Here is a 143,260-nt window from a genome sequence, read left to right as displayed (position 1 = left end):
GGCTTTAGGTTAGTCATTGAAACAACCTGGGCCTCAGTTTCTTCAACTGTGAAATGGGGATGACAATAGCACCTGCATGAGAGGGTTCTTGAGAGATTTAGATGAATTAATTCAGGAAAAGTGCTTCAGTAGTAACAATCTCTTCCATAATAAGAACACAATACATATTAGCACTTGTTAGTATTATTATTTTGTTCTCATTATTGTCATTGTTATCCATGATGAGGATATTCAGTCCCAGGAAAATTCAAAGTCATAATTCCACAGAAAAAGTATGATGTCAGGTGACGAACCTGTTGCATTTAAGTCACTTTCTGGACCACGAGGTCTGCTTCATCCTGGCAGACTCTGGCATGGGGCCACCCAGAGTGGCACTGATGGTGCCCTCAGTGGAGAAAGCATGGCTGATGGAAACGGTGGTCAGCTGAACTCAAATAAGACTCAGCCACAATGAGCCCCCATGAGGGTTGCCAACCTCCTAGCCAGGACTGGGCATTGAGTAGCAGCAGCCCAGCTCAGAATGAGCAGAAAAAACCCTTCAGGAGGTCTGGTGGGAAAGAGCAAAGCAAGGTCACCTGACATTCTCAGAAGAAAGGAAAACAAGAGAAGCCCAACTGCCCTATCTCTGACCCTGGCCTGGGAAGACAACCATAAAAAATGTCATTGTGATTGATGAAGAGCTGATAAGGTGTGAAGAGCCAACGCCAGTTCAAGGTTGGTCTGTGTTCTCGGGGCTTCCCTCCTAAGGGGCAGGCTTATAAATCTCAGTCGGTGCCGGCTGTTGTAAATATAGGGTTTTTCTGGAGCAAGACAGCTGCTTTCTCGTCTAACATGAGTACTCCATGAGAAGGGACCCTCTGCACATGCCGAGGAACTTGCCTGAGAGCATAAGAGTGTCCAAGCTACCTCCCAGCCCACCCACGTGGCCATGGTCTTTGCCCTCTGCCCATTTCCACACTCCATCTACCGTGCTCCCCAGCTCCTTACAATCCCACTTCCACTCCCTCTCCCTTCATAACAACTGGGTGCCTAGCATTTTTGCCTGCTGAGAGAAAATAATCAGGTATCACTCAGAGATGCCAAGCATATGTGGAGGGGGTCTAAAACACCAGCTATTTTTTGCCTGTGGGCTGATGGCTTTCACACAGTTCTTGGTTTATGGGACCACTTCCCAGTGGCCAGGACAAAGCCCTGTAATATTTAGGAGGCAGGTGATGTGAGGACTCAAGAGTATGGTGTGGGAGTTTCTCCCTTTTCCTTGTCACCTTCTCCTCTGTCTCTCATCCCGCATCCTTTCCTTCTTCCTCTCGCTTTTTTTCTGACCCTTTCTCCGACTTTTCCTCTTTTCCTTTCATGTATAATTTTCTCCAAAATTTGGGTATTTCAGGAGTTTCACAGAAGGTCAAATTATTTCTCTTCCAGTGTTACCTGAACAACACCAAGCTAAGTCGATATTTTAAAAAAACTTTAACTTGATATTCAGCTCGTTTGTCAGGATGTAGTGTCAGCTGGAGCCCCTTCTCATCTACACAAAGGGGTACTAACTAAATGCAGGATCTCAGTTTTGCTTTCCCAGGTAGTTTTCGGAGGTCACTCACGCCTTTTTCCCACCTGGGCCGCTCAAGACTTTCAGTTGCTTTCCAAAAGGAAATGTACCCCAATTGATGTGAAGTCAAGGAAAGGCACACAATGGCATGTCAAGTCCTTTTGGGAAAAAACCCTTTAATGTTTACCCAGGCCTGCTTCTTAGGAAGATGCATATCAGAATAATATCGCACAGTTTTCTAATGGAAGTCACACAGTGCGGCAGCGAGACACCACCTCCCTTCCCCTTAAGCTCACATACTCTGGCCTCGAGGCCTCTTCGACAAGGTGTTTCAACATCAAGGCTGTGTTTCCACAGTTCATTTGGGTTATGTTTGAAGCCAGGGCAATAGCTCAGAGATCCTACAACTGGAATTGATTGGATGTGTCTAGAAAGTCGCCTGCCTCTGAATTAATATCCCATGAGAAATGAGATATTCTTTGGCTGAGGTCCCCTGTGTTAAATGTAGACCAAACCCATGGCAGCTATTCTTTGGCCACCTGAGAAGTAGGTAGAAATGCCAGTCCTCTTATTATAAGGCAGCAAACATAACCAATAAGTGTATTCCTTCTTGGAATGAAAGCATACATACCAGGTACTATTACTGCTATTAATAATACATTAAGTGGATGTGAAAGTGCCTGCATACAGAAACAGCAACCCAAACCCCAAACCAATGAGAATTAACTTTGAACCTTCGCAGTACACAGTATATCACACTCACACAACCAATTAAAAAGGCATGTCATCTTGTTTGGAAAGTATCTATTGATTTTCCAGTTCATCAGATCAGGTTGATGTGTCTTTCAATGGCCTCGATGACATCATCAATATTTTTCTATTTAGAATAATGACTTATTTTATATGCCAACAGCTATAAAAAAACAGCCCACCTATATATATTTCTACCGACACCAGCTTAAGAGCCATCTGGTTTTCTCTCCTTAACATATGATATTGGTAATCTGGGGCAAAAGAAATGTTTTGGTCTTGTCATGAGACTCATTTAGAGACCACAGTAAATTTGTTTAGTTTAAAAACCAACCACTAAATCATATTTTCTCTATTAGAGGCTGATGCTCTCCACTGCATTTGGTGTCCAAATTGCATTCATTTTAGAGTAAATTACTTTCATTTCAGAAGCAGCCCCCAACTTCCTTCTCCCTCCTGTCCAAGAAGGCAATACACTCACCAGCTGTGTGATCTTTGGCAAGTGACTTAATCTCTCTGAAACTCATTTTTCTCAGGTATTAAAAGGTGGGATAAATATGAGGTAACTGATGCATATAACCACTTTTTACTCTCACAGTAGCCCCACAAGGTTGATACTATTAGCCCCATTTACAAAGGGGGAACTGAGGTACAGAGAGGCTAAGTAATGTGCCCCAAAACAACACAGTTTGTACAGGATGAAGCTGGATAATCTGACTTCACATGTTCATAACCAGTTGTACTTGCCTCACAGGGATGTGTGGGGATTCAATGACACAGTTAAAACACCAAAATGCCAGTGCTGGCACTTGACAGGTGCTAAGCAGACATTATGGCAGAGGGTTGGGAATCATACCACTCAAGTTCAAATTCCAGCTTTTACCATTTAGTACCTGTATAACCTTGGGCAGATGGTAACCTTTATGTGCTTCAGTTAATTAATTGTAAATGGCAGTAGGAATGGCACCTGCCTTGTTGGGTGGCAGTGAGGATAAAATAGCTCACAGCACGCGCAGGACTTATATTAGTGCCTGACACAGTCAGTGCTCAATAATGGCAACGGGAGTTATTAATAGTCACTCCATAAATGCTATGCTCCCTTTTCCCCAAATCCTTTGTGTTCCCATAAATGTTTTCAACATACATTTAACCTCAATCTATGACCTATGGATCAGAAATTCAGCATCATTGTGGCCTTGCAGGAAGCACCCTGCTGGAAGAATTTATCTTTCCCCACCAAGGGATAGCACTGAGGAGTGGGAAGGAGGATCTTAGCTGAGCCTCCTTACATTTTTCTTCTCAAGTCAAAACATCCATCATTAGTGCATGTAAAATTGGGTGATAAAAGCACATCCTTCAAGGCCCTGTATGTGCAGGGTGGTGCCATAGTCTGAACTGGAAATGAAAAGTAGTGAGACAGGTGTGGTTTAAGATCTGGCTCTAAGTGAATTCGCTGTGTAATTTCCAGTATTTGTGGCACTACACTGAGTTTTAACTTCCTCCTCTGTAATCTAGAATAAAATCTAGAATAAATACTCTTTCAACTCATAGTATGATGTGAGAATTAAACAAGAGATCACATTGAAGCTAAGTTCTCAATAAATGTCTGCTTCCTTCTTCTGGTCACCCTCCATGAAATTAATCTGGGGGATGGGTGATAAGGGGTCTGTACCTTTTCCAAGTCAGGAATGAGTTTCCATTCTAACTGGAGTGTGGAAGAGGAGAGGGCTTGCTTTCAGTGGTTCTGATTATAGAGAGTGGGAACATCTCAGCAAGTCATTGGGGGTGATATTTTGGGGAGTCTTGAGATTTTTTTCAGCAAAATGGCTACTAAAACCAGACCAAGTTTTCGGATACAACAGACCATTTACCAGCCCAAGAAATATGGCAGATGAGCTCTCACATGCAGTTCTCTGGGGAACTGCCCCAGAGGGATTACAGTCAGAACCTGGCAGGTAAGCAGCTCTGATGACAGTCTTGGGGGCATTTTTCCTTAGCTTCCCTGTCTGTTTTCTAGGCTCACCATTCTGTATTTTTTTTCTCCCCCTCTTTTCCAAGTCCAAGCCTCAACAATTCAGTATTTGTCTCTATAAATATGAGCCCAGTTGGCCTCTCTGTTTCCCTCCCAGTTGGTGGGAAAATGAGGCTGAGGACCTGAGGCCTTAGGAAAGGCATCTTGGGGAAGAAACTGAAAGGCACCTGGAATCTCCGTCTAAGCTCTGTCCCTAATGGGCCAGCTCACCCTGGGCAAGTTGTTTCACCTTTCTGGGCCTCAGTTTCCTTCTCTCTAAGGAGGGGAGATTGGAGTAGCTCCATGGTCTTCACACCGTGTTCCACGGAGCCTGGGGCCCCATAGCAGCACCTCCGAGGCTGCCACAGGGGCCTGGGGCAGAGGTCAAACTCCAGCACCTCATGGCCAACCTCCAGATGAGTTTTTATTGATCTGTGCAATGATTTTCTTTTCTTTAAATATTGAAGTAGTAGCTAAAATTTCAAAACCAGGAGGTTTTTAATATACATTTTATTTATTTATTTTGAGACAGAGTCTTGCTCTGTTGCCCAGGCTGGAGTCCAGTGGCGTGATCTCAGCTTGCCACAGCCTCTGCCTCCCGGGTTCAAGCGATTCTCCTGCCTCAGCTTCCCAAGTAGCTGGGGTTCAGGCACGCGCCACCATGCCTGGCTAATTTTTGTATTTTTAGTAGAGATGGGGTTTCACTGTGTTGGCAAAGCTGGTCTCGGACTCCTGACCTCGTGATCCGCCCGCCTCAGCCTCCCAAAGTGCTGGGATTACAGGCATGAGCCACCATGCCTGGCCCACTTTATTTTTTAATAGCTGTTTTAGGTTTACAGAAAAATTGAGAAAAAGTATAGAGAGTTCCCACATATGTCCTCCCCCCTTCCAAGTGGACCCTCATCCCAGGTTTTCTCTATTATTCCCATCTTGCATCTTGCAACAGGTATGCCTATTACAATTGATAAGCCAATATTGGTACGTTATTATTAACTAAAGTTCACAGTTGACATTAGGTTTTACGCTTTGTGTTGTACATTCTACGGGTTTTGCAAATGCACAATATCGTGTATCCACCTTTACAGTATCATACACAAGAGCTTCACAGCCCTAAACAAACCCTGCATGTTCTGCTTACTCATCCTTCCCTTCCCTCTACCCCCTGGAAACCACTGATCTTTTTACTATATCTATAGTTTTGCCTTTTTCAGAATGTCATAGAATTATAAAGTATGTAATATTTTCAGACTAGCTTCTTTCACTTAGCAAAATGTGTTTAAAGCTCCTCCGTGTCTCTTCATGACTTGATAACTCATTTCATTTTAGTACTGAATAAGTAGTATATTGTGTGGATGCATCACAGTTTATTTACTCATTTCACCTACTGAAGGACATATTGGTTGCTCACAAATTTTGGCAATTATGAATAAAGCTGCTATGAAAATCTATGTGCAGGTTTTTGTGTGGACATACGTTTCCAATTCGTTTGGGTAAATACCAACGAACACAATTGCTAAATCATGTGGTAAGACTGTGTTTAGCTTTGTAAGAAATTGTCACACTGTCTTCCAAAGACAGCGTATCACTTTTCATTTTTACCACCAATGAATAAGAGTTCTCATTGCTCCACATTTTTACCAACATATAGTGTTTTCAGTTTTTCACTTTAGCCATTCTAATAGCATGTAGTAGTATCTTGTTTTAATTGGCAATTTCCATGGGTTACAATATATGATGTGGAGCATCTTTTCATATGCTAATTTGCCATCTGTATATCTTCTTTGGTAAGGTGTCTGTTTAGATATTTGCCCATTTTAAAATAGGGTTGTTTTCCCATTGTGGAGTTTTTTGGTATGTTTTGGATATAAGTACTTGATGATGTATGTGTTTTGCAAATATTCTCTCTCAGTCCATGTTTGTTTTGGTTTTTTTTTTCACTCTTTTAACAGTGTCTTTCACAGACCAGAAGTTTTTAAAAATCAGGACATTTTACGTAACAATCTGGCTTTCTGGCTTCTCTTGGAAATGCATCTGGTAACACTGGGACCCATGCCTGCAGGGCTAAAGTCACTGGCGGCTGCCTCTGTAGACAGCCAGCACTCCCCCCAGTTCTCCAGAACCGCATCCCTCCCACTTCATTCAGCTGCATTACCTGCCTGGCCCCCTGAGATATATGCCTGGGATGACTCTGCTCTAGAGAAAGCTCCACCTTCATCTCCTTTCTACAGTGGGTTTCACGTAGGTGTGCCTTGAGTAAAACCATCTGAGGCTTTAAAAGAAAAGTTTAAACGTGACTGGCTTAGATGACCTTCCTGCTCTTTCACATCAGTCTTACCCTTCCATTGTCACATTCAACTTGAACGAGAGGAGAGGCAATTTCATAAACTCTGTGTGGCCTGTTGTGCTCACTCCAATCCATGCCATAGAGTGTGATGCCTACATGAAGGTCACCACCACCAATGCCACTGTGCTTACCAGAACTGCCTCACACCAGCTGCATCAATAAGAAGAAAATCTTTACATGCAGCTGCCTTCTCTGTGGGGTTGGGGGTAAAGTCATCTTATACAGCACAAGTATCTTAAACCTCAAATTACCTCAAGGTATGGAAAATAGACATTTGCCATCAGTTGGTTCATTTGACCCTTCCAAGTCTCATGTTGAAATTTGATCCCCCATGTTGACAGTGGGACTTAATGGAAGGTGTTTGGGTCATGGAAGTAGATCCCTCATGAATGGCTTGGTGCCACCCTTGTGGTAATGAGTGAGTTCTCACTCTATTAGTTCCCATGAGAACAAATTGTTAAAAAGAGCCTGGTACCTCCCTCCCCTTTCTTGCTTCCTCTGTTACCATGTAATCTCTGCACATGCCAGCTCCCCTTTGCCTCCTACCATGAGTGGAAATTTCCTGAGGCCCTCACCAGAAGCAGATGCTGGTGCCATGCTTCTCATACAACCTGCAAAACCATAAGCCAAATAAATATCTTCTTTATAAATTACTCAGCCTCAGGTATTCCTTTACAGTAACACAAATGGACTAAGATGGCATCTTTATAGATAGGAACTATTCTTGCCACAGAAAGATGCTCTTGCATGAAGGCACATGAGAACTGAGACCAGGAGAAAACAGCAGATTGCAGCCACAGATTTCTGCCTCTCAGCTCATACTCATTCTGAGGCATAAACCTATTGAGTAGGATGATGGGCAAACTCCCAGCATTATCTAAATTTCTGTCTCTCCCTTTGTCCCCTGAATTGGTGTAGTCAACTTTCTTTAAGGAGTATGTATATGGCATGACTCAATTTCCACCAGGGTCACTAGTGCATCTGGAAAACTGCTCCTTGAGTTCTAAAATGCATCAGTAAAGACAAATCAAAAGGGCCTAGCCCAAACTTTACAACAAATTAGAGGTGAGGTAATGATTTTTGTTTAAGTTCCTTGTCCCCAGGCCAAGCCTGGTATCTTATCGTGTATACTTGTTGAAGTTACACATGTAGAGGACAATGTTAGTTTGCTAGGGCTTATATGACAAAGTGCCACAAACTGGGTGGCTTATATGACAGAAGTTTATTGACTCACAATGATGGAAGCTAGAAAACCAAAATCAAGGTGTTGGCAGGGTTGTTCCTTCTGAGGGCTCATGAGGGAAGGAGGCGTTCCAGGCCTTTCTCCTTGGCTTGTAGAAGACTATCTTCTCCATGTCTCTTCACATCACCTTCACTCTATGGGTGTTTCTGGGTCCAAATTTTCCTTTTTTATAAGGATACCAGAATACTGAATTGGGGTTCACTCTGATTCCTCATTTTAACTAATTACATCCACGATAATCTGATTTCCAAATAAGGTCACATTTTGAGGTACAGGGAGTTAGGACTTCAACCTATGAATTTGCAAAGGGGGCATAATTGAACCTATAATAAGGCCTCTAGTGTAGGAGGACAAAAATCCCTTGTCTCCATCAGTCAGTCAACTCATGGGGAAATGGGGAAATATAGGTCCTGGGAAAGTGAATTAATAAAGAAAGTCCATAAAAGCAAACCTTAATGATGGCATTCCCAATGTTCTTCATTCTTCTAGAATCTTTCTCTTCTTTTTGAGATAATATAGCCATGGTAGAAACAAAGAGTTGCTAAAAATCAATGGGAGATTATTCAAAGTCTCAAAACTCTTCTCCAGTCTTCCCCCAATCCTCATGACATCTTCATAAAAGCTGTTCTTAATGACTGCACCACAAACAGCCCTTCAAACAGCTATCTTGGCCAAGTAAATAGAACTCTGAAATAAAGACCAGTCCCACATCTTGTGCAGGTTTCAAAGATGCCAATGGCTTCCCAGAAGTTCCTCACCTAACTTCATGAGCTCTTGAAGCATTCCTCTTTCCATTCTCCCAACAACCTCTACCACCTGCCCAGCCATCACCACACCTCACTGTTTCATCTGTGACTTGTGTCTTCAGAGAATCCCAATTCCCTTTTCTTGGTGAGCCCATTCAACCAGTTTTTGGGCTCAGCTTTGTTTTAATCTTAAGTCCTTTGATGTACCCTTCAGAGTTTCTACCCCTAAGGCACTCCTTTCTTACATGATCTCTCTCGGATGGAAGCATATTTTGCTTCTCTTCTCTAGTGAAACGGTGAAGGCATAAAGTTGAAACAGGGTGTGGAGAGAGAGGAAGGAGAGGGAGCAATGAGCAATGGGTCTGGAAAGGCAGACTAGCAGGTCCTAGGTCCTAGATGGCTCGTGTGGCCCAGTGTAAAGAGCCTAGGCTTTGTAATAACACAAACATGGACTGAGGGATCATAGTTAGATCAGCATGTGGAACAAGTTCATTATATCTCTGTGTGTGGCACTGAATCTCATCGCAGCATCAACAACTCTCCAATTTGTACTCCAGCCCTGATTTTCCTACTAAATTAGAGGGTTAAATTCTAACTTCCTTCTAGACATTTGTATTTGAATGTTTGATAGGCAGTTCTGACTCAGTATATCAAAAAGCAAACTCTCAATTTCATCCCCAAATATGCTCTTTACCCAATCTTCCTCATCTTGGTAGATGGTAAGTCCATTTTTTTTGTATTTGAGCCCAGAGTTTTAGGAGTCATTCTTAACTTCCTTTTCTCCTTCTCCTACCTCACATTTTTACCCATCAGCAAATCTGTATAACCTTACCTTTAAATATATCCAGAATGTGTGCACTTCTCACTATCTCCTGCCCTGTCACTCTAGTCTGTGCCATCATAATTCATTATCAGAATTATTAAAATCACTTCCTAACTACTCTCATTACTTCCACCCCTGGCCTTCCAGGGTATTTTTTCATCTGATGTTTAGAGCAGTCTTATTAAAAACGTAAGTCAAATCATGTCACTCCTTCCCTCAAAACCTAAGACTCCTTGCTATTCCCCAACATCTATTCTCCTTTCTTTCTTAAGTGACAGATCTTCCCAATTTTACTCAGACAATGACTAACAACTCTATTTTCCAGCCTCTGTTGTCGCTGATGTGCCCATGTGACTGGGCTGGAACTAATAAGATGTAAAGCAGAAGGAACGTGAACAAGGCGCAGGTCATGCTCTAAAGGAAGAGGTTCAACCTCTTCCTTTTCCCTCTTGCTGGTTGTTCACCATCACACTCTGGAGAAGGGTGGACCAGAGCAACACTAACTACTCTGGACTGTACCTGTGGATGTGACATGAGTGAGAATTCTATTTCATGAAATTATTATAGCAGCTGAACATGTACCCCAGCTATACACCACCCCCGCCAATGCCTTGCTTTTGCAATTAGACTAAAGTCTGAAACCTTTCCAAGGCCCACAAAGTCCTATAGGATCTTGCCCTTGACTAGCCCTTTGACTTCATTTCTTTTCCCCCTCTCCCTTGTTCTCTCTGCTGCAGTCACATTGGCTGGCTTGTGCATCCTCCAATACATCAAGGACACTCCTCCTCAGGGCTCTGCTTAGATGTCACCTCAACAGGGAGCTCTTGACCACCCAATGTTACCTCACATCCTGCTTTATTTTTCTTCACCATCTTATCCCTCCTTGACATATAACTACTTGTTTGTTGTCTATCTTTGCCCTGCCCCCACTAGAATGTGACTTTCCTAAGAAAGGGACATTATGGTTTTGTTCATGGCTTTAAACACATTGTAAACTTTCCAAAAATATTTATTGGCTGAATGAATGCCTGTTTCATCATCTGTGAGATGGGGATAGTAACTTCTGCCATGGAGGCTTGTGATGAGAATGGGGGAACACAATGCCAATGGCTTCATGTGCTGTCTGGCACCTGGTAGATGCTCAGGACACATTAGCTGCCCAATTTGAGAGATTTCTTACCTGCACACACATGGGCGCATTCAAGAAGGATATTTTCCCATTCAAATCTGGTAGTTTGTTTTTTTGTTTTCTGAATCAAAGAAGTCCTTTTCAATTAATATTTTCTGTGTTACAATCTGTCTCTGTTTGTTAATTACTCCCTCCCAATCTCTCTTACATCTGTCTCCATTCACTGGCAATATCCATTTATTGGTTCTGTCATTGATCCAGACATCTCTGAAACTGGCGATCCTGTTTCTCATCATCGCTATGCTCATATCTAAGCCTGAAACTTTCAGAAACAGGAGACATCCTTGAGACACAACCTCAGGGGACGCTCCCTGCTGACCGTCTCTTTCAAGTTGGCAGAGGGAAAGTGCATTGTGTCTTGTATTTCTCCATCTTGAGCACAGCTTTGCTGATTTAGCACAAATTTCCCATAAAAAGCTGGCCTCTAGGGAGCAGAGACTGAACTTGGAAACTTTTATCCCAAAAGGAGAATTTGTTGTAAAGTTATGAGTGGCTGAAACGTGAGGGGCTGGAACTGTTGGGAGCAGCGTTGAATGGCAGTGGTTTTACAGCTCCTGAGATTCTATTTCCTCCCGTGAATGCTCAACTAGTCCCCCATGCGCCACCCTTCCCCATGACCCTTGGCAAAAAGCATCATTACTCTGTTCACCCGCTGAAAAAGAAGATTAGGACTGTTACCAACAAAGCTACTTCCCATGGTAAAAAGAGACTCTTGGATCAAGTTTTCTCTCTACGGTCACTGAAAATGACAATTCATTTCTTCTCCACCAGCCAAATGCTATCTCCAGATGCACACATGTGTATCCCATTGAAGTCAGAGAGGCCTGAAACACATTTGAGGTCTCTTCTTGGTGGCAAGAAAGTAGAGCTATAAAGACAAGCTCCAGAGCAGAGGGGTGTGTGTGTGTGCGCGCGCGTGCATCTGTGCACACATGGGTGGAAGGTTCTTACCCAAATCTAAAACCCATTTGCCTTCATAGCTTGAAAGCAGCCAACTCGATTATTCTGAGACTCCTCTAATGTCTATGTGCCAGTGTAAGAGTAAAGATGATGGAAATGTTCTGTTGATAGCAATTGTAAAATCTGTAAAACCATATGATGTGCAGGTCAAGAGGTAGAAGGCACAATGGGTACAGCAACATACACAGATATTGAGGCCACAGACCTGTGTTCAAATCCAGACCCTATCACCTTTTAGCTCCATGTTCTTGGACAACTTCCTCAATTTCTCGAAGCACCAGCTATCAGGGCTTCCTACCTTTTTGTCATTTGTAAAATGGGCATAATATATATAAATGCCTGGCATGTCATAAGTACTCAAATGATGACCATCTCATTTAAATTAACAAGAACTAGAGGATACCATGTACACTGTCCCTACCAATACCACGCCTCCCCCAACATTTGTATGGCTACACACACATGTACTCATTCAAACACATACACCCAAGAGAACTATCAAGCCTCTCAGGTTTGATACACTCTTGTGAAAGTCTGCTTTTAGGCCTCCAAGTCCTTCCCATCACAAAGCTGGGACCTCTTACCACCACCTCAGTCTGAAAGTCTCTGCAAAGCCCAGAGCAATAGCTCAAGAAATTTAGCATGGAGCCTTTTTCAATACCTAGTCCAACGTGGAAATACAAGAACTGAATTCTAATCTTGCTTCCACTCCTGCTACCCATTGTAAACTTTGTCTATTCTTAAACACCTTAAACATGTGATGATGAATACCTGTCTGTAACCTTGACAAAGGTGGAAATATCAAGTAAAATGTCATAGAGACTCTTCCTTTCATGTACAGCACTTATGCCTGCAGTTTTAATGATCCATGCAATGATTTGTTTAAAATCTGCCTCCTCCACTAGACTGTAAGTTCCATGAGGCCTATTTTGCTCACCATTGTAGCTCAATATGGCACACTATAGCAGAGTAATTACAACACAGCAAGCCTTCGATGAGTATTAGCTGAACAAATATGAGAATGTAAAAGTACTTTGAAAACTGCAAAGCACACACTAATGTCAAATACTATCATTATTATGAGACATCATGTAAATACCAAGTGATTGGTTACTAGGTTGCCCTGTTCAACCAATTTATATATGTATTTAAAATAATTTCCACTGTACAGTTCTTAGGCATATCATTTCCTTGAATGAGTATGACGCTTTTAATCATTTCTATAGAAATTCAGCACAGAGCCCTGATTCAAGAGTATAAAATCCTGCATTTAACATTGCTTCCTTGGAAAAATAGATTTATTTATTTATTTATTTATTTTGCTGAGCATGTATATGTGAGGGTTACCTGTTTTTTATCTTCATATATCCATTCGTCAATTCAGTCACACACTTAAGAACTATTAATTAAATGCCTACCCTGTGGCAGGCATTCTATTAAGTGCTGAGGATACAATGAAAGATATGACTGGTGGTTCTTGAATTCATCTAACTGTCTACTGGGGAAGCCTAACCTATAAACACAGTTACAACTATGTGATGTGGACTGTAATGGAGAGGTACACACGTGCAAGCAGTGATGGGAGCACAGAGGAGGAAGCTCTTATTCCTCCTCTGCAGTGGTGTGGAGTGTTGTAAGAGGCCTTTCAGAGGAGATAATATTTGAACCCAGTCTTGAAGAATGAGTATGGGTTTTCTAGGTGAACTAGATGCAAAAGATGTATTCAGCTATTGGGAAGAGCATGTGATTTGGTGAATAAAGGATGATAGATGAGTGAAAGAATAGCTTAAGTAATAAAGGAGATAAACCTAAATGATCTGCCACCTTGAATTTCAACTGTGTGGCTATTTGTGGATGGAGATACGTGCAATGAACTCCTTTTAACTAATATGCTGCCCAAGTAGCTAGAAAGGACACTGGAACCATGGGAATAAGATGAAGGCTCCTAGCAAAGGAAAAACAAAAAAGGAATCTTAGGCAGATACTAGCCACTTGCCCACTTCCAGGAGGAGGATAAGAAATAATCTTCAACGCTGTTTCCGATTTGGAAATGTCAAAACGTGACAGAGGACTTAATCTTCGTTTGTCACAAAGATGTTCCAAAGAATGGATGGAGTGATGGACATTTTCCTGCTCTCCAGGATGCACAAATGCACTTTGGTTCAAAGCAGGGGACATTGTTAAAGACAACGTTATTCTTCCAGAAAGCCAAACCAAGCGCTGTTGAAAGCCTCTGACTCCATTCTGAATGTGTTGCAATCTATGCATTTAAAATCATTTTCTAAGCTGGGACAATGACACAAACATCCACACAACACAAGCTGCCGTGTGTAAAGTTGGACTGCCTGGTCGAGTTGAGCTGAAAAGTGCTGGTGCAGGATGTTTTCATTTAAAAATTCTTATTATTTTTTTAAAGAATTCTTGTTATAAATAAAAAAAATTATTATTATTCAAGTGCATGCTGAAGCTGAATCATGCCATTCTTACATAATTTTTCATTGGATTGTTGCAACCCATAAAGAAATCCAATTAAATTTCCCTTGCAGGCACAGGCCTTCATTCAGGGGCCTTGAAAAAGGCGGTTTGTTGTATTGTATGGCAGGTCGATGAATCGAGAAGCAGAGAGGGCCTGTCCCGTTTCTTGTCCTGTGTGACATGATGTGAAGAGAGTCCGCCAGCAATGTTTCAAAGAGCTGCATTATCAGACAACATAAAGGCTCTCCATCCTTTCTGCTGCTGTGCCGCGGAATATGCACATACCAGTGTCTCCGCCTGACGAACAGTTCTGAACACCGTATGGTTAACATATTGCTTTCTGGATCTCATGAGCATTCAGCATCATTATCCCAGAGACATCGGACTCCGGGTTAAGGCCGGAGTGTGCCAGAGATAAGATAACATTTTTGAGGACGTTTTAAAGGGAATGTCCTGGAAACCAGACAACACAAACATGTGTTTTCACTACCTCAAAAGAAGGCAGAAGCCAATGTGTTGCAGAATTATGTTATTTTACATTAATCTGTTTCTTGGTTGCTATCTGAATTGTTTATGCATTTCTCGTTATTGACTTATATATTATGTGGGGTCTCAATTATTTCCAGACATCCAGGATATTTGTTTTTAAATAAAAATCCTGCATTAGTAGACATACAAAACACACATAGGACTCTTTTTTCCTTTTCTTCCCTCGAGTATAGCAAAAAGCTCCTCTAAACTTCTACCATGTAAGTGAAACTTCCTTTAAGATGTCAACCATGTGGTAGAGTTCAGTCTTCTTGCTATCTGTCATACTAGATGTGGAGAATTAAGGTTACAGTCAAAACAAAGAGAAAAACACTGAGAAGCATGTGCAAGAAAGATACTGCTCTTTGGATTTTTTTTTTTCTTCCCCGAAATGCTACCTGAAAACTATTTTACATTCTCTTCTCCTGCTGTTTTTGTTTTGTTTCGTTTTTTGTGTTACTTTTCACAGTGTTTCAAAAGAAGTAGCAATTGCCTAATGTTTTCTACCATTATCTAGCAGCAAACATGCGAAGCTGATTTCACTACAGCTGGAGTTTTATAGGACAAGGATCGTCATTCAACTCTGCCCTTTCTGTTTGTTAAAGGGAACAGGCATATCTCACAATCAGATTTTCAAAATAATTCACTTAGGCTATTTTCCTGCACAAGGAATGCAGGCGTGTATTTATCTTGCTTTAGCACAAAGCAGTGATTTGATTGGTGACAAGATACATAGGCAGATCTAATTGTTTTATGTAAAAAGATTCTCCAGGACCAAAGCACGCCTGAGTGTCGATCTGCACTTAATAACTGGAAGCTGCACCGGGACTTTTCCAGCCCTAGTGTTTGCAAATTATTTATGTGTCAGAAATGTATCTTTAAAGTTAGAGTTCCAAAGTGATGGCTCGTGATCATCACTGTTCATCCCAGAGGAGCCTAGTTAAAGGTATAAAAATGGGGCTGACGTTTCCCATGGAGGAGGCAGCGCACTCCCTCCTTTGTTTCTGGTTTCTGAATGTCTTACAACAGAAAATTTCCTTTAAAAAAAAATAATAAAGTACATTTCTCTGAGCCTGAAAACATCAAGGTGGAATGCAGTTGGAAGAGTCCCTCACATGCAAATCTTGTAAAACCCAGATAAGGTGTTTGTCTGTGTCTATGTGTGTGCATACGTGTGTTGCTTCTCTTTAGAGAAACCCAAAATTGTTCTTTAGATCGTTAGTAAACCTTCCTTGCACATCAAGTCCTAATTGGACACAGACTATCTCCCACAAACTGACCTGGGGTCCCCAAGAAACCACTCCTGATGAACTATCAGATTTGCCCAGCCCTCAAGAGTCGCAGCCACAAATCAGCCGTTTGCTGAATCTGGCCCAGGTTTTGGGTTTTCAGTGAAACTTGAGCCCAGGGAAGAGCTCTCAACTTCAAATTTAGCTATGGACATTTCCTCCAAGATGCTTACAGTTTTGTTCTTTTTACCAGGACTCCAAGACAGCACACACACACACACACAGCCCCAGAGTCACACTTTCACTAAAAAGGAAAACTTCAAAAGGAATTGGATTTCAGTGACTCTATCTTATCCTTGAGAAGAACTGTAACTGACTGTTAACTGAATTATTTCCCAAAGAAAAACAAGTCACATTCTGAGAGCTTGTTAGAAACTTAAAAGTAAGATAAATGCTCTAATGTTGTTGCTCTTTGCAATGTGAGTTTTTCATTTTCATGGAATAGCGTGTATAAAATGTCCCCCAGGTAGTAGGGGAAATGGAGCGGAATTTAGATGGAAAGAATGGCTCCCCTCTTTCGTGGGATCTAAGAAAAAGGAAAAACTGTAGAGAATGCGACCAAATAACTCATGCTCTAAAAGATTAACTCCATGTCTAATCAAGCCACTAATTTGTTCTGAGGAATCTATCAGTACTTCATTTTGCCATTTGTAAGCCAGAGCTCCTCATTATCGTGAAAGAAAATTAAATTACCTGGAGCCATGCAGTGAGTGGACAAGGCTAGGTAAAGACAACATCTGACATCGAGTAGTTTGCACACTGCAAACCCAAGGGGATGAGAAGTCACACACACCAAGTTGCAAGCATTGAGCAAATAAGAAGATTAAAGAATCTTCATTATGTGAAAGCTGAGACAGCTGGAAGGAAGAAAAGACATCTGTGCATTGGATGTCAAGATAACTCACCAGTCCCCTCCAATGGGCAGAATGGTCATTGGGAAGAAAATGGGATTTCAGAAAATCTTTGACAAATGAAAGAGGGAGCTGGGCAAACGGTAAGGAATAAAAAGGCATTTTCAGTATAGGCCCAGAAAGAGATAGAGGACACGGTAATGGCATTTTCTTGCGAGGAAAGAAGGGGAGTATAAGGTTATGAAGTTCTTAAAGATTTTGAAGTTGATAGTAGGAGACATGGTCCCTCTGTAGGTCTAAAAGGAAGAATTTTGGGGTGGGGTATTGGATGAAGCTGTATTGAAAAAAAAAAAAAAGCATGTTTCCAAGGCCTGTGAGAAGTTTGCAAAGCAATCCTAGAGAAATAGAAAAACATCCAGGGGTAACTGACAGCAGTAAACTAAAACATCAAATAGAGGGGAGCCATGGGCTCATCTTTGTTCAGCAATTTCTAGCAAATTTCCACAAAGAACCAAAAATACCTTAGGAACACACACACACACACACACACACCCCCTCAGGAGAAAAGTACTGAAATCCAGATTGCAGTAAACACCCGAGAAGCTTATGTCCTCTGGTGCTAGGGACCTCGGATGAGTTTAGAACCTGAGATGTCCCTCGCATAGTGACATATTTGATTAAAGAGGATTCCCAAGGCAGACTGTGGGTAGCTGAGAGTTCCCAGCCGGCTTCCCCCACCTGAAAGGAGAGAGTCTGAAGTTAGGAAAGAGCAGGAACTTGGAGAGACCCACTGAGGTTAACCTCTGAACTGGCCTGCCAGAGGCAGCTGGGCCAGAAGAGTTGATCTAGAGTGTGGGGCAAGGGGAAAGACAAAGATGGGAGTCGGTCTGAGATTGGAGCCATTTAAAGATGTCATCAAGTCATTCAAAAAATAATTCCAAGCCAGGCCAGTTCTCCAAACGAGCCCAAGCAAACCCCGCCCAAGAGACAGCTGGGCCTGCCAAGCAGTGACCAGACATTATAAGCAAAATTAGCCAATTAATGGGCTCTCCTGTCTTGTGGCTGGCTCGCGGCGCTTGCTGCCGCAGCACCAGCGTGGCATCGGAGCCGCACAGCCGCCCCCTGCCGTCCCCGGGCCGTGCTCCACCAGGTGAGCGACAGAAGGGTGGAGGGAGAGGGAGCGGGATCGCGCCAGATGGCCGAGCGGCGAGTAGCTGCGCTCAGCTTTTTCTTTGCTGCAAGTTGCTCTCAACGCACTCACTCCATAACCTTCCGGAAGTGATTCTCTATCTGCTTGTGAGTTCCAAGTGTTAACTTAAATGGGTGATTGACACATGATGTCTTTTTTCCCCCACGCAAAAACTTTTTTTTTTTTTTTTGCAAGATTTTCCAACAACGAACTGAGACCTCGACTCTGGTGCTTTGGGTTACTATAGCAACTTTTTCTTTGGAGGATTAGAAAATGTTTGAACGATCTTCTTTTATTCATCTTTACAACACAGCTGACAAATGACCATCAGGAAGATGGACATTGTCCCCAGTTTTACCGGTGGGGCGGTCAGGATAAAGAACGTCAAATCACTTGGCCGGGTGTGTGCAGAGAGGTAGGAATGGACGCCTGCTCCCAATTACAAACTGGACAACATCTTCCAACTGTGCATTTTGAACTCTGGTAAAGAATGGTTTTAAGAGAAAAGCGGCAAAAACACTTTGCTCCTAAATTAAGACAAGTATAGCTGTTTGTTTTGTATGCTACAGAGATTAGAAAAAACATGCCACTTTTTGTGACATCTGTAATGTGACTGATGTAGGAGGCTAACTCAATGCTGCTTTAAAATAGGAAGGAAATATCATACGAGTATTAGTTTTAAAATTAATGAAAATAGTCCAAATAAATTCAAGAAATATGTATTGCAGGCTTTTTTTTTTTTTTTTTTTTTTTTTTTTTTGGCCAGGCATTGAACCAGGCTTTTTAGAAATTCTTCTTAAAGGAAGGCATTATTTCCACATTTTCTCCATGAGGAAGTTGAACAAGTAAAGGCTTATGAAGGGATAATTGGAAGAATAACCAGTTTCCTGCCCCATTTCCCACCACCTACCCAGAGCTAGGGAGGAGGAGGGGACCTGGCCCAAGAACTTCATTTGGCCATTACAAGCTTTGGTTGGGGGCCTCTGTGAAGAGAAGGGACAACCTCAGCTGAGTGGATCAGGAGACCAAGAGTTTGGAGCTGACGCCAGAAATAAAGATTGTGGAAGCTCACAGTGAAGCAAAAAAACAAAGGCGGGGTGTGGGGAAAGGAGGCTAGGAAGAGGGTGGCACCACCATTCACTCGGCTGTGCTCCCACCACCATCACACCACCACCAGCACTCTCTGCGAATTAATAGAGGGAGATGATCCTTAAGAAGGAAGGGAAAATGGACCTCAGTCGCCAGGGTTGAGCCACTGTGATTCACTTTTTACATGGAACTGCTCAGGGTGCCCCCAATCAGCAGGGAGCCGAGGCAGCCCACCTTTGGAAACTCGGGAACACATAGAGGTTGCATGACTCTTCAAGACACATGGCACCATGAAGGATCGAACCAATATAATGATCCAAAAAGGACTGGTCCCATCTGCTACAGAAATACGGAAGCTACGCACAGAACTCCAGGGAAGGAGCCACTCAATGAAATGTCAACTTTCCTGAATTTTAAACCAGACAAACAAGGAGCCAGAGGCTCATCCAAGTCTCCTGTGTTGTTTCCTTTTGAAAGAATCCTTCCTTAAACACAGGCCTCTTTCCTGACTAAATATGTCATTTCAGCCCTGCTCATTCTGCTTGTTACCACGATGGTGCTAATTCGAGCATGGCTCCCTTCAAAGCTGACACTGATCCTCCTCATAAGCAATTGTTTTTCAGCCAGACCCATCAGTGGCTCCCGTCAGCCCCTTTCAAGCATGGCGCCAGCTCTTCAAAATGCTGACAAGAATTCCCCTCTGTTGCCTAGGACAAGCCATGGTTGTCCTTTTCTGAGCATGTAATTGTCTCCTGGGGAGAGCAGATCCCCTGCCCCATAGGCCCAGCCACCTGTCTTTCCCATCGCAGCAACTGGTAGTTCAGACTCCGGCAAATGCTGGGGAAAGTTGAAACATTTTAGAGGTTGGCGCCAGAATTAGGTTATGAACCAGAATAAATACAGGACTGATTTGTGATTTCCATGGGTATCTTTAAACTGCTGCCCTCGAGTCTAAGGCCATGGGACTAGAAGGACTGCCATTTCTGTTTCCAGGGAGGACCAACCTGTGCCACCCCAAGAGCCATCTTATTCCTTTTTAAGGCAATGGTTCTCCAGCTTTCATTTGCACCAGGGAAACTTGTCAAACATGCAAATTTCTGGGCTCCATCCCCAGAAGTTCTGATACAGCGAGTCTGGAGAAGCCCAGGGAGCTGCATGTTTGACAAGCTCCCCTGTGATTCAGACGCAGGTGGTCTTGAACTATGCTCTGTTAAACTCTGCTTTAGAGCCTTAAGCAAACAAGAGTCCTCTACCTCCCTTAGGAGCCCATCTGAGAATTTCAAAAGCTTCAGAAAATTCTTCCTTCTATCTATTCCTGTGGGTGTTTGAGACTCACGATGACATTCCTTGAAAACAATATAAATGCATCTAAGTCAGAGGAAGATAAGCACCAGGTGTGAGCCTCTGCCCCTCCTCCCCAACTTTCCCATCTATATTTTCTCACAGGTACAATCTTCTGCTGGGCACCTCCTGCGGGTCCTGGAGGACCTGTAGGCCACAGGATTGCAGGAAGGAGTGTGTTTGCAGCCTCAGTCCCCACATTGAGAGAGGATGGATTTGGAATTAAGTTATCTACCATCTAGATGAGATTCCCAGGGGCAGCCCTAGGTGGCAGGGACATCATGCCTCTCTGTCACTTAGGCCTTCCCACCTCCACTCTGTGGGCTCATGTTCACATTTTGGGCTTTTGCCATGTCCCCCGCTCCCCAAATTCTCATGCCTCCTATTATCTCTCTCAAACTCCCCTGGATCTTGGGCACTGAGTTGGACAATGTTCTCTTTATTACGGCCTGAGCATTCCACAGGACCAGGAGGGGGTTGTACTGGTCATTAATGCTATTCACCAACTATTTCCAGTTCTCCTTTCCACCTACCTATTTGGTAAAATTGTACTTCCTGGATCTCCTGTGTAAAGTCCATGAACCTAGTTCTGGCCAATGAGTTGTGTGGGGTCATTTCTTGGATAGAGCATATATTTATTAAGTCCCCCATCCCAAGATCTCTTTTCTCTTAGGCAGGGTGACTGGCAATCTTTAAGATGGTGACTGTCACATCAGCCTGTGTCCCTGATTGCCAATGATGAGTTGAGTCCTTTGCTGTTGCAATGGTTACATAGTACACAAACAAGAACAAACTTGTGTTTTTAAGTCCCTGAGCTTTGAGGTTTGTCACCACAACATAACTTAGCCTCTCCTGGCTAATGTAAGGTCCTTGTGCTCTTTTCAGCTCTTGCTAATCTTCCCTGGGACTTGAGTCCTCTACTTTTATCCCAAGGTTTCGGCTGAGAAACTTCCACGAAATCAACAGATAGACAGACTCGGCAGCCTGCAAGTGCAGCTCTGACTGCCCACAGGGTCCTGATTTCCCCACCTTCCACTGGCACTCTTGCTTGACTCAGTATCACCTGTGTTTTTATTCTCCTGGGACACTGCACTCCAGGCTGTCTTGCTGGAGGTGAATTCCCTCCAGCTGACACCTAACATGCTGGTAGGGAGGTTCTGCCAGAGTCACATTTCTTTCTCCTCCTCTTGGTCTGTTGTTGCTGCCCTGCCTGATCAAAGCTTCCTCTGAGCCTGTTCTCACCATGACAAGGGAGGTAGTTATTTTTATGATTTCTGGAGATATCTTCATCATTAGAAGTTTTCGCCTAGGGTTGGGAAATTTTTACAAGTATATCCAACCTCACTGCCTCCTCCATTTTTCACGACAATGATAATATAACTGCTAGAAATAATTCATTTCCAGCAGTTGCCTTGTCTACCTTGTGTTCCGATTCCTAAGGACAGTTGGCAAGTGAACCTCCTCCACTGCAGGCCTTGGCAGCTCACGTGACTATCTGGTTTTGCAATGATGACAAATGAAATTACTGCAGGTCCTGGAGCCTTAGTCCCTGGAAACCATCAACAGGATGACAGCTCCTTCTATTTGGCTTGTAACAAGCTCTTCCAGGCAACTAATCACCAGACAGGGTCTTCCATCCAGAATGCAGAGTTTTTAAATCTTATTTGGAAGAATTAATTGTGTGATCTCAGTACTGGGAATATTCCTCATCAAGAATTCCAAAATTGCAACTCAATGTAAAAGGGTAATTATAATCCCAAGGACACAATGACATAAAAAAGGAAAAATTTTACAAAGGGACATGCTTAAAAACAAAGTGAAGTTTCAGGACATATGTGAGTGCAAAGAAATAATTTCGGATGTACATTTTTTGCTACAATTACAGTAAGCAAAATAGATTTAGTGAAGATTCAGTGGGAAGAGGGCTTTGCTGGAGAGTGCAAACCATTCTTGTTTCTTTACCTAGGACTTTCTTCTTGCCCCAGCACCTGGTAAGGAGCTTTACGCTTACAGCATACTCAATTAATGCCTAATAAATCTGAATTTTATGAATCTGACCTCATGGATAAGTGTTTTGTGCTTAGTGTGATAGGTGATATGTGTGTATTTGTGTGTAGGAGGAGTGTGTGTGGGGGTAGGTGTATACTTGGAAAAATATATAGAGAGTGAGATAAAGATATGTGAACAATAAATATGAAGTCATTCGTTCGTTTCTTCTAGAAATATTTATTGAGTGCTCACCAGGTGCTAGGCACCACTCTAGGGGCACAGACAACATTACTAGCCTTGTGATATCTATATTTGAATGAAGGAAACAGAAAATAAATAATAGATAAATAGATCAGTGTTATGAAGAAAAGTGAAGTTGAGGGAACAATGATGGGTGAATGGGGGGTGAAGGGAGCCTCTTTGAGCAGAAATGTGAATGAATCAGGAGTTAGATATATAGCTAGTTGTGCAGAAGACACTGTAGAAAGATGAAGCCGCAAATGCAAAGACCCTGAGGCAGGGACCATTTTGTGCATTAGAGAAACAAAGATGCCATTGTGATTGGAACAAATGAAAGACAAGTGAAGCCATGAAAGTAGGTAGGGGCCAGGTTATGTAGGGCTTTATATGTCATGGAGGGAATATGAATTTTGTTCTGAGAGTAAAAGGAAGTCATTGGAACGTTTTTGAGCAAGACAATGATATTATTTGATTTAAATTTCCAAAAAATTTAGAAAGGATGTGGAGAAAAGGGAACCCTCATACAGTGCTGGTGGGAAGATAAATTAGTACAACTTCTATGGAGAACAGTGTGGAGGTTCCTCAGAAAACTACAGACAGAGCTACCATACAATCCAGCAATCCCACTACTGCGTATATACTCATAAGAAAGGAAAACAGTGTATCAAAGAGATATCGGTACTCCTATGTTTTTTGCAGCACTGTTCACAGTAGCCAAGATTTGGAAGCAACCTGAATGTCTATCAACAGATAATTGGATAAAGAAAATGTGTTACATATACACAATGGAGTACTATGCAGCTGTAAAAAAGGATGAGATCCTGTCCTTTGCAACAATATGGATAGAACTGAAAGTCATCATGTTATGTGAAATAAGCCAGACACAGACAAACTTTGTGTGTTCTCACTTATTTGTGGGTGCTAAACATTAAAACAATTGAACTCATGGAGATAGAGAATAGCAGGATGGTTACCAGAGGCTGGGAAGGGTAGTGGTGGTAGGGGAGTTGGGGAGTAGGAGGGAAGTGGGGATGGCTTAATGGGTTCAAAAAATAGAATAAATAAGACGTAGTATTTGATAGCACAACAGGGTGATTGCGGTGAGTAATAATTCAATTGTGTATTTAAAAATAACTAAAAGAATATAATTGGATTGTTTGTAACACAGAGAATAAATGTTTGAGGGAATGGATACCCCATTTTCCATGACATGATTGTTTCTTACTGCACGTCTGTATCAATGTAGCTCATGTACCCTATAAATGTATACACCCACTATGTACCCACAAAAATTGTTTTTTTAAAAATGGTCTTGGTGCCAACTCAAACTGGTAAGGAGCCAAGATATCAGAAAGCTCACTCTTTATTAATGCTCTAAACTGGAGATGCTATCAATGTTATCATTTTTTCAGAGTTGATAATTATTAGATAGAGCATTGAGGGTGGGGAGGCTAGGAGGGTAGCACAAATTCTACTCTTACCTTACCCTCTTCTGGGAGCCCAGGAATTTCCCCTTATGTTCTCAAATCCATATGTAACAATCTTTGGGGTTCTGGTTCTTTGGTTTTATTGTAGTGTTTCCAAGATGAGATTTTGAGAGAAAAGTGTGGTCACACACAGGCAGGAATCCACTTCAAAAATCAAACATGCAAAAGTTCCCTTAATTTTCCTCCTGCTTTTCTCAAACAGAAGTCTTTCACTGCAGCCACCACAGCTGGGAATGTGCTGGGTCACACCTGAAGCCAGCATATCTAAGAGCCCAAAGCCCACAGCATATTACCTGGGTATCATTGTTGGTTATTCAGGGCCCAGGGAATCTTTAGTCAGCAGGTGATGAATCCTGACAGGTCTCCACTGTAACAGGACAGCACTGAGTTCAATGCAAAGTCGCCCACCCACTGCACTCTCCCTCTCCCAAGTTTACAGATTTCTCTGTGCAGCAGGATCACTGCTGGGGGCTGGGAGGGGGTGGCACAAGCACTCCCTAAGCCATCTAGGCTGGTGTCTCAGCAGGTTGTGGGTATCCCCCTGGGTCCCCCCCTCCCCCTGCAGTCTACTGGCTCTGAGCCCAGCTAAGCACTAGGACTTGCCTAGGAATTGCAGTCCTTGTGGCCTAGACTGTCTCTCAAGTTCACTTAAGGCCCCAGAGCACTCCTGCCTGTGGTGCCGAGACTTGCCAGAACTCAAGCCCTTATGCTGAGATGGGTGATTTACCCTCTGGCTATGGCCAATCCAAATGCTTTCTTGGGGGGCACCGACTGAATATAGCAGGTTCTGCTTTCTGTGACAGGGCAGCACTGAGTTCAGTGCAGAGCCTCTCGATCACCGTGCTCTTCTTCCAGGTACACAGGTTCTCCTTACTGTGTGGTAAGGAGAGCCTGGAGGAAGGAGAGCACAGTGGGTGAGGGAGGGGTGGCGTTGGCCCTTCAAGATGGTCTTTCCTTTCCCTCCTCAATGTCTCTTTCTGTGAAATAAAGTTAACACCTGGTACTGTGATTACCCACCTGATTTTTGGTTCTTGTGATGATGCTTTTTGTGTGTGGCTGTTAAAATTTGGTGTTCCTGCTCGAGGGACAAATGATGTAGGCTTCAATTCAGCCATCTTCCTCCACCTCCTCCCTCAACATTTTCAAAGGGAGGATCAAATATTTCTGAGGGCCTTCCCAATTAAAGTTTTTCTTTGGCCATTAAGAACCTCACAAGAGGCTGGGCACAGTGGCTCATGCCTGTAATCTCCATGATTTGGGAGGCCAAGGTAGAAGGATCAATTGAGCCCAGGAGTTCAAGACTAGCCTGAGCAACATAGCAAGTCTCCTCCTCTACAAAAAATAAAGACAGAAAAATTAGCCAGGCATGATGGTACACATGTGTAGTCCCAGCTACTCAAGAGGCTGGGGTGGGAGGATCGCTTAAGCCCAGGGGTCCGAGGCTGCAGTAAGCCATGATCACGCCACTGCACTCCAGCCTGGGTAACAGAGCAAGACTCTGTCTCTAAAAAGAACAAAAACAAAATCACCTTACAAGATAGGTTGTCCAACACAGGCATGCCCTTGCAGCCTTTTGCAAAATACAGAAGACCTCCAGATCCTTTGTTTTCAAAGCATGAAGCTGGAGTGAAAGAGACAGAGAGAGAAAGGGAAGTCGCCCACAAAAGGAAGTGAGGTCATGGGACTAGTGGAGGGCTCTGAAAAGCTTCCATGCTGCACCAGGGAAAAAGAGGGCTTTCTCCCCCGCAACCTGCAGTTGCAACTGGTATCACTTTTCCAAACTCAGACTTTAGGACTCATCTTATCTGTGTGATGATTTTTAAGAATCTTAACTTCTCTGGTCTTGATTTTCTCCCTTTTGAAAGGTAAGGGGATTTGACCTATTTATCCATGCTCAATTTAGCTTTAAGTTCTGCTTCTTAGACTCAACACAAAGAGAATCCAAACCAGCATATTCCAAGATCAGTGACCTAGTCCTGTAACATGGAGATTCAAGCATGAATTTCCAGACCCACTCTAAGCAGTTTTGCTTACTATTACACACTTCACTGTAGATATGGTTCTATTTTCATGAAGGCAGGAAGGAAGAAAGTGAGGAAGGGAGGGAGAGACCTTAAAAATATGCAACTGATATCCATAAGATAGAGCCTTCTTTTCCCAATATTAGTGGAAATGTAAGTTTCCTGCCATCCTCCAATATAACCTATGTGTTTGTGAGCTGGAACATTTGGCTCATGCATCAACCTTCCTATTCACACCATTTTCTTTAGAATTTAGTTGTCTGGATGCGGTAGCTCACGCCTGTAATCCTAGCACTTCAGGAGGCTGAGGTGGGCAGATCACGAGGTCAGGAGACTGAGACCATCCTGGCTAACACAGTGAAACACCATCTCTACTAAAAATTAAAAAAAATTAGCTGGGCATGGTTGCACACACCTGTAGTCCCAGCTACTCGGGAGGCTGAGGCAGGAGAATGGCGTGAACCCAGGAGGCGGAGCTTGCAGTGAGCCAAGATCATGCCACTGCATTCCAGCCTGGGTGACAGAGAGAGACTCTGTCTCAAAAAAAAAAAAAAAAAAAAAAAAAAAAAATAGAATTTAGTTGTTTTGAAAGACACTTTTCTCATTCCTTCATGCTTTCCTCTGACATCAGTGTAGAGAGTACCTGTCACTATGTCTGTAGTGGGTCTTCACTTGGCAAAATGTCCTTCTTTCCGGCCTAACCTGACTCGTAGCAGTAAGAGGCGGCTGGCCACCACAGGGCACCCTTTGACTATTTTATGTTTGGTTTACCCCTAACTGATGCTCCCTGGAGCATGGATCTTGTGATCAGAGGGATCCTCTTAGAGATATCACTATTGGAATAAAATGCTGTTTAATCAGTTCTCTGATTAAAAAAAGACATGAAACCCATGTTTTTATGCAGAGGACAAGACTGGCCAATTGACTCATTCAGGCCTAAGTAGTAACTTCAAGAAGCCCACAGAGCACCACCTCTGATCTCACGTCTCTGAGCATACTGGGGTTCTGTCTCCCCTTCTAACTTGACCATCTTGGCTCCAGTTGGGAAACACCTGTGGTATTCGAATCTTGTGGCGCCAGTGGCTACTAAAACTCTGAAAGCTGAGAAGCAACATCTGTCTGCCTTTTCCCTCTTCCTGTAACCAGTCTGTGGCACAACCCGGGAGCAAATGCTGTGTAAGGCCTGGTGGCTGGTACCTGAACAGGGAGTACCTAGCAAAGCAGTGAACACCAGGCCTTCAGCATGTGAGGCTTTGTGTGCAAGCGGGCTGGTTCCTCTCTTTCCCCTCCCTCTCACACAGAGGAAACGGAACTTACTAGACAGATTTCTTCCACAAGAGAAACAGTGTGGGAGTCTCGGCGTTGGTGCATGCTTGCCTTTAGGTCTGCGGCATGTCAGGGTCATGATTTGTAGTGGCTGGAACCATTTGTCTTGTGTTTACGTACAGAGAGCATCAGCTGATAAGAATTAGGGAGGGCATCTTGTTGCCTTTTTCATCAAGCTCTATCCAGGAGGTGAAGCAGAGAGGGGAGAGGCCTAGAGGCCAACGGGAGAGACAGAGCCATGTGAGGAACCACTGGCAGGTGAGAGTTGAGGCACAGAGTCAAGGAACTCTCTCTCGCCTCGCTTTTTTGGAGTTTTTCTCCCTTCTCCAGGGAGCCTGAAGCTGGAAAAAAGGTTTTGCTTTTCAATTCGAGCTACTCATTTCTCAAGGTTCTTCGTGGGAATCGAAATTTCTCTTCCTTTTCTCTCTTCACCTGTGACTTGGAGTTAGAATGATGTCCATGTTTCCAAGTGCAGGCAATTGAGTAGTGGGGTCTTGGACCTCTGGCAGTGAAAGGAGGAGGCTGATGGCCTGGTCTTCTGGAGGCTGATGGGCCTCCTGGCTTCCAGTTCCTGGGAACGCCACATCTCAGACAACCATGCTGATTGGTTTGGGACAGTAGAAGCCCCAAATCCAACTTGAAGCCTGCTGGGGATTCCTGAGTAAATGAACTTCTGGGCAGGGTCTCAGAGAGGCTATGATCTGAGCAGGAAAGTGTTTGTGGCATGTAATCTGAAAGAACAGACAAACCACAAGCATGCTGTGTATCGCCCCGAATGCCAGGCATGCCCATTCATGCCAGTGAGATGAGGGCGCTCTGGATGAGAAGTGTTGGAAACTGCTGACCCGGGGGGCAAAACATGACCGGCCAGACTGTGTCACTAGCGCACTTCTGACTCATCAAAGACACGCTCAAGATATTCGAAAGATAGAATGAGCAAGAAATTCACTACTTACTTAGCTGCGATTCTTCCTAAGTTATGTGTTTTCAAACAGGATCTCTGGGACTAAAGCCAAGGAAGGTGTGCAGTGTGTTGGCTGAGGGTGGTCTGCAGTATTAAACAATCCTCAATCTGAGTCCTGGCTCTACCACCTACTTGCTGTGTTATTTTTGGCAACGTGTCAGCCCTCATTAGTCTCAGTTTTCTAGCCTGAAAATGGGGATTATAGTAGTGCCTACTTCACGTGGTTGCTGTGAGAATTAAAAGAGGTAAAATGTGTGCACTGGCTAATTTTATGCGTCAACCTGGCTAGGTTATGGCACCCAGTTGTTTGGTCAAACACCAGCCTAGATGTTGCTGTGAAAGTCTGTTTGCAATACGATGGATTTTCAAAGCAGTGGACTTTCAGGAAAGCAGAGTTCCTTCCATGGTGTGGCTGGGCCTCATCCAATCAGTTGAAGGCCTTAAGAGAAAACACTGAGGTCCCCTGAAGAGGAAGGAATTCTGCCTCCAGACTCAAGACTCCAACATCGCCTCTTCCCTTTGTCTCCAGCTCCCTGAGCTGCCCTGCAGATTTTGCACTTGCCAGCTGCCACAATTGTGTGAGCCAGTTCCCTAAAACAAATGTCTCTTTCTCTCCCTACCTCTCTATCGTTTATAATATATATGTACACATATCCCTATTGCTTCTATTTCTCTGGAGAACTAATACAATACATACAAAATACTGAGCACAATTCCTGACTCAGTATGTGCTCAATAAAAGTATGAATAATTCCCTAAATAATAAAGCCTTCCATACCTGGATGACATTCCAGATGCCTACAGGAACATTATTATGAGGAGACTGGGCATTAGGGAGGACAGGAGACCTGCTCCTCACCCTGCAGCATGCAATTTCGGTAGTAGCATCTCTGGGAGTCGAGCCTGCCTGAAACCTGCTATTTTGGGGGCAAAAGACTGACCTGTAGGCCCCCAGCCATCTAGGCCTCTCTCCCCTGCCATCCTTGCAGCTCCTGGGCCCTCATGAGGGAGATGATTCGCGGCCTATGTGCTGGTGGGTGGATGCTGGCTTCCCCTCCCCGTCGCTGCAGCCTGGCCTACAGATGTTTTCTCCTGGCCTTTCTTCTTTCAGACCCTGTTTCCTTCCCTGACCCAAATTCCCAGCGAGGCTGTTTGGTAAGCCGTGCCTTACCTTGGGAGTCTGACTCTGTTATCATCACGGAATCATCAGCTCAGGACGGAGCCACTGACAGAGGACAGAGACTCCAGCTCCCCTCCTCACTCCTGCCTCCCCAGGGTCACTATCACAGGGGTCAGGGAGTGGGAGAGAGGGCGACCCTGCAGCACTAAAAAGCCTGTTGTCCTTGGTTGGCCCTTAGCCCAAGAAAGCTGCATTCTCCTCCTCCCTCCCTCCCTGCCTGCCTTGGCTCTCCTTGCCTTCACCTGCCCTGAAATTCACCTCCAGCACTGGGGGTTCCTCATCCTGAACCTCCATCCCTCTTCCCTCCCTCTCTGATTATGGCTCTGAGGACAGGGCTGCCCACAGGACTGGAAGTCACCCTGCCATGAGCTGGAAGATTTAAGGTCTGAGCCGCAGACACTTGATAATTCAACCACAGCCTCTGAAGAGTCCGTGGCTTTCAGTGACTGTGGCTCCTGCACTGAAGGCCAAGTGTGTGATGGCCGTGGGCACCTGCAAAGGCCACTTACAGACCACCATATTTTGATGGCCTCCAGCAGATCACCTAGGCCACACCCTCTTAAAAGTTTTCTTAATTGACATAAAATTGTATATATTTATGGTGTACACCACGTTTTGATGTACATAATTGTGAAATAGCTCAATCAAGTGAATTAACATATGCATGCCTCACAAATTTGTCATTTTTTTGTGGTTAGAACACTTAAAATCTACCCTCTTAGCAATTCTCAAGTATACAATATATTGTTATAAACTATAGCCACCAGGATGTACATGAGATCTCTTGAATTTATTCTTCCTGTCCAACTGAACTCTTGTGCCCTTTGACTAACACCTCCCCAGTGCCCCCTCCCCTCAGCCTCTGTTAACCACCATTCTACTCTCCTTCTGTGAGTTTGAAGTTTTTAGATTCCACCCTCCTTTGACAGAACCAGTGGCTAATTCCCAAGGAAGGAAAGAGACCTAACAAAGGTCATGGTCACAGAGTTTACTGGGGGCCAAATGTGGGCCTCCTGTCTCCAGCCCAGTGTTCACCAGACTACCTAGAATAGGCCATGGGACTGGTATTCACCTTAGCAATGACCCTGGATACAGTATCTGAGGGTTGTTCATAGGTTGATCCAATTTTTGTTCAATTAGAAAGTACAAGACAGGGCTACGTAGGTAGCCTGTGGAAAGGAGAGAAGAGACCAGAGTAGACCAACTAGATCTCCTAGCTCATCTGTCTGTTCATTCATTCATGCATGCATGCAATCATCCCTTTATTCTATTGTGGATCTTTGGGGATGCCCTGTCCAGCTCCCACTAGACAACGTCATGGGTTGTATCTTAGAGACCTGGCTCCACATTCCAGACATGAAGACTTGATTCCTGGGAGCAGTAACAGCTCACGCGTGCACACACACACCCCCCCACACCTGAAGCCCACATCATGGAGAAGAGAGTGTTGGGGTTGAGGGCCTACTGCAGGTGAGGGCATCTGCTTTCTTCCCACAGATCTTGGAGTCACAGAGTTTTCCCTCTGTCTCTTTCTCTCTCTCTCTGCTTCTCAGTAGATCGCTCAACCTCGAAGTCCACTGGCTCCAGTAGCTGTGGCTTCAGGGTCCTGGATGGACTCCATGACTTCTTCCTCCTTCCTGGCCATCTCCCCTCGTCCCCACAGTTGTGAGAGCTTGCAGTCGTATAGATCCTACCACCCAGTGTAGATGGGGAGGCCCTGGAGATGCAGTCTGTGGAGAAGGCTGCTCCCAGGAGACAACAGTCTGAGCTCCAAGCCGTTCCCACTCCTCAGTGCTATTTTCAGCAGCTCCATGAGGAGCATCAGAAAGGACATTTTCCACAAAGACCATCGCTCTTCACAGCACCACCACTCAGAAACACGCCAGGGGTTCTTTTAAGAGTCCCAGAGGCCAGCGCACAGGCTGAGGGGAAAGAGAAGCAAAGAAGCAGTTCCTCTCCAAGAGGAAGCCAAGGACCCAGTGGAGCCTGAGGATCTAGCACTACTTGTGGTCAGTCCCTGTGTTGTCCACTGAAGCAGAAAAAAGAAGACAGAGGAAAAGTATTAGGAGGCTGTGGGTTTTCCTACAAAGAGCTTAGACTTTGGAGTCAGGCAGCCTCCAACACTGCCTAGCTCTGTGACCATGGGCAAGTTCCTTAACTTCTCTGAGACAAATCTTTAAGATAGAATAAAAGTACCTTTCTTGCTTGGTTAGTGTAGGGATTTGAGAAAACATATGCAAAGCACCAAGACAGTGCCTAGCGGTACATTACTAATAATGACAGCTGGAGCCTGGGAGCACTCACTGTGTTCTTGGAAACTGGTAGCTATTAAGCTATTTTAATTTTATTCTTGGTGTAAGAGAATGAGTGTTTGAGGTTCAAATATGGACTGGGTCTCTTGACTTTGTGGCTCATCTTTATACCTTCCTGGGGAGACTTGAAGCCCCATCTGCTTCTCACAGAGGCAAGTGACTCAGAAGAGTGGATGTCAGGACACAAGTCACCGACTGGGCCCGCTGACTCAGAGCACCTAGGACCCCAGGGGGACTCTGTGGCACCCACTAATCAAGCACAGTCCTACTTTGCTACTGCAGTTGCAAGGTGGTATGGCTGGCAGCCATGGGGAGTTTTTGCCCCCCAAAGTGTTTGCTGTATAAAAGCAATCATAAAATGAAAGCTGTGCATCAGCAATGGCACGGCTGGAGTGAGACGGGGACAGGCATTGTTCCAGAGATGGCTGGTTGCGTCCAGCCCAGCCCCAGCAGTCAGTGTGGAGGAGGAGAGGCCCTGCATCCCATCATGTTGTCACACCCTACTTTCTCCAAACTTCACTTGGCTGGAGCAATTTATAGAGGTTCAGCGAAGAAAGAGACAGCTGGGAGCGGGAGGAGGAGGAGGAGAAGCAGGAGGCAACCAGGGAGTCATGCTTAACCGCTCCCTCTCCCAGGCTCCAAGGCCTTGCTGGACTCTGAAAAATAATACGGCTTCCACCGACTTGTCATTTGATCCATAAAATGCACTGCTTGGGTACTTACAATATTCCCCTAGGGCTGCATCTGTGTGATTCTCATTCAAAAACAGAATTACTGACCATGGAGATGGTTCCACCATCAAGCAGCCTGAAGGATGCTCCGGGCCCTCAGAGGCCTCTAGCTCTGTCCTGTGTCTCCATGGCTAGAAGTTTTCAGAAACCCTCTGACTTGATTCTACCTGGTTAGAATCAATTGGAAGATTGGAACAATGATTTTAGGCACCTTAAGCCTCTGCCTCTTCAAAACACAAAACCAAATGCAAAAACCTCTATAAATCAGGAGAAAATCGGTTTAAGGTCCTGAGTTATCAAAACAGCTGTCTCAACTCTTGGAGTCACTTTGGTGATGGAATTCCATCTTTTACACTCCTGTCCCCTGCCCTGCTTGGTCATATTTCCTCCCCATCCCTACTGCTATGCCGTGTGGACTTTAAGCTCTTCCCCTAAACATTTTCAACAAACCACTGGTTCTAGCCACCCCACATTCTTCCCCACGCTCCTCTCTGACTTTATCTTAAAGAACTTGAGTTCTTCAAGGAGGCTGGGGAGCAGGGGGAGGCTGCAAGAGGTCAGAAAGGGTACGCTAGGTTCAGAATCCAATTCAGATATACAGTACTCTGTCTGTTCAGAAGGAAAACTTATGACTCGCAGCTGCATCGCAACAAGCACCGGGATGAAGCCACCAAGGGCCCCCGCATATTTTCCTTGGCTTCGGCACAAGCAGTTGACATCATTTCAGGTTTTGCCATTCATCCATTGCTGCCTGGAGCTTGTGGCTGTGTGTGGCTGTGTTCCAGAGTCTGGGGAAGGTCTGAGTGAAAATTGGGTGGGGGTGGGGCTGAGGTGGTCCCACTGAGTTTGTAAAAACAAACAAAAATGCGCTGAACCCTTCCTTTCCTCCACTGCAATGAGCAGTGAAGCTAACCTCACTCCCTCTGCCCAGCCCAGTCCTCCAGTGCACACAGACCCAGGCCAAGGCTAGCCCGGAGACCCAGAGAAGTCTTTGTTCTGTCTGTGCTATTTTGGGAAATGATGACGAATATTCGCCACAGGTAAGAAAAGCTGGAGTTCCAGTAGCAAATTCTATCACATGCTTCCAGACGTCACTTGGGCCGCTCTGGGCCCATGTGCATTCTCCTGCAAATCCTGGGTAGCAGGAAAACCCTGTTAATGGTTCCCAGGGGTCTCAGAAAAGAAAATGGCAAAAGTAGGAAATGTTAATATTAGGAAACAGGGCATGTGCATGGGCGCATGCTGCGCATGACTAAGAGTCATTTTTAGAAGACAACTCTCTGTACTGGGGCTGCTGTAAGGGAGATCCTCTTTCAGTCAAGCCTTCTCAGCTCCACAAAATCTCTCAATTCTAGCAGCATGAGAAAAGGTCAAGAATGGACAAACACTTGAGGCAGGATTAGGGAGGGCAAGTGGAGAGAGTCTCTGACCTTCCAAATGTTGCTGCCCATGTGGAGAATGTGGATGTCAAGTTTCCAAGATACGGGCAAAGCTCTGGGCTTTGTCACTGAAACAAAGCATGACTTAGCAAAAAATATCCAGCTTCTAGAGGCTGGCAGAACTGAATTTGAATCCTGGCAAAGGACACCATTCTATGACAATTTCCACAGGGACTACTTCTACGAAAGAGCTTGGAAACAGGATCACCTCCTTCTCAAACATCATTTGACACAAGGGGTTTGAGGAGAGAGCTCAACCCTAGAGACGCCCATACAACTCAAAGCTGGAGGGGACCAATGACATCCTTGGAAATGTTTAACAACCAACTCTCTATGGGGAAAAGCCCTGATTTGTAGCACTTGCCAATTTTTGCGGTGTAAATATTCCCATCATGGCCAATTTCAGCTACCAAGAATTAGGAGACAATTCTTCATCAGTATCTTGTGTTTCAGCACCGCTTGTGAGCAGAGATCCTGACAGCTTTTGTTCTTGACCATCTTTTCAAGAATGCTTGTGTTTTCTGTCACGCTCTCTCCACATCCCAACCCTCCATCTTCCTTGCCTCTTCCAGGGCTAGAAACATAGACTCCCAGCCACTAGAAGGTGGGCGATAGACACAATGGAAGGAGTCCTGACCTCAGAACTATTTACCTTAGAGAAGCCACCAAGAGAGCTGCTGATCAAAAGCATTCACATTAGACTTTGCATGGATGAGAAAGAATCTTCTCATGGCAAGAATATGAAATTTAAGTTTGCTGGTGATGGTATCCAGCAATATTTATCCTAATAGAAGTGGTTATCATTACTGTCTCCATTTATTTATGAGGAAACTGAGGCTTGGAGGTTAATGGATTAGGCACCATTGCGAGTAAATGGCAGAGCCTGGATTCAAACCTAGGCCTACATGCCTCAAAAGTTTTTTACTCTGCTTTGCTGCCTCTTCATGACAAAGGCCCATGTGTGCAAGAGTTCTGAGGCCCACAGATTTGCCCATAGTGGGAAACAGGTCTCCCTGCCAGAGAAAGCCAGTTATCCTTGGTAATCAGCTCCACCTCCAGGGAAGTCTGGAAAGAAGTCTGACCATCTGCAGCTTCCAAGAAGATTGATTCATCGTGTCCAAGCCACTGCTGTTCAGGGCAGGGCAAGGATCCTCTAAAGAACTCTTAACCTGATGAGTATTGCACATTCAGGACAGCTGGTGGACTAAATGAGGGCCCCCTACATCCACTGAGAGACCCCAGCACCATGGGATTGCAAACATTGCAACAATTCAGTAGGAACTTATCACCATGAAATTGCATAACACCCACAGACGAGGTTGGAGGGGAGCTCCTAGGGTGTCACAACCAGGATGACAAGACCCTGGGAAGCAGCTGCCTGGCTTTAACTTTCAGAAGGTCCCATGTGGCTCAGGTTAGGGGTCTTTTAAGCACTTACTGACCACCTGCTATGTACATACCACTACAATTACTGCTACTCATGCGACCCTACTTCAGAAACTGACAAAGGATCTGTTGTTCTGATCTCTAGGTATTTTTTTTTTTAAGTCTGACAAAGGTACTAAAATAAGGTCATATTTGGTTTGACATTTAATGAATCATATTTTCTGAAAAGGAAAAAAATACAGAGGCTCAGGGCCGTCTTGGAAAATACTGGACGTGGAAATGTTGCTGGCTGATGCAAATGAAACAGAAGAGGCGAAGGGGCCCCCGTCCGTCCTACCCGATTCTGTCCAGAGCCAGCACAGAGCAGCACTCAGAGAATGTCCATGACATTTCCTTAATACACAAGAGTTTTCTGAGCTGCTTTGGTAGTTCTTACATCTTTTCTGAAGCCTGAAGAAGTCAGTGAGGTTAATCTACATGTCAAATCAGGAGGGCAAGGAGGCATTCCTGCCACCGTCTCTCTCAGAATATTTGAGAAACACACCTGGCTACTCAGTAGTGGGCCTGAATAACCACACACCCTTTGAGCCTGTGCCCTGTGGTTCCACCATCACTGCTTTCCAGAGAAGCAGGCCCCTATGGGCATGGCCCCCACCTGGTCACCACTGTCCGAAGCTTTGGAGCTTCTGACACACACTGAAGAACACCGCCCAAGGTGTGAGTGGATGAACATAAAATAAGTAGCTGCAAAGCTGAGTGCCTGTGTGCTGAGCTCTGGAAAATGCAAACTTCACAGACCATTTCTTTCTCTGGGCTCAGCCCAGCTCCTCCCAAGCCTTGGCATTCTGCAGTCCAAGAGTAGTAATAGTAACTAATAATAGAAATCACTTCCAATAATAACATGTGGCCTGATCCTACTATAGAGTCATAGGGATTAAAATATTCTTTGTGTGAAAGAAACTATTTGTTCCATCATTCAACCTTTGGCAAACACAGCCACTAGATCCCCAGCAGTCTCCCTGGGCTGGCCTTTGCACACATGGGTCAGGAAATTTCACTCCATGCACAACTTATAGGGACCACTGCCCCTAACAAAACTTGTCATCTTCCTTTATTCCCTCCTCCGTACTGACACCATTTACATTCCAAAAACTTGCACATGAGCTGGCTTCTCCCCTTCTCAAATGGCTTAGGTGGTTCCCCATTGTTTAGGTAATAGAATCCCAACTCTTTTGGCATTAAATACCTCGAACTCTACATCAGTCTCACTTCCTACTGCACCCTGCACCTATTTCCCAGTCTAGAATCTCATGCTCTAATAAAAATCACCTATTCATTTTCCTGAACACATTTTTTGTTTAGTTTTCAGTAAAGGAAAACTTTACATACAGTGAAACGCATAGATTTTTTTTTTTTTTTTTTTTGAGATGGAGTTTCGCTCTTGCTGCCCAGGCTGGAGTGCAATGGCACAATCTTGGCTCACTGCAACCTCCGGCTCCTGAGTTCAAGCGATTCTCCTGCCTCAACCTCCCAAGTAGCTGGGGATTGCTGACATGTACCACCACATCTGGCTAGTTTTGTAATTTTAGTAGAGACAGGGTTTTGCCATGTTGGTCAGGCTGGTCTCGAACTCCCAACCTCAGGTGATCTGCCCACCTCGGCCTCCCAAAGTGCTGGGATTACTGGTGTGTGCCACTGCACCCAGTCAAAATGCACAGATCTTAAATATACAATTTGATGAGTTTTGATACATGCATATACCATCCCCTCAATATTTCCATATCTCAGAAAGCATCTTATATCTCCCCCAAGTGGGTCTTCTCCTCCATAAGCAACCACCACCCTGGTTTCCATTGCCATAGGTTGCTTTGCCTGCCTGGAACTTTATAGAAAGCAGAGCATATACTTTTTTGTGTCTGACTCCTTTCATAAAACGTAATAATTTTGATATTTATATATCTTGTAACATGTAGTAGTAATTCATTCTTTTTCATTGCTGAGTAGTATTCCATGATATGAACAGGGCACAATGTTTATATTCATTCATCCATTGTAGATAATTGGACAGTTTGCAGGTTTTGGCTATCATTCATAAAGTTGCAATGAACACATCTAGCACAAGTCTATCTGTGGATGTATGTTTTCATTTTTTTAGGTAAATACCTAGGAGTGGAATTACTGGGATATAGGATAGGCACATGTTTTACTTTGTAAGAAACTGTTAAATTATTTTCCAGAGTGGTTGTACCATTTTATACCCCCACCAACAATGTAAGAGATTGAATAGACTCTGTATCTTCTTGCCTCTGAGTCTTTATTTTTCATTGTTTACTAAACCTGGAGAACCCTATGGCTACTGCCTGGCTCTTCTCCCTTGAGTCACCTCTGTTAAGCCACCTAATATCTGTAACAAACACACCCAACATGCATAATGCCTCAAACCCAATGACGCATCTTCTCACTCACACGGTGTCCGAGGTAGTTTTATGTCAGTAGGATGTTTCTGGGGTAAGTTTGCTCCACATGGTCATTTAGAGACTAGGCTGGCAGCTCTTCCTTCCCCAGATAAAGCTTATCAAGCAACTTGGGCATCAGCATTTAGCCATGAATGAGGAATGAGAGGATGGAGAAGGAACACCTTTTTCTTTATGGATGGCCCAGAGGTAATCATCATCCCTTTGGCTAACATTCCATTGAGAACTCGTCTCAGGCCTTACCCAGGTGAAAGAAGGCTGTGAATTTGAGTGCCATGCTAGACAGCTGCTTACCAACGACATGTGTATACTATCGCAAAGGAAACACACGTCTCTGATGTACAGTTAGGCATCTCCAGCACACCAGTGGTTAGAGTATTAAAGTGCTTTTCAGGCTGACTGAGCCCAGTGAACCTGCCCCGTAATTTGTGGGGAATTAACTCTTCCCTCTTCCGTGCTCACTTTGTGCCTGCGGTCCTTCCTACTGCAAGGCTTATCACAGTGATTTATGTTATGCGTTTTCTCCACTAGACGGCGCTCTCTTGGAGGGCTCTGAGCTCGGGTCAGCTGGGATCCCCGTGCTTGGCACACGCTGGAGTCTCCATTAAGTGTTTACTGAATTCACTGTGGCAGGGACGTGGAGCGCCCACCAACTCCTGCTCTTGAACACACTACTTGGGCACACACGTCCAGCTCCCTGGCACCTAGGTGAGGCCATGTGACTTGTTCTTGCCAATGTAACACGAGCCATGACTTGGCCATTTCCAAACCGACATAGGAAGGAGTGGGTGAAGTGCCCTCATTTGAGTTCTCCAAGGTCTCTCTTCCCTCACCTGCCAGCTGCCTGTGGGGGCTCCAGCAAAGGACCCCAGACCCGACAGCAGGGCCTGAGCCCTGAAGACTGCATGGAGAGGAGTCCCTCTGGTGGCATTGCTCGTTAGCCCGTTAGCCTACCCTGACAAACACACGCGCACATCGTGTGAGCCAAAGAAGCTCAGTTCAGAGATGGATGAGCAGTTCCCTTGTCTTTCCATTTCCTGTCACTACTTGACACAAGATGCCAACTGTACATCCACCCCCACATGCTGCCAGTGTCTAGGCACAGTTTTCAGAGTATAAGTTTAACTGATTTTGTACCTAACCCTGCTACTGATCCCACGGAGTCTTACATGCTATGTCTTTCTTCTGCACCCCATTTGACTATCAGCTCTGAAGAAGCAGGTGCAAATTCTTCCTCTGTGCCCTAAGTCTGCAGCTATTCATTTAGTAAATACTCAGTGCCTACCACCTGTCATTCACTATTCTAGGAACTAGAGATAGAGCAGTAACCAAACAGACTGATTCCCTGTCCTCAGGGAATTTATGCTATAGAGGGAGAGACAGATAATAAACACATGTGACTATTGACAAAGCAGGACCAACACAAATTCCTGGACAAGCCACTCCTATAGTGTGGTGTCCTTCCTTACCAGTGCCTTCTACAGAAGCATTTTCACACTGATTTGGGTAAATAATTGATTAATGTCTATTCCACCCACAGAGCTGTGAGACCCATGAGGCTAGGGCACCACTCTATCCCTAGCATTTAGCACAGCTCTGGCACATAGCAAACACTCCATAAATATTGATGGAATAAAAAAAGTTATAATGATGATAATATCTGCTGTCTGCTAAGAGCCAGTTATTTTCCAGGCACCAACAAAGGGTTTTGCTTGCACCATCTCATTTAATCCTTACATCATCCCTGCAAAGTAGTTATTATTATCTGTTTTACAAGCGAAGGAACTGTGGCTCAGAGAGATGAAGTGATCGGCCCAGTGCCACATGGCTAGCAGTCAACGGCCAAGCTGACTTTAGAATCCACGCACTTTTCTCAGGCCTGTCCTGTGACCCGTGACAAGTGCTTTTTTTATGCCCCATATATTCTTTCTCACAATGAGGAGCAACAACTACGGGCCACCATTCCTAGGAGCAGGACCATCCATCCCTCTTTGCGATTTGCTCTGGCCAGCTTGGGCTGCCTTCCCCAGCAGACGGAAGATGGGGGCTTGTGGTAATTACAGACTGTGTTGTCCCTTTCATTTATGTCTTCACCATCCAGCTTGACACTGTGTCATAAAAGTTTATGTACTGTGTTCTCTCTGCTCCTTACTAATATTCTCTGGCATTCTCCCTAGCCATCCGGAATCAATACCATCGCTCCTCTCTCAATAAAGAAGGGAGCTATGAACAAGGCCCAAATGTGCACAATGACTATTTGCAGCAATTAGACGTCACACTGAAAAATGGCCACGCTGAAGGACAGTGGGCAAGATCTAAGGACCAGCACATCACTAATGTCTCTCACCAGGGACCCTGGAAATTGGACTGCTTTAAAAATATCCTCTCTCCTCTCCCCTCTCTCTTACTCACACTCTCTCTTTCTTACAAGAGATAAGGAGAGAGAAGAGCATTCAAATTAGGGACGGCAGCGATCGATTTTTACTTGCAGTTGGTGGATTGTAATCAATGTTAATTAACCAGATTCTTTTTCAGCAGAGGTTGGGACAGGAGAGTAACTGCACAATATTTTTGATGAAGACAACATATATTAATGGGCTTTGCTACAGTCAGAGGGCAGGAGGGAGAAGGAAGGCCAGTACTGAGAGACCTAGTGGAAAAGAAACTGCACAGGAAGAGGATAGCCTTGAACCATGTAAAGGCAGGACTGTTTATGGGATCTGGTAGCATTTTTGGAAGTTGGAGAAGGGAGGCCCAGCTGTTTGCATATACTTGACCAAAGTACAGGTTTTCTTCCCCAGGAAAAGTGGGCTTCATCAGGCAACGTTTTCCACATCGTCAACTAGGTCAGTGGCATCCATCAGGAGGGTAACAGGTGAGTCTAGTCAAGCACCTCCCTCTAATGCCAATCATTCTGGAAAGTTGCTCATTCCTGGACATTGTGCCACAACAGGAAGAGCAAGGAATTTAGCAATAGAAGGTTTGGGTTTGCACTGTAGGTGGTGCTGTGGAATTGCAGGCGAGTTACAGAAGGCCTGGGAGCCTCTATTCACTCATCTACCAGGGATGTGATTACAGCAACCAACCTCATGAGAGCTGATGTAAGACTCAAGAAAGATTCAACGTGGAGCTGCACTGTGCCATGCTGTGGGAATGTCAGCAGCTACCACGCTCACAGGCAGCAACGACAAAACCCCAGCGCCTCTGATGTCAACCTGCCGCACACTGGATGGCCCCTGAGGCTTCTTTCTGATCATGTAGGAGGTTGTCTTGCTAGCAATCCATGCCAATTTTCATTTGAAAAGATTACCCATCTCTATGTGTAGCATTGAGGAAGGGCCCCAAAAACATGCCAGTGTTATTTTTTTCAATATCCCAGAAGAAGTAAAAGAACATTAGAACAGTTGGAAACATGATAGAGCTGCCAAAAATAAAACCAAAAATTCAATATATTTTGAAAGAGTGCAAGCATTACAAATTTTTGGTCGAGATAGAAAATAAGGATAGAGGAAACCTACAGGCACCATCCCAGGGCAAAACTTACAACAGCTGGGTTCTCCAGGCTTCCCCTGATACTATTTTGGTCAAATGGTGCCTCTGCCTCCAAGTGAGGCTCCCAAAGCCTTCAACTAAGAGAAGGACATGCATGGTTTTCCTGTTCTTAAGGTCTTCCGAGGGTAGGGAGTACACTGGGGAACACCTGGAACAGGCGACATTGTCATGCAAGAAAACAATTCCTAATTCCTCAGGGTGGTTCCCTGGCGTCTAGGATATGAGAATCACAATTGTGGGGCTACACGCTAGCTCCTCCTTTCCCCAGCACCTTTAGAGGTCTTTCCCTTAAGAAAGGTAAGTGAAAAGAGAGGAGAAGAGGAGAAAGAAGAGGAGCGATGGAAGGAGGAGGAGCAGAGGAAGGTGTCAAAGACATGGTCAAGACACTGTGCTGAGCATCTGCCACGAGGCAGGCCCTCTGTCTCGGAGTGGGGACCACGGGGGAAATACCACCTCTGCACACGACTTGCTCACAGAATGCTGGGGGTGATGGGAGGGAGGCAAATTAGCAGATAATTACCATGGGGGTACTTATCTGGGGAACAGAGGAGGTGTGTTCCTTAGGGGGGCTTAGGGGCTTGGGGAAAGGAGGAGTCTGTAAAGAAAGGACATTGTCAGTGAAGAGAAGGACAAAAGAGCAGAAAGGAGAAGCAGCAGAGGAAACAAGAGAGGGAGGGAAATCAGGAGATAGCAGGGATGACAAATGGTGACGTCACCCCAGGATTTATATACTAAGCTCATATGCAAATCTGGTCTCATCGATCTGTGACTTCAGTGAATAAAGCTGCCTTTTCTGGAGCCATTGATTGCAAAGCAGGCTGAGAAGACCTGGTCAGTTCTGAACAGGCCTGGGGAGTGAGCTGTTGGTATAGTCAATAAGGGAAGGGCAATTGCCCAGGTGACCAAAGGTGTAGCCTTGAGAGGGGAGTTTCTCATGCAGTACTGCTCCTTCCTCTTGTATGAAAAACACTGTGGTTTGACAAACAGAACCATGGCCATCAGCCCATAGCCCCAAAACAGGGGCCCCTCTTGGCCTGGTGTAAGGCTGGGGGTCCTGGCATGTCTTGAGGGAGATCAATCCCTGAAGCTACTTGGGTTCCACACAGTCCCAAAGGGTATGGGCCTTGAGTCAGAGGAGTCTGAGTAGTTGGGAGAAATGGGATGTGGGTTCCACAGGGCACTCCTGTGAGCAAAGGGGAAGAGGGAAAACAGAGGGTCCCTCCTCGGCTGCCTACAGCCAATGTTCCCAGAGCTGGGTCAGATGGTGGAGGCTGGCTTGTGGAGCTGCTCAGGCAGATGTGGCCTTCATACAAGGGCTTTTGAGAGAGAAACCTGAGGATGAATATTTTGTCACTTTCCTGTTCAAATTTTATTGATGGAAAGCCACTAGAGGTTATTAAGATCTGTTTTCAGATGCATTCTCTCTTCACTGTCAGGAAGGAAGTGCTCAGATTACATCTACTATTCTGGCTACCAGATACGGAGCCTCTACCCACCCCGTATGACTGACTGATGCAGAAGTGTAAAGGTGACAACCATTCCCTTGGCCTGAGATGCTTCTAGTTTTAGCATTGAAAATCCCTCAAACCAGTTCAGTTCATCACAGAAGACATGACCATTTGGGCCCAAGTTACAGCTGGCTGAAGAGCCCTTTTAGTGCCAGCAGGCTGGCCTTGCCCTGCTTCAAAGCCCCACTTCTCCCTCTGCCTAATCCTGGTCCCCGGCCCACCCTTCCAGGGGGGTTGATACCCGAAGCCCTTCCTAAAAACACCTTGAACTCTGCCTCAGAGTCTGCATCTTGGAGACCTCAATGAACATTTCCAGTAAGTAAGAATGATGAAAAGGAAGAGGAAAGGAAATGTTATGCATTCATTTGTGTTCCCCAGGACCTCAGGATGTGGTGCTAGGGAATGGGGACTTTGTTGATATTATTAGTTTAGGTGAGGTCACATGGGAGTAAGGTGGGTTCCTCATCCAATATGACAGGGGGATTTTTTAGAAGACAGAGACACAGAGGAGACGATAGCCAAGTGAAGACACAGAGACACTGGGGAAGGGAAGCCCTGTGAAGATGGAAGGGGATACTGGAGATTCCTGCCTCAAGCCAAGGACAGCTGGGGTTCCAGAAGCTGGAAGGTCCCAGAGGTTTCAGAGAGGGCCCTGCCAACACCATGCTTCCAGACTTCCAGCCTCCAGAACAGTGAGAGAGAAACTGGTTTTCTTAGGGCATTCAGTTCATGGTATTTTTTAGAGCAGTCCCAGGAAGCTAGAAGAAGATGATGAAAAGTGGAGAAAGGGTCACAGAAAAATGGAAGAACTCTTCTTGTTCAAGCTGGGGGCTGTGGTCCCATCCTGGGTGTCAGCTTGACTTAGGGGAGGAGAGACATGCAGGAGAACACTGGGGTTAGAGGGAGCCCAGTCCTGCGGGGACCTGGGAGTCCTTGTCCTGCAGTAGGGAAAGTGCTGAAGTTGGCAGGCCCTGAGGGACAGCATGCAGACAGAGAGGAGCAGAGGGCTCCAGGGTGAAGCCTGGGAGTCATCACATTCAAGAGGTAGAAGAGAAAGAGGGACCAAGGAGATGCTGTCAGGGGGGAAAGAGAAAGCAAGACAGAAGATCATGAGGGGAAACGGTAGAGGAAAGAACCTCAAACCAATGAGAGAAAGCGAGCTGAGCTAGAACCAGGTGGTGATGAGTGGGTCCCTGCTCATCCTGCTTCAAAGGACCGTTAAGCCCCTCTTCCTGTCATGGTGCAGCAGGACCTGTGAGTACAACAGGGAGTGCAGCTTACCTGCCCTCATGACAGTTGTGCCCTTGTCGGGGAGACAGAGACAGAAGGCCTCAGAAACCAGGGCTTTTCAGCCTCTGTGTGGTGGAGCCCCAGCTGCTATGGATTCATTTCCTATCCACTGGACTGATGTCATGCCATGCCAATGTCAAATTGTTACAAAATGTCTAAATGTCCATGTTCCTGTGTTTATCTGCTTATAGACTGACATGGACTGCCCACCACGCCTTGAGTAGCTGGGGTGGCAGAGACTTCTGATTGCCCACCCTACTCCTGCCCACAGCTACTCTCTCCTTCTACCTTACCAAGGGCATCTAGTATTTTCCAGGGTGGTAAAACACTACATAGCAGCTAAACACAGGCAAGGAGATGGTTTTTGGTAGAGCTTACAGAAAGATTTCCTAAAGTGGGCTGACTCATCTGGGAGTTATTTCCTTTTGTTCCTGCCCCTTTTGTGGTTTTGATGCTTCCGCTCCAACAGCCATCTTGCAGCCATGAGGTAACACCAAAGATATTGGAACAAAAAGCTCTAAGAACCCAAGTTCCTGTTGATCATAAAGCTCTAAACAGCGTATCTCCAAATTTGATGTTACATAAAAGAAATTAGACGTTTCTCTTGTGTAAGCCACTATGATTTGGAACTAAGCACATTTCATCTGTGACATGAGTGAACAGGTGTTTACCATGTGGGGTGGTAAATACTATGATCACAATGATTGGGGAAGTACAGAGCTCCATGGTGTCCTGAGACATTGCCTCTAACCCAGCTTGGAGGAAGGGTGAGGGAAAGCCATCTGGAAGAGGCAGTGATGGAATGGGAACCTTGAGGAGGAGTAAGAGTTAACTACAGAAATGGATTAATGGGGGGGAAAATTTCCAAGCCCCCCAAATAAACCCAGTTTATGCAAAGACCAGGAGGTGGGAGGGAGTGCAGCCCATGAAAACTCAAAGATGTTTAGTGTATCCATAAGAAGAGCATGAAGAGGGGGCGAGAAGTGAAGAGATATTGGTGGCCCCCTGAGGTGGTGGCTGCCTAGTGGTGGACAGTGTTTGTCCGCCTAAAGGAAGTCAGACACCTGACCTTCTGTCTTTCCTAACGGAACTCAGCAACTTTCAGAAAACAGCATTACCTGTTAGCAATCAGCTAGGAGGCATGGATTCTGGTTTCATCTTGAGAGGAAGTATAGAGTTCTATGGCGTCCCAAGACATTGCCTCTAACCTAATTTGGACGGAGGGTCAGGGGAAGCTATGTGGAAGAAGCAACGCTGGAATGAAATCCCTAAGGAGGAGTAAGAGTTAACTACAGAAAGGGATGAATGGGGGTTCTGGTCTCATCTCTTGGGGAATTGCATTTGGTTTATCCAAGTCCTTCACCTCTTTGGGTTTCCATTTTCAAATCTGCAAAACAGGCCTCATGATACTGACCTATCAACCTCTCAAGGAGTTTGCACCCAGAGGTCATGATGTCCCACAAACAAGGAACACAACATTAGGTTCAGTCCTCTCATTTTACTGATAAGAAAATTGAGGCCCAGAGAAGTGGCCCCAGCCAGATGGAGAAAAAGTTGAGCCTAGAATCTCGCTCTCCAGACTCTCAGGCTGTTATTCTTTCCCTGCAAATAGCTGCATGTTATGTACTTGAAGTGGATGGTTAAAGTTCAGGCTCCTGCCAAAGGGAACACAGCAGCCTAAGATGATAGAGTTTCTTATTTCAAGAAACCTAGTATTTGAAGGTGCTTTGAACAACACACAGTTCTGAAACTGACTAAATATTTGGAGTGTGTCTCCTCATCCTTTCTGCTGGAAAAGCAAAAACAAGTCTCTGTAATTTGGTGGGTGGGGGTGACTGAATTAGATAAAAGGAAAATTTAACTCAGTAACCACAGATGTGAAAGTACCCGAAGTATTTAGTCCAGATATAGATCTTTGGAGGTAAATCTTAAGTTTCCACTGAATCACTGAGAAAACACAGCCAACCCTCTTCAGTGACTTCACAGTTGCTATCTGAAAAGGTCATTGTAATCCACCCTCTTTATACCATAAACTAGCAACTCTGAAGCCATGTTGGGATAACCATTATTTAGGGAACTACAGAGAAAGTTCATAAACCAAATTAAATGTCGTTATAGTAGTAACTGCTACTTATTGAAAGATCACCCATTATTTTGACTGGTGCTCATAACACCCCGCAGAGTTTGGGAATTGCCCCATTTTATGCCCCATTTTATGAAGAAACTTTGCCTGTTACTCCACTGACTCTCTTCACGTACAAACCCTGTTGAATCATCGTTTCACAATGTCTCTTTCTTGTGTCTTAGCTTTCCCAGTGCTTCCAGGAAAGCCTTCCAGTCTCCAGTGGCTCCCATCCTCCCAGTATCCTCCATTCCCAGACAGATGTGAGTATCATGACATCACTGCACACTCAAAAGATGTAAACCTGAATGTATGTTCGCTTGTCAACTGTCCCTTCACCCCAACTCCTTCATTTTAAAAGTTACTGAAGATTGAGACCACATAACTTATTGGTCTTCTTACAGAGCTGTGAATGGACCCTCTTCCTTCTACTCTTGTTCATGCTGTTTCCTGTCCCCCACCTTCCAGCCCTACAAATATCCCACCTTTTCTCTGAAATATTCCTTGATCTTCCCCAAGCAGAAGCTGATTTAACAAGTGCAAAAGAATAAATGAACAAGGATGTTCACTGCAACACTAATTCTAAAGGAGTAAAAGAGAACTGAAATGTCCACCCAAGACAAGACATTGTGGTGTCACACACACGATGGAATATTACGCAGCCAATGAAAGTAAAGCAAGGATAAGATATATCTATATGTAATGATACAGCTTAGACAGCGTAATATGCATCAATTCCATAAGAATGCACATTTCATACACATAAAAATTCTGAAAGGCTACAGCAAAATTATTAATAGTGCCTGTCCATGAGATTAGAAGCGGGGAAGTACTCCCTTTACTACACTTTTCTACTTCATGTCAATTTTAATGACAGCAAATTAATTTTACAAAAAATTTTTTAATAAAACTTTTTTATTTTGAAAAAAGTTCTTCGTCCTTTTTTAAATTGCTGATCTCTCATAGCATCCCTGGAGGGTCTGAATATGTCTTGCACATCTCGGCAGCCTCTAGGGACTGCAGCAGACTGCCTTACCTGTCAAAAGTTGTCTTAAATTGGGATATTTTGATTGGTTGTAGAGCACCGACACAAGAGATTAAAGTAAAAGCCCAGCTTTCCAGCATTCCCTCCTACATATTGTGAATGCTCTTGATACACAAACATGCATATGATTCACCCTTCGTTCATCACCACTACCACCTTCATGCTTAGGTAGAATGAAACAAGGCAGTGTGCATAACCATTCTTCAAAGAACACCTGTTCTTTGGATTTGGAGAGGGGAGCTAGGCCACTCTGATAAATAAAATGAGGAAAAAATGAGGACAGATTTGTTGACTCTTACTCAATCCCTGTTTTCTCTTGGTTTTAAGGCTTTAAAATGTCTCTGGGAGGTGCTGTGTTATAACCACGGTCAAAATCCATCACCAAGATAGGAGAAACTCTGTTTACAGTGGCAGTGAAGGAATGGAAATGCATAGGGCCCTATATTTACCTCTCCCTGGTTGGTTATTTGTTGGGAGTTGGTGTAAATAATTTAAAGTGCTGAGTTGTATTCTTGAATATCAGTCATGTGGCAAGGCCTGAAACTCAGGCAGCTGGAACAGCTTGTCAGAGGACTTCTTAAGGACAGAACACAGGGTGCCAAGGGCCCTTTCAGCAAACAGTAGTTGTGAGTGCATGGTTCTTTGGAGACCCACAGGCATATACCTAAGAAGTGGAGCTTCAAAAACAGAACTGTCTGACTGAGAAAGAAAACTCAGCTTCCCATAATTACCTACAGATAACATCAAAACTATCTTAATGGCTGGCAAGGATATCAGCGTGTGGTGTCACTTCCAAAAACAGCCTTGCATCCCAAAAAAAGACTAAAAAATATTAGTTCCACCCTCACTACACCAGTCCTTGAGAGGTTTAAGTTCATCAAAATAGCCTTGTGGGATATGATCTGTGGGGAAACAATAGTTTAATATTCTCATCCATGAATCAGAAAGCCTTTATTAATGCCAACGCCATGCCTAGCATAGTCTAGCATAAAGAAGGAGGTGAGGGATATCCGTATAGGGATTCTGGGACACACCAGAATTTGAGATCCACTGATTTAAAGTGCATACTTATGGTGGTATGGTGGGTTTTTGTTTTCTTTCTCTTTCTCTCTAAACATAAGCATCCTCTCTTCATTCAAGGGGCCCTGGATCTATGAACTGACTCAGATCTGAGAGTTGTGAGTCTATTACTGTGATTTGGTTAGACCTCTGTTCACTAAACCTATAGCTCTTAGAATTATGTGATCATGTAGGACCTTAGTTATATGCTCATTGATTGTGCATCTAAGATTCCTGACCAATGAGATATGACATGCTGTATTCCCAGCACTTGGCAAGACCAGGCCCTTTCCTTAAAGAAGCTCAGGCTAGATGGATGAAGCAGATCTTGCTGAGGAATATGCTTCAAGGACAGCCTGGAAGAGCCAGCAGCTCTGATTTTAAAAGGAGAGAGAAGAAACAGATCTCTGGTTGAGGTATGAACAGGCCAGGCAAACTAAGGCCAGGAGTGGAATGCCCAGGGCATTTATGGATCAATGTTCTGCCCCTTTTTGAATTTAGGGGTGGAGTGCTCCCATCTCAGCCAACCATGCCCGGAGCTGGCATCCGAAGAATAGGAAGAAAGCAGTGGTATTAGGAACTCACCGTGCTTCAATTTAGGCAATGTTAGCACTGTACCTCCAGCTAACAGATGAGATGAACTCTCTGTGGCTGAGATGAGACCCTCAAGAGAAAATTAAGTGGTCGTAGCAGGAAAAATGGTTTGGTCACTGATGTGGTTTGGCTCTGTGTCCCCACCCAAATCTCACCTTGGATTGTAATAATCCCCACGTGTCAAGGGTGGGACCAGGTGGAGGTAATTGAATCATGGGGGTGATTCCCCCATTTCCCCCATGCTGTTCTTGTGATAGCAAGTGAGTGCTCACAAGATCTGACGGTTTTATAAGGAGCCTCCCCCTTCGCTCGGCAGTTATTCTCTCTCCTGCCGCCCTATGGAGAGGTACCTTCTGCCATGATTGTAAGTTTCCTGAGGCCTCCCCAACCCAAGTGAAACTGTGGGTCAGTTAAACCTCTTTCCCTTATAAATTACCCAATCTGTTATGTCTTTATTAGCAGTGTGAGAATGGACTAATACAGTCATATACCCTTAACATTGTTAACTATTGTAATGTTCATTAACTGCAAGAAACTTTTCCTCCTGCGATTAGGCAGAAACCTGTTGTAGTGAAACACTGCCCAACTGACCCTGGTGGACTGCCTGATGCCAGCTGACCATGGCACCTCCATACTGAGGGTCCTGCAAACAGCACTGATGGGATAGGAGACTGACCTTGCAAACATTCTTTCCTGATAAGAAACCACAGACTTTAAGCCAGTTCCAGCTGGCTTACAGAGACTATGCACAAGATGTCTCTGTGCCCTATAGTTCACCTTTTGATGTAAAAGCCAAATTCAACCTCATCTTGATGTTAAAATCCCACCCCAAAATGAACATGGGATGTATATCATTTATGTGTTAACTCACTGCACGTGCACTAGACTTTCTCCATAAATATTCATAGACATCCCCCAAACCTGATGAATATGCATGTTAAACCCTAGAAGGCTTAAATACCTGTTTCCTGTCCTTCTGTGTAGCATGTGCACTCTGTTCCCCGGGAGGCTACATCCCCAACCTGCAGATTGTTACTCTGGAAATAACACTTTTTCCTTTATCCTTTCTCCATAGATCTCATGTTCATTTTATTAACAGCAGTAATTATCACCTTGTTTTCTTGTATCTTAAGTGACTTACTGAGGTGAGAGAATCACCCAAGACATCTTAGAAATACACATCCTGGAATGAGATATCCTACCTTACTGGGGGTTGCCCAGGAAATGACCCCATTAAAATGACTTCCCAGAGTTCACAGGGCAGAGAGATGGGATTGTTAGCGGTAGAAGAAGGCCTGTGGGAGAGGTGGAGTGAAATAGATCATGTGGTCCACAGAGAGAAGATGAAGGCCTTGGCTTTAGAGAATGGTTTCTGTGGCACCAAATACATTCCAGTAGAGTATCCAGAAGTCTCCTGGTGCCAGCAAAGGCTTTTGCTGAGGGAGACATGAGAACTGCTCCCGAGTTGCTGGGTCCTGTAAGAGCACTGAGGATGGCCTATTTTTATTTTATTTCTCTTTCTCTCTTTTTTTTTTTTTAAATAATGATCACCAAATTCCTGTCATTCTTTGTATGCAACACCCATTAAACCTAAACGATTCTCCAAGACAAAGAAAACACCATGTCTAGGGACATATGCCAGTAAGAAGTCCATGACCCTTTCTTGCTGGGGCACTGGTATTTTTAAAGCAACAAATGCATGATATCAAATGTCCCATAGGCTCCCTAACTGAGCAGATCCAACAACTGTCTCAGAGAAGAAACAAACTGGGAAATGCCCCCAAATGACTATGGGGTGCCCACAAAAACAGATCATCAAATTCCTATCCGTCATCAGGAAGGCAGGGGGCAGGGTATGTGTGTAAGAGAAAGGGAGAGTGAGCTGCTTGTCATGGCGCTGGGAACCCACTGTTGTCCCCTTATAGGCATAGATGATGACTGTTGGACCTTCCGCTCATTCCTAGAAAAACACAAGACACAACAAGTTTCTTGCCAAGGACACATTCCACCCAGAGGTCTTTGCCTCAAGGCAAAAATGTTGACTATTTTGCCCCCTCCCCAAGGCCTTCTGGCAGATGACAACCCCCCTGTGACTATGTGAATAACTCACTCTGTTCTGGAGCTTGTGGGCAGAGCAAGCTCTGCGGTGCCCAGCCAGGGCCAGTGAGGCCGAGGGCTGAGCAGGTGGCACTGAGCCTCTGAGTTCCCCGTCACGGCCCCATTGGGCTCCTCTGCGGGCCAGAGCCACAGCCACAGCTGTACGCTGCTTCTGATTGTTTTTCAGCAGCAAGCGAAGGCAAAGGTAGAAGAAAAGGAAATTCAATCTCCAGTGAATGGCAATATTTTGCTTTCTCTAATCCTATTCAGGTGGTGACTGTAGCAAAAAGGAAAAACAGGCCAACATGCAGGAAGGATAAAAACCCTGATTATTACCCCAATGAATGCCAGTTGGCTGAATTGAATTCAAGTCCCAGTGATGCATTATTAATGGGCCTCAAGTTCCAACCTGAGGTTGAAGATGGAGCTTATGTGAAGTGGGAGGGGGCGGCTGTGGGAGGGTCTCTCTCTGGAGAGGGGCTGGGCCAAGGGAGCAGGCAGCGTCCGAGCCTGTCCCAGACCACAGCTGGCTGCATGCCGGAGGCTTCCTCCAGGACCGCCTACTACACACCTGCGACTCCGCTCCCTTTCTCTCAGGGCCCTGCTGCAGGTGATTTATTCTCCCCTGGAGCCTCCCCGAGGCCGGACTTGGGGAGACAGTGTGCAGAGAGGTTGGGGGGAACCACACTCCATCTTCTCCATTCTCTAGTGAGGGCCTCCCCAGTGAGGAGAGTGGAAAACACTGTCTTGCATGAATAACATGCCTTCTCCTTAGCTCTTTTGAAGAGCTCAGAGCACCTAGCAGACAGGATGTTCTTCACCCTCAGCAACTCCCTGAGGCTGAATCAGATTTTGATCCCCTCTCCCATTTTTTTTTTAATAGATGAAGAAATGACAGCCCCAAGCTATTGATGTCTGTGAGTCAGTTGGCTGCAGCCAGAAGCTGTGTTGGGGTAACAGGAAGCAGACAGGGAAGAGCCGCTCTGGTCAGAGTCCTTCACGGAAGCAAAACATCTCTGGGCTAACCCCATGCTCAATCACTGCAGGCACATGAAAGAGATCCTAACCATTTTAGAAGTCCTGGCATATGTAATACCTTGTCTCCGAAGATAGTCAACGAATAGGGTTTTTGTCTATTTTAACTAGCAAAGGGTTTCTCTTCTAAGAGTATGCTGCTAGGTCATGTAGAAATATCATCACAGCTCCACCCAAGCAGGTGCAAAGCAGAGGAGAAATACTGCTTCTTTCAAACTGGAGTCCTGTTGAGCTCAGGTAGTGAAGGCAAAACTCTGTCAGATGTCTCTGAGAGATGATTCCCAGATTTTTCTGCCAAATGGATGGAACAAGAAGAGAGGCCCAGACTTCTGAGTCTTAAGTGTTGTCTACGTCCATAATCTTCTTTTGCCTTTATATTTGTGCAGACTGTTGCTAACCTGTCTCATGGCCTCTAGACTTCCTTTTACCACATTATGGAAACAATGATTTTTCAAAAAACCAAAATCTGATCATGATCATGCCACTCCTATACTGAAAACATACAATGTTCATGGCCTTCAAAATAAAACTCAGACTTCTTAGCATAGCATGAAAGGCCCCTGTCTGTTTCATGGGCATATGAAAGGCTCATTAATTCATTCATTTGTTTGGACATCAAACTGAAATTTACTGGGTGGCTATTTCCCAGTCATTCACCAGGCACTGGGAATATACTGCTTCTTCCAGTGCCTAAAATATGATCTGACCAAGACTCAATGAAATCTACTTCTAAGAGCTCAGCTCTCGCTCTGCATATAACTACATTCTTGCCTCTTTGATCAGCTAGCTTAACTGGTCCATGAGTTTTCTTCTTTATCCCTCCTGTGCTTCTCAAATGCCACTCTTGAGTGCCATGATAAGACATGGTGCAGTAATTGGGTATTTTTGATCTGTTTCTCCACTTGGTCTATGAGTCTTTTGAGGGCAGGGACTTTGTCTTATGAGCCTTTGGCACAGGGCTCAACTCATGGTAGGTGACTATAGTGGTCATGGTTCCACTGCTGCATTGACTTTGGCCAATGAGATGTGAGGAAAAGCCTCCTGTGGGCTTCTGGGAGAGAAATCTATTTAAGTGACTGTGCCTTGTTTTCTCTAGGGTGTTTTTATTTAATTTTTATTTTTTTTTAGAGATAGGGTCTCTGTCACTGAGGCTGGAGAGCAGTGGTGTGATCATAGCTCACTGTAGCCTCAAACTCCTGCACTCAAGCAATCCTCCTGCCACAGCCTCCTAAATAGCTAGGAATTCAAGCATGAGCTACCATAATTGGCTGATTTATTTATTTATTTATTTATTTATAGTAGAGACGGGGCCTTACTATGTTGCCCAGGCCTGTCTCAAACTCCTGGCCTCAAGCTGTCCTCATAGCTCAGCCTCCCAAAATGCTGGGATTATAGGTCTGAGCCACCATACCCAGCCCTCTTTGGTTGGTTGCTTGGTTGGTTGGTGATTGATTGATTGACTCTTGTTCTGTCACCCAGGCTGGAGTGCAGTGGTATAATCTTGGTGGCTCACTGCAACCTCTGCCTCCCAGGTTCTGGAGGTTCTCCTACCTCAGCCTCCCGAATAGCTGGGATTACAGGCATGTTCCACAATGCCCAGCTATTTTTTGTATTTTTAGTAGAGATGGTGTTTTGCCATGTTGGCCAGGCTTTTCTCAAACTCCTGACCTCAAGCGATCCACCTGCCTCAGCCTCCCAAAGTGCTAAGATTACAGGCATGAGCCACTGCACCCAGCCCCTCTTTGGATTTCTGAAGGCAACATATAAGGATGTATTCCACATAAGGATGTATTCCTCTGAACCTTGTTGCTGAGTGATGCATTGGCTACTATCTTTGAATGGGGTCTGATATGGTTTGGCTGTGTCCCCACCCAAATCTCATTTTGAATGGTAATAATTCCCATGTGTCAAGGGTGGGGTCAGGTGGAGATAACTGAATCATGGGGATCACCTTCCCCATACTGTTCTTGTGGTAGTGAATAAGTCTCACAAGATCTAATGGTTTTATAAATGGGAGTTCCCCTGCACAAGCTCTCTTGCCTGCTGCCATGTAAGACGTGACTTTGTTCCTCATTCACCTTCTGCCAGGATTGTGAGGCCTCCCCAGCCATGTGGAACTGCGAGTCAATTAAACCTCTTTCCTTTGTAAATTACCTGGTCTCTGGTATGTCTTTATTGGCAGCATGAGAACAGACTAATAAAGGGTCCAAAATAAAAGTGGTTGATTCAGGCCATAAAGCAAGCAATTCTACTCATAGGTCTTATGATTAATTAACCTAATGGTGCTTGAACAGTCGCTGTTCAGGATATTATATGGACCCCATGCCAAGGCCTGACAGAAGAATCATAATGAAGAACCCTGGAGTTTGAGGGCAAAGGTTTGCCCTCAATAGCAAGTTAGTGTATTTTTTTGTTTTTGAGTCAACTTTACTGAGATATGATTTACATGCAATAAAATGTAACATTTTAAGTGGACAGTCCAATGACTTTTGATAAATTTATACACCTGGAAAACTTCAGCAAAATCAAGATAAGGAGCATTTTGATCAAACCAGAATTTTGCTCCTTTGCACCAATTCTTCCTTGAACCTAGCCCCAGTCAACCACTCATCTTCTGTCATCATACATTTGGTTTATCTTTTCTAGAGTTTTATATAAATGAAATCATGCAGTATATACACTTGGGGTCTGAACTTTTTCATTCAATATAATGTTTCTAAGATTCTTTTGTGCTTTACGTGTATCAGTAGTATCAGCAGTTTGTTCCTTCTTAATGATTACGTATTTCATTGTATGGACATACCACAATTTCCTTACCTGTTAACAAATATTTGTGTTGTTTACAGGTTTTGGTTCTCATGAATAAAGCTACTATAAATATTCCTGTGTTATCTTTTTATGGACGTATATTTTCATTTCTCTTGGCTAAATACCTATAAGAAATTTCAGGGACATATGGTAAATGCATATTTAACTTTATAAGAAACTAATGAACTGTTTCCCAAAATGACCTTGTATATGAGATGTTTTTGACATTGATATTTGACATTTTCAATGTGTTAAATGTTAGCTGTCTTAATGAGTATATAGTAGTATTTAATTGTGGTTTAAATATTCCTTTCCTGATGTCTAATAATGATGAGCATCTTATCACGGGCTGGTTAATTACATTTTTGCCCCATTTTAATTGTTTTTTAAATTATGGAGTTGTAAAAGCTTTCTATATAATCTAGAAACAAGTTATTTGTCAGATAAATGTACCGTGAACATTTTCTCCTGATCTGTGGCTTACCTTTTCATCTTCTTAGTGGAATTTTCGAAAGACCAAGAGTTTTAAATTTTGATAAAGTTCAATTATCACATTTTATTTAATGGTTTGCTATTTGTCTCCTATCTAACACATTTTGACTAACTTTAAGCCACAGAGATTTTCTGCTATGTTTCTTCTAGAAATTTTATACCATTAGCTCTCAGTAGTTCCGTTATCCAATTCTAATTAAACTTTGCCTATAGTGTATGGCAAAAGTTGAGGTTCATTTTTCCATACGAATATCCAGTTGTTCGTGTACCGCTTGTTGAAAAACTATGCTTTCTCCATTGAATAACCATGTCAAAAATCAATTGATAAATATGCTTGGAAGTATTTCTGAATACTGTATTTTTTAAATGACAATACACAGATGATCCATTAATCAACAGAACAATAGATAGATGTAGAATTCTGAGTTGACAGGTTTTTTTCTTCTTCCTCACAGCATTGAAAAGATACCATTTTATTGCCTTTTGGTTTGCACTGATTCTGATGAGAAGTCTGCAATTAATCCTATCTTTCTTCTTCTTTCTGTAATGTGCTCTTCCCCACTCTGGCTGCATTTAAGATGCTCTTTTTATCTCTGGTTTTTCACCAAACTGATTATGAAGTGCCTTAGTGTTATTTTCTTTCTGTTTATCTTGCTTGGAATTTGTTGACCTATTCAATATGTTCATTTGTAACTTTCATCAGATTTGAAAATATTTCACCCATTATTTCTTCAATATTTTGTTTTGTTTTGTTTTTCCCTTTCTTTTCCCTCCTAGATTACAATTACACGTATCTTAGACCACTTGATCTAGTCCCTTACACCACTAGAACTCTGTTCACTCACTTTTAGTCTCTTTTCCCCCGTGCTTTGTTTCTATTATGATCTTTTTAAATCACTAATTTTTTCTTTTCTGCTATCTTTTTTGCTGACAGTTCCTCCAAGACTTTTTCAGATGTTGATATGGTTCTATTTGGCTTGTTTCTTTCATTTATCTCCTTATATTTTGGTTTTAATTCAAATTTGTAAGTATATTCAGCACATTTCTAATTGCTCTTTAAAGTTTTTATCTACAAATCCATCAAATCTGATGTTTCTGGGATTTTTTTTCTATTGACTGATTTATCAACTGGTTATAAATCACTTATTCCTGCCTCTTATGTTTCATACTTTTAAAACTGGATCCTGGACATTGTAAATTTTACATTGTTGAATATCTGAATTTTGTTTCTTCCTTTAAAAAAGTATTTGACTTGTTCATTTTGCAGTCTGTTCAGTTACTTGGTGATCATTTTGATCCCTTTATGGCTTGTTTTAAAGGCTTTAGGGAGGGTCAGTAGTAATCCTTACTCTAGAGATAGTTTAGCCCTATAACCAAGGCATGGTCCTCCTGCCCCCAGGTGATCAATGGAGATTCTCTGGGTGGTCTAAGCCCAAAAAGTCTCCTTTCCCCTCTATGTACTCTGGGAATTCCACAGCTTATGGCTCCCCCTACTTTTTTTTTTTTTTGGCTCAACCTCATGGTATTTCACTCTAAGTATGTGCATACTGATATTTAGCCAAAGACTCAAGGAGACCTGTACCCACATTTATGGAGCTCGTTTTCTGCACAGTTCTGTCTTCTCTGTACTCCATTCTGCAAATCTCTCCCACCTTGGTGTCCTTAACTTCTAGTCTCCGTCTCTTAACTCAATGAGCCCCTGGCACTATCTGGGGTCCCTGCCCCTGCACGGCCATATACAAATTGATTCCAGGCAGAGTGCTGCCACTCATATAGAGCTCACTTTGTTTGTATTCTTTCATTTAGCGATTAGTCATGCACTGACTTTTTCCAATTTTGTTTCATTTATTTTTATATATTTAAATATAAACAAGCTATATCCTATATTTTTCCAGTTTTCTAGTTGTTTATGGTGAAAGGGTAACTTCAGAAGTGTAAAAAGCCATGTTATTATCATTGAGAAAAACTCTACACTAGCTATTAACCCTTGGCACTGTCAGAACACCAATCCACTGGCTATCAGTTGGCTGTGCTACCTGAGTACCCGTCAATGAACTGGGTATTATCTGATATACTAAACCACATGTTGCTGCACTCCACCACCAAATGAAGTGTTTCTATGAGGGTAAGGTCAAGCAGGCCCTGGCTGTTGATTGACTTAGTGGTTCACACTCCTGATAATATCCACTCTGGACACATCCCTGCTCTTTCCTCAACTCACATCTGTATTCTCTAGGAGTTTCCCATGACAGAGTTGACTGAAAAGCAAAAAACATGGTATCTACTTAGCAGTTGGCCCTGAGCTTGAAATCACCAGCTTGAAGTCAATGGCTGTCATGTTACAGCTTCTGTTAGGGGTGGCCCTGAAGGGCAGTGAAGAAGAGAAACCCTCCCAGTGAGCAGAACCTTGGACAGTAAACGAAGTATTCTTCTTTTCCCAGAGAATCTTTGGCAGCGTTAGGTGCAGATCTACACTGTTTCATGAGAAGTAGCTTCAGGCTTGGCTAAGGGATTGAGAACTTGGAGGAACAAAACTGTAGGACTGGTGGTGACAGGGAAGTAAGACGATGACTAGGTATGGTCTTAAAATGGCCCCAGAGTATGGAATGCTTTTGTCCCATGTGGCTGCTCACTAAATGGACTTCAGTTACAAGAAAGTTCTAAGTCATCAGGTAACATGCCAATAGCAACAACTCACCCTAAGCCCAATTACAGGCTCATACCCGAAGAGGACTAGCCTGTGACAAGTAGTTATCAGTCTCCAGGAAGGTTCATTACACTGGACCCCTTTCACTACACAAGAGGCAGTGATTTGTCCTCACAGAATGGACACCTTGTGGATATGTATTTCCCTTGTAAGTTAGGACATTAGATACCTTGTTAACCAAAATATTATTGCACAAAGTGTCACTTTTGCCTGTCAACTCCTTTTTCAGCAAAAGAAGCAAGGCAACAGCCTATGCTCATGGTATTCATGGTGCTACTATGTATCCCATCACCCAGAAGCAGCTGTCTTAGGGAATGAAGGAAAGGACTTTGTTTTTGGTTTTTTTGTTTTGTTTTGTTTTTTGTTTTTTGTTTATTTTTTGAGACAGGGTCTCTCACTCTGTCACTCAGGGTGGAGTGCAGTGATGTGATCATAGCTCACTGTAGCCTCGACCTCCTGGACTCAAGTGATCCTCCCACCTCAGCCTCCTGAGTAGCTGGGAATGGACATTTGAAGCCTTGGATCCAGCTCCATCTGGGAGACACAAGAATGCAAGTTTGAAGTGAGTCCTGCAGGATGTAGCATATCCTGTGAACCTCTGGCTAAGAAATAGTGGTTCTATTTCTGATGTTTCTCCCACAGTCAGAAAGCATGGATCACCGATCAAAGCACAGAAGTAGGAAAGGTACTGCTAGTATTTCACTCAAGGCTGTACCTTAAAAATGTTCTTGTCTCATTCCTGGAACACCGTTGGTTTAGAGGTTGTAGGACTAAGACAGAAATTCTCCCACCAGGAACCATGTTTCCAATGACTGTACAGATTGTCACCTAGCATTTTAGGACCTTCTTCATTCCACTGGATGCTACTAGTTACTTCAGGTAAATCTGCCTGCAACTCTAACCCTGGACCTACACATTACAGAGATGTTCACTCACTAGCTGATCAGTATCTCCCCCAAAATGGTTGCTTGTGTCTCCCTCAAAATGGAATCACATTTTAAGAGTTTTTAATCAGCCAGGAGCTTTGTATTTTATCATTTTTGCTATATGCTATAAATGTGATTCAATAAAACACTTTAAATTTCTTTAAAAATTTGAGTTTACCATAAACGGGAGGTATTTTAGAGCCACGTGCATGTTAAGTTAGTTATGGCATGATGTTATATGAGAAGACTAACACATTGCCTATCTTATTCATTGCTTCAGATTATTTTTGTGATAAGCCTATTGGGACCCATCTCGCCCTAGTAGATCACTGGGGCTATTAAGGAGTTGGGCACAGGATGGATATATTTCAATGGAGAGAGGCATTTGGAAAAAATCTAGGGTGTGGGGTGCCACTGTATTAGCAGGGTGAAAATCCTAGTTGTAGGGAAGAAAAGGGAGCCAGGGTATGGCAAAATGGTAGTGGGCATGTGGAGCTTTGGAGAGGGAGGTAGAAGTAAACTTTCCCTGCCCTTACTGCCAGGCTTCACCATTAAGGAACAATGTAATCTCCTAGAAACTCAACAGGTACCTAGCTTAGGGAAGAAAGTCTTTGTCCCAACTCTGCCAGAGCTTCAAAGAGGGCTCACAGGGACACCACCACCTTCAGCTAGACCCTATTTTACCCATCTGCAAAGTGGGGAAATGAAAATGAATGAAGTCAACTATTCTGTTTCTGAGTCGCAGATTAATATGAACTTAATTGGACTCTTTGATCATTTCAAATAATGGTAGATAAAGTATTTAAATTTATGCAAACTATTTCTTTGAAGAAGCAGAAGTAGAAACAAAACATAATCTCATCCCATTAATCTTCAAACTTTCCAAAAAGGACATTTAAAAAAAGAATTCTACTTCCCAAACTAGAAGCCAAACTTTAATTTTAGTCTTAGCTTTGCCAGTAAATTGCTCTGTAACTTTAACCAAGTCACTTTCTTTCCAGGGCCTTTTTTTTTTTTCCTTCGGGGTGTGTGTGTGTGTGTGTGTGTGTGTGTGTGTGTGTGTGTGTGTGAGAGAGAGAGAGAGAGAGAGAGAGAGAGAGAGAGAGAGAGAGAGAGAAATTACACTACAAGATATTACAACCCCTGTGGTCCCTTCCAGCTCAGGAGTCAGTGATGCTGGGCCATGTGTCATCACTTGTTCCAGCCCTATTTGTGCCTTGTCTCAGAGTTTGGAAGATATGAGCAGCTCTCCCAGTCATTTGTTGCAGTGGAAATATTAAGGCACAAAGAATGGACATACATAACTTCTGAACACTGACATTGTTGTTTAAACAAAATCCATGGTATATATCCTGTTGCTGTGTATATGTGTATATAATATATATACACACACATATGTACATATATAATATACATATATGTACATATATAATATAAATATACACATATAAGACATGGAGTCTTGCTCCGTTGCCTAGGCTGGAGTGCAGTGGCCCGATCTCTGCTCACTGCAACCTCTGCCTCCCAGGTTCAAGCAATTCTCCTGCCTCAGCCTCCCAAGTAGCTGGGGTCATACCCAGCTAATTTTTGTATTTTTAGTAGAGGCGGGGTTTCACACCATCTTGGCCAGGCTGGTCTCAAATTCCTGACCTCAGGTGATCCGCATGCCTTGGCCTCCCAAAGTGCTGGGATTACAGGTGTGAACCACTGCACCCCACCCTCTTGCTCTATATTTATTGAACCCTCACATCCTTCTTCACAGCCCCACCCCAAACAATCCCCCTAAGTTCTAGCGCTCTCTCATGAGATTTGGGATAATTTAGTGAAGAAGCTGCCTCCTAAGTCTGCATGGAGACAAGAAGTCTCAAGGACACAATGGAGGGGTCAGCTGTCTGCAAGGAAGTCAAGAAAATGTTTAAACTGTGATCAGAATATTAAATACCAACAACATTTTTTTTTTTCATTTATGCTCAGGACTGTCAAATAACATTGTGTCATTCTTGGTAAAACTCGCTTCATCAAAAACAATTTATCACAAAGTCAATTATCTGTAGGAGCTTGATTCCAGGACTCTCCCCCAACCCCCTGCTACACCATAATCCACAGATGCTTAAGTCCGTCATATAAAATTGCATATAACCTATGTACATCCTTCCATATACCTTCAATCATCTTTAGATTACTTATAATACTGAATGCAATATAAACACTATGTAAATTGGTGTTATACTGTATTTTTAAACATGTATATTCTTTTTATTGTTACATTGTTCCTTTTTTAATATAAAGAAAAGATATTTATTTGACTCACGGTTCTGCAGGATGTACAAGCATGACACCAGCATTTGTTCAGCTTCTGGTGAGGCTTCAGGAAGCTTTTGCTCATGGCAGAAGGCGAATATTCTTACTTTTAATTGTAATTTTTTTCCTAAATATTTTCAGTCAGGGCTGGCTGAATTGGCAGATGCAGACCTGTGAACACAAAGGGCCGACTGTCCATCTCTTACACGCTTTGTGGAATGGGGGTTTATTTGGACTGAGTATATTCATACACATGATGCCAAATTCCTGAAAGAAGTTCTATGTGGGTCATCCAGTCCCTGAAATCCTGTTCTAAATGTGCTCACTTCAGAATCCATGAAGAATCTGCCTCCGACATACTCAGTGCCGCATTAACTACTGCCTATGGGCGGCACAGAGCCCACTATGGGGACACCCATTCTGCAATCAAGGAAATCAAGGGAAATAGAAGTTAGGTCACTTATTGTTTTTCTAACACATAGAAAATAAGAAATAAAATTCACAAGCCTCCAATATTTACGTGTTAAGTGGTAGGTGGTTAATAAATCTTTGTAAGTAAATGCAAGAAGACAAGAGTTTGAGTTACCAGATTATTGCTGCCTCCCAAAGAACAGAATACATGTTGAACCTGGAAGGGCAGACTCCTACAAATGACGGGAAAGCTCAACTGACTGGAGTATCATTCTCGGCCTATGACATTGACCTCCCATAAGTAGCCTCCAATTTTGCTATTTACTGTTTCCAAAGCAACTTCCAAAATCTGTAAAATTTCCACCCAATTTCTTCCAGCTTCTGAAACTATAGAATACTTTGTGACTGAAGTTTATACTGCTGACCCTGAATTTTCCATTCACTTTCCAGCAACAATGTATTTTTTATTATGCATAGTACTCAATATTTGATATCATTTACATTGAAATAAAGCTTTCATTTTATAATAGTTATATTATGTATAAATTATGTATAAATGCATGGCATATGCTACATTATAATGAAATGTATTCTTTCATAATAGCTCCTGCTACATACCAGGCCCTATCCTGAAACTCAGTCTCTGACAATGATTAAGACATAGGCTTCTGACCTTGAGAAACTTATGGCCACGTGGAAAGAGATGAAAATGTTTAAAAATTTTTTAAGAAAGTCATTGTTTATAGGAAATGCTTTCTAACATATTTAGGGGTTAAGAGACATCATGTTTTTAACTTACTCTCAAATAGTTCAGAAAAAAAATCATTTATATGTATATATATTGTTTATATATATGTATATATGTGTATGTACAAATGGATATATTTATGCATATGTATATATACGTGTGTGTGTGATATACACACACACTTAGAGAGAGAAGAGTAAAGCAAATATGGTAAAATATTAGCATTTGGGGAACTTGTGTAAACGGTATATAAAATACATTCTCCGTGGAGGCAAACATCATACCCCAGGGAATAAAAATTGTTCTTGGGGATAAAAGAAACCTTACTGTTTACATAGAGAGCTCAGATATACACAAAGTCCATAAGCAGATATAGAGTATATCTGGGTAGTCAAATTTCATGTCAGGAGCTAGGCGTGGTGACATGCCTGTGGCCCCGGCTACTCAGGAGGCTAAGGTGAGAGGATCGCTCGAGCCCAGGAATTTAAGGCTGCAGTGAGCTATGATTGTACCACTGCACTCCAGCCTGGGCAACAGAGCGAGACCCTGTCTCTGAAAGAAAATTCACATAGGAGGGTGATTGGGAAAAAAATGGCTGCAAAGATTCTTTGGGGGTGATAATCAGAAAGAGGTTGGGAAACACTGGTATACAGGAATTCCTTATACTTTTTTGGCAACTTTTCTATAAGTCTGAAATTATTTCAGAATGAAGAGTATAAACACTGAACCAAGACAGTGCTACCCAGAGCTTGGGGAGGCAGAAGAGGCAGCCTGGGTCCCCCAGGTTTGCAGGGGGGCAGTGAGGGTGGCTCCAGGGTAGATGGTGCAGAAGTCCTGAACCCGGAGGGTGACACCTGGCCCAAGTCTTGCAGGAAAATCCCGAGTGTGCTGGGCAGATAAGGATATGGCCTAATCCCAACAAGCCTCAGAGGAAGATTAAATTCTCTAGCATTTGGTTTTATTGTTTAGCATATCTTACCATATTCTAATGAGATACAAATGATAAGCCATATCTTTTCTGAGAGATGACTCTTAACTAAATAACAGTCCCTTGTTAGGCAGAAGATCTGACTTCTCAACTTTCTAAAGAAATAGGAGTTTGAAGGAAAACAACCTTTGTTCTGGAATTCACTGTTTATCCAAGCTGTTAGTCCCTGAAGGAATGTTTCTAATTCATGGTTTACAGGCTTGGGAAACCCTTTGGGGTTTTGGAGAGAGAAGGTGCCATCCTGTGAATGCTGCCTTCAGCTCTGGAATTGCACTGGGTCAGGAGGCCTGGGAGAGGCAGAAGGTGGCTTCACATTCTGGAGCATTTCTGCAGGCTGGAAATCTGACACTGAGCTACGGAAATGCAGAGTCCGAAAGCATGCTGTGCGAGGGGCGCAGAAAGGGGCAAACGCTGGAAAAATCCTACTTTTCTCCCCATGACAGCTGCCTTTTGTTTGGGCAAATAATTTGAGGAGAGAACAAAAAAGCAGTTGTTTGCTTAATGCCAAGCCACAAAAACATGGAGCCTTTCTGGTCCCGGTTAGGAGAAAACTCCATATCCCAAGCATTCTTGATGATTTGCCTGCAGACTGAGGTGACACAGAAAACAGCCACTGTCCCCAGAACCCCTCTCACTGGGCAGGGGCCACCTCATTCATTCATAACTCAATAGGACAGGGGTCCAGAGAGGCCAGAGAGTTTAATGCCACACTGGACAAGCCAAAGGGTGGCTGTGATGGGGTGTGGTGGCCTGAAAGCAGGTCGCTAATGCACATGGATGCCCTGCCTGCCAGTGGCCTGTTTTCTTGGCCAGAAGAATCTGTAAAAAGAGTACAAAACCTTGTGTTCAAAAGTTTTGGAGTTTATAATATATACAGACTCATACACACATGCCCAGAAATACACAAATTGCTTGTGATACATACATTTGGTGCCAACATAAACAGGACTCTGGCCAAAAACCGTGTTGGTTAGCAACTGGCCAATGTAGCATTTAAAGTTAGAGGCCAACAGAAAAACCCAAACAGTGGTGTTTTTTCCTAAACTTGAAGTCAAAGTCACCAGTCAGTATTGCTTTTCCTTTACAGAATGGTTTTCTATTATCTTCACTCAGGAAAGATCCTGTCTGCAGAGAGGCCAGTGACGGGTTTGCTGTTAGGTGAGTTCATTACTGTAAATCCATCCAAGGCTAGTTCCAATAACAATTACGAGGCCATCAAGCCATGAAATCCGATGTCCACTTTGAATTTGTGACCAGTGCCACTGAAAAAGAGAAGGGGGGTGCTGGACTTCAAGAACTGCCTGGTCTCCAAAGTTTATGGAAGCACTGAGGCCCCAGAGGAGGAAGGGACAGTTTGTCAGGCCAGCCAAGTGACACGTGGAGCAGCAGGTGGAGAGGCAGTGTGTGCTTTTTCCTGAGTCTGCTCCTGGCACAGTGTAGAGTGAGTGCCAACGTCCTAGGTACCATCAACTTGTTAGGGATGCCTTCTTCCCCACACATCTCCCGGCCTCAGATATTAAATGCCCCTTCTATCACCTAATAAGGCCTGTTCCCAGGGAAAGATTAATATCCATTATTTACACCTAGTCCAAATATATTTACGTCATTGCTACCGTCTCATAGGATGTGTTACATTTGAAGTCTGTGGCCTAACAGCCTTGACTTCTGCTAAAAGAATTTTAGTCTTTGGCAAGCAAATGGGAGGGAATTTGGTAGGGATGAGGAGGGCCAGGCTTTATCAAGAGCTTTCCTTACTGCCTGCATCTTCTCTCCCCTCAGCCTTCAGACCTCTGCTTAATACTTCACTCCTAAGTAGGTCAAATTCCACTGAGATGGTCTGCTGGTACCTACACCTCTCCTTAGCTCTTACTGGAGTTTTATATTGTTATCTGTGATTACTTATGTCTGCCTCTTCCGCTGAGCCCCGTAGGTCAAGACCCACATCTATATTTGATCATCATTCTCTCTCAAGTGCCTAGCCCAATGCCTGGCATATAGCACATGCTCAACGAATGTCTGTTGAATGAAAAAAAGCAATGAATGATATGATTAAACGAAGGCTTGCATGAACGGGTGGGTGGATGGGTGGGTGGAGGAATGGAAAGATGGATGGATGATGATGGGTACATGGATGGATGAATGATTGATGGATGATGGAATTTCAGTGCCAGTGCATCTGGGCCCTGTCCATCTTCCTGTAATCCTGCCTCCCTGAGAGCTCTGTGGCTCAAGTGTAGCTTAAAGCAGCTCAGTCAATAGGTGAAGGTGTTCCTGGACGCTCATGATGAATTACTTGGGCAGCAACTGAGAAAGGCCAAAAAGTACAACCAAAGAGAAAGTCTGGGAAGATAAAAGGCAGAGAGGGAGAAGTAGAGGGGTGAGAGGTATGCAGCAGCACAGACCACGGGCAGCTGGAAGAGAAACGCAGGAACTTCGGAGACCTAAGGGAAAAACAGAGGGAGAAGGGATGTTGAGATGAGCCGAGGGGAGGGGGAGGCAGCTGAGAAGGGAGAGCTTAGAAGAGAATCTGTGCCATTAGGATGACAAAAACAATAGGGGCTTTTCTGAGAGGACTGTAGGGAGGTGAAAGTTGAAAGTGGGAGGTTTGTAAGAGGAAGGAGAGGAGGGAAAGAATCTTAACCAGCCAAATTTAAGCAACAGAGAAAGAGGAAAACAAGAAGACAGAAAAATGCTGGCCCTGAAAGCTACAGAAGGGGTACCCAGGGTAAAAAAGCCAAAGCCACAGCCACTCTGCCAAGGGAGGAAACCTTAGGAGACCCACCCAGCCGGCATCTTGAAGTCTCAGACTTTTTCCACCTTATGAGCTGTAAATTGATCCATTCAGTTACAGAAACCTGGTTTTTATTGAGTAATTTCCTCTGGACGACCTCCAGTTTTGAACATGTCCCCAAATTTCTTTGACTCCCCGCCCCAGCCCCCCCAGAGTCCATGCATCAGTGCCCGTAAATCACTGGGAGGCAGGCCTCCCTCGCCATTTGTCAGGTCGCTGGGCTAATCCTGATATGGCCCTTGGTCCTGCTTGGTGCAGAGACCTCGAATCTGTTTGTTCTGCGGGCCAATTCCCAGCATGCCCCTTGCTGAGCTCACATCCCGGCAGCGGCACAGGAGCCCCCAGCCACAGAAGGGATTTCTAACTTGTCCCAAGCCACGTCCTCTGCCTGGCCTCGGATATCAAGGACATTTCTCAATTTTTCTTCTTAGCCTTCAAATGAGGCCTCCTGCAGATGAAAACAAGGGGCTCTTTATGGAAAACATTGCCCATCACTTGTTTTTACATTGCATCTTTTATGCCAGTATCCCTCAAAGCATTTTCACAGACAAGTGCTGTTGTCTTCCCCCTTACAGATGGCAGTGAGAGGAAAGCACAGCAAGTTAAGTGGTTTAACGAAGGTCACTCAAAAAGTCAGAACAGAGGTGGGAAAGGAACCCAGAACTCCCCACTCCCAGGCTCAGCCCTTGCCCACTCCCAGACCTAGCTGCAAACAGTTGGTGACTGTGAGTGGCCTTCTCACACCCTGCCAGCATGTAAATCCCCCTTATCTTTGCTACTTAAAGCTCAGAACTGAAACTCCATCTTCCTAACCAGGATTGCACAGATCTTTGGATGGAAGGGGCCATCTTGCAAAATCAATTGAAGGCTGATGGACCTGCCAAGACCCAAAAGGGTGGGAGGGGGGCCCGCGGGTCCCCTCAGGAGGTGAGACGCAGGCGTCAAGGCTTGAAAAGCAATTGCATTACCTGTGCGGCTGAGGTTTTACTGCCTGCTCAATCTGAAAGTTAGCAAAGTAGTAATCAATGGAAAGGAAATATAATTGAGAAGATTAAAAGCTGAGGGTGGGTATGGACTGGGGAGGGAAGTGATTGCTAAAGAGGTCCATTTGTATAATTCAAAGGTCGATGCCTCTCATTAAACTCACATCTCCAGACACTCAGGGGATGAAAAGAAGCTCTCCATGCTGACTGCCTGACACCTAAGAGTTTCCTCCGGCCACTTTCAAGGGCAGCATGAGACCAGGGGGACGAAGAGCTGTTGGAAGGTGAATTTAGGGGAATTCATAAGCAGAAGAACATTTGGAGAATTGCAAAACACACACAGATCTTCTGACCCTTTTAAAAAAGATATCTGAGTTTCTTGTAGATTATGAAGACTTATTTACATGATCTGCACAGAAACTTAATCCATGCCTAAGGAGGTTCTAGACTGTTTCACCTTCTGTTTATATTTGTACCCACCCTTCCCCTCCAATACACGCGCACACACACATATGTTTATCCTTACATGAAATGCATCTCTTTCTACAGCTTCAGATCCATAATGAACTTTGGCTGAGACGACCTGTTTACTTAGTGACCTAGCAACTACATCTGTCTGAGACAAGTTACACGCTCATCCCCCACACTCCTCCCTGGAAAGGAAGGTGTGTAGGAGAGCAAGCATGTGTGTATATGTCTACAGATCTAAACTGAGATGTTGGGGCTGGAGAGTCCAGGAGGCCAGGACATGGACACCAAAACAGACAATATCATAATTTCCCTTCTAGCCCTGCTCTTTGACTGTGGAGGATGTTCACAGGAGTTAGTCCAGTACATCTGTTTCCTTTACTGTTCTTCGTCTTCAGTCCATGGTGCCTACATCAGAAACCCCTGTAAGTGTACGCTGGAGACCACAGGATGCAGGGAGGGCTGCCAGATATAGTCAATGTTTTAGTTTACTATTGCTGCAGAACACATTACCACAAACTCGGCAGCTTAAAACAACCTGTATTTTTGTACCTCAAAGTTCCCCTGGTTCAGGAGTCTGGCATGGTCTGGACGGGTTCTCCGCTCAGGTCTCACATAGCTAAAGTCAAGGTGTTGGCCAGGTCTGCCATCTTGTCCAAGGCTTGGGGGGCTTCTTCCCAGTTCTCAGGTTGTTGGCAGAACCCAGTTCACTGCAGCATGGAGCTGAGGTTCCCTGCTTTCTTCCTGGCTTCAACTGGGGGCTAGTCTTAGCTCCTAGAGGCTGACCACTGTTCCCTGCCCTTTGGCCTTCTCCACAACACAGTAGTTTTCTCCTTCAAGGTCAATAGACAATCCTCTACTGCTTCAAATTCCTGACTTCCTTTTTCTCTGGATTCTAGACCCAGAATTAAAGGGTTCATGCAGTTTGGTTAGGCATACCCAGATAATCTTCTCTTTAACTTGATAGTCAACTGATTAGTGAGCTTAATTGCATTTGCAAAAATCCCTTTTGCCATGTAGTGTAACATAATCACGGGAGTGATGTTGCATCACATTCACAGGTTTCACCTACACTTTGGGGTAAGAGATTATACCAGAGGAAGGGTCATTGGGGAACATCTCAGAATTCTTCCTAATAGAATAAATAAACATACAATATGCCCAATTAAATTTGAATTTCAGATACACAATGCATTTTAATTATTTCTCACACAATATTCAGGACCCATGTATACTAAAATATTGTTAATCTGAAATTCAAATTTAAATGGGTGCCCTGTATGTTACCTGGCCACCCTAGGTGGAGAGCCTACAGGCTCCACGGAAAGGGAGAGACTGGCTTGCAGCAGAATGCATTTCCTTTGTGTAGCAAGGAGCAGTAGACCTTTCTTCAGCTGGGGGCCTTTTGTTGATAAGAGAAGGCCTCTGTGGCCTTATTTCTGCAGTCCAGCTTTCTCTGCTTCCCTCCCAGCTCCCTCAGCCCAAGCCTGTCAACACCCTGCATACTCACTGAGAGCAATTGCTGTTCCCAGGCCGTGTGCAGAAACAGGCCACAGAGGTCAGCCACAGAGGCTCACTTGCCTAGAATCACAGAGCCTGGGGGATGGGGTAGGGAATTGGAGAGGGGCGCTTGGGTGAAGGGGGAGCCAGAAACTACCCCAGGCCCTCTCCCTTCTGCCCCAACAGAAGCTCTTGCCCTTGGTGGGGGGCATGTGACAGGCTCTCTGGGCTACAGAAAACTCCCCTGAACCAGCAGAAGAGTTTTCCTTGGGAGCGAGGCTTGGCTCTCCTCGCAGCTGCTTCCAACCCTTGCCAGCAACACTTCCAACTCTGGCCAGCCCAGTGTTACATTTTAACAGGCCAGGCCCTATTAGCCTGATCCTAAGATGGGTTATTCTTCCCAGTTTTCACTAACAAAATCCCCTTTTATTTGGACACTCAAGTAGCCTCTAGGAAAGGCGCTTTCATGAGCTGCCAAAAATGTTCGGATGCCGCAACATTTGTGTGTGTGGCCAATTACATCGATACCTCTGGGGCTGATCCCACAGGCCTTTCTCAGGCAAAATACCTGTGAACTTCCAGCAGACCCCCCACCCTTTATCCTGAGCTCTATCTCCAAGAGGAGGCCTGAGGTAGCTGCCTGAGCTGAGCGGCTGGAGATAGGCTTATGCGTAGAGTTTTTACTCGGATGAAATCAATCTGAGTGGGGAGAGTGATTTATATAAGCACCAGCCAATGCATTATTAGAATTAATATCATTATTTTGCTGCTTCCCTTTTTAGGTTTTTCCTCTCATAAATCAATTTAGTTCGATACGATGGGGCTGAGTTTTGGCTGCACACAGATTAGAGTGTTCTGTGCTGTGGGAGCGAAGGACTGTTTGGTGAGTTCAGACAATGCCCCCATTGTTTTCTGATTTATTGAAAGCTCAGGTTTTGCTGGTATTACACGCACTCACTGATGTTTTGCAAAGCCTGGATTAGATTTTTTTTTTTTTTTTTAAACTTGAAAGCTATCTCCATACAGTGTTGGTTTCTCAAAGAGTCTCTAGTTTGTCATAGACTGGCCTTTTTCCACAAGCAAGCAATGGCCAGTGAGAGCGTGGGTGGGTTTCTTTATAATCATTCTTTCTTTCCATCTTCATATTTGGCCAACATGCACTAACTTGTCTTGTGTCTGTTTCGAGTTTCCTACCCACTTGCAGAAGAGGATCTATTTGAGTCTTTTTCTTAATCATTGTCCTTGTTAAATGGCTTCGTTGTGTGATCTCTTTCTTGTTGAGACTATCTCATTGCCAAACCAGTGCAGCCTGTGGTCACCCACCAGAAGTCCACGAATATTGCCAGCTGGGGTGGACTTGGGGGAGTCTGGATGCACCCTTCATGCACTTTATACAAAAATGCCCTCCACAAGCTGCTTCTCAGACACTTGTTTCAGAAGTCACTAGGGAAGCTCACAGCATTTTTCTTATGAAAAGGACATCAGAAATGCTTAGAAAAGGGTCTGCAACAATAAATCAGAAACAGCTGATTCGTCTTCAGGTTGAATCACGCTCCCTTGAGCTTATTCACCTGCCATATCTTCGTCCTGTGTTTGTAAAGCCCTTCCTCACCAGAACCTTCTGAGAGCCCTTGCAATGGCATTTCCCATCCATGTTCCCAGCCTACAGGCTCCTCTGTCACTTTTCCTCTGTTGTGAAAATGAAACTTAGGAGAATAAACCAGGGGGAACAGGCTGCATCCCCACTGGCACAGACCAATGCTCCTAAGAAGAATTCTCATGTTAACCCCTCTAAGGGTGTCTAAAAGCCTGGTTGTGCTTTATTAAATCTCCAAGAATTAGCAAAACATTGATGTTTTAAATAAGCCTTAAAGAGATGAAGTTTTCAAACCCAGAGTCTTACACTTAACAGTCTCTCTCTAAACAGTCTGGAATCAACTGGATTTGATATTGACTAGTTTTTCAGTTTTAAGAAAAAGTATTAAAAATCTTCCCCTAAATGAAAGCTTTCCCAAATAAAGGATTATCATTATATCCATCCTATTTCAGAGCTACAAAATGAGCCCTCCCTGATGCAGGACTTGGCACTGGGAATCCTCAGAGCAGTCTCGATTTTTCTAGGAACATACGTGCCCACATATGTGCACAGCATACTGTACCATCATTGCTCCCCCACTCCCAATTTAGACGCTTTCTCTGGCGAACACATGTAAGTCTATTTCTTCAAAGGGGGAATATTCCATAGGAAAATGGATCAAGAAATTGTTTTTGAAAACAGAAAGGGATCTTTAAAATACTGGTTGTGAATTGAGACAGCAATTCAAGGTGGCAAAAACCCAACTAGTAGTCTTGTAAGTTAGGAGCACTCTTGGTCCCTTGTAATTCTGTGTTCTAAGGTACTAGATTTCATTTCATCGACTTCATTAACACAGTACACTGGGAAGCTGACATATGATCAGCCCGTTGTACATATGCCAAAACTGGGGCTCAGGGAAATTAGGTGGCTTACTCCAACACTCAAGACTGTGGACCAAAGCCAGCTTTCTTGTTCTCCTTTTGAGGGAAACTGCTCAGAATCAACACATTTTTTTCTAAACAGCAGCTCTTATTCATATATTCTTCCAACCAGACTATGAAGTCCTTGATGATGATGATGATGATGATGATGATAATGATGGTGATGATGACACTGGAGACCATTTGTTTTGACCCACTACATTTCAAACACTTTAAAGCACATGTATCATGCTTGAATTTAATGAACTCTTCAAAATGACCCTGTAAGTTAGGGTAATAGTATTAGCCCCGTTTTACGCATTAGGGGAAAAAAGGCTCAGAGATGTTAACTAGCCCAAAGTCTCTAAGCTCAAAGATAGCTGAACTCTGACTTAAACTGTGCTGTGTATGTTCTCAGTAACTAATGGATTGCACCGAACAAAATACTTGGCTACAAAGGCTACGCTGATTGTTTTCGTGTCTCTTTCCCTTTAAAGCTCAGACTAGCTCCTCATTTCTCACAGTAGGCACTTCTAACTGCTAGTTCCATACAACATTTCCTAACATGAAGCTGACTGGTACCCACATAAAGTTGATCACCACCTAGGGCAGAATGCATGGGGTGCAAAGAAGGCAGAAATGCAAGTCAGTCAGTCTCTCTCTTTTTCTCTCTCAGTAGCAACATTTGAAGTTCAATGCTGCTGTGTCTGGATTCTCACCAATAACATAGATCAGATTTGTTCTGAGAGATGCATTTATTTATCTCAATGAGCCTCTTTGTAAATGGTGCACCTTAAACACAGGGCAGTCTTAGCAAGGCTTGCCCTGGCAAAACTAGCAGAACATAGAAGTATATGGTCATGCCTCAACTACTGGAAACATTCAAGGACCATGCTGGGTAAAGATTCATCCCTTTTTGAGATAGTATGGTTGCTCAGTGAAATCTGAAAGGTTGTGTTCAGCTCCTGCCTGTGAAACACACTAGTTGTGTGGCTTCAAGCAAGCTTCAGTACTTAATTTCACTGAACACACTTCCTCACCTAATAAAATGAGGATAATGCTAACCTATTTTCTGGCTGTTGTGGGGATTAAAATACACCTGTTGTGACAATGAGTAGGCCTTCAACAAATATTGCTTTCCCTTTTGGAATATATGGAATATAATTTAGCTTTTTCTCTTAGACACTAGCATATACAAACCATAACCATCCACTCTTAGATTGTGTCTTAATACAGTGAGGCACTCAGCGATTACTTACCTAAGGGGGACCCAATTTCCCCCTGCCATAAACATTCCATCTCATCTGTGTGGATTGGCTTGTATGGTTTCACCTTGACACTTGGGGTGTGTTCCAGGGCTGGGGAGTCTCAGCCTGATAGACAGGCCAGCCTCCTGGGTTGGGTTTCAGTTTCTTCCCCCCATTCACTCAGTGGGTGTTACTCCACTTTGCATCATGCCTTGTCTACTCCTCTGTTCTCCAAGGATGCGCTTCATCACCCTCATGAACCTCTCTTCTTCTTTCTGAATTTCTATTTTCTCCTTTTGTCTCCTTTCCTTCCATTTTCTCAGCCTTTGATATTAGGGAGACTTGGTTTTCATCAGAGCTAATTGTACCAGTCAAGATTCCAGTAGGAAACAGGTGGCATGCTCAAATTAGAACTCTAGAAGGGCTTAACAAAAGTATTATCTACCAAGTGTGGGCAGAGTGAACTACCTTCTGGTTCATTCTGGATGGTGCAGTACACTGGGTCTAAAAACAAGGGAGCTATCACTACTTCTAGCCCCAAGTGGATGAGGAAAGGGAGTGGTTTCTAGAACCTGGGAGACATGTGTCATGGAGAAAGACCCCACTGAAGACGGACAGTAGTCTCACTTGAGAGGAACAGGGGATAAATACCTCAAACTTTCTCTTCTCCCTCCCTTCCATATCTGTCTAGGGCTTCCACTGGACAAAGAACACGTGAGAAGTTAAAGAACAAGGCTTCCAGGGCACATGGCAGGGTAAAGCAGGGCACAGTTGTCTAGAGGCACACACTAACCAAAGAGCTTGCTTTCTTTTAACTCATGAATATAGCAGTCACACATCTTCAACTTCCTGTAGCAGCATATATTCCTCTTTTGGGTCTGGACTCACCACCCATCTAGACAGCTGGAAATCCTGAGTGCAGAGGTGTGGGGTAATTGGGGTGTGGTTGTCATTTATGCAGATTTACAGGCTAAATTGTGTTTTCAATCCTTGTTCCGTTTTCCTTCCTTTCTTTAATTTACTATGGCCTGCTCTACATTTTATGGAGCTATTTTAAGCATACACAGGAGATCTTCTTGCCATACAGAGGGAACAATCAATGTTCTCATTTAATAATTCATTCTTTCATTAAATGCCCCAAGTAATTAAATAAAACATGAATAAATTCCACGCTGATATTTGCTAAAGTTTTGTTTCTAGAGAATTTCACCTGTTGGAAGATATGCTGGTACCATTATTTACGATGATGAGCAATGAAGGAGGAAAACCTTCAGTGTATAGAAACACAGAACTAATTTAATTATATCAAATGCCTACTAAGCATTAGATATTATATATAAACATACCCCTATATCACATATCATATGTTGGAGGCGGTATATACATATATATACACACACACACACGCATGTGTGTATACATATGTGTATACACATGTGTGTATACATGTGTGTATATATAAACGTGTGTGTGTGTGTGTGTGTGTATATATATACTCCCTCCAACACTGAAATAGCCCTATGAAGTATTAAAGACACTGAAGCTCAGAGAAGTTCAGTACCTTACCCAGGGTCACATCTGGTATATGTCAGATTCACAAGTCAACACCAGGTTTGCCTGACACCAAAGCCCCTGCTCTGATTCCCCACCCCTATGTCTTCCCTTCATTTCTATGAGGAAATAGGTGATTCAGAAGAACTATCCTAATAACTCAGACTTTTCCATATTTCAACATGTGTGTGTGACAGAGAGAGAGAGAGAGAGAGAGAGTCAGAGAGAGAATAGAGATAGAGACAGAAAGAGGGACATAGAAAGAGAAAACGAAAGAGGGGGGAGAGAGAAAGAAAGTGTAGATTTCAGAAGCTTGAAAGAAAATCTTTGAGGGAAGTTCTAAAAGAATAGGAGTAGGGGAAAGAACTGGTGGAAAATAAGATCTGTTCTGAGCATTCTTCCCCAGAACAGTTTGACCCGTATTTTTCCATGGGCCCACATGTGAATGTACGTTCTGCAAGGCAGCCTATGCTCACCTAAGGCGATTGTGTCCTTGCCTTGCTCAGAGTCAGTAAGAGGCACAACTGCTCCCAAGGGGGCTTCACATTAGCACTGGGATCACACACACTATTAGTCCCTTCTCACACTGCTGTAAAGAAATACCTGAGGCTGGGTAATTTATAAAGAAAAGAGGTGTATTTGGCTCATGGTTCTTCAGGCTATACAGGAAGCATGGCAGGGAGGCCTCAGGAAACTTACAATCACGTAGGAAAGTGAAAGGAAGCATACACGTCTCACATGGCCAGAACAGGAGGAGGAGATGGGGCAGGTGCTACCCACTTAAACAACCAGATCTCATGAGAACTTGATCATGCTCATGAGACAGCAACGGGGAAATCTTCCCCCAGGATCCAATCACCTCCATCAGGCCCCTCCTCCAACACTGGGGGGCTTGCAATTTGACTTGATGGTTTAGATCTGTGTCCCTGCCCAAATCTATCACACTCCTTTCTAATAACCTGTTTCTTGGATGACCTCCCTGTTAACACTTTCTGATTATTTCATATCATGATGTAAGATACTTGTTTGCTTTAACATTAGTTTTGTAGAAGGTGTGCATTGGAACTACATCTCCTGAAAGTCCTCTGAATGTTAAAATAATGCCACTCTTAAGGAGAAAACTCATTTCCATATACATCCCCACCACTTCCCAAATAGCTTCTTTTCCTACAAAGCCCTATCAGTCCTTTTGTGGACTAAATAACCCTTGACTCTTGCCCCTCCCTCATACCCACATCAAATTGGTCATGAGGTACTAATTGGGCCTGGATTGTGAATCTCTTCCTGCTTCTTCCTCACACTGACACCATAGTTTAAGTCCTTTTCCCCTCTCCTTTGATACACAATGAGCACCCACTCCATAATGGTTTCCCAAATGTGAACACATGAACCATTTTGAGAGACTCTCCTAACCACCTCACCCCCCTTTATTCATCTTCACTGGACCACTAGAGTCAACACTGTAAATTTTAGATTTGATTTCACATAGGCACCTCCTAATGGCTGCTAAAGGCCTAAAAGAACAATCCAAATACCTTAACCTGATGCAGCTGGGTGGGGCCCACCCCTCTTTCCAAGTGCTCCCTCCAGTCCACCGTGCACTCTGTACTCATTTATGTACCCCTACCTTTACTCATGATCCTCTCTCCCCACACTGCTTATTGTCTAGCCTCTTACTACATCTCCTAGCTTAGCCTGAGTCCACGCTTTTAGCCACTAGCAGGAGAAAGAATCCACTGGCCCAGTTTGGCTCAATTAACAATGGCTAGGGAAACAAAGCCACACATGGCCAATGGGGAGTACTCAGTGGCGGGGCCATAGGAGGGTGAGACATTATCAATCTGGCAGCTACCCCAATTTTTGTATTATATTTCCTATATTACTATAGGAACATAGACAGGATAGCCTCTATATCCATGAGCTAGTTGTGGCATATGGGTCTATGTGCCGAGCACTAGAGGCTGAGGCAGGGTACTCACTTATGTTGGTTAGCTGGCATGCTTGTGCTATCTCATTCACAAGATACAGGGACAAAATTTGTGGCTAGTTCTTTCTCACTCTCGAGAACTCAGCCTTAAGTTATCACACATACCCCTAAAGAAAGGAACAAATGTTAAAGGGAAACAGTGGGCAACATCAGAGAGAGGAGAGGCACAGAAATCAATGCACTTCTTGTTAAATTACTATTCTTTTCTCCTTCTTTCTTCACTGGAACCATTCATTAGCATGCATGTGAGATCAGACTAGACTAGAATATTTCAAATGTTCTTTAGATGCTGAACCTTTCCTTCAAAAGAAATGTTAATGGAAGTGTATTAAATGAATCAGATAGAAATGGGGCTGGTGGGGTGCAGAGGGGCTGAGAGCACCGACCTGCCTGCCTGAATTCCCCTACTCCCTGCCTCTCCCACCTCCACAGTGGCCTGTGGGAAGCCCCTGAAGGTCACTATCATGTAGGCTGGCCCACCACAGAGGACTGGGACTCCACCAGGTCAGGAGAAGGACCAGTGAGGGAAGGCGAAGGAAGTCTCATTACAACCTCCAGTTGAGTTTTCCGTATTTGCTTTTCATCAAAGAATTCTAACAAAGCCGTTTTTCTTTTACCTTTGCAGGTCCCTTATTTGACACGAGAAAATGGCTGTATCGTTTGTGGCCTGGGTGTGTTGTGTCTGGTTCCCGTGGTTTGTTTTCTTGCTTTGAAAATGAAACCGTTCATAGCTCAGAGATGGAAAGCAGACCACGTTTTGTCAGCAAGGCCATTCGTCATGTCCCCCAGAGGGGGCCATGAACTCCCACAGCCTTCTGCTCTGCCAGCACGAGGACCACCCATGTTGCAGAGCTCAGAAGGCCACCAGGCAGCACAGGGCCAGCCGGGCACGAGGCTCTGCTACCCAGCTGGCCTGAGGCCTCAGCCAGCTCCCACCCACCCCTGGGGACACAAGTCTGAAATAAGCCAGCATGACAGTCCACGGAGACCAGATCCCACATGGTGGTCCAGGTCTCTTGCAGGGTGAATCTTGCCAAAGGTGAGCCCAGGGTAAACTTGCAAAAGGGCCCAGAGTGAACAGAGCTCCTCAGATCTGCCTCAGAGCAGAGCCCAGTGAGGAAATCACTTTACTGCTCTGGTAAAAGTTGTTTGGCTATGTTTAGGTTGAACTCCTTTTTTTTCAAGTGTTCTGCAGAAAGCTAGTTGTAAAATGCTATGACATATAGCAAAGAACCTCTGTTAGCAAATGTCTGCACCTGCTTCGGGGGAGGGGGGCGGGCAGGGGGAGCGGGGAACCAAAGGAGGAAGTGGTGCAGAAGCATCACTGCCAAAAAAAGTTCCTGAGGCAGCTGTCCCAGGCAGACCAGTGTATCTCAGCAACTCTATCAGACTCACCTGGAAACACACTAAAGGTGCCTGTGGGGACCACCCACACCTTTGGGGCTGGCTGCCTGGAATCTGCATTTAGAACAAGCTTCCCAAGTGATTGCAACCTAAACTCATTTGAGAGTCAGGTCACCTGGGTGATATTGATTAGAGGCCCCCATGTCTGAGGAATGTCTCTCCATCTGAGCCTGAAAGGACATTCCAGGCTTCAGGGAGTGAAGGAAACTTGGAGGGGTCCCAGAGCTGATAAGCAAAGCTGAGGAGGAGGATCCTATTTGCTTCTCCAAGTTGTGTCAAGACTGGAGAAAAGTAGCACAGAGCTCAAACTTTCTGAATCTATTTTTTAAAATTGGGATAAATGTACCACTTAGACCTGGAACAGCAGCTTAGGACAGACCAAGAATTGATTGGAATTGCGCTCAGTGAGGAACACGCTGAGCCCAGAGCCTGTATTTAAAACCTTGTTCCCTCTTATGTCTTTGTTCATTTTTTTAGAAAGTGATGACTCACTCACATCTTAATTTTTAAAAAGATACAGCTGTAACAAAAAGCACAGAAGTATGTGGTTTCTCACACTCTCTCATTGAAACCTATTGGAGCATCCTATCTTATTCCTCTGATACCTAAAACAGACATATGCATCCAAGGTACTCTACCATTCACCTGGAGATAGACTCCAGGCACTCAGAAAGAATCAGAAATATCAACAGACCTTCCCTTGCAACTGCAGGTATTCTCAGCTCACAGCTCACCTTGAATCTGAACCTTTCAGGGTTTCCTAGAATGTGCAGAAGGAGTCCCAACTCTCCCATTCCCCTCTGACTGATCACGGCCGGAGAGCAGCCTCAGACCAGACCTGTGCTCCAGGGACTGGCAGGTTGACCAGTTGTCCCACAGCATTTGGTGCTTCGTCAGCTCCCACACTGGAAGGTGATTCCTGAGTCAGATTTCCCAACTTCATGACTTCAGCATATGTGGCCAAAGGGACTGAGCAGTCATGCTCTCCACAACATCTGGCGTGTTCCACCTCTTGGGTCTCATCTTGCACATTTTCTAATGAAAGAAGAATTCTAATTATCTCATTTCTTTGCCATTGGGTAGAATGATGAGTTTGGGGTGGGGGTGGAGAAGATACTGGAAAAAAAAATGGCTCCTATCTCTTCCTGTGCACTATCTGTATTTGAAATCCAGTGACGAAGATGTATGTGGGATGGAGGAGGGGTTCAGGGAGGACACATTCTGAGACCTAGCAGACTAATCAGTCAGCTCCAGTCGGTTAATCATGTGATCCGCAAATGATTTAGTCACACAATCAGCATTCCCGGGTGGGGGGTGACCATCACTGGCTATGGCCAAGTCTGTTAGAAAGGGAAGAGCAAATGGCACAAGTAGGAAGAGGACAGAAAAGAGAACTGGAGAACAAGAAAATGAAGAAAGAGGGTAGAAAAAAGAAATGGTCAGAGGTAAGAACCAGGACACATGTCTCAACTTTCAAGTATTATTTCTCCTATTGCCCTAATCATACCTCTTAAAAGGAATGCTATTTTTCTTAATTGTATTAATTCTCTGAAAGTACTTCACTACATCAGACATTTTGGGAATTATTAAGAGTGTCTCTGTTTATGCCAGAATATAGCTCCTACTCTTAGCCAATATTTGAAACTCATGTTAGGCTTCATAAGGTCACTGGAATGACTAATTTTTTAAAAAATTAACTTCATGGTGAGAGGTTGTGTGCTTTGGGGACATGTAGATAAAAGTGAGGCCACCATTGATTTCCTTCTCTTTCATTTTTATTTCCCTACTTTTGTACAAGAGAGCATTTTTTAAAATTATACTTTAAGTTGTGGGATACATGTGCAGAACGTGCAGGTTTGTTCCATATGTATACATGTGCCATGGTGGTTTGCTGCACCCATCAACCTATCATCTACATTAGGCATTTCTCCTAATGCTATCCCTCCCCTTGCCCCCCACCCCCTGACAGGCCCTGGTGTGTGATGTTCCCCTCCCTGTGTCCATGTGTTCTCACTGTTCAACTCCCACTTATGAGTGGGAACATGCAGTGTTTGGTTTTCTGTCCCTGTGTTAGTTTGCTGAGAATGATGGTTTCCACTTTCATTTATGTCCCTGCAAAGGACATGAACTCATCCTTTTTATGGCTGGATAGTATTCCATGGTGTATATGTGCCACATTTTCTTTATCCAGTATATCATTGATGGGCATTTGGTTGCCATCTGCAAACAGGGACAATTTGACTTCCTCTATTTCTATTTGAATAACTTTTTCTTTCTCTTGCCTGATTGCCCTGGCCAGAACTTCCAATACTATGTTGAATAGGAGTGGTGAGAGAGGGCATCCTTGTCTTGTGCCAGTTTTCAAAGGGAAAACTTCCAGCTTTTGCCCATTCAGTATGATATTGGCTGTGGGTCTGTCATAAATAGCTCTTATTATTTTGAGATACGTTCCATCAATACCTAGTTTATTGAGAGTTTTTAGCATGAAGGAGCATTGAATTTTATCAAAGGCCTTTTCTGCATCTATTGAGATAAACATGTGGTTTTTGTCATTGGGTCTGTTTATGTTATGGATTACATATATTGATTTGCGTATGTTGAACCAGCCTTGCATCCCAGGGATGAAGCAGAGTTGATCATGGTGGATAAGCTTTTTAATGTGCTGCTGGATTTGGTTTGCCAGTATTTTATGGAGGATTTTCACAAACTAAGTTTCATAAGCGAAGGAGAAATAAAATCCTTTACAGACAAGCAAAGGCTGAGCGATTTTGTCACCACCAGGCCTGCCTTACAAGAGCTCCTGAAGGAAGCACTAAACATGGAAAGGAAAAACCAGGACCAGCCACTGCAAAAACATACCCAACTGTAATGACCACTGACACTACGAAGAAACTACATCAACTAACAGGCAAAATAACCAGCTAGCATCATAATGACAGGATCAAATCCATACATAACAATATTAACCTTAAATGTAAATGGGCTCAATGCCCCAATTAAAAGACACAGACTGGCAAGTTTGATAAAGAGTCAAGACCCATTGGTGTGCTGTATTCAGGAGACCCATCTCACATGCAAAGACACACACATAGGCTCAAAATAAAGGGATGGAGGAAGATTTACCAAGCAAATGGAAAGCAAAAAAAAAAAAAAAAAAAAAAGGAAAAAAAAAGCAGGAGTTGCAATCCTAGTCTCTGATAAAACACTTTAAACCAACAAAGATCAAAAAAGACAAAGGGCATTACATAATGGTAAAGGGATCAATGCAACAAGAAGAGCTAACTATCCTAAATATATATGCATCCAATACAGGAGCACCCAGATTCATAAGGCAAGTTCTCAGAGTCGTACAAAGAGACTTAGACTCCAACACAACAATAGTGGGAGACTTTAACACCCCACTGTCAATATTAGACAGATCAACAGGACAGAAAATTAACAAGGATATTCAGGATTTGAACTCAGCTCTGGAACAGGAGGACATAACAGACATCTACAGAACTCTCCAGCCCAAATCAACAGAATATACTTTCTTCTCAGCACCACACTGCTCTTATTCTAAAACTGACCACATAATTGGAAGTAAAACACTCCTCAGCAAATGCAAAAGAAGGGAAATCATAACAGTCTCTCAGACCACAGTGCAATCAAATTAGAGCTCAGGATTAAGAAACTCACTCAAAACCGCACAACTACATGGAAACTGAACAACCTGCTCCTGAATAACTACTGGGTAAATAACGAAATAAAGGCAGAAATAATTTCTTTAAAACCAATGAGAACAAAGACACAATGTACCAGAATCTCTGTGACACAGCTAAAGCAGTGTTTAGAGGGAAATTTATAGCACTAAATGCCCACAGCAGAAAGCAGGAAAGATCTAAAATCGACATCCTAACATCACAATTAAATGAACTAGAGAAGCAAGAGCAAAAAAATTCAAAAGTTAGCAGAAGGCAAGAAATAACTAAGACCAGAGCTGAACTGAAGGAGATAGAGAAATGAAAACCCTTCAAAAACTCAATGAATCCAGGAGCTGGTTTCTTTTTGTTTTGTTTTTGAAAGATTAACAAAATAGACAGACTGCTAGACAGACTAATAAAGAAAAAAGAGAGAAAAATCAAATGGACACAACAAAAAATGATAGGGAGGCTGAGGCGGGCAGATCACGAGGTCAGGAGTTCGAGACCAGCCTGACCAATGTGATGAAACCCCATCTCTACTAAAAATACAAAAATTAGCCAGGTGTGGTGGTGCACACCTGTAATCCCAGCTACTTGGGAGGCTGAGGCAGGAGAATCGCTTGAACCCAGGAGGTGGAGGTTGCAGTGAGCCAAGATCGTGCCACTGCACTTCAGCCTCATCAACGGAGCAAGACCCCACCTCAAAAAAAAAAAAAAATTATAAAGGGGATATCACCACTGATCCCACAGAAATACAAACTACTATCAGATAATACTATAAATACCTCTATGTAAAAGAACTAGAAAATCTAGACGAAATGGATAAATTTCTGGATACATACACCCTTCCCAAGACTAAACCAGGAAGAAGTCGAATCCCTGAATAGACCAATGAACAAGTTCTAAAATTGAGGCAGTAATTAATAGCCTATGAACCAAAAAAAGCCCAGGACCAGATGGACTCACAGCCAGTGAGCCACAGAGGTACAAAGAGGAGCTGGTACCATTCCTTCTGAAACTATTCCAAACAACAGAAAAAGAGAAACTCCTTCCTAACTCATTTTATGAGACCAGCATCATCCTGTTACCAAAACCTGGCAGAGACACAACAATAAAATAATTTCAGGCCAATATTCCTGATAAAAGGGCAAGTTTTAAGAGAGAATAAAGAGTACCACATTCCATTTCTCACTCCCATTCATGTCTGTGGTCTTTATTATATTTGTGACAATCATAGAGACCAGGTCTCACACAGTCTTGGGCACTGTAACAGTGTTTATTGCATGTAGTGAAGAATGAAAAAATGTTTTCCAAAGGAATAAAGCTCATGTTTGTTTGTGGGCTGATAATTTGGCATCAATACCACCTCCTGCCACATTCTCTCTGCATCACAGGGGAGGACCTGGAAACACATTTCCCAGAAATCTTCCCAGTGTAGCTGTGAGTTAGAGTCAGCCTCTAAGAGCCCTTGCACAAGATTTGGAACCAGTGTTCTCCAGCATCGGTTCCTGGCATACCTGTGGTCAGTTGGTAGATGCAGAGGTTTCCAGGCAAGCCCAGTGAATCGCCTGTCCTGGAGCTATAGGCCAGTGGCACTGGCTTCCTATAGACTCTTGAAATTACAGTGACTTCAGGGCAGGCATTTGAGAATGACCCATTTCAGTGCTACATGCAGCTGAGGTCAGCAGCTTGAGTTCCCCCTACCCTAGCTCCCAGCCCTTCCAACTGTATTATAAGACTCTACTTCTCTGAATTAAAATATTACTGCTCATAATACTTCGTGTAGCTTCTGTTTCCCTGACCAAGCTCTGACAAATACAGCAAACCATTGGAATGGGACAAGATCATTTATGGATTGAGTGTCAACAGATAAGAGGACAAGGGGCACATGAGCTACCTCTTTCCTTCCCCTGCCTGGTACAGGCTGACATGCTGCCCTCCAGCTCAGTAGGGCCCCTCCCAGGATCCAAGCAAGGTGGCTACTAGACTGGTTGTCATAATATAACAGGCATCAGTTCTTAAAACCCACCACAGGTAGGCACTATACACACATAATTTTTAGGTGTTATGATTTTCATTTCATACCAAATGAAACTGATGCTCAAAGAGATTGAGTTGGTCAAGGCCCGTTGACTTATTACCAGTTTGGATTGGAACCCTGGACTATCATGAAATTTCATGTTCATTCTACTCTGCCATGCTGCCTTAACTCACCAGCCTTCTGGATTCTCCCACCTCAGTTTTTCCATCTGTTAAATGATGGAATTGGGTTAGATGACATCCAAAATCCTGCCTGGATCCAGTCTTCTGTGACTATGTGAATTGACAGAGTTTATCTCAGGCCTGCTTCCTGCGGACCCCCATGGCAGCCCGGAGGTGCTCATCATTGATGGGCATAAGCAGTATAAAGTTTGAGAAGTCACCATGGCAAATTGGAAAGCAGGTAGTCTGGGTTCAAATAGTACACTTTCTAGCTTTCTAACTGGCCACTTTTTAATTGGCAACGCTGGGCCAATTACCAAAATGCACGGACTTCAATTATAAGGGGGCTCAATAAATTGTTGTTACTGTTGTTGCCCTCAAGTTGAGCCATGGATATGAGGTAGACAAAGAGGACAACAGGAATACCAGGATGAAGAGGTGCGGAATGCCAAGTAGAGAGAGGGACACAAGAAAGGTAGCAAGTTACACAGCCCTGGAAGGGACTTCTTGGGTATCTAAGGCACAGAGAAGGCAAAAAGACAGAGAGAAAGAGAAATGATCAGGAGCTGAGGATAGCAAGCAGTCAGCCACCAAGGGGGTACTCTTCAGAGTTAAACAAAAATGGCACTCAAGACCAAAAGATACTGTTTCCCCAATTTAAAGCAGCAGCCTTTAAGTATTCTGCTTTACAGATTTCAAACATTAATAGCACAACTTCTGGAACATATTGATTCAGGTTTAAAAGGAACCATCTGCGTCCAGCATTCACTCAATGGGATATTCTGTAAGAGCAGAGTAACTCAAGTAGAAAAACCACGTTTCAGTGTCTTTAGTGTATCACTTATCTTAGCAAAATCGACTGTTTGCTCCCAAATACAGTTCCTGCAAACAAGAAAACATGGTGAGATCACCAAAGGGAGGACTGAGCCCTGCAGCCTGAAATAGACACTCAAAAAATGGTTAACTCAGCGAGTTCTTGAAATCACAAAGGGAATTCCAGGAGATATGACTATCAGGAAAAAATAGTATCTCTTAGATGCAGAAAGATCACTAAAATTTTTCAACTCTTCCATTAGGGGAGCTAACACCACCGGAAGGGTCTTTCAACACCTGAACCTAAGAGGTTCCATCCCCAGGGAATATGAATTTCTGGGCCTTTAAGAAAGATAGGAATGTGTGGCCAGGTCTTTCTAGAACCATCTCCACCCTCGTCCTACGAAGCATTTAACACCACAAATGATTTAACCAGCACACCAGCCAAGGTACCCAAATAAATATATCATCTTCCAACAAAGGGAGTTATTCAAAATCTCAATGGAATATATTTAAATGTCAATGTCAAGAACAACAGAGGAAATATTCTGGACATGATCTCAGAGTACTGTTTCCACCTTTGGTTCTCTCTGTGGTAGAAAGAGAGTAGAACCCAGAAGCCATGAATGTAAGTCCCAAGACTGGCCACATTTTCACTGAGTGACCTTGGGAAAACTGCTTTGCTTCCTTGAGTTGTGTGGTTCAACTCTAAGGCAGGGATAATTGTGTGTGCTTTGCTGACTTCCAGGATTATTGTGAGCAAAAAGTGTTAAGAGTGTGGAAATGTCTTAGAAAATAGGAACATTCTCAACATAGGACCCATTACTAAAAATCTTGTATTCCTATGATAACCCTATCTAATCGCTCAGATTTTAAGTTGTCATTCTTTTAATGACAAAATAAAAACCCCTGATAACTAACTCTTATGTCATGGGAGTGCACAGTGATTTCATTCCATTGACTTAGAGACAGTAAATCTTCAACCATACACCATTGCCATTACACACACGTAGTCACAAATAGGCAAGTCCATAGCAAAATTTGTATGGCAGCGGCTAGACTGTGAGTATGAGATTGGAGTGGACCATGTCCTCACTAATAAATGTCAGCTTGATTTTAATTACTTGCTAAAGAACAGCTTAGACAAAGCCAAAAAGGAAAACCAAAGCTTTCTTGATAAAATGGAATCCGAAAGCCTAAATAAAAGGTTCCACCTAAGAATGATTTATCTCTTACTCAAGAAAAGAATGCACAGTCCATTCTATGTTACCACATCTCCTGTTTGTTACCGGTTTATAAAAAGCTCATGCATGCGTGTACTTACACACACACACACACACACGCACACTCTCCACAGATATATAAATTTTGCTAAAATAAAACCTAGAAGTTATACTTTGATTACTTGAAATAAAACCAGAAAAGTTTATTCTTTACAAGAATTAGCCCTTCTTTGCTTTACAAAAGCAAATGACTCCAGGCCCAGGTCAAAAATACTGATGAAGCTTTATATTACCCAAGAATTGAGGAAACCCCAGGCTACCAGTCCTTAGGCATTAAAATGAAGCTGTCACAAAAGAAAAGAGACTGAACGTCTAAAACTTGAAAACTCATCTGACCTACCACGAAGCCAAGAACCGATTCTGCATCAACCCCGTTTGGACCATATACAACTCATTTCCTTATAAGCTATTTGGTTAGAAATGTTGGAAATAATCATTTTATAGCATAAAGCCCCTCATTCTCCAAGTCAACAGAGATGTGACATACTACAAAGAATATTTACACTTTTTGTGAGGAAGACATGAAATACCTTTCCTAAGAGCAGTCATCTAGAAATGAAAGGCCATGATCTAGTTTTCTTTTTCTGTTTTAGTCATACATGCAGTCCCCCCAAAACTAAATATTTCCCTTTTCCGATGTAATTTAGACAATTTTACAAAATCAAGAGCAGGTTTTTGAGGGATTTTAAATGTTCTCATAGTTATGTATTACTTATAAGACATGTTCAGTTTGCCATGTGACCATTTCTACTCTTTAGTCAAGACAGGTAGAATATTCAGACAAAATATCTGGAATAAAATATTGATCAGTGGAGAAGAGTCATTTGAGGATGCAGTGAGCATCTCTGTCCTGGGTTTTTGTTTTTGTTTTTGTTTTTTTAAAACTAATCAATAAGAAGTAAACATTTCAGTTGCATTATACAAATACAGCCAATATTTCAACATGGAAAATCTGAGTTTTCCCCATGCAAACCTACCTCAGAAGCTCTACTATACCTGGCAAGACCACAGGATTCTTATTTTCTTTAAGGTTCTGTGTCAATTAAGATGCGTTAGACCCACAGAGGTATAAACAATAAAAAAAAAAATGTATTACCCCACATAGCAGAAAGTCTAGGCACATCATAGCCTGGGTTCTGTTGCTCTGAAATGTTCCCAGCTTGGCCCTGCTGCATGTGCTGCTGTTGTACCAGGCTGGCTTTCTTCACGATTGCAAATTGACTGTCAACAGCATCTAGAGCTACATTTTTTCTTGTTCATGTTCAGTGAGCAAGAGACAAAAACTCTTCCAACCATAGAATAAAAATCCTTCCCTTCAGTCTTATATGACCCATGAGTTCCCATGCCCACCACTGTACCAATAGTTGCCGGGGAACTATCAAGCATGAATTGTCTTAAGCCCTGACCAACAAGGGAGATGGCCTGGATGCATCCAGACTCACCTCTGAGAGATTTGATGAACCTTTCTTGAGTTACTGGGCTACATTGGGTATAAGGGTTGAATATTCAAAGAAAATCTGGGTTCCATTAGGAAGTAAGAAAGAATTGATGCTAGAAAGCAACTGACAATGTCCATATCAGAACCCACTGGGCTTCCCAGAAGTGATGAAAAGAATGTTGGTTCTGATGGAGTGTCTGAACTTTGGGTAGGAGAGTGGCCCGCTACTCGCAGGAAGGAGTGTTTCTAAGTGTAAGCCTATGTGCTTCCATCTAGCCCCAGGAAAATGGATTCTAAGTTCCACAAGAGAGAAGGCTGCAAATAAACTTAAAAGGCAGATGAAACTTTATCAGAGCTTGTTAGAGAGTGATAAAATCACTAGAAACAAAGACATGCCCCACGTCAGCAAAAACAGAAGCAGTAACTTCTGACTATGGTCAGAAAGACATGGCTCGGGGGCAGCAGAAAAGCCCAAATGCCTTCAAGAAGACAAAAGTCACCCACCATGGAAAAGAAGGAGATTTGAGATGTCTTTGGGACTTGGTATTTCTAGTAGATAGGGGCGCAGAGACAAAGATGTATAAAGAATCCCAGAGTCCTAGGTTAACTGCTAAGAACACTGATTTAGCCTTCCCTTCTCTCCCAGGCTGGAGAACATTTCTCGTAAGGGAGGATCTTCCAAGACCTCATGGAAGGTGAGTAGACTGGAATTTTGGACTTGCTGCATCACCCGAGGAAGGTCACAGAGAAGGAGATGTAATAGAGCTCATCTCGGTCAGACCAAGCCAGGAATAAGTCATGGCCTTTGGAGCTGAACATGATTCAGCATTTTAGAGATAGAGAAAAAGAGGTAGAAAACAAGCTTAACAAAAATAAAGAACTACGGGCAAACCAAGTTTTAAAATATTGGAATATAATACAAATACCAACAGGCACATATACACACATGCACATACATACACACAAAAGCCCTAAAATGCTGGGGGAAAAAAAACCAATAAAATGATTAGGGATCACTATAATATTTAGACCATTTTCCATTTGAATCAGACCACATCTGGGGACCTGCCTTTGTTCTGGATCACTGAGTTAATTAATAGTGATGTTGACAAAATAGGAGGTACTCAGTGAAGAGTGCCTGAGAGGGTAAAGGCTCCAGAAGCCATAGCATAAACGCAGCAGAGAGGCCATCCTATAGAGTAGAAAATAAAGTCGCTCCTGTTATTCCAAGGCAGCAGATTTCAGCTTTTTGTAAGAACAAGCTGATGCCATGAGAAGTGCCCCACATCACAAGCATGAAAGGTTTCTGATTCTATCACACAGTGACAGGGTAACTTCGGGCAGATTATTGAATCCCTCTGTGCCTCAGTTTCCTCATGTGCAAAATGAGGATACTATGAGCTGCTACTTTCTAGGATTCTTATGAGGAATAAAGGAATTAATATAAGTGCCTAGGACAGTGCCTGCTAAATTGTAAGTGTTGTATAAGCCTCTGCTATTCATACAAAGAACCAGCTTTTTCATAAACAGAGATTCCATGTGTATTAGGTTGCTAAGTCTGCTCTAATGAAGTGCCACAAACTGAGTGGCTAGAACAGAATTATCATCTCAGTTCTGGAGATTAGACGTCCAAAAGCAAAGTGTGGGCAGATTTGGTTCCTTACCGAGAAAGAATCGGCTCCAGGCCTCTCTCCCAGCTTCTGGAGATTTGTGGACAATCTTTGGTGTTCTTTGTTCGTTTGCTTCTTGCCTTCAGCCAACTCACTCCAATCTTTGGTGCTCTTTGATTTACAGAAGCATCACCTGATCTCTGCCTTCATCCTCACACGGTGTTCTCTCTACGTGAATAACTGTCTCCACATTTCCCGCTGTATAAGGACAGCAGCTGTATTGGATTAGGGATCATCCTAATTACCTCATTTTAACTTGATTATATCTGTGAAGACCCTAGCTCCAAATAAGGTCACATTCTATGTACTGGGGGTTAGGACTTCTACATATGAATTGGAGCTGGGGGTGGATACAATTCAAACCATAACACCAGGCCACTGGGGATCTTTCAGAAGCGTTAGATGGCCCGTGGATCAGAGATGTTGCTGGTTGTAGTCCTACAATACAGCCAGCTGAGGATCTGCCTTTACAAAACAATGATTGGTTAAATCAGGACTCCTACCATTCAATTTAGGGCGCAATAGAAAGCTTGATTTCTTAATCCAGGAACTTAACTTGGCCTTATAAGTTAGAGCAGTAAAAGTACAGAGCAATATAACCATTACCTCCTTGGTCTATTGTCCTGCAGAGACCATAAGGGAAAATACCTAGTGGTGACCCCTTCAAGGCCGAGCTTAGGCTCGAATCACCTGCATTCCTGCTCCAGCATTCTTTCTGCTCCACAAGCATAAAACACCCAAAACAGCAGCACCTGTGGGGAAAGACGACTAACCTGTCACTTCTGGCCCACTGCAGACTTTTTCCACCTTCATTTCATCTTACCCTTTTTGAACAGTTACAGAGGCCAAGGACACCAAATGGTATCATGCTCATTCCATGTGAGGGAACAGAGAGGTTAAGCTGTTATCCTGGGGTCATGTAATTAATTAATGGTGGTGCTGTGATGAGGTATATCAATGAGGTATATCCTGATAATCTATCAATCACAAGTTGATTTCTTGAACATCTCCTATTTGTTTAGCACAGTGCTAAGTATTGAAGATGGACCCCTGGTATCTGTCAAATCAAATCACTAAAACTTCCAGTGTTGAGAAGCCCTGCCAACAGAGGCCAAGTGGACTTCCTGCTCACTCTTAACCAAGCCATGACCATGAAAGTGCCCAAAACGTTTTTTCTTTTTTCTTGGCACAATTGCATACAGATCAGCCAGTGGCTTTCACTTCAACCTCCTACCATAAGCAATGTTCCGAAATGCTGTTTCCCTGCTTCTCACTAGACCACATACCTCGATTCTCCTTGCCGAGCCTCAGCAAGATGTGGAGGCTGCGTTCCTGCTCTGCCCTCCAGACTCACACCTTGGAGAGGATGGCATGCCTTTGGGTTGGTCATTTTTTCCCCAGCTTTATTGAGGTAGAATTCACAAAAAGTGTATATATTCAAGGTGTACAATGTGATGTTTTGACAAATGAATACACTGTGAAATGACCACAATCAAGCCAATTAACATATCCCTCACCTTTGTGTGTGTGTGTGTGTGTGTGTTTGTATGTGTGTATTAACACTTCAGATCTACTCTCTTGGCAAATTTCAAGTATATAATACATTATTATTTACTACAACCATCACAATGTATATTAGGTTTCATTCATCTTATAAACTACAAATGTGTATTCTTTGCCAACATCTTCCCACAGAAAGCAACAGTTTAGATTTTTTTTCCTGGTCACTAAAACCACCTCCACTTCTTAGGCATCAACCTCTTAGAAAACAGAAGTGTATGTCTCCCCAATTTGTCCCAGGACAACCCTGTTCAGGGAATGCATCAGTCAGGTGTGCTGCATTGCAAACAACCACACACAAAAGCAATCTCAGTGGAAAGCAACAAAAGGCTTTTTTTCCTCTCTTACATCTGTGAGTGGGAGGGGTTTGGCTGCTGATGTAGGCTGAGCTTCAGCTGAGCTGAGGTTGGCTCCAACCTGTGGATTGGATTTAGAGCTCCTCCATGTGTCTCTCATCGTCTCTGGATGAGCACTTGCGTCAGGTGTTTTCTTCTCATGAAAAAAGGCAGGAGCACAAGAGGGTGAGCATAATCTCACATCACATCCACTAGTCTCCCATTGGTTGAAGTGATTCGCTTGGTCAAGCCTAAAGCCAAGAAGAATCCTAAAGTCAAGGAGAAGCCTAAAGTCCACCTGTCATGGCAAGGTCATGCAAGGTCATGGCAAGGGTGTGCAGGTATAATGCTACTACAAGGGAGCAGAGAATTGTGACCAATAATATGATACCACGGTAAGGCGAGGGCCCCATTCTTCAAGTTACCCATGGCTTGTTTGCCCACCATGTACCTGTCCAAACCACAGGGTTTGATCTTTGATCACTGAGCCCTCTAGCCTTCTCTTTCCCCCCACCAGATTCCACGACACCACCTCTTCAAAAGCACTCCTTCCTCATGCTGCTTTATTAAAAGCTTTCCACCAGGCTGGGAAGTCGAGGAATCCCACCTGCATCTAATACATGATAATTTCCTAATGTAACCCAGCACTGTTTGCTTTTTTTCTCAGTCAGTTGCCTGCCTGTTGCATTGTTGCATTGTTGCATTGTTGTTGGTTGAGTTCCAAAAATATCAAGAGGAAAGGGAAAAAAAAGAAACTATTTAAAAGATGATTATCCAGATATCCAAGCCATTCTCTAGGTAATGAATCCATGTTGAGCGAGAGTAGCATTTAGAACAACACAGGGGGGAAAAACGAGAAATTTCCATCAAATACCAGGTTCTACAAGTCTGTCTTTATAGGCCCACAATATGGAGCCTCATAGATTTAGTCATTCACACCTCTCCTACATTTTCAGAGCCATTAACCAGAGTGGACTCGTCAGGGTTTCAACAATGTAATTGTTTAGCTATAAATGTTCCTGTTGGCTGGGGCCTGAGGTTTCTAATAGTCACGGGCAAAGGCAGAAGTCAAAACAGTGCACGGAGGAAAGGAGAGAAACCCAGCATGAGGATGTGCTAAGGGAAGGGCTGGGTGGGGCGGAGAGAGCTGAAGGCTGCCGGAAGCATGGGACCCTAAGGATATGGGACTCTAAGGAGCTCAGCACGGGACCACCACAGCTCGAAACTGGATTGCAGTTAAGGTTTCTGCTTCTGAAAGATGAAAGCAAGCCTGGGCTCCCGGCCCCCTCCCACACAATCAACCTGGAAGAACAGCAAAAGTGAGAAGGAAGACTGGATCTGGAGGACTCAGATAGAAACTGTGGGGAGCCCTTTGGTTGACTAAATACATGGTGCAACCAACCCAGCACAGGGGGTACCAGGTGCATGGACGGAGGACAGGTTGAGGGAAAGCTTAGTTCTGCACTTGCCCACGTAACCTCTGAGGGATAATTGCCTGTCCCATGTTGGAAAAGGAGTTAGCAGCATCAATAGATGGTAGGTGTGAGGTGCGGGAGAGCAGAGCAACGCTCAAGCCCTGTGGGGTAAAGAGCTGATGAGAAGAATCAATTGACTAGCTGACTGGCCCAGAGCATTCACCCCTCTACCTCCTCCACACCCACTCACCCACAGACCCTCTGCATTTGTGGATCACAGCCAAAAACTGTTCTTCAAACTGATTTTGACTATCGCTTGCAGTAAGAAGTACATTTTATGTGATGACTCAGTACATATACACGAAAGTTTCATAAAACAGTGTGCTTACTGGTGGGATGCCCTCTTATCTATTTCAACCTGTGCTACGCTACGCTATTCTCTCTTTAATGCTGGCTGACTCACTAAATTGATTGTGTGACCCATTAATGGGTTGCCAGTAGGGACTGAAAAACTTATCTATAGAGATTATTTCCTTCCTGAGTTACTTTTTTCAGAGCATTTAAAGGAGGATCCTGACTAAAGCTGTGGCCTGATAGAGGACACAGAATTGGGGTGATGGGCTATCATTGTGTGAGACCTGAAGCACCATGTCTTGGAGCTTACCCTGTCCTTCTTTAGAAGTGGGATTTGAGTTTCTTTGTTAGTATAGATAACCAGGCACAGTAGCTGTTGCCCCTAAAGGAACCAGAGTTTATAGCCCAAAGACTGAGGACTGTAAGAAGTCAACCACTAGAAAGATAACAGGCTGAGCAGCTTATACTTCATGGAGTAGATCTATTGTAACAGATCAAGATTTAAAAATAAGTATAATAAATATCTCCAAAGAGACAAGGGATTATGTAGGTAATATGAGTAAGGAACAGGAAATCAAAAGAAAGAAAAGATTAGCGACTTTAATTACAAAAAAAAGTAACAGTTGACACAAGGAACACCATAGGCAGAAAAACAACAGGATACAGCCCAGTAACAAATTAGGGTGCTGAAATATTAGGATCTCTAACAGAAAGAAGTAGGAAGAGATAAAGAGAAAGTATTACAGGAAACCTGGGAGACATGCCAACATCTGGATAGTAGGAGTCTAAGAAGGAAAGTGTGAATTTTGATATCTGGTAAAATGGAATTTGAGGCAAAAGTAATCAAGAACAGTAAGCAAGAACCATGTAACCATCATTGAAATTATATGCACCTCACAATACAGACTCAGCATGTATAAAGTAACAAGGATGAAACTGGGAGGAAGAAAAAACAGTTAGACATGCCTCCAAAAGCACAAATGATTTAGTCCCTTTTGTACTTACAGCGTTTGGTGGTTTCCTGACACCCTCAGAATAAAATCCAATATCAGGGCTTGTGAGGCCCAGTGGGATCTAGTCCCTTCTCATCTCTCCAGCCCATTTTTCATACCTTACCCTCTGGAATGCTTTCTGCAGTAATTTTGAGTTTATTTTTATTCTTCGTATATGCCTTTACTCTCTTACTTTCAAACCCTAAAATTTGTTGTTCTTCTGCCTGGAATATCTTCCTCCACCTCTTTGCCTAAATAATCACTACTTATCCAAACCATCTTAGATGAGATATTCTTTCTTTCACAAAACCTTGAATGTATTAGGCCTTTCATAGCACCCCTCTTATTTGTAAATTTCTTGTTTAATTCTCTGTCTCCACCACTAGACAGTAAGCACTGTGAGGAAAGAACAGTGCCTGTGGTGGTCACCAGTATACTTTTAGTACCCTGGACACCCAGTTGCATAGTGAGTATGCTAACTGAATCCGAAAAAGTATTTGTAAAGTAATAATGGAAGTTTAACTACAGAAAATTAGCCCAACTTCTGGTTCAACATGGCGGAATGTACATTTAACTCTGTCTCTGCCCACTTCCCATAAAATCTCACTAAAATGCCAGTAAAATTAGTTTTCAAGACATATATCCAGCAGGACAAAGAGAATGCTATTGGAGATAGCTTATCACAGGGGATAAATATGAAGCTTAATTGGATGGTGGTAGATGGGCTTGGAAACCAACAAGAAGCAAGGTTTAAAGCGCCGAAGAACTGGAAAGGCTCAGTAACTGAAGGCACTGGGTATTTCAGAAAATGGTGGCCTAAAATAAGGGGATTGATAGTAAGTCCTTATATGGAGAATGTAGAAACCCCCATCCTCTCATCCATTGATACTAAGCAACTGACCTACCCTATATCCAAGCAAAAGATAATTAGTTTGCACTGTGGCTAGATTGTTCTAGAATGGCTCTGGCCTTAGAGGCATCAGGTAAGGCAGAGAGCAGCAGTGAGATACTCTACCAAAGACAAGAAGGTTAAGTGAAATTTTGAAAGCCCTCTTCCCAATCCCTTCTCTACTTTGTTTACCTCACCTCAGACAGGTAATTAGAAGGACAGGGGATCACAGAAACACAACTCCAATGAAAAGAGGAGGACTAACCCAGGAATACTGAGCATGAAAGGTGAAAAGAACAGCACCTGACTCATGACCGACCTATGCTGACATGAGGCCTCTATCAAATCAGCTGCCAGATTGTGATTTGGTGAGGTCTGCCCCCCAACAGTTCCACTAGGCACATGGGTTTCTCAATTAGCTTCTGGTCCCTCATTCTTAAATATGTATAAATATAAATATAAATATAAATGGTTTATATTCTTGGCACTTAAGGAAAACCACTAACCTAAATGGAAGAGATCAAAAGAAATTTACAGGAAATAGAGACAAGGCAGAGAACAAAACAAATATTAATTATGTTTGTAAGCAACATTACTAAGAGAGATAAGAGAAGATTTTACATCCATATAACAAGAACAGAGTGCTTGTAAAAATAACTTTCAGCAAATAAGAGCTCTTGGAATTTAAAAACATAATAGCTTTCCTGTAGGTAGGGACAGAATAATATGAATAAAAATGTGTGTCTAACCCCAAATTCAAATTGTTTCTCTGTGGACTTTTACCCAGGGTTCCTACACCAAACCCGAGTATATGGATGCTTTTCTGTGCAAGCTGTGTCTTCCTGGGGAGGAGGCAGGTCCTACTCCTTGGTCCTACTCATCCACTGACTCCAGTTCCTTATTTGTAGCCTCAGTCCCAGACCCAGTCTTCAGTTCCAATCTATACAACCATTAATACTTCCAGGGGCCCTTAGGCAAAATAGAGATTTTTTTAAATTGTGTGCATATACCCAAAGGATTATAAATCATGCTGCTATAAAGACACATGGACACGTATGTTTATTGCAGCACTATTCACAATAGCAAAGACTTGGAATCAACCCAAATGTCCATCAGTGACAGACTGGATTAAGAAAATGTGGCACATATATACCATGGAATACTATGCAGCCATAAAAAAGGATGAGTTTGTGTCCTTTGTAGGGACATGGATGCAGCTGGAAACCATCATTCTCAGCAAACTATCACAAGAACAGAAAACCAAACACCGCATGTTCTCACTCATAGGTGGGAACTGAACAATGAGATCACTTGGACTCGGGAAGGGGAACATCATACACCGGGGCCTATCATGGGGAGGGGGGAGGGGGGAGGGATTGCATTGGGAGTTATTGATGGGTGCTGACGAGTTGATGGGTGCAGCACGCCAACATGGCACAAGTATACATATGTAACAAACCTGCATGTTATGCACATGTACCCTAGAACTTAAAATATAATAAAAAAAATTGTGTGCATGAAACAGATTTGACTAAAAAATAATACACAGGCTTAGAAAGGTAAAGCAACTTGCCCAAAGTCATGTGGACAGGTAGTAAATCCTGAGTCTCCTGATATCTCTTATTTGTCCACTAATTAACTTATTCAAGAAATAGCACGAATAACAAAGGTGATTAGTTCTTGCATGTAAGGACCCCACAATCTGGTGACCAGAGAAAGTGGTAAGAAAGATTAATGCTAACATGCAGCTCTGCTCAGGGGGCTAGGGTATCTCAGGGAAGATGGCCAAGAAGAAAATTATGCCTGAGCTGCATCTTAATGAATAGGATGAGAAGGAAAGGGGAATGAAGAGGACTAAGACAGAGGAGAGAGTGAGCACGGTGCTTTGGGGGCATTCCAGTGGTTCTTGATCACTACACTGTCCCAAGAAGAGTTGAGGCTAAAGCATCAGATCAGGTAGAAACCAGATCAGCCAATAGCCAGTGTCCCATGTGAAGGAGCCAGGGCTCATCCCACAGCTAGATATGAGCTTTGTAAGGGTTTTGAGCTAGGGAGTGACTCTTGTCTAGTTTATAATCCATTTGTTGATGTGGATTCCAAAGGCTACTCAAGGTAAGATAAGGAAAAGGAGAACAGAGGTCATTTGGAAAGGGTGACTGTGGCATGAAACAGAGTTGAGAATGCAAGTATTGAGTTTTAAAAACAGCCAATGGAGCTCCCTGCTTCCAGGAAATAAGGAGAGACCAGGAGGAGCATAGGTAAATTAGGACCAGGAGAGGTAGACACTAAATTGAGAAGGTTACACTGATCTCAACATGCTAGTGCTTCTCAAAGCTTCTACCCAATAGCAGAGGAAAAGAAGGTCTGGAAATCTTGGGTGGTGACTGGAAGTGGACTTTTACAATCTCAGAACTTCTGTTTAATCTGTAAAATTCATATGAGCTTTGCATTTTACTTTACATAAGATCAGTCTGTTTTAATATGAAAATAGTTTTTAATTACTTTCCAGTAAAAATACTTCCCACACTCCAAGAATACTTGCAGTCAAATTAATATCCCAGCAAGATGCTCCCGTGGCTTCTCATGCCTCATGAAAGCCAGTATTGGATGATATACAACAGTGAGGGATTTGATTTGTTCAGGTGAGCTGTGAGGGGAAAGAGGGATTTGGGGGAGTTAAGTTAGGGGGTATGGGGTTGGGTCAGTTTGAAATGGGTATTAGAAAGCCAGGTAAGAGGCTTTTAAGGGAATCCCAATGAGCTCTTAGACTAGAGGATGAAGCAAAAAACAACATACAGAAGAGAAATGTTTGAAGACCTGGTGGATGACTCACTCTAGGGGGCCAGACAGAGAAGAAGGAATCGAAGACAGCTCTAACTTTGAACCCTGGGGATGTGATTCCAGGGTTGGGAAGGGAAACTTCCTCTTCCCAAGGAGCAGGAGGAACATACCGACGTCAGCCAGCTGTGCTCGTGTGCTTGTGCACGACGCCCATGTGGGAATGTGTTCTCGATGGCCAGGCACTGGGGACAGGCAAGAAGATCTAAGCAAAAACACAACATGTGGGAGTGGGGCCATTCTGACAGAAGGCACAGCTGACACCATAAGAGTGGCTGGAAAGTCTGAGGGAGCAAGGAGAGAGGAGCAAACACTGAAGATCGAGGCCTCGACTTAAGAGGAAGACACGGATCAGCAGTGGAGAAGGGGAGAGGAGACTGGGCAGGACAGGCAACAAGGTGTGCTGAACTGACACACAGTCACAGTGCTGGCAATCACAGGAGCAGAAAAAGTCAGACTTGGTGGAGGAAAAAGGGGGGATGTCATGGTTAGCAGCATGGCTGAAGAGTCCAGGGGTAGATCCTGACCTCAGCTGTGATTAGGTCTCAGGTCTCAGGTCTCAAATGATGCCATTGGAACTCCGTCTCCTCTCTCTGCCTCCCTCTTCTGTGCATTCGCCTTTGCACAGCCTCTCTCACTGTGACGGCTCCTGGGAGCTCCAGGCTTTTAGCCTCTCATCTCATCAACCCCAATTGAAAAGGAACTTCCTTGTCCCAAAAATGCCAACAGAAGTTCCAGCTTTGGCTCTGATTGGACCCTACTGGCTCACAGGCCTGTCCTTAAACCAGTCACTGTGGCCAGGCCTGGGTCACAAGCCCAAAGTCCCCCCTCCAAACCCACATTAACTAAGCATCGGGAAAGGGGCTTTCCCTGAAGAAAGAGGGCTACACAACTGCCACATGAAAAGGGAACAAGTACGGTCAGAGTGGCAGAGAGTGGGTAAAGCAGGAGAGGATGTTTAAGAAGCCGAGGGTGGAGGTGGGTGGCCACACATGTTAAATGTCAGGCAAAGGCCAAAGTAGGGGCCATAGAGGCCCCACGGCACTTAGCCAGAGAGGAAACCAAGCGGCTCCTCTCCTCTGTCTTGCTCCTGCCTTAGATTGTGAGTCTGAAGACAATCACACCCATCCCTGGCTTCCCTCCTTCGTCACACCCACCCTGGCATCCAGAGCCCGGCTCACAACCCCCCACCCCTTCTCCAGCCTTCCAGAACCAAGCCAGAGCCACTGTTGCTGGGCCACCAGGCCCCACCGGCAATAAAAAGTCCCTTCTGGCTTCTGCAAGGGAGCTCATAATGTAGGAGCCAGATCCTCCCTGGCTGGATGTCCCCACCACACACATCATATGATTCCTTCCTTCCCAGCAGGTAATTTTTCCCGTGAAAGAATCACCCCCCTCTGTCCTTTGCCTCTGACCCACCAATTGTTTGCCGAGGCAGGACCAGTAACACTCCTTGGCTAGACTTCAGAGTTCCAGTCCGGCCGGGGGTGTTAGGCTAGGATTTAACCACGGACCCCGAGGGGCTCATGTTATATGAATCATCTCCCCAGTGCGCCAAGACATCAAACCAGACTTCACCCCTCGCTCTTTCTTTCCCGGCCGCTTCAGCTCATTGGAGTTTAAAGCTACACGGCTGGCAGCAGCTCATCTGGAACATCCCCGAGCGCTCCCCTTTTCATGAGAGCACACACCCTCGGAGAGCAAGGCCGAGTCAGACAGACAGACACACAGATGGACAGGGAGAGGAGAGTCTGGCAGACGGACAGAATGAATATGGATTTCCTGCCCCTGCTGTGGGAGGGGGAGCCCTGGCAATCACATCCAATGTTAGAATCCAGCTTGGGAAGGGCCGACAGCAACTCCCCTTAGGAATCTGAGTGGGTTCTTTTGTGTGTGATGTTTTGAAGCATGTCAGCATTCCCGGGTACTGTCAGCCTCCTTCAAATGACCCGAGCGGGGGTGTGAACAGCAAGCTCTCACCGCCTTAGGCTGTGCAAAAGGAAAGGCTGGGAATAGTGTTCCAGAGGTTTCCTCTCACTGTGAAAATCAAGGCAGAAATGCCTCATCCTCAGCTCCCCAAATACCCTTGAAGATCAAGGGGCAGCTAAGCTAATCTATTATAAATTCTAATGTAGCACAGTTCCCCAACCAGAGCTGCTTCTCCTTCGGTGCCCCAAGCGTTAGCCAATATTTCATCAAAACCTACTCCCTTCCTCGGGCCCACATCTGCTCCTCCTGCTCACCCCGAAAGGCTCGCACGCTGGCGCCTTCTTCGTGCATATGGTCTCCACACACACACACGTGCACATGCACACGCACATGCACACCGCTGGACTCTGATCTTCCTTCCTGACTGATGATACTACCTGGCCAGTCTGGTTTGAGATGATCATTTTTCACTCTCAGCATTTTCGAATCTCACAAAAAGATGTTCAAAAACACCAAAATGGTAATACACACACATATCTACACACACATACACGTATATCAAGCCACTCAGAGCTTTTTTCCATGAGATTTTTTTTTTTTTTTCAGAGAATTAGTCTTTTCTCGTGATTTTAACCTTACTCCTTGCTACATGTAGGCCTAAATCTCCAGTGTAATAAAAGTGTATACCAAGGCCAGGGAGTGGCCCAGTCACTTACATGGGGCAGGAAGTCCATCTCATGTGCTTGAAAACCTGAATGCAGCCACTGCAATAGCTGCTCAGTCTTAATCCTCCCTCCTTTAAAATGGGTCTAGCTACCCACTCCAGCAATCAGGTTGTAGGGTGTTAACTTCTGCCAGACGCTTTTGGAGATGAAGACACGATGCTCACCATGGCATGCTGAACCAGGAGGCGGGCGGGTCTCCTCCTGACTTTGAGACCCTGTTCGAGTGAGCAGTTTAACAAAGCATTATAGTCTAGCAGCTGGGTGTGAGCAAAGAAACTGCCCCCATAAAAACCAGACCTCTGGCAGAATACGTCGTATGACCCCAGGTTTCTGTTGTATGTAATCGTCATCCTAAAGGAATCTCTGTACAATGTTGACTGCGTGCCAGGCACCTTGATTTACGTACACTCACTCACTTGCTTCTCGTAACCCCCACGCTGAGGAAGGCACCATCATGAAGCCAAATTAACAGATGATGAAACAACAGCGGAAAAGTTAAATAACTTGCTCAAGTGGTGGAGCCAGAGTTTGAACCCAGAATGGTTCAAGAGTCTGTGCTTTTAGCCATCACAGTATACTGAAAAGAGCAAGCAGGTGAACAAGTGAGCACATGTGTGCGCATAGAAAAAGAGGAAGAAAACACAGCATGTGACTTCACAGTTATAGGTAGCATGACAAGGGATATTTTCCCTTTTGCTGTGGTATTTGCACTTTATCTATACTTTTGTGACATCTACAGTGAACAATAATTTTAAAATGCTCTTTTGAAAGAGCATCTCCCAGTTCTGTTTATCAGACCGCCATGCTTTTTCACCCAACGCAGCAGACAGGTAGGGGCAATGCTCATGCTGTTAGGCAGATTTAAGCCATTTCTCAGACACAGTCAACAAAACAAGGAAGAGTGACCTAGAAGAGGTTAGTCTGCAGTTAAGAAATCTTGTCATCAAGGAAGTAGAAAGTACCCTGGCGCACCCCAAATCTACTCAAACTCCTGATGTCCATGGACAGCATTAGGGAGACAGTGGGATGGATGGAAAGGACCTAGATTGGGTCAAGGATCAGAAGACCAAGTTTCTAGACTTATTATCTCTTTCTCATCTTGTGGTACCCAGATAATTTCTGCACTGTCTGAACCAGCTTTCTCACCTTGACCTTTGACGGCCTCCTGGATTCTAAGATAGTCACAGGAGATACTGTTTTTGCTGGTCTCTATGTGTGTTGCCTCATTTAATCAGCACACACACACACACACACACACACACACACACACACCACGCACACAAACCCATAGGTAGGTGTTGATATTCCCATTTCACAGATGGGAAAACTGATCAAGGTCATAAAGCAGATAAGTCACTGAGTTCAGATGCTAACCCATGGACAACTGGCCCATGATTTTGGAGTTCTCTTTGAGTGAATAATGTCATCAGGTTTCTAAAGCAAATAGTCCAAGGACAAATACTTGGTCTAATCCTCTGCCTCAAACTGTGTGTCAGAGTGGTGCTGACACAGTTGTGGCTGCATTCTGTGCTGTTTTAAGGAAAGTGCTTTGTAACTCTTCCTCCACTTCAGCTCACCCTTCACTGCTCTTTTTTATCCCTCAGGTTCCTCATCCTTCAGGGCCCCTTGAGCTTTCCAAGGTGAAAGGAACCAGTTCATCAGGAAGAGAGCTCAGTTCTCTGGCACCCACAGAGAGACAATCTCCCATTAGCCCCGAGGTGCTGGCCCACAAGCTTTTCCCAGAACGTCCCAGAAGTGGTCGGGAGGGAGGGAGCTTGCACTACACACAGCCAGCCAGCTCTCCGGGCAGGCAGCAATAATGGAGAATGTGATAAGCTGTCACTAGAAGCCAGCTCAGTTTTCCGAGACTTAATGGTAGAATAACACAATAGGGTCAGACTAAAAAGGTTCCCTTATGAAAATTTTATCAGCAACTTTGGTAAGTGGCTATGGGAAAGGTGCTTTGCTCACAGGCAGACCTGGGACCCGATTTTACAAGGTACAGGCAGCCTGCATTGCATCACCCCCGCAAGATATTAAGGGCACTCAAATTGAATTAACACCAAATCAAGCCGGTGCACTTAACAATACAAATGCACTTAAGGGATGCCTCAGGATGATTTGTGACTAAAGAAAGCAAAGAAGAAAACCGACTGCAAGCCACAAGGGCGGTGTTGTGTGTCATCTACAGGAAAGACCATAAGTAGAACTTAGAATACCGGAAAACCATGAACTTCGGGGGCTCTCAAATACCTTAGACCCAGCCGTAAAGTAGAAGGCCGCTTTTGTGGTATACAGAAACAATTGATAAATAAATTACGGCCAATTTTCTTGGTGGCATGGTCTCCATTACCTCTGACAGTGGCGTAACTACTCTGCTAAGATGATAAGAGGCGAATAATGGTGGATCAGGTAGCGCCCCAGGAAATTCTTTGCCAGTTGCCAGGCCTCTCCGTGCCAGTGACGACACAAAGCTCCTCAGTGACAGCCAAGTGATGAGAAGTGACAGCTCACCAGGCAGATCTTGACAGGCCCTACAAAGAATCAGCTGAAAGTGTCCCTGGCAGATGGGACCCCAGAGTCAGGGCTGGCCCTTTTGCTTCTTTCCTTCTCTTGTCAGCATTTGTCTGCACACATTTTCTCCTCTCATGTCTTCCTCCTCTGCCCTCAGCCTCCCTCACTCTCTCCCCACACCCCTATCCGCACCCCCTCACCTTCTCTCTCGCAGACACCGTCTACTGAGCTGGAAGACAATTCGGCCATCTTCATAGATGAATGACTCTTCTGAGATAATATTGGAAACTTGGATACATTCTGGACTTGGGAGAATTCAGGGGGAAAAAACGGCCTCACTGGGGATTCCTTTCCATCAAGTGGAATACACACAAAAGCATGCTTTTGTTATCCTTTCAGGAAAAGAGCTGCCTCCACGCAGGGTCTCACCCTGAAAACGGGTTACATTTAGGTTGGAGGTGGCCTAATTTTGTCAGAGTTAAAGCAATTGCTCATCGAGTCATGAGGTGGCTGGGAAACTGGGGCAGGCAGGTTCAGTTTTTCACTGTGGAAAAAGGAGTTCTGGAATAGTCGGGAGGACCACTTGTAGTTGCTGTTGTGTTTCCAGCAAGACTTGCTCACTCCAGGAGGTAGGCATTGTCGGACAGAAAACTGGGAGAGTAAGAAGGTCTCTGCATTTAGAATTCACTATCTTGGGCCCTTACTCTGCTAGAATTTAGCTGTGTGACCTCGGGTGAGTCACCCGACTTCTTTGAGTTGTACTTTCTCCTTTAATAAAATGGAGGCCTTTGCATTTGACTGTTTTGAGGATGGAGCAAATGTTATTATGGGGAAAGTCTTTGGAAACTAGGAACCATCTATGAACATAAGGCATTGTCATGAGGAATACAATATCCAAAAGGCACATGCAGATCCACTTCTTACAGAAACAGTCAAAAGTCTCAAGGAAGAATATTCAAACCACTCCTGGTTTTCGCTTTTCCATAACAGCAACCTCCTCTCAGATAATCAAGGAAGCAGAAGAGTAAACCAATGCAAATGAAATATACTAAAACCCCTCAACTTCATTTTTTAGCTTCTCCCATACAGAATTTTAAAATGAAGACAGTGAATTGCATAATCCCTGGTATTCCCTAGCAATGAGGTATTCCCAAACTCAACACGTCTTGAGGGCTTTTGGCCAGATCACCTCCTGCTTCTCAGACTGGGAGCCAGAGAGTTATCCCATCCCCAGACCATCCCCAGCAAGGCTGTCCCCACCTGCCCACCAGGTAGTGATGTTCCCTTCTTCCGAGGATTTTACCTCCACCTGGGGCATCTGGAGTCTCTGCCCATTGTGTCTTCTGCTCACTCTTATTACTTGAAAATCACCCCTTAAATGCTTAGGAATCACTACTCACGTTGTGCATTTTCCTGCTATCACTGGTCCCCTTTCTGCAAACAACCTTCCTTGGAGCTTACAAATCATTATTCGTCAGTGATTCACCAAGTCAACAAATAGTCACAGAGTGTCCACTGTGTGGTTCCAGGTGTCAGTAACACGCAGGTGACGCACCAGCATCCCTAACTCCAAGGAGCATACTTTCTCATCATTCTTCCTCTCCCAGCCCCATCTTTGGTTTCACTATTTAGTCCCAAAATGTCAAGAGCTATGCTGAGCACATGTCTCTAGTGAGGGAAACTCCCCCACAAATTGGAGTGAAATTTGTGTCACCTGGAGCTCCATCCTTCAAGGATCTCCACGTAGAATTAATTCCTCCCTCACTGGGTTCCTCTAGACTCCTACACATACTTGTACACATCATGTGCTCAGTCATTTGTGTGCATGTCACTCTCTCACCAACACACTCCAGGTTCTTTATCTTACTCATGTCTGTATCTGAAGTGTGTACCACAAGTCCAGGTACTTAGCTGGTACTCAAAAAGGCTTTGTGGAGGGAATGAATGCAGGAATGAATGGATGAATTTGTCATCACCTTACTTTCTTTTTGTTTTCTTTCCAACATTTCTTTTAGGTTCAGGGCATACAGGGGCAGGTTTGTTAGATGGGTAAATTGCAGGTTCCAGGGTTTTGGTATACAGACTATTTTGTCACCCAGGTAATAAACTTAGTACCTGATAGGTAGTTTTTCAATCCTCTTCCTCCTCCCAGCTTCCACCCTCAAGTTGTCCCTGATGTCTGTTGTTCCCTTCTTTGTGTCCATTTGTGCTCAATGTTTAGCTCCCACTTATGAGTGAGAACATGCAGCACTTGGATTTCTGATCCTGAATTAATTCATTTAGAATAATGATTTCCAGCTCCATCCATGTTGCTGCAAAATCTCCTTACTTTCTCAGTCCATAACCATCTCCCCTTTCTTGTTTATTTTCTTTTTCTTTTGTTTGTTTGTTTTTCCTATCATCCTCAGCCCCAGCCTGTGATATAAGGAGACAGTGTAGCCTAGTGGTCATCAACACAGGTTCTCTCTAGGATGTGTTGGGGTTGGCTCTGACTGGCTTGCAAGAGTGGACTGTTAAAATGAAGACAGTGAATTCTACAATTCCTGGTATTCCCCAGCAATGAGGTATTTTTAAAACTTTTTGAGCTGGTTTTAAACTGTTGGTAACTTGAATTCAGCCATAGTGGGAGGGTTAATACCATGGAAATCAGTAAACGCTCCAAACCAGGGATTTGGAGTTCTGGTTTTGCTTTTGTTTTTGAGTGCTTGTTTGTCAGCACTCCACTTCTCCGAGTTATCCCAACCTGAATTTGCAGCTCAGCTTTACCATGGACAAGTTGCTTGATATCTCTAAGACTCAGTCCCCTTATCTGTAAAATGGAGATGAAAAGTATGGCTTCACAGGGTTAGTGTCAGAATTAAAAGACCCAATGTTTATAAAGTGCTTAGCATAGTTCTTTGCACATAGTCAGTGTTCAATAAAGGCAGTTATTTTTATTAGCAGTAGTATTATATTAGCATTAGTGTTATTATTCCTTGGCTTGCAGCTAATGCATTCTTTCCTCCAGTTGGTTATGCTTTTTTCTTATTCTACAAAGAATTGGTGGCAACTTGAAAAAAGCAAAAGCAACTAAATAGAATATATAAATATCAGGAAGAGAGAAAATAAACGTTATGCTACAAAGTCAAAATCACAACACTATTAGAACTGAATGGGATCTAATAGATTTAAGACTCACTGGAGTGTTCATTGTAAATTTCTTAAGGTGCTGCCAACAGAATCACAGAGTGTTAGAGCTCAAGGAACCTCAAAGATGTTCTAGTTGAATCCTTGTTTACAGATGGAAAACTGAGGCAGGCAGGCAGGAAGGAATCATTTCTTGAGCACTAACAAGCATAGTGGCTAATGTTTTCACTTTTATCATCCTTACAGAATTCTGTTTTACAGAGAGCCACTGAAGCAAAGTAAATGACCAGACTTGCCTAAAGCCACTTGGTTGGTTATGGTTGAACTGAAATTGGGACCCAGGCTCCCATCTCATAGTCCACCCCTTTCCTCTGTCTTCTTCCTGCAGAAAGATTCATTCGGTGATAGGAGCTTCCCAAAGATCAAAGTCTTTCAAGGCCCAACAAAATTACACTCAAATGGAAAAACTGCAGGAGTGTGATGGAGGGGACTTTCCAGGGAATTTCCTAGATCTGGTTGTGACACATGAACGAATGACAAGCATAAGCCCAGTGGCAAGAACAGCTGCTTTTGCAAAAAACACATCCTCATTTTTTGTTGGCTTTTGAAAAGAGATCTGTGTTATTAATTCATATTCATTTGTGGTCCATTCTGAAATTCAGGTCTTTTTCTGCTGTTCTTATAACTAGAAATGTTTTTTTCTAACTCCTACCAATAGCTTTTCCTTCCTTCTTCACAAAGCCTTCTGTTGGTGTGGTTAGTGGGCACGGAAATTAAATCTCTTTTCCCTTCCTTTTCATCTGAAAGAAGCAGCACAAAGCAAGAAGGTGGTTAAAAAGCAATCAATGGGACTGACACAGAAGGGCAAAGAAGAGGCTATGTCATCCACAGAGTGAATGAACCCACCATTTACAGAGAGTTGACAGCAATGTGTCACTTATTAGGCCACCACCCCCTTGGCAGCAAGCAGGCTGAGGCCCAGCATGGGGGTCTGTTTTATGAGGATCATGTTATTGCCCTCAGGGCTGCAGTTGACCTCACACCAAATAAACACGTCAGCCAGTTCCAAAGTCACCCTTCCCAGGTGTGGTCTGGAGGCGCCACGCAAAGACCCTCATGGTCATCACTCCGTTTTTCCTCACCTCTACTCAGAAATGGCTCTCACAGTCTCAGCACTGGTGCTGACAACTCTCTCCCTATCCCGTTCCCCAAATCATTTGTCAAAGCAGTCCAAGATCTCATGAACTGGACCTGAATTGCCATCCGAGTGCAGGTCCAACCACTAGCCTTCAGAGGGAAGACCCTGCAAAGGAGAAAAACTAATACACAATTAAATACAAATTTACATACACATGTATTTACATTCTATGTCTCCCGCAAAAATTAAGGAAGGGAGGTTGGGCAGTTGCTTTTTATTTGTTTTTCCATGTTTTTATTAAAAATATGCTTTTCATTATTTGTTTTTCACACAGCAGAATTAACTGCTCCAGACTTCATCTCAGGTTGGCTTAAACACTCTGGCACAGTTCTGAGCTCCATCACTCTGCCACCTGCTTGGGTGAGCACAGGCAATACTGACTCATTTACTTTCAAGTTTTTTAATAAGTCAGGTGTGTTAAAAAAAAAAAAAAAAAAAAAAAGATCTGCTATCAAAATTCAAGCAAAAAGCCCACTGTCCCCTGGAAAGCCCCCTTGAGTTGCTGTTTGCATCACTCCCAGCATGGAGGTCCTCTCCGGATACTGGATGCATATTCTCACCTGGGAATGCCTCTAATTGGGCCGTAGTTTCTAAAGAATATTCGTGTGGATTCTAACCCCACCATTCAACTTCTGTGACCTTAGACAAGTCATGTCAACCTTAGTCCTTTAAGTGTAAAACAGAAACATTCACACCTGCCTGACATATGTCACAAGCAAATACAAATGTGCTTTGGAAACAATAACTTGGTAGGGAAATGGCAGCTGTTATTATTGTAATAAGATCAAAACTGATGCAAGAACATGGCTCATCAGATACAGTCTGGGGTGCTTGGTCCTGGAAGCATTTCTTTTGGAGCCAGCAGTGAGGTCACTGCGGAGACAAGAACAGACCATTTTGCTTCCATGTTTGTGGGAAAAGGCACCATCTTGGAATGGAGGACAGGAATGCATTGTGGGAAAACCCACAGCATGCTCGTTGTTCAGAAAACACAACTGAAATCACACTGGTTAGCAAGTATTGAGTCTACAACCTGAACAAAAAGAATTCAAACACTTGAGCTTATGCTGGGATTGTTTTCCCAGGGTCAATCCTGCCTTAGAACTTTGCTGAGGAATTTACGTTTCTCATTACTTGAGGGAAATAAGAAGCTCAGTTGAGACAATTAGAATTCTATTCTGGAGGCAAAACAACAGCTCCAGTTCGGCCTGTGTTTTATTCCCACCTCTCCTTCAGGCTTTACCTGAAGTATCTCAAGGGAAACACAGTGGGGAATTGGTCTCTTTGCTGGTCTATTACAAGGTCTCTTTGTGTTCTGCTTCTCCAGTTTCTGAATCTGTAACTCCTGAAATACACCTTGCAAAGTCCCTCTTTAGGCAGAAGTACCACTGAAATTCATTATCTCCTCCTCTGAGAACGAGGCAAAGGAACAGGCTCCCATGTGGAGGACCTTCATGCTCACAAACACATCTGGACACGGAGGTGACTCGTGCAGGCCAGCAAGGAACCCCAGCATACCTGCGGTCACTGCAGGGTCACAGGCAAGAGGGTTGAAAAATGGAAGGAGGAAAGAGGCAGGGGAGTGTTCTCACGGTGGGCGATGAGGGGAGAGTGGAAGGATGTGGTCATGGGGAGAGAGGAAAGAAAGATGAATGGGGCCTGAGTCAGTCATAGGCTAAAGCAAACAGGAAGGTTTTAAAGTGAGATTTGAGGAGAGGAAGTGGTTCTGAGCAAGGGGAGGGAGAGAGTTCCAGAGGTCGGTCTTGGAAAAGAGCTACTCTTCATTTTTTTGGATAGTCCCACTCGTGTGAATATTTCTTGGTGGCTCTGTCAGACGGTTGAACCAATTTATTATTATTATTATTATTTTCAAAAAATTCACAACTGGCTTCAACTCTCCCCTAGACCTTGAACCAAAAGGGATTGAGACTTTAGGTCTGAAAACATTCAGGGGATTCATTTGTGCTGTGCTTCATTTGCACCGCTGCCTGCTGCTCATAGCAAACACTCAGGGCCACCCAGACAAGGGCATACAGGGAGATGTCCCAGCCCCTGTTAACCTGCAGCCAATCTCTCTGATGCCGTGTCCACTGTGCCTGAGTGGATCCAGAAACATCATCCTGGGGGAGCTCACACCTTTATAAATCTCTCTAAACTGAAACTGTTGGACATGGAATCACACTTGCTACCTCCCCGTCTGCCAACAGGGCCTGCATGTGGCAGAGGGAAGGAAGCGGGAGGGGACTTTGGGGCTGGGGACCCAGTGGCAGGTCACATGAAGAGACAAGGGACAAGGGTTTTGGACTTGGCATTCCCATGGAAAGCCTAAAGGTGCAGATCCCACCAGATAAAGAACAACCTTGGATAGACACACAGTGCCCTGCCTTCTGAGGACTAATCTTATAATAGCCCTAGAAGCCAAAAACAAAACAAAATGAAGCGCTAACCAAATAAATAAATAAATAAATAAATAAATAAATAAATAAATAAAATAAAAAATAAACTTCCTTGAAAGAACTTAACCAAAACCAGCACATCTTAAATCTTTCCAGTTCATTGGGGAAGTCCCCTTTCCACTACCGTTTATCAGAAACTGTTTTCTCCATATTGTAAAAGATAATAAAATCCTCTGGGCTTCCAGAACTAAGAGGCTTTGATTTTGCTTCTTGTTTCGTGACTTTCGGAACTGAACCTTCGTGGTTCTCATCATTTTCATCTATAAAATGGGGTTAATAAGCTTTGCTCCCACCTCAAAAAACATTACTCACATGATATGAACTCCTGTGTAAAGATCAAGACATATATATAAAAGGATGTCATTCATAATAGCAGTAGTTGTTACAGAACAACACCTAATAATGTCCAGGTTATTGTTTCTTCTTAAACTAAAACTGAACTCAGGCATGAACAAGCTCAATGCTGGATCGCTTTTTCTTGTGCTAGAAAATAAGCGAGTTAAATAAAAACTCCAGTACTTTCTTCTGCTGTGTCTACATTCTCTATTTTGAAATCCAAACTCATTTCTACACTACAATTAAATTTTAAACATAATATAGTGAGCACATTTTAAATGCTTATTTTAATAGCTTTAATGAGATATAATTCATGTTCTCTTATATTATTTTTTACACTTTAAAACTTCACTGTTAGGGCCGGGCACAGTGGCTCACACCTCTAATCCCAGCACTTTGGGAAGCTGAGGCAGGCAGATCATCTGAGGTCAGGAGTTTGAGACCAGCCTGGACAACATGGTGAAATTCTGTCTCTACTAAAAATACAAAAATTAGTCAGGTGTGGTGGTGCACCCCTGTAGTCCCAGCTACTCCGGAGGCTGAAGTGGGAGGATTGCTTGAACCCAGGAGGCGGAGGTTGCAGTGAGCCAAGATCACACTGCTGCACTCCAGCCTGGGCCACAGAAGGAGACTCCATCTCAAAAACAAAACAAAATAAAACAAAAGAACAAAAAATTTCACTGTCAAATACAGTAGTCACTAGACTTATGAGCTACTCGAATTTCAATTTAAATTAACAATTACTTAGTACAACTAAAAATCCAGTTTCTCAGTCATACTAATCACATTTCAATGCTCAGTAGCCATGTGTGGCTAGTAGCTATGGAATAGATAGTACAAATATAGACCAGTTCCATTGTTGTAGAAAGTTCTGTGGGGCAACACTGCTCTAAAATAATACAGAATATACTCATTACAAAAATGTGGAAAACATATAAGATCAGCGAAAAGATATAAATTTCTTATTTTCCCACCACCAATGAAAACCACTATTAATAATTTAGCAGATTATTTATAATGTTTGGGTTTTTTCCTGAATATCTGTTTTGTTTTGTTTAGATTACATGGTTGTGATCTATTGAATATGCAATGTTATAGTCTGTTAAACTTTAAAATAAAAGCATTCTTCCATGTTGTTGCCTCCTTTTCAGAAACATCATTTGTAATGCCTGCAGAATATTTCACTACCCAATTGTTGGCATATAGAGGGTACATGTTTGAATTTTTCTTCATTCAAATAAAGGTAAAATTTCTGATTTAATAACACTTGCTTGCTTTAAAAAGAGCCCAGAGAAATTACTGCATTCTACAATAGTTCCTAATATACACAAAACCTGGGAGCATCAGGAATAATCTGCTTGAACCATTGATGGCTTCCGGTCCCTTCCTGAGCCCCTGAACTTGGAGGAGGCACACGTGTGTGTCATCTCCCACGACTTTAGGGCTGTGCTCAGCAGATGCTAAGTAAGGGCAACATGCTGCAAAATGAGGATAGTCATGAAGAAATTACACATTTCATTTGCTAAAAGCTAACGCAGAAGGATTATGCCCCCTCAGAGCCTTCTTCCTGTAATACACTGTGAGCCTCACAGGGTCCAGCGGCGTTGCTGAGGGGGCAGCGGATGTGAAAAGACCCCACACAGAGCCTGGCACACTCTCTCAGAAACCTCCCCCGGCAGGTTCTTCTCCTACTACACCGGTCTCCTCTTCCCCTTCACATGACTGTCAAGGACCACAGGCTCTGCCTTCAAGCTCTTCAGTGACTCAGCTCAGCCAGCCTGTGGCTTTAGCCACCAAGAGGACCCCAAACTTCTCTCTGCCTCCTGAACTCTCTCTGAACTCCAGACTCAGACATCTGCCAAAGCATCTCCACTGGGCATCTCAAAACTAAAATGTAATTTTATCCATCTCCCTTTCAAATAAATGAACAAAGATAACAAAAATTTCTGCCCCTACTATAGTTCCCCCATCTCCATAAATGACATCTCCGTTTTTCTAAATGCTCAGGTCAAAAATCTGAGGTCCTCCTTTGCCCTTTTCTTTCTCTAATGCCTCATCCATCATTAAATTCCTCACATCCTACCTTCCCACCTCCACCAGCCCAACAGCCACTGCCCCCTCTCGCCTGGCCACTGTGGCAGCTTCCCAGCTGGCCTCTGCATCCATGCTTGCCCCCTCTGCATCCATGCTTGCCCCGAGGGGCTTCGTCCCCATGCTAAGTTCTCACCAAAGTAGTTCCACCTGCCCACCCTCCCCTGCATGTTTGGATATATGTGGGGGGTTCTGGGTTGTCACAACAATGCTCATTGCTTTAGTGCCTGAAGGACTAGTGTCCTAAATGCTCACCACTACGAAATATCCCATCCAAAATGCTAATAACTCTTCCTGAGAAGCTCTCACCTGCAGTGATCCTTTCAAGACCTAAATTGCAAGGACTCTCTCCATCAAACAGCTCCCTGGAAGAAATGTTTAAATGTCTTTTTACATTAAAAAATATATTTTTTGAACCTTGAAGCCAGCAGTTTCCATGTTAAGTCCTCCCCCTGGCTCTATCCCAGACGGGTAGGAGGCCTGTCACAGTTAACCACCACTAATCAAGGAATCTCCAGGTCCTAGAGGGGAAGGGAGAGGAGAGGATCTTTAGAGAACCACCACCAAAAAAACGTGCTTATGGGACTCGCTATGCCTGAAATCTCCCTCCCCATCTAGCTGGTGCCCTCCTACAAATTCTTGAGAATTCACTCTAACGTTACCTCCTGTGGGAGCCCCACTGGCTACTCCATGCAGCTGCAGACGCCTTTGTGCCATCTCTGGACTTCATGCACACCTGAATGACAGCCTCCGTCACAATGTAGCAATTATTTATTATGTATCTTTCCCCCTACTAATTAGAGGGTTCCTTGAGGGCAGGATAATGGGTTATCAGGGTGTGCTTCCAGGACCTCTGAGTGGACAACTCCCTTCGCTCCCTCTGGCCATGGTCTGGCTGCTGCCTACAAAGCCCAGACCTCAAAGAAGGACCATGTCTTTCCACGCACTCAGAGACGTGGCCTCATGAGCCCACTTTTAAAAGGAGCACTGAACCCTGAAGAAAAGGAAAGACGGTCTCAGAAGGCAGGAAAGAACATCAGCAGGCCAGGCTGCAGGTTCTGGGAACAATGGGCCGCCTCTTCTCCCTATGACAAAGACCGGCTCAGTTCTGAGGCTAGAAGGAGAGTGTTAACAGGGCAAAAACGTGAATGCATCAGTGAGGTGGCAGGCAGCATGCCCATGAGAAGGGATGTTCAGATTTACTCATCTATGGACCCCAAAGCCTTCTAGTAGAATAGCTGTGAAACTGTGCTTTAAAACCCATCACTCTGGAAAGCCCGTGGAATGAAGTGGGGTAGCCCCAGTGAGGGAAGACACCATCTTGAAGGTGCCAGACTCACATCAGGAGCTTTCTCTGGCCCCGCACTGCAGCCTTTGGTGATTCAGCCTTCGTGGTAAATAGCATCTGCTGCCACCATGATGGAGACGGCCATGCTCAGGAGGCAGGCTGACAGCAGACTGCTTTATGGAGAGGCACAGGAGCAGGACGAGAGAAAAGAGGCAATCACTTCTTGACCGATGTCTGTGCCATGCACCTATACTCAAACACACCTTCATCAAGGACAGGAAACTGAGGCTTGGATGGGTCCAGTAACCTGACTAGACACAGAGCATGTAAGTGGCAAAGCTGACATGTGAGCCCTTACTTGCCTGTATTCCCCAGTCCCTTCCCTCCCACACCAAAACCTCAGGCGATGCTGCCATGATGCCGGGAGGTGGAAAATGTTGCAAGTTGCATCACAACAGTGCTGGGCGCTGCCCAAGAGTCAGTGGACCTGGGCTCTAGTCCGGGCTCAAGTTGATGGTCGACCTTGGGGAGGTTCCCTGAGCTCTGCAGGTTTCAAGTTCCTCATGTATCTAGAGTGGAGCTGCCCGTAGATCTCCAATAGGCCTTCTAGCTCAAAAATTCTTTGATCTTAGAAACTTAACACCCATCGGTTAGGATTTGTCCAGCTACAATTCTGAAAAGAATTATTCCTGTGGATATGACACATGGAATGTTAAGGTTTTGCAAATGTTACTGTTCCAGCAACAATGTGTGCATGGAATATTCCTGGCTGGAGAGAGGGATCTCAGGGAATAGCGGAAGTCCATCTGTCAGCAGTGGGCTTAAATGTGGCTGAACGGTGAGCCGGGTGATGGGAAAAGGGAATCTGGAAAGACTCACTTTCTGTTTGAAAAGAAAAAGGGTTTTAATGGGACACGCTCACTCACTCCGGATTTTAACAACTTCTCAGAGTGTAATGGGGGGCAGTGGGTCGGGGGAGGAAAGAAAGAGAGTTTGTGGAGTGAACAGAGGGGAAGAAAGAGAAAGTGATAAAAACAGGATAAATTCAGAGCCTGGAATCATGGAACAATTCAAATAGAGGGCAGACTCTACAAAAGGCCTCAGGCGCTGGCTGGGAGGCCCATGATTAACTCTTAAGAATATTGTTAACACCAGAAAGGAGGTTTTGGAGGCAAATTTTATTTTAAAAGCTGGAAAGTTCTAATATATATAATGCAGATCAGTGAATTACTCTTTCTAGGCCTCAGTTTCCTCACTTTCAGTGTGAAGAGAAGTTTGTGCACCATAAGAGCTTTGTGAGAATAAAAGGAGGCTGCACATGTGTAACCCAGTGGTATCTTGGGCCTGAGAGTGCTGTCACTCATTCATGACAGAAAACAGCCCGGATGAGCCATAGTCTCACAGCAGCAGACAGGAGGGCCAGACTGCATGAGGCCAGCTTTCCACAGTGACAGCCCACGATGACATGCTGGAGAAACAGCAGCAGGGATCACACCAGGACCAAGAGAGGCCTCCTCGGAGCCTCCCTCTCTCCCTCCTTCCAGTACTTGGACTGAGACAATTCAGAAGGATGGAGAGGCTCCAACAGAAGCATGGGGTCCACAACCCCAAACCAAAGGGGGTGATTTGGTTTGGCTGTGTCCCCACCCAAATCTCATCTTGAATTGTAGCTCCTGTAATTCCCACCTGTCATGGGAGGGACGTGGTGTGAGGTAACTGAATTATGGGGGCAGGTTTTTCCCTTGCTGTTCTCACAATAGTGAGTAAGTCTCATGAGATCTGATGGTTTTATAAAGGGGAGTTCTCTCTCTTGCCTGCCACTGTGTAAGACGTGACTTTCCTCCTCATTTGACTTCCTCCATGACTGTGAGGCCTCCCCAGCCAGGTGGAACTTTGAGTCCACATGTCCTCTTTCCTTTATAAATTACCCAATCTCAGGTATGTCTTTATTAGCAGCAAGAGAACAGACTAACACAGCGGGCTCAAATCAGTTTAGTTAGAAAACTAAGGAGATGTGATCTCACTTGCATCCTGAGATGATGATGACAGTGTAGTGGTTAAGATCTCTGGATTCGAATTACTGGGGTTTGATCCCAGATCCATCATAGTGCACTTGTGCTGGGCAGCAAGGGAAGTTTAATAAACAAATTTTTTTCAATGGTGTGGACTGGGTTTAGGAAAACAACAAAGGATGGGTCGTACCTCAAAGCTGGTGACAGCAGGGAGTGTTTGGGCCACAAAGGTCAAGGAGGGGGCTGGCAAGTAGAACCCAGAGAGACAGCTCTCTAAAAACGGAATCAGAGCGAACTTACCCAAGAGTAACTCACAGAGGATGAGGGTAGCAGTCAGGGAGAGAGAGGATAGCCTGGGACTCCTCCCAGCACAGGGGGCAAAACCAAGGCCTGGGGACTGCTTGCTATGGAAACACATTGTCCAGACACTCTTTTACATAAGGAAACTGAGGTCAGAGGGACTAAGTGACATGAATCATTAGAAACACGGATGATAGCAGAACCAAGCAGAGCTTGGGCTATCATCCCCAAAGACACAATCCTGAATGTTGAAATCCTGAAAATATAATTATGGAAAACAATAATTTTAGAAATTCTTTAAAAAACATTTATTTATGTTTTTAAGGGGAATTTATTTCAGAAACATATAAAAACATGATAGAACACTGCATAGGCCACTTTGTACAGTAAAATAGGCAATAAAATATATTTTTGTAAGTATAAACACTCAGGTATACTAACTAGAGTTATGAGTATAAAAGTTATGAGCAGATGAACCATATTCATAAAGAAGCAGGTCAAAAAGTGAAATGTATAAAAGTGCTTCACTATGGTTGGTAATTGTGTGCAGCAGTTTTATAACTGCTGTCACTGGAAATACCTGGAAGGACAACCTCAGTCATTTGACAAGATCATTCAAAAACTTTGAGGGGCTACTATCACATATGCAGTGGCTCAAGAGCCCAGATCTTGCGAAATTGTATTTTTCATAAATGCAGATATACGAAAAGGACAGCTCTTCGTTTATTGAGGGAGTTTCAACATTTTTATGGACATGTGCAATGCTCATATACAAAGACAACATTGTGATAATGCACTTCTGTGGTGTCAAATTTGCAAAACAGTGCATAAAACTAATTAGAACTCCCTAAAGTTTACATAATTCATGCCTCCAGTATTGGTAATAATGTGAAGGTGAAAAACAGTATGGCTAACTGGCACTGTGCGCACAGGGGCAGAAGTCATACATGATTAAATAATTTGCCAGGGGAGAGTTCTTGTACTGTTCATCTGCATTTTTACCTCTAAGATCTTCAAAATACAGCGAGTGTTGTATTTGTATTTGGACAGTGGTTGTGGTCTACAAATTTTGAAAGTATACGCTGTCCATTCAAAAACTGGATTATTGCTTGGCCATTGCAATTAAGCAATTTATGCTTTTGCAGCACCAGTAATAATTAGCCTTTAAACATTTATCCTTTATCATTAGGTAGCCTCATACATTTGCTTATCAACAATTACACAGATCTTCCATTGTGCTGTAAGAAATACAGTGAGAAGGCCAGGCACGGTGGCTCATGCCTGTAATCCCAGCACTTTGGGAGGCCAAGGTGGGTGAATCACCAGAGGTCAGGAGATCGAGACCAGCCTGGCCAACATGGCAAAACCCTGTCCCTACTAAAAATACAAAAATTAGCTGGGTGTGGTGGCATGCACCTGTAATCCCAGCTACTTGGGAGGCTAAGGTGGGAGAATTGCTTGAACCAGGGAAGAAGAGGTTGCAGTGAGCCAAGATTGCACCACTGCATTCCAGCCTGTGTGACAGAGTGAGACCTTGTTAAAAACAAACAAACAACACTGTAAAAAAGAATAATATCTGGCTTCCCTGGTATCAAATCTATATTAGTCAGGGTTCTTCAGAGGGACAGAACCAATAGGATATTGATATAGATATACAAGAGGGGATTTATTGGGGAATTGGCTCACATGATTATGGAGGCTGAGAAGCCCCATGACAGGCCATCTGCAAGCTGGAGACCCGGGGATGCTGGTAGTGTGGCTCTGTACAAGCTCAAAACCCTCAGAACCTAGAAAGCAGATGGTGTATATCTCAGTCCAACGTCAAAAGCCTCGGGACCCAGGGTGCTGCTGGTGTAAGTCCTGGAGCCCAAAGACCAGCTAGCCTGAAGTTCTGATATCCAAGGCAGCAGCAGAAAAGCCTGTGCCAGCTTCAGAGAAAGACCAACTTGCCTTCTGTGTTTGTTCTCTTTAGGCCCCGGCTGATTAGATGGTGCCCACCAGCACTGAGGACAGATCTTCCCTGCCTAATTCATTCAGACTCACACACTAATCTCTGGAAACATCCTCACAGACACACCCAAAATAATGCTTTATCAGGTTTCCAGGTATTCCTTAATTCAGTCAAATTGACACCTAAAATTAAGTCCACAATTCTATCCCTCATCCACTTGGCACCCACACACACCTCTGTCAGCCATACTTCATTTCCAAATAAAGACAATAGCAAGTTAATTGTTCCGCCTAATATGATGCAACTAACACAATGCAGCAATCCTGCACGCAACTGAAAATATACTAATCCCTTCCCTAGAATTCGGCTTTCAGGATTTCAACATTCAGGATTTTAATCTGTTGGGATTGTGATTTTCCGAATTTAGACATTAGGGATTTTAGATGTTAAGGATTTTAGACTTTAGGGATTGTAATTTTTAGGGATTTTGATCTTTGGGGATTTCAACATTTGGGATTATGGTGTTTGGGTGTCTGTTTTTGTTTTTTTTTTGTTTTTTGTCTTTCTGTATTATGATTGGCACCAAACTCAGCACTTCTGTCTCCCAGCCTATTGTGTGGTCTAAATGCCTCCCTGAAACCCTTGTTAATACTGCCTGTCCACAGCTTTTACCACATGCCAGGTACTGTTCTAACAACTCATTTAAATTCCCACAATAACTCTGTAAGGTGGGTGCTACTATTATCTTATCCCCACTTTACAGATGAGAAAACTGAGGCATAAGGAGATTAGAGCCGGGTGTTCTGCCTACACAGTAGCCATTCTTTATTTCTCTACTTTCCAAAAAAAAAAAGAAAGAAAGAAAAGAAAAAAGAGAGAGAGATAAAGCCACTTACGTAAAGTTACACTGGCTACTAAACGGCAGAACTGAGGTTCTAACCCTGAAAATTTTGCCCCCAACTCTGTGGTCTTCATCTCTAAAGGATAAGGGGCACAAGAGGACCCTGAAAGAAACAGAGGGGGGTTGTCACTGTTACTGAAGTGCCAGGGCCCCAGGTCACTAATTTGTAATGTGGCATTGGCTGGCCCCACTTCACCTGGTGCCTCCAGCTCACTCTTCAAGATGGGGCCTTCCAAGGCAACCTGCCATCCTCCCTCCCTCAGCCAGCTCCCTCCTCAGAGAGAGGCCCATCAGTCTGCACCTTTCCTGTCCAGCCCCACTGCCATGCAGAGTGCCATCTGTATACAATAAGGGCTCTACATGTTTCCCACGAGTTCAGCCATCAGGGAGAATGGTACTGGGAACACGCTAGACCTCTTAAAGTTGCTCCAAAGGAAGCTCAAGGGACTGAGTAGTGAATTCTTAGAGAGGATGCAACTCAAGCTTGGCAGCCAATGTCAAAACTTGACAAGTGACATGGTGCTTTGACTCAAAACCCTTCTTCTTCTGCCTATGCGTTTCCACTGAGGGCCATCCCTTTGAGCCAACTTGCCAATGCAGGCAATGTGTTCATCCTTCCTCTGTCCCCACTCCCTACCTCTCTGAGAGCCGTCAGTTCTGTGTCAGATGAGGAAGCAAAGATGAAGAAATGGGAGGATGTGCAGGGGTAGAGCTCTTCCACGAGTGTCCCCTTACCTCACACCCATCACAACCTGGAAGCCAGGCAACAACGATGATCAAGAATGTTTATTGATCTCTTAATATGGGCCACGTGCTCTTAAAAGTGCTTTTTATAGATTATATGAATACTGTGGTTGATCCCTATTTTACAATTGAGGAAGCAGATGTTGAGAGAGGATGAGTCATTTACCCAAGGTACCAGGATTCGAATCCAGGTGCTCCTGACTCTTACCCACTTCCCAGGTAACAAAGGACTTGGTATGTCTGACTAAACTATTGGATTTCACCCTGAAAATGGTGAGATTTTAAAAACCTTCAAATAGAATTTGGTGATGGTCATATATCTTTAAGAAAGAATGGCCACAGGTAGAAAATTAAGAGGGCTTTAGAGACGGGGGACCATCTGGAGGCTGCAGTGATAGTCGAGGAATGACTCCTAAAAGCACCTGTACTAAAGTAGTGGCAGGAGGTAGTGAAGAGGAAACAGACCTACGAGATGCTGGAGGTAGAACTAGGCTTATTAGGCAGGGGTGGGTGAAAGGAAGATGGTTAGGATCACTCCCAGATTTCTGGCCTGGGCAGTTGCATAGATAGATGGACCATCAACTGGAAAGAGACCAGGAGGGCACGGATTTAAGAGCCCGTGGGTTCTGTTTGGGACATGTTGAGTTCAAGGTACCCAGAGGACATTTGGATGAAAATGCCACCCACACTCCCTACCCTAAAGGGTCTGAGCTGGAGTCAGACTTAAAAGCGGCCGTTCTTAAATTCAGGAACTAAATATACTGCAGTTTAAGAGGTCACCCAGGGAAACTGTGGTAAGTGATGAAACAAGTAGGCCAGGGATGTAGTCCTTAGAGTCCATGCTTTCTAGCAAGCAGTAGGAGAACACCCAGCTAAGGGGACTTGGGGGGAATGGTCAGAGTGAAGGGAGGGAAGGAGAGTGAGATGCCTGGGGAACGACTGAAGGTTATTTCCAGAAGGGAGTGGTTTACTGTGTGTATTAGTCTGTTTTTACACTGCTGATAAAGACATACCCAAGGCTGAGTAATTTGTAAATAAAAAGAGATTTAATGGACTCACAGTTCCACGTGGCTGGGGAGGCCTCATAACCATGGTGGAAGGTGAAAGGCACATCTTACATGGCAGCGCGCAAGCAAGAATGAGAGAGTCAAGTGAAAGGGAAACCCCTTATAAAATCATCAGATCTTGTGAGACTTATTCACTACCAAGAGGACAGAATTGGAGAAACCACTCTCATGATTCAATTATCTCCCACCAGGTCCCTCCCATAACACGTGGGAATTATGGGAGCTACAATTCAAGATGAGATTTGGGTGGGGACACAGAGCCAAACCATATCACCGTGTCAAATGTCAACGTCCAGTGGAGGGAGAACTATGTCCATTGAATTCGGCTATTTTGAGAACTTTTGCCAGAGCTTTGCCAAAATACTATCAGTGGCATGTGGAAGAAAAGAGATTGCCTTGCAGATGCTCTGTGTGGAACACAATCACAGCTCTGCAGACCCAAGTCTCCAATTTGGGCCTCAGAAAGCCTGGCAGCCACTGCCTACTCTAATGTATCCTGCTCCTCTGAAACCCTCAGTTCCCACACTCTGGACCCCACTTTACTTCTTGGTTGGTTTCTTCAGCATCCATCCATGTGTTGGAGCCTCCTGAAAATATTCCTCTTTCTGAAGTATTCTGGCCTCACACTCATCAACCCATAGTGAACACAGAAAATTCATGCCCTTTATTAGATGCAAGGAGAGCTGAATTCAAATCTAGACTTTGCCCTCAATAACTGTGTCTATGGGAGTGATCTAACCAGTGTGTAAAACAGGTTAATAAGACTTCTGTTGCAGGGCTGATTTGAGGAATTAATGAGATAGCCCATAGGGAAATTGCCTCCCTCCTAACAGGCTCAAGAAATGTTGTTTTCTTTTAGCTTAAATTCTCTCCAGGTTCTAAGAATGTGTATAGCCCAAGGACGTAGAGCCTGGGTTTATCTAACCTTTTCTTAGAGAAGATTTTATGGGGGTGAAGGATGAGAGATCACCAGGTTAATGGGAGCTTGCAGAGTTAGAAAGGAGTCACTGAAAACAAATATTTCCATTGGTTTTATGTTAGGCAGGCCTGCCTCATCCCAGCAGCTGTCTGCTGAGTGACGGGCAGTTCTGCTCACTCCTCAGCCTCCCCAAGTGCTGCTCTGGCTCTAGAAGAAGATGCAGTGGACACTCCAGGGCTCACTGTGGCCTTTACCATCTCAGAGCATGGTGGCCAGACTACCCATGGCCAGAGTTCCTGTGGCTCCTGTGGTTCTAAACCATGGGCAGTTTTGCCCCCCTGGGAGTACTAGGCAATGTCTGGAGACATTCTTGATTCTTACAACCCATGCAATAAGCCGTGAAGGAGGGAGTGCTACCAGCACCTAGCAGGCAGAGGTCAGGGCTGCTGTAAGCCTCCTGTAATTCACAAGACAGCCACCATAACAAAGAATCATCAGCTAAAAACGTCAATAGTGCTGAGGATGACAAGCCTCCTAGGCTGTGCTAAGATCCAGTTGTCCACAGTGGACATCACCTTGATGATGCTATTTCTGGTCTGGGTAAGGTGGAATTTATTCCTACACCCAGTAGGAGAAGCACTCTCCACCACAAGGAAAAAATATGCTTTTTACATATTTACAAAGCAAAGGTACAAGTCCCAATGAATATAACACAAACAGTACCTCTCAGGACATACTATAGATAACGCTAAAAAGAGCAGGGACTAGATAGGGCAGAATCAATCTCAGCATGTATCCTTGAGGTAAGTTTGAAGCCAAGCTCAAAGCAAAGAGTGGGGCAAATCGGCAACAAGAAGGAGAAAGGGCTTTTGGAGAAGATTCAGCCCAGATTCCAACCCCAGGCTGCAACACTCTGGGCTTCTTTCCCTTCCAAGGCAGCGATCACAGGGCACCATGGGAATTGTAAAAACAATTGTGGAGCATCGCAGGGAGTGCGTGGGGCCCAGAGCCCCCTCCTCCCTGTGCACTTCCTCTTTGTGGGAGGGAACAAAATGGCTGCAAATGTCTCCAATGTGAAGGGAAATTTTTGCCTGTGTCACGGCCAGGGGATTACATCTGCCTACAGTTACAGGATGTATCACTTGCAGAGAATTCCTTCCACAGCATACTCAAAGAACCAAAAAAAAAAAAAAAAAAAGCATTAAATAGCTGGCTATAGTTGATCTATATTTTTCATTCTTTTTTTTTCTCCTGTGGCTTTTCACCAAAGTCCACTTTGACAAGCCATTAAAAGAAAACCCCACGTACATGAGCAATAGATGTAAAAAGAAAAAAACCTAGTATATCGAACAACCCAACGTATACGATTTGGAAGAAGTAACCGGATCCTCTGCTCTGGCAGGCTGTAAACTGGGCTAGGGAGGGACATTGTTTTTCTTTTGGTCATTCTGCCAAGTTAAAAAGGAAGTTGGAGATTAGAACAAAATATTTAAATCAAAAATGAATCCTTCAATGAAAGTTGCTTGATCCCCTTCACTACCACCCCCAGCCTCCCTTCCCCCTTATTGGAAGCATATTTCTCTTTGAAAAGAGTAGTGTATTGTTGCTGAATAGAAGGGGGACAGCCCACTGGGGAGACACATCGATCTCATCATTTTAAAAGTGAGAGATAAATGACCGAAGGCCTCTTCCCAATCAAATGCTGTTTCTGCACATTCTCAGAATAAATGGCACTGCTTTCCCTGGTGACTGCTGAGCTCTCTCCTCGGCTGGATTTGCCTATGCTAACCATGCATTCCAGACCCTGGAACAAGGGTAACTGCAACTCACACGGATGTATCTGTGATGCCAGGGCACTGAATTGTTCTTTGAAACCCGAACAAGATCTTGACTCATCCTAAGGGTCCTGTAGTAAGATTCTGTACTTCAGTTTTTTGAAATCTCTCTCAAATTTACTATGAGATGGACAGATAGCTTAGGTTCCACAAGTACTATTGTAGGAAAAAGTCCAAGAAAGAAGTAAGGAACAAAGCCATACCTGATATCCACAGATCTCCTCCAGCATTGGGACTTACTAGTCTCTCCTCAAAAGGTTTCCCTTTGGTCTTGGAAGGGGCACAGGTAAATGTGGCCCTTCTGGTGCTGAGCCCACTTCATGCAGGTGTAATAGAACCATGGAAAACAAATATTGTGTTGGGGTTTTTGGATGCATTTTTATTTCTGAGAATGGTTTTATGAAATCTGCTTTATAACTGGCCTGGTTCTACATACTTCAGTACTCATCCCCAAGATTCTGTTTTCTTACAAAACTAATTTATCTATAACTTTTCAACACCCCAAATAAATGTTGGTAATGTAGCTCCCTAATACAAATCATACAGTCATAATAAATTAACAACAGTCATCCAAGATATAAGAACAAGGATACCCTAACGGCATTAATAACACTAAAATATATAATAAAAATTTTACTCTCCAGAGGCAAGAATGAGTTGTATTACACAATGGATTTTACAATAAACATTTGCAAATAATATGTACTTTGATAGTGAACCCATATGTACATATATTTATGTAGAACCCACATGTATCTGTTGTTTTCCCCAGCCTCTCTGGCTTCAGCATCCTGGGACCTTTGCATGTTTCAGCGCTGATCTCGGATCAGAGATGACTTGGACTCATCACACTTCACTGGCTTAACACTCACCCAACACCTGGACAAGCAACCTGGAAGCCTGGCACTCCCCACTGTAAGCACTAAATATTCTAGAAGGAGATTTTAAAGCAGGAAAATAGCATCATCTCAAATGATCCTTGATAGGCCTACAAAGGGCATCTACCGGTGGCCGCCTTGTCCTTGGTGCACTTTGCTCACCTATAGTGTGTTCCCAGCAGAAGGAAGCATTCAGTTTTATCTGGTGTGTGTGTACATGTGTGTTTATTTTCCCTCATCTTCTTTAATGAACTGTTAGAAATGAAAATAAAAAAGAGAGTTATTTTCCAAGAGACTTTTCCTTAGAGCCTCTCTTTTGTTCCTGGACATAAACCCCATCACCACCCTCACCCCGAGAGAAACTGCAGGTCTCCATATCATTGCTAGCTTGACAGTTCTTGATGGCACTCATTCAAAAAATCTGTATTGAACTCAAATGTGTCCCAGAGACTGAGCTAGATGCTTCATCCAGTCTTCTCACTTAATCCTCTTAACACTTTGTCCTCAGGGGTTATAATTCACTTTATTTAGCACAGGAAGAAGCTGAGACTCAGAAAAATCAAGTGACTTCCTCAAGGTCCCTGGGGAACAAAATGCCTTCAATCATTCAGTCTTTGCTGGAGCTGGCCCTGCCCAGAAGCCCTACCTGCCGCCTGGCCTTCAGAGGCTGCCTGTTAGGTTGATGGAGCCCTCTTCTCTCAGGCCAGAATCCTCATGATCCTCTTCATAAGGGCTTTCTCTCTCATGCCTCATTCCCAGTTGTCTTGTTACCATCTCACACTTGCCTGGCTGCAAAAGGCTCTGGTCTAATTTGGTTGCCTCCTTGACTATGTGTCTGTGCTCTAATCCACTGGAGCCCGCCCACTGCCAGCTCACTGTTCCAGAGACGCTGCCTGGATCCGACCAGCTTCGCAACAGTCTTGCTCCACCATGAACTAGCTGACTGAGTCTGGGAAAGTCATTAAAACTCCCTGGCAGTTTCTTTGCAGTTATAGTATGCACAAAAATTTCAGTTTTTATCTCTGAAAGAAAACTAAAATGAAGATTGAATGAGACTCAGAAAGTTGGCTTTAGGGAACATCATTCCCATGCCAGATTTTATCTCCAAAATGCCCCCAAAATGCACATTTTCATCCAAACTTGCTCAAAATATGGTGTTTCTGGATCTGAATCCAATGCCAAATTTTTTCTCCAAAATTTCCTCGTGTGCCCACAAAGAATGAAAGTTGGTCATTCAACTTTTCCCTGAAAAACCTGAGTTCATAATTTGTGTTCCAGAAGGTGTGGCCAAGAACTATATTCAATATTAAACTCTGTATTTCTCATTTATGAAATCAACAATAAGGAAATTTTGATAAACCCTCTTATTTTCAATATCCAAACATCATATTTAATTAATCCAATCCTAGTTTTCTGGGTTAAGTGATATTCACTAACGCAGGCTAAAAGAAAAAAAAAAAAGTTTCAGAAATATAAATTATTGGAAATCCTGTAACTCAGACACCTGGTTCAGATCAAAATAAGTACTAAAAAGTCTTCATTGCCTTCCCTTTACCATGAAACAAAAACCCCAGCTTCTTCGCCTTATACAGAACATTCCCAGCCTCAGCCTATCTTTCCCACCTAAAACTCCTTTTCTCCTACATAAGCCATTTGCTCTAGACACTGGACTATTTGCTGTCTTCTAAAAGCTTCTTCGTTTTATTTCCTCTGTATTTTCTCTTAGGCCTTTTCCCTGCACCCAAATGCCTCCCCACTCCCACTGACCTAGTTGGCCAAATCCAACTAGCTCGAACCTCCACTTCTTCCATGAAATCTGTCCTGAACACACCAATCTGAACAGATTTCTCCTTCCTTTGAGCCCCTGCGGGAAAGGAAGCCCATGCGCTTACTCACCTAGTGCTGCCTTCTGCTACTTTGCCCAGTGTCATCTTGAACTTTCATTAAACATCTTTCCTTGTCATATTTTAATGTTGGGCACCCAGTTCTGTCTTTATACCCTAGAGTTAGCTACATACACAGTAGCCGCTCATTAAAAACTTGATGCTTAGGTTTGACCCACATGCTTGCAAACGACTCTCCTCAAAAGAAATATTTCTTATACATAAAGCAAGGGAATTGTAGAAATTCACCCCCATCAAATATTTTTGGCAAAAAAAAAAAAAAAGAGAGAGAGAGAGTATCTTCGCAGAGTCTCAACAGAAACTGTGCATGTGAATGTGTGTTTGAGGTACAGAAGTAGAGAGAAGCTTGTTAATTTTAAAGCCACATAGCATGTTTGGCTAAGACTGTGACTCCATTTGTGTATTTCAACCACGTAAAATACACCCTGGGATTCTGGACTGAGAAAAATAGCCATATAAGGAGAAAACAAGGCATTCCGTATAGCTGCTCTTGTAAAACACTCTATGATTTAACCCTCTGCTCGGACAGATCCAAGCTCCTGCACTTTACAACTGCAAACAATCAAATTCCTGGGAGGAGCTCAGCATGTGACCTGCACCACTGGGCACAAACAATCACAAACAAAACCTGACAGGTCACCTACAGGGCAGCATGACCAAAGCTTCGCAGCTGCCTGCCTTTCTCTTTGCGGTGGGCTGTCCCAGCTGGAGCAGGCACCGAGATGAGCTCCAGCCCAGAGACAACTCTGAGGGCTCATTAATCCCTTTCCTTCAAGAACTCAGGAATCTGAGGTCTGCATCCACCTTCTAGATGACAGTCCATCAATCTGCAGAATCCCTTCACGGGGGCGGTGCAGGAGGGAGAAGTTGGGGGGATCAAGATAAGGAAAGAGGGGCTCCAGGAACAGAGGCAGGACTGGGCAAAGTGTTGGCCAGCCTCCAACACGGTGCCTGTGGCTCTGTGGCGGAGTGTGCGTCTGGCTAGGGGCCTCTGTGCTATGCAGAGGAGGGATTGCGGAGTGAGGGGGTAACAGGGCACCCAGCTGGCCCTCACCTTTCCTCCCTTCAACTTGATTGCCATTAATAACAACTCTGTGAGGTGCAGTTTTCTAGATGATGAAACTGAGATTCTGAAAGGTTCCAGTGTCCCTCACATGTAATGAGTAGGCGATGATTAGAAATAAACTTGTATGCTGTGGCAGACACTGTTCATTTTCTTCTGTTAACCGGTCCAATCTCCTTCCTTCTGGCAATGGAATGAACACACCTCCACCTCCACCCCGCACCCCATTACACTCACACACAGAAGCAAGGAAGATGGCTGCCTGGCTGGAGATGGTATTTCCCAGACACCCACGTAGCTCAGGGGGGCCATGTGACTGAGTGACTGATTTCCAAGGAGATGGACATGGTGGGAGTAATGTGGGCAAATTCTGGGTCACAACTTTTTAAAGTAGCTGCTTGCCTTTCCCATGGGCTGGGACGCAGACATAAGAATGAGGAAGAGGACAACCTTAGGGGCTACTGGAGCAGCACAACAGGAGACTAGATGATTTTATGGAACAGCGCCACCTACCTTCCTAGGGCTACCGACCTGCAGGGAACCTAGACTGTTCCATGAGGAGAAATCATCAGCCTCCTCTGAGCCACTGTATTCTTCCATGTCTTTGTGACAGCCATTTAGCCTGCATTCTAACACGTGTGACTTTCTGCAGCCTCAGCTGTGTGCAAAGAATCTTGAGGCCACAATAGCTTGCACTAACTTAAAAAGCAGAAGGAAAAAAATCGTAGCCAAGTTACATAACAGCAGTACTCACATGCCAAAATCACCCCCTCCCCGAGTCAAGGCTGGAATAAGGGACTCAGTCACATGAGGGAGTCCTGCACAGGTGACAGCAAAGGTCAGAGAATCCTGCTCCCTCCTCCTCATAGGATTTTACTACGGAAAGTTTGCTTAAGAAGGACCCTGAACCTCATTGAGCTGGAACCAGATGCACTATTTGGACAACTGTCATTATCATTCCCAAAATGACTTGTTGAAAAGTCTTCCTCTCTAATTTTTAAAGTCAGCTTTACTTCCCTGAGACAGATGTGTTAAAATATCTACTATGATTGTAATTTCACAGTTCCTCTTGGGACTCCAAGTTTTGAGACTATCATATTATATATGTACTAGAAGTGTTATATTTTTTATAACAACCTTTATTAATAATCATGAATTCTGCCCTTTAGTCTGGCACAAGTGTAACATATATTCAGGCATATATTCAGCCTTTTTTTTTTTTTTTTTTTTTTTTTTTTGCGTGATAGGTCTTTTTCTAATTTTTTTCTGTTTTTGTTCTTTTCTTTGCCCTCATATTTTCTCTTATAAAACCACATACATTTTTATTTTTTTCATCCAGGTTAATAATCTCTGTGTTTTAACAGATACATTTAATTCATTTACTTTTTTTTAGGGTTCATTTCTGCCATCTTAGTTTGAGCTTTGTATTTACCTTGCTATATATGATCTTTGCTTTCTTTTTTCCAAACTTTTAGTGGGATTGATTGCGATTTCTTTATTTCCTCTTTTCCTATTCTACTGATTTGGTAATTATCAGTCTTATTTGTATTTCTGTATATACATACAGACGTTTTAGATGTTACCCTTACATTTTTAACACACATACTTGACTTTGAAAAGTACAAAATGTCATCTCTACTCACCTATCAATCTTCAGAGCTCCAAACATCTCCCACCCATTTTATCTATTATTGTTGTCAAATATCTCATTTTCACTTTTATACCCTTAAAATCGGTCAATATTAACTTCTATAGACAATGCTTGTTTAAATTTAACTTCCCCTCTTAGAGTTCATCCCTTCCTTTTTAGTTCAATTTTCTTCTACTTGAAATAAATCCCTTAGCAATTACTTTACGAGCATTTTTGGTGACCAAAACCAAATAAAACCTTAATTTTGTATGTGTTGTTGAGTACTAGTTTAGCTGGCTATATAACTGCAAACTGGCAGTGATTTTTCTTAGTGCTTTGGGTATGTCATCTTACTGACTTTTGGTTTCTGTTGTTGCTGTTCAGAAATCTGCTGCCTGTCTAATTATATTCCCACCCAAAAAATTTTGATTGTTTTAAGAACTTTTTGGCATCAGTATTTTACAATTTCATTATAGTGGACTTGAAGTTTGAATTCACACTTACTTATTCAGCTGATGGCTCACCTTACTTCCTGAATCTCATGATATTTATCTTTTAGCCATTGTAAAAAAAATTCTCAGTCTTTTTTCTCTCTGAATATTTCTTCTCCTTCATTTTCTATTTCTACTTCTAAACTCTTATTCTTTCTCACTTTTTCCTCCATTTCTTTAGTTACTCCCTCACATGTTTATGTTTTTGTGATGCATTCTGAATTGGAATTACATCTCTTCCAGTTTACTACTTTTTCCTTTAACCAAGTCTAATCTGTTAAAATTGATGACTATATTTATTACTTTTAGAAGTTTCATTTGTTTCTTTTTCAAATCTCTTATTTTTTTCATGGTATATTATATATTTGTCATAATTTATTATGTTTTCAATTCCTAATTTTATGCTTTGAATCATTTTAAACATAGTCCTTATGTAACATGTTTGTTACCTGAAGTGCCTGGGGATCTGATCCCACTGTGTATTCTATCCACTGGTTCTCTCTCATGGGGAACCATTTCTAATGTGCTTCATAATTTTGGAAGCTGAGATCATCTTCAGTGGAGCTGTATCTATTCAGGGGATCTTGTGTGGTCTGGGTTGAGGATGTGACCTACTGGAGAGTTTTGTGCTTGGTTCATGATTGCAAGGCATCATGGCCTAGAATCACATTTATTCACCCATGTATTTATTTTTTTAATTGACATGTGATAATTGTACATATTTATTGGGTACAGAGTGGCATTTTCATACATGTATACAATATGTAATGATCAATTCAGGGTAAATAGAATATTTATCGCCTCAAACACATCATTTCTGTGTTGAGAACATTCAAATCCTCCCTTCTAGCTATTTGAAAATGTACAATAAATTATTGTTAACTATGGTTATCCTACAATGCTATAGAACATTAGAACTTATTCTTCTATTTAGCTGTAATTTTGTATCTGTAACCATCCTTTCCTCTTCATCCCTGATCCTAACATTCTACTCTTTACTTCTATGAGCACAACTTTTTCAGCTCCCACAAATGAAAACACGCAGTATTTGTTTTTCTGTGCCTTATTTCACTTAACATGATGTCCCCCAGGCTCATCCATGTTGCTGTGAATGACAGGATTTCATTCTTTTTTTATGGCTGAATAGTATAGAACCACATTTTTATGTCAATATCTCATCTAAGATATTCCTAGAGCACATCTATAGTGTAAATTCAAACCTCAAACCGAAGTAAGGCATTGGATTCTTGGTTCAGAATTCTTGATTGACAATTGAGAGACTTTTTTTGTGCTAGTTAAGATAGAGAAATTTCTCTTTTGTCTCTTTGTGCTGATGGCTTTCTTGGCCTGTTCTTGGGCCATCGTGGAAACCACAAAATGTAGGTCTCAGCTTTCACAAATACTTGCCTTTCCAATTTATGTTCCCAACACAACTAACGTAGTTTCTGTGTCTTTGTCCCCTTGGGCCAGGAATCCATGTCCAATGCAGCCAGCTATAGGCAGAGACATGGTCTCATAGTACTTAGGGAACTTCCTGTTGGTCTGTGGAGAGAGAGCTTTTCTGGCAAGAGGACCTAGAGGAAGGGAAGAAGTGATCATTAGAGGAAATAATTAGTATCCCTGAAACCAATAACTTTTCTTCAACACTTCTCTTGTATAAAGCTATGCCATCAATGATTGTGTACCCCCAGCTGTGGGCACAAAATTATTAAAGGTAAGAGTCAGCTGCTGTAACCAGGGAAGGTGTTGATAGTGTTTCTCAGGAAACATCAAGGTGAGCATGTTTCTGCATAGCGGTAGAATTTATTTTCAACTCTGATCAAATGTGTAAGTTACTCTTCCACACAACACCTAGCCCAGTGACTGACATAGTGGATATTGAATAAATATTTGTTGAAACAAATATCAATCCCCTCCTCTAATCTTCAGTAAGGGGAGAATGAAACACACAGAGGCAGCAGGGAGAAAATGTTCGGAGACAGAAAGCCATAAGGCCATGCTGAAAGAAAGGTAAATCTTTCCTGGAGAAATAAGTAACTAGAAGCAGGTGGTAAGCAAAGAATGCTGGAGGAAAGTAATCTCTTTTAGAAGTCATCATAAATGCTTGGAACTTGGAGTGGATTTTGAATTAGCATACATACAAAGATGGAGAATGTTCCTCAGTTCATAAATAAGAGCCCCGTCACAGGTGGTGACATTCGCCACAGATCCTAGGGCAGGAAGTAATCTGTGAACTTGGGTGTTAAATTAAGAGAAAGCACACCCCACAAAAAAAGAAGACAATTCTCTTAGACATAACTGCATAAGGGACTTAGGGGGAAAGAACCGAAATTTTTTTAAAAGGGATCCACTGTGTTAGTTTTTTATTTCTAATAATGTCCATGTTAATTATGTATTAACATATAAGCAGTTCAAATCCTCCTGTGGATTCTTTCTTAGTATGTTCTTTTTGTTTTTAAGACCCAGTTTGAAGGATCTCTCCAAATGCTATTATAAACAGATATCTGAATTAGCTGAGAGCTGCAGTCAAAACCTGGGAGCTAAGAAAACAGTTCCCTTACAAAACGCTGCCTTACCTAAGTTTTCTTTATTCTCAGTATATAATTCATTTGACTCAGTGCTACTAACAGAGTCGTCAAAGGTCTTAGGGGTAGCCATCTGGTTGAAAAATAGGGACTGGCAGACTCTATTTGAAACTGTGTTTGCATATCAAGTGTACTATGTTTCTTCTCAATTGCGCATTTATTAAGTTTGGCCTGGGGATAGAAGAGGATAGACCCCACTCTCCAAGTTAACCTTTGGGCCCAGAAAACTTGAAAACCAAATGGAGGACGCCACATGTAAAAACTCTGGAGAATAAAGCCCACAACATGAAAAACATGATTGTAGTACCAACCTGAGATCCAGGGGAGCTTTGGTAGGTAAAGTCTTCAGGCTATATTAGCTTTCCAAAACACTCAAGCCACCTGCGCCCCAGGATTGGGGCAGTGTCCATCAGAGTGGGGAGAACACTGGCCCCCTGTCCATTCTGATGGACAGAACTCACGACAGGAGGCTTCCCTGAGGCATTCAAGAGAACTCAACTATGTCACATGCACTGAAACATCTAATTTCAGTAATGAGCTCCACATTGAACCTTGGTTGCATTCCCAACAGTGTCTCCTGCAGTTGTTCTCAGCTGAAATCAAATTACTGTGGAAACAATGTGTGAGATCTCCCTTCCCACAGTGAGGTAAAAAGGGCAGTTTGCCACCCGTTGAAAATGCCATCTCACCAGCCTATTATTATTCTAGTACAAGAATGTGCAGAATGTGTCAAATGTGTGTGTCAAATGTGTGTCAAATTAGGTGGCCTCCCTCCTGAAACCGTTAAATCTTTGCATCTCTTCGTAAGGAAGGCTGATAGACGCCAATGGTGGGAACTCCAACGCAACTGAAGCCACACCTCTTGCTACAGAAACAAGGAGGGCTCTGTGGCAACCCAAAGCCAGTGACTGAACCTAGCACCTGTCAGTGCACGTTGTTGCTTCCTTCCCCTAGGTAATTCTTTCTGAAAATGCTACTAGGTGGCCTGTTTCCCCTCTTCCAGCATTCCTGAAAATATGTAAGATATGAGATAAGCACTTGATCTTCAAACTTACATTAAGAAGCTTAGGTGAAAAAATTCTGTTGTGCACATATGAAGCATGCAGAATTCTGGGGCAGCCTCAGGCTGGAAGACACCATTCCACTCCCCTCTTCCCTTGAGCTCCCTGTGTGGACACCACTGACAATCAGGAGGCACGCCTGCCCTTGGGGTCCTGCCACCTGATCTTAGCATAGGATGTTGGGAGAACCCAGACAATTTCCTGAGTCTCTCTGTCCTCAGTTTCCTCTTTCTCAGGGAGACTGTGGAAGGTTAATACAGTCACACAGTGTCCCCAAACTTTTTGGCACCAGGGACTGGTTTTGTGTGAGACAGTTTTTCGACAGACGGGGTGGGGCTAGGGGGATAGTTTCGGGATGGTTCAAGCGCATTAGATTTATTGCCCTAGGTTTTCCATTATTGTTACATTGTAATATATAATTAAATAATTATACGGCTCACCATAATGTAGAATCAGTGGGAGCTCTGAGCTTGTTTTCCTACAACTAGGCAGTCCCATCTGGGGGTGATGGGAGACAGAGACAGATCATCGAGCATTAGATTCTCATAAGGAACGAAACCCAGATCCCATGCATGCAGTTTACAATAGGGCTTGTGCTCCTATGAGGATCTAACGTCGCTGGTGTTCCGATAGGAGGTGGAGCTTGGGCCATAATGTGAGCGATGGGGAGTGGCTGTAAGTACAGATGAAGTGTACATTGCTCTCCTGCCACTCACCTCCTGCTGTGCAGCCCAGTTCCTAACGGGCCATGGACTGGTACCAGTTCATGGCCTGAGGGCTGGGGACCCCTGTAATAACACATACAAAGCAGCACTATCAGACATAGACTACAGCCTTCCCTTGCTTCCATGACTCTGTGGAATTGAGATGATGCCTGCTTGTGGTTTAATCCTAACCCTGCACAGTGGACACCAGTGTTTCTGTTTGTCCAGCTCCAGTTCCCTCAGTCCTCTTCTGGGAACCTCTCTTCCCTGGCTCATGGTTTGGGTGCCCTCCTCTGGCCAGGAGGTGAGAATATGACCCACGCTAAACCAGCTGGAATTGCCCTCCTAAGAATGTGGATCTTGGGGAGGAGCTGCACTAAGACAGAAGACTTTTAGAGCTCCTTAAACCTGGATTCCAGACCCTGGAGAACCTGCACATTTGTCCCTGTTTTGCCAAATCCCTACAGTTGCCTTGATTCTCACCCCTTCCTCAGGTTCTAGGAGCTAATCCTTATCCTTACAATAAGTTCCCTGTTGGCCAGGCATGGTGGCTCATGCCTGAAATCCCAGCACTTTGGGAGGCCTAGGCGGGAGGATCACTCGAGCCTGGGAGTTTGAGGCTGCTACGAGCTATGATGGTGCCACTGTACTCCAGCCTGGGCAACAGAGCAAGATCCTGCCTCTAAAAAAACAAACAAAAAGTTCTCTGCTTCTTGGAGCCAACCTGGATATTTGTGCTTTGCAACAATGTGTCTCGGTCCCCACTCCACTGTACAGATGAGAAAACATTCCCAGGTCAGGGAAACTAATGTGGAAGTAGGATAGAAGCCAGATCCCAGACTGGCCACCTATGCCCTCCGCTGCCCTCCCCGAACTCTCTTCTTGGCCTCTCGCCCATGGCCAGTGGTCCTTCTCCTCCCAGCCAGTCCTCCACATTGCTCTCTCATGTTCCACATCATCCAAGCTTGCAAACCATCATCTATTTCAACTCTCGTCTCTTTTTTTCCCTCAGGTATCAGGCTATTTTCATAAATCTTTCATTTTAAAATAAACTTCGGTGTCTCATTCACCACAACATTTCTAAAATGCATTCCTCTGCCAGCGTGCTCATTCCAGAGCAGGGCCCTTCCCGCTTGAATGTTGGCAGCATCCTGCCCACTTGGCTTCCTCTCCTGCCACCTTCCTCTCTCCCAGAGAGCAAATGAGGTTTGGACTTGGGTGGGTTGAAAGCCCATCCGGGCATGTCATGCATAACATTCCCTTCCTCGGCACGGATGCATTCCTAGACAAAAAGGCCTTTGAACGTGTTTCTCTCAGGGCCCGTCTGGCACCATTTTGTGAGTTGAGCAGCACTGGCTGTGCTCCCCTGCTGAAGAGTAAGCAGTGGGAACTGAGGAAGGGCAAGCTTGCTCCCTGCCCAGCTCTGGGGGCTGCCACATCCCGCAGAGCCCTGGGGTGGAGGGCATGCTCACGGACCGTGGTGTCCAGTAGCTACCCCACCTCGACATGTTCCCCCTAGCTAAGCCTCATCAAAAACGGCCCTGTTTGGCAGCCAGGGAATCCTATCGACCCCTCAGGATGTGGTTACATATTATGATTCAGTGTACCTCTTGCAGCTGGGAAACGCATTCTCTGGGCTGTCCTCAGGGGGCCCATAAGGAATTCACACCTGTGATTAGCTTAACTGGCCATTCGATTTCCCCGAAGCCCTATACAGATCCAATTGAGGGAGTAGCTCCCTGACCATCAACAACTTGGCTTTTCAGAGAGAAATCAGGGTGCAACAGATTCAGGTAATTTAGCATATCACAGTAAACACTGTGACTCTAGTCTGGCTAGATTATTGCCAACGTCTACAGTGAAGAGTGGATCTGCTGGTTGGTATACATACAACTTAACACATGTTAGATTTGTACTGAACATTCTTTCAAGTTTTTTGAGTGTGAAATATTGGATTTACTAGTCACTAAAAATTTCCTATGCTACTTGAAATGAGATTAATAACTTACTTTTGTGTAGTATTTAGTAGCGTGTTATCCCATAGAACGCCCACATTATGCGGAACATGCGTTGGTGTTCTAGTTGGGAGAAGCTATTTTTACAAATGCAGGCTGAAAAACCTATTTTCAGAGGAATGCTCCTAAAATTCATCTTAAACCTAAGCCCCTAGCCAGCATTCAAGAAAGAAGAGAAAGTGGGCAATATTCAACCGCTAATTTCAAGGCCATATTGCATAAAGTGAGGTCTTTAAGAGATTTCTTAAACTCAAAGCTCTGGCCCCAGAACTCAACTTGGCTCTTCTTCTTTGTCTCAAGTGTATTCTTGTGCCCCTGAACACTGAATCACAGGCAAAGGTTTCCAGTATTTTCATTCTCTTTCTGCTTTGAACTCCATTAATCTTCATGTTGATTTTCCCTCCACCCTCTTGAAAAAAATGTCTGCGTTCCCCAGATGGAAAGCCAGGAGCTGGCACCTTCAGAAGCGATCACATGGAGTGGGAATGGTAGGAGAGGCAAGCTCCTGGCCAGCGTGGTGAGCCACCACCACAAACCACGGCCTACAGCGCGGGAAGGGAAATGAGTCAGGTCCTCTGCATTCTGTGGTCACAAACCCAGAGCCTCTGTCACCTCTCCCCTCCCTGTGGGTGCGTGCCTGACCAAGCATGGGACCTCCTGGTGAGAAGCAGCACCAGACAGATGTTCCTTTGTCCTTAACACACCATACACACTGCTACTTTTGCATATCAAATGTTCATATTCTTAATCTAAACCCACTTTAAATCAACACATTCTTTTTCTACTAAAGATGCATTGAACAGTACACACCTATAGACTATATACTAAAATCTTTTCAAGTGCTTCAAAATAGATGAAATTTCTATACACATTTTCATATTTAAACAACAAATATGTACATAACTAAATATGAATCTGTACATTTATCTATTCATCCAAATATGCCATTCATATAAAATACACAGAGGTGTAATGAACTAGAAAATAAAAAGACTGATGATGACCACTACTGCTGCTGCTACTACTACTAGGTATATAAAGAGTAACTCAAATTTTCAGTCTGCTGTTATCTAAATGTTTGTGACCTTGCCTTAAAATGTATGTGTTGATACCAAATCACCAAGGTGATGGTATTAAAGGCGGGGTCTTTGGGAGATGATTAGATCATGAGGGCTCTCTCCTCATGAATGGAATTAGTGACCTTAAAACACGGGCCCCAGAGAGCTGCCCTGCCCTCTTGCCTTTCTGCCATGTGAGCACAAACAAAAGGTGCCATCAATGAGGAACAGCCCCTTACCAGGCACCAAATCTGACAGAGCCTTGATCTTGGACTTCCTAGCCTCCAGAACTGTGGTAAATAAATTCCTGTTTATAAACTACCCTGTCTAAGGTATTTTGCCATAACAGCCCCAACTATGACTTAGTCCCAGTTGGCAAGGAGCTATGGTCCAGCTAGTTGAACACATACACACCTCTCAGTCATTGAAACCTCAGAATCTTATCTGAGTCTTTCTCACCTTTACTTTGTGCACCAATTTGGTTCCCAAGTCTTTCTCCTTCTAGCTCCAAAAATCTCACATTTATCACCCTATTTTTTACCTCTCTAACCCTGACAGCCTCAACTATACTTCAGGCCCTTCTGCTTCTTTCCCAGACTACAGGAACAGCCTCCTTTCAGGCATAGGATATTGGCTTTAACAATCTACCAACATAGGCAGGTGTAACAAATACAGAGCACTCCTACTGCCCCTATTCCCTCAACCTTAGCAGACCATTCTAATCAATCCCAGATCTTTTCCCCTGAGCCCAGATGTGGCCACACAGCTTTTGTCAGCACAGCCCTCCAAGCATCACCAATTTATCAGAGATCCTCTAGAGACAAAATCTATTTACCATTCCTGACCCAAGTCCTTTAAAACAAGGTTTCTCACCCAGGAGGGAACATCAGGATCACAGATGTCTGAATCATCTAAGACCTAAGACTTAACCAGAATTTTTGTGGGCACGAATTATGGGCATTTTAAAATGTATTATGTATGATTTTGGTGTGCACTCATCGAGGACTAAGTAAAACAAGCCCAAATCAGAAGATGTTGCCCCTTCTAAGTCCTTTCTCTCCTCTCCTTTTACCACTTGTTGCCTTACAGCCCTCACTAGTTCCTACTCCACATCTAAAAATCTTAAACTTTCTCCACCCAGGGCCTGCCATCTTCCATTTGGACACCAGATACATTACTCTGGGTCTTTTTAGAAGAAGAGGCCAAGAGGAGGCTAAGGCTTTTTACCATGGCAAGCCCCTAGAGAAAAAAAGGAGCCGGCAGAGACTGGAGAGCTGTCAGACTACAGTATAGGTCTGACTCCATGAAAAGGAGGGAAGGAAGGAGGATTGAGTGGAAGTGTCTTAGACTGCAGTGCAATACTAGGGGAAGTCCCAGAGCCAAAGTCATCCATCAGAGAGGTCCCATGCCTAGCATCCCTGCCATGCCAAGTCACTGACTGAGAGCAGCCCACGGGAAGCACAGCCTTGGGACAAATGCAGCAATTTCAGAATACAGCAGCTGGGGCCTCAGTCAATGAATGATTCTCCCTCCAGTTGGAGATCTGAGAGGTACATTCTCAGAGCTGCCACACCAGGAGCTAGAGCTGCCAGATTTAACAAAACTGACAGGAGCTAGAGCTGCCAGACTTAACAAAAATACAGGATGACAAGTAAGTTTTTATTTCAGATAAACAACAAATAATATTTAGTATCAGTGTGTCCATATATGGGTGTCGTATATTTTATCTGGCCACCCTCACTGTAGCTCCTTTTGTACTAGACTTTATCTGTGAAAATCCTTTCTCTTTTGTACTAGATTTACTTTGGTCTGCTTTAGTACCCACATCACTGGGTATCATCTTAACGGATCCCTCTCCCGGTCGGTCTCTCTCCTAACCAGACATCCATTCTCCCCACTACTCCAAATCATTCTTCTGGAAACATTGTGGTCACGCCACCCATCCACCACTGAAGAAGCTTCCAGTAGCTCCATGGCTTTCAGATTGAACCTCAGTGTCTGGTATCAGGACATACATTTGCAACACTAATTCCCACTGACTTTCCAGTCCCTGGCTCCAATCAGACCAAGACTCATGGCCATGAAGACATATCTCCTGCCTTTGCTCACGCTGGCCCCCCTCCCTGGAATGCCCTTCACAAAATTTAACCTATGTGTCAAGGCTAGTTCAAATGCCGCCTTCTCCTTGAAGGGATAAGCTAAGTATACCATTACTCTGCCCAGAACCCCTTACACCTAGTGACACAGGAAGCAGCTGAAATAATATAGAAAGATACAACTTGATATGCTCTGAACGTGGAGCTTTCCATGCAGACAGGATTTCAGCAAACAATATTTCCCAGTTCCACGCGTGGCATTAATATCAACAGCTCTTATACAACCAATAGGGTAAGTCTTGCTTTTAACCCTGGTGCAGATGTTTAATTAATCAGGTCTGCCGTCCTTGTTCGCCCTTGACTGGGTTTCCCTGATGATTACCCACTGAAAAACTCAGCCCTTTAATGCAAACAATGTCCTGATTAATGTTTTGTGCCGTGCACCAGGCTTGGCAAGTGGGCCCTTCATTAGGGAATCAACCTGGACTGCAACACTCAGTCCTGAAAACTCAAACCTGACTTCATACACAAGTGCCTTTCCACTTTCTTGTATGTTAAACATTTGCTTAACTCTCTTTCCTTCCTCGCAACTTTGATTTTGGGGAGAAAAGTTTTGCATCAAGTGAATATAAAATATTAAATTATTCTGAGTTCAGCATAGTTTTGAGACTGATGTGAGTGGTGGAGATGCCTTCCACCTGGCTGCATCACTGCCTCTCTGCAGTCATGAGCTTGGGTGTTCCTTTCTTTTGTTGGTGGTCCAGGTATTCACTCAGTCAGTCTCTTTCTCTCTCTTTTACTAGAAAAGGGGGTTGGGGGGGAGGATCAGATGATGAAATGAAAACCTTTAAATAAAATATCATTCCCACAAAGGAAAAGAAATTTCCTCTGGGTCATTATCAGTGGAAGCCCAGAGAAAAGATAATAAGCACAAGATTCCTGATTAATTAAACATTTGTGCTCATTGTATGCAATTATTCTGGGGAAAATCAACTCCGGGACATCTGTTTACTCAACCTTGGGCTGAGAAACCACCAAACTACTTCTGCCCTGCATCACCAAGTGCAATGTCAAGGCATAGAACTGATAGCTCATAAGCCCGAGGCATAGGCCCACTAATTTTCTAGGTTGGAAACAGATGACCATGCTGCATGAGCAATAAATTATGAAGACTGAGTAAACTCACAGAGGGTTAACTGGGGAAATCTAAAGTGACAATATATTAATATAATACATATTTACCAATACACATAGTTGTGTTATGCTGCAGAGCAATTAAATATAGATGATAAACATTTTCATGAATGTTTCAATTATTATTGCTTTTTATCCAGTGTAACCACATTTCTAGCTTTTTCTTTTTTACCTAGTTATATCTCCAGTTTTAATGTTTAATGATTTTCCTAATACCAGTAACCTCTTAATTGTCATCCCTGTCTAATCTCCTGCCTCTGGCAGTTGGGGCAGAGAAATGTCCTTGCTCAGCTCTGTGGGAGCCCAGGACTGGACAGAAGCGAACATTTCTGCCATTATCAACTGATGAGCAAAACCCGCAAGTCGTGTATTGAGGATCAAGGTCCAAGAATAGGTTAAATGATTACCCACTGGGTAAAGGGGTGGAGACACAGGGCAACAAAGGAGCAAGGGCCCTCGAGGTGGCTTGAAAACCCACTGACTGGATTCCAGTAGCCTGTAGCAACTTCTTGTGAACCTCCCATCCCAAACCCAGAGACCCTAGGGAAAGGTAGTCTGGATTCACAGCCAGAGAACCTTTATTACAGGTGATCAAATGAGCACAAGTGTTTGAGGGATAGCTAATGACTGGTTGAGTCTCCCTGTCTGTCCGACACCACGTGAATCTGTTGAGACCCTGGTTCTGGTGTGGCAGGGTTAGGGTGACCCCAGCTTTAACAAGCAGAGGACTCCACAACTTTTAGATTCCTGTGTGAGGGGTGAGATGGGTTACCACACCCACTTCTCTGACCCAGGTCCTCTCCAGCAAAACACAGAGCTTGGCGTGGTATCTCTGAGTATCGTGATCTTCCCTTACCAGACAGTTGAGCCTGGTTTCCTTACCAGTGTGGATGCTAGCCGTAGGGTGACCAACTCGTCCCACTTGGCCTGGGACTGTCTTGTTTTTTAAAAAATTGTTTAACTGTAGTAAAATTCACATAACACAAAATTCACTATTTTAGTATGCACAATTAGTGGCTTTTAGTGCATTAATGTTGTGCAACCACTGCTATTATCTGGTTCCAGAACATTTCATCAGTCCCAAAGGAGACCCCACACCCACTGGCAGTCATTCCCTATTCCCCCTTCCCGAAGATCTCAGCAACCACTGATCTGCTTTCTGTCTTTATAAATTTTCCCACTTCTGGACATTTCAGATAAATGGAATTATATAGTAAATGGGCTTTTATGACTAGCTTTTTTCACTTAGCATAGTATTTCCAAGGTTCATCTACGTTATAGCATGTTTTAGTGCTTCATTACTTTTAATGGCTGCATCATATTCCACTGTATGGCTAAAGTACATTTTGTTTATTCATCGGCTGATGGACATCTGAGTTGCTTTTTCCTTTTGGCCACTGTGAATAGCACCACTATCCATATCCCTGTTCAAGTTTTTTTGTTTGTTTTTGAGAGGAAGTCTCGCTCTGTCACCCAGGCTAGGCTGCAGTGCAGTGACACAATCTCAGCTCACTGCAAGCTCTGCCTCCTGGGATCCCTACTGGGTTCAAGCAATTCTCCTGCCTCAGCCTCCCGAGTAGCTGGGCTTACAGGCACACATCATCACATCAGGCTAATTTTTGTATTTTTAGTAGAGACAGGGTTTCACCATGTTGGCCAGGCTGGTTTTGAACTCCTGACCTGAGGAGATGCACTCGCCTTGGCCTCCCAAAGTGCTGGGATTACAGGTGTGAGCCACCATGCCCAGTCCCTGTTCAAGTTTTTATGTGGACATATATTTTCAGTTATTTGGGGCATACTCTTAGGAGTGAAGTTGCTGGGTCATATGTTATTCTATGTTTAACTTATTGACGAACTGTCAAACTGTTTTCCAAAGTGGCTGTACCAGTTTACATTCCCACCAGCAATATATGAAAGGACTGTCTTGGTTTTAAAATGGGAAGTCACATGTCTGGAAACTGCCTCAGTCCCAGGCATCTGAGATGACTGGTTATCCTAATAGCAGGTTCTCAGCATACAGGCTGGGCTTCCCAGGATGCTATCTCTGAGTGGCCCTGAATTTCAGGTGCCATATATGTAGGTATTCCCTCTGCACACATGTTCTTCCATATTGTTTCTATTTGTTGTATCCATGATGTATGGCTACAACTCCCTTTGGTCACATGACTTTCCTGTTCCCGAAATGATGCCACCTCTTGATATGTGCTCTGGTTTCCAGAATAAGGGGAACTGCTTGGGTTGTTGGCTGCATACAGCAGAAGGTAAAATCAAACCTGTCCAAGAAAGTAGCACACAGTTCCTCTTCTGAACCTGCACTGCTAGGTCTGCCTCATCTGCTCTTGCTTCTGGTGGTCTGAGCATATCTATGAGGGGTTTTTCTATGCCTGAGGAAGCCATGATAACAACCAATAATTCACTCCCACATGGAGCAGTTGCTCTCATAGGGGGCCCAGCTCCTGGAAGTAGAAAGAAAGGAGGAGACGTTGAGAGTTGGCTCCTTCTAAATCAGAATAATATCCCTTTAGAGTGGATACTCTTAGGTTTGATTATATGGGCCTGGGCCAGTTTGAGGTAGGATAAGATTAAGGTATTAGTTTCCTATTTTTATTGTAACAAATTACTGTAAGTTTACTATGGTAAATTTAAAACAATGTAAATTTATTATCTTAAAGTTCTGGAGGTCAGAAGTCCAAAATAAGTCTTACAAGGCTAAAATCAAGGTGTAGACAGAGCTGCATTCCTTTGGGAGGATCTAGGTGAGACTCTTATTTTCTTGCCTCTTTAAGCTTGCATTCCTTGGCTCATGGCTCCTTCCTCCATCTTCAAAGGGCATTACTCCAACCTCTGTTTCCATCATCACATCTTTTTCTCTCATGGACCTTCTTATCTCCTTCTTATAAACACCCTGGGATTACATTAGAGCCACACACATATTCCAGGATAATCTCCCCATGTCAAGATTCTTAATTTAACCAGAAAGTCCCTTTTGCCATGTAAGGTAACATGGTTCCAGGAAGTGAGTGGATATCTTTGTGGCAGGAGGGGGCACTATTCTGTCTGAAACAGGCATATTTGAACACCAGAAAACCTCAGCTGTGACAGTGACCAGTTGAATTCCTTACTGATCTTGAGATGATCAAATACTGAAACATTCAGAGAAGAAAAGCAAAAAAATGTTGAATGAGCAATTAGTAATGCCCAATGAACCCACCAATTCATGAACATCTTTGTTTATTCTGGAAGTCTCCCAGTTGGAAAGGGCTGACTCCTTCAGGGACTTCATGCAAACATTTTAGCTGGACTGAATATGGTCCATCTCCAACCTAACTTATTCCTCTGGACAGGGCAAGAGGTGGTGCTGCCTCAAGTCATAGGAATAATTCAGGGTGGTGATTCTTAAGTCAGTGTGGCAATGTTCATTATTTCTTAAGATGTTAATCATTTTGCTATACTAACATGGCTCATGGCCAAATTCAAATAAATTTGAGAAAAATACAGAAAAATAAATTTGAGAAAAATTCATTATTTCTTAAGAAGTTAATCATTTTGCTATACTAAACATGGCTCATAGTCAAATTCAGATAAATTTCAGAAGAATAACTAAATCAATCTATTTGAGTCAAAGAGATTACTTTTTATTTGAGGACTTGTTAGAACTTTAGTGTGTTAATAAGCAGTTCAAAT

At 43.7% G+C, this 143,260-nt stretch overlaps 1 long non-coding RNA gene across 1 annotated transcript; it reads right to left on the bottom strand.

The window, feature by feature from the left end:
- Positions 1 to 64,766: 64,766 nt before the first annotated feature.
- Positions 64,767 to 124,985, bottom strand: LOC140713048 (uncharacterized). The gene is made up of 3 exons (XR_012094928.1): positions 124,422 to 124,985; positions 123,938 to 124,027; positions 64,767 to 64,868 (listed from the first exon to the last, which is right to left on the bottom strand). It is a non-coding gene; the product is annotated as an uncharacterized lncRNA (long non-coding RNA).
- Between the last annotated feature and the right edge of the window lie 18,275 nt (positions 124,986 to 143,260).

This window comes from Chlorocebus sabaeus, chromosome 12, assembly GCF_047675955.1.
Source record: "Chlorocebus sabaeus isolate Y175 chromosome 12, mChlSab1.0.hap1, whole genome shotgun sequence".
NCBI lineage: Eukaryota > Metazoa > Chordata > Mammalia > Primates > Cercopithecidae > Chlorocebus > Chlorocebus sabaeus.
This window is presented reverse-complemented; position numbering and strand designations above follow the sequence as displayed.